The sequence below is a fragment of the Phaenicophaeus curvirostris genome, chromosome 30 (genome assembly GCF_032191515.1).
Source record: "Phaenicophaeus curvirostris isolate KB17595 chromosome 30, BPBGC_Pcur_1.0, whole genome shotgun sequence".
Lineage (NCBI taxonomy): Eukaryota > Metazoa > Chordata > Aves > Cuculiformes > Cuculidae > Phaenicophaeus > Phaenicophaeus curvirostris.
In genome coordinates this window covers 4,484,244-4,596,494 of record NC_091421.1, presented here as the reverse complement: position 1 = coordinate 4,596,494, position 112,251 = coordinate 4,484,244, and the positions used below count along the sequence as shown (strand labels likewise).

The 112,251-nt window shown below is 53.9% G+C and overlaps 8 protein-coding genes across 17 annotated transcripts; 2 read left to right on the top strand and 6 right to left on the bottom strand.

Moving 5' to 3' along the window:
• Positions 1 to 10,809: 10,809 nt before the first annotated feature.
• Positions 10,810 to 15,371, bottom strand: LOC138732407 (keratin, type II cytoskeletal 6C-like). The gene is made up of 9 exons (XM_069879017.1): positions 14,843 to 15,371; positions 13,738 to 13,952; positions 13,513 to 13,573; positions 13,251 to 13,346; positions 12,893 to 13,057; positions 12,646 to 12,771; positions 12,206 to 12,426; positions 11,883 to 11,917; positions 10,810 to 11,775 (listed from the first exon to the last, which is right to left on the bottom strand). The coding sequence occupies exons 1-9, from the start codon at positions 15,350 to 15,352 to the stop codon at positions 11,504 to 11,506; spliced, it is 1,701 nt and encodes a 566-aa protein (XP_069735118.1). The 5' UTR covers positions 15,353 to 15,371; the 3' UTR covers positions 10,810 to 11,503.
• Positions 15,372 to 20,484: 5,113 nt separating this feature from the next.
• On the bottom strand, positions 20,485 to 24,516 carry LOC138732402 (keratin, type II cytoskeletal 6C-like). Of its 2 annotated transcripts, XM_069879011.1 has the most exons (10): positions 24,152 to 24,515; positions 23,913 to 24,103; positions 22,945 to 23,159; positions 22,729 to 22,789; positions 22,466 to 22,561; positions 22,131 to 22,295; positions 21,879 to 22,004; positions 21,432 to 21,652; positions 21,031 to 21,065; positions 20,485 to 20,926 (listed from the first exon to the last, which is right to left on the bottom strand). In XM_069879011.1, exons 1-10 carry the CDS (start codon positions 24,426 to 24,428, stop codon positions 20,601 to 20,603), a joined length of 1,713 nt encoding a protein of 570 aa, XP_069735112.1. In that variant the 5' UTR covers positions 24,429 to 24,515; the 3' UTR covers positions 20,485 to 20,600. The 2 variants fall into 2 exon arrangements, with proteins under 2 accessions (XP_069735112.1, XP_069735111.1); XM_069879010.1 differs by having other exon boundaries at positions 23,913 to 24,516.
• Positions 24,517 to 28,520: 4,004 nt separating this feature from the next.
• On the bottom strand, positions 28,521 to 32,600 carry LOC138732403 (keratin, type II cytoskeletal 6C-like). The gene is made up of 10 exons (XM_069879012.1): positions 32,167 to 32,600; positions 31,954 to 32,112; positions 31,009 to 31,223; positions 30,764 to 30,824; positions 30,507 to 30,602; positions 30,227 to 30,391; positions 29,957 to 30,082; positions 29,507 to 29,727; positions 29,052 to 29,086; positions 28,521 to 28,965 (listed from the first exon to the last, which is right to left on the bottom strand). Exons 1-10 carry the CDS (start codon positions 32,503 to 32,505, stop codon positions 28,637 to 28,639), a joined length of 1,746 nt encoding a protein of 581 aa, XP_069735113.1. The 5' UTR covers positions 32,506 to 32,600; the 3' UTR covers positions 28,521 to 28,636.
• A 4,000-nt stretch (positions 32,601 to 36,600) lies between these two features.
• Positions 36,601 to 40,684, bottom strand: LOC138732401 (keratin, type II cytoskeletal 6C-like). 4 transcript variants are annotated; one of them, XM_069879009.1, is made up of 11 exons: positions 40,320 to 40,683; positions 40,258 to 40,274; positions 40,045 to 40,203; positions 39,100 to 39,314; positions 38,854 to 38,914; positions 38,597 to 38,692; positions 38,327 to 38,491; positions 38,057 to 38,182; positions 37,607 to 37,827; positions 37,147 to 37,181; positions 36,601 to 37,042 (listed from the first exon to the last, which is right to left on the bottom strand). In XM_069879009.1, the coding sequence occupies exons 1-11, from the start codon at positions 40,594 to 40,596 to the stop codon at positions 36,714 to 36,716; spliced, it is 1,701 nt and encodes a 566-aa protein (XP_069735110.1). In that variant the 5' UTR covers positions 40,597 to 40,683; the 3' UTR covers positions 36,601 to 36,713. The 4 variants fall into 4 exon arrangements, with proteins under 4 accessions (XP_069735110.1, XP_069735108.1, XP_069735107.1 ...); XM_069879007.1 differs by lacking the exon at positions 40,258 to 40,274 and having other exon boundaries at positions 40,045 to 40,238; positions 40,287 to 40,683; XM_069879006.1 differs by having other exon boundaries at positions 40,045 to 40,274.
• Positions 40,685 to 45,189: 4,505 nt separating this feature from the next.
• Positions 45,190 to 95,360, bottom strand: LOC138732396 (keratin, type II cytoskeletal 3-like). Of its 5 annotated transcripts, none has more exons than XM_069879000.1 (10): positions 95,355 to 95,360; positions 49,139 to 49,392; positions 48,299 to 48,513; positions 48,020 to 48,080; positions 47,696 to 47,791; positions 47,380 to 47,544; positions 46,767 to 46,892; positions 46,338 to 46,558; positions 45,823 to 45,857; positions 45,190 to 45,718 (listed from the first exon to the last, which is right to left on the bottom strand). In XM_069879000.1, the coding sequence occupies exons 2-10, from the start codon at positions 49,364 to 49,366 to the stop codon at positions 45,390 to 45,392; spliced, it is 1,476 nt and encodes a 491-aa protein (XP_069735101.1). In that variant the 5' UTR covers positions 49,367 to 49,392; positions 95,355 to 95,360; the 3' UTR covers positions 45,190 to 45,389. The 5 variants fall into 5 exon arrangements, with proteins under 5 accessions (XP_069735101.1, XP_069735098.1, XP_069735099.1 ...); XM_069878997.1 differs by lacking the exon at positions 95,355 to 95,360 and having other exon boundaries at positions 45,190 to 45,628; positions 45,659 to 45,718; positions 49,139 to 49,886; XM_069878998.1 differs by lacking the exon at positions 95,355 to 95,360 and adding an exon at positions 49,417 to 49,886 and having other exon boundaries at positions 49,139 to 49,383.
• Positions 55,887 to 81,872, bottom strand: LOC138732370 (uncharacterized). Its single transcript, XM_069878956.1, has 18 exons — positions 81,432 to 81,872; positions 79,223 to 79,431; positions 78,346 to 78,406; positions 77,137 to 77,232; positions 76,835 to 76,999; positions 75,278 to 75,403; positions 73,706 to 73,926; positions 72,381 to 72,712; positions 63,393 to 63,538; positions 60,371 to 60,988; positions 59,558 to 59,775; positions 58,127 to 58,187; positions 57,678 to 57,773; positions 57,407 to 57,571; positions 57,073 to 57,198; positions 56,664 to 56,884; positions 56,289 to 56,323; positions 55,887 to 56,180 (listed from the first exon to the last, which is right to left on the bottom strand). Exons 1-18 carry the CDS (start codon positions 81,762 to 81,764, stop codon positions 55,912 to 55,914), a joined length of 3,498 nt encoding a protein of 1,165 aa, XP_069735057.1. The 5' UTR covers positions 81,765 to 81,872; the 3' UTR covers positions 55,887 to 55,911.
• Positions 89,065 to 95,347, top strand: KRT18 (keratin 18). Its single transcript, XM_069879019.1, has 8 exons — positions 89,065 to 89,082; positions 89,119 to 89,360; positions 92,165 to 92,247; positions 92,814 to 92,970; positions 93,052 to 93,216; positions 94,116 to 94,241; positions 94,324 to 94,547; positions 95,204 to 95,347. The coding sequence occupies exons 2-8, from the start codon at positions 89,157 to 89,159 to the stop codon at positions 95,316 to 95,318; spliced, it is 1,074 nt and encodes a 357-aa protein (XP_069735120.1). The 5' UTR covers positions 89,065 to 89,082; positions 89,119 to 89,156; the 3' UTR covers positions 95,319 to 95,347.
• A 2,438-nt stretch (positions 95,361 to 97,798) lies between the features above and the next one.
• Positions 97,799 to 111,114, top strand: EIF4B (eukaryotic translation initiation factor 4B). Of its 2 annotated transcripts, none has more exons than XM_069879003.1 (15): positions 97,799 to 97,878; positions 102,109 to 102,249; positions 102,941 to 103,149; positions 104,186 to 104,302; positions 104,913 to 104,967; positions 105,328 to 105,471; positions 105,869 to 105,979; positions 106,565 to 106,744; positions 106,840 to 107,074; positions 107,291 to 107,409; positions 107,515 to 107,728; positions 108,962 to 109,029; positions 109,290 to 109,377; positions 109,612 to 109,684; positions 110,929 to 111,114. In XM_069879003.1, the coding sequence occupies exons 1-15, from the start codon at positions 97,866 to 97,868 to the stop codon at positions 111,004 to 111,006; spliced, it is 1,845 nt and encodes a 614-aa protein (XP_069735104.1). In that variant the 5' UTR covers positions 97,799 to 97,865; the 3' UTR covers positions 111,007 to 111,114. The 2 variants fall into 2 exon arrangements, with proteins under 2 accessions (XP_069735104.1, XP_069735103.1); XM_069879002.1 differs by having other exon boundaries at positions 102,109 to 102,255.
• Positions 111,115 to 112,251: the final 1,137 nt, after the last annotated feature.

The following is a 112,251-nucleotide window of genomic DNA, read 5'->3' as shown; positions in this document are numbered from 1 at the left end:
GAGAGAACTCTCTTTCCCAAATCACGCTGCTCTCAATTCTTCCCAAACCAGAGCAGACAAGATATACAAGTTTTAAATACAATTTTATCATCACTCAGAATCTTAGTCAGGTCATAGAATCATAGAATCACCAGGTTGGAAGAGACCCACCGGATCATCGAGTCCAACCATTCCCATCAATCACTAAACCATGGCCCTTAGCACCTCGTCCACCCGTCCCTTAAACACCTCCAGGGAGGGTGACTCAACCACCTCCCTGGGCAGCCTTTGCCAGTGCCCAATCACCCTTTCTGTGAAAAATTTTTTCCTAATGTCCAGCCTAAACCTCCCCTGGTGGAGCTTGAGGCCATTCCCTCTTGTCCTGTCCCCTGTCACTTGGGAGAAGAGCCCAGCTCCCTCCTCTCCACAACCTCCTCTCAGGGAGTTGCAGAGAGCAATGAGGTCTCCCCTCAGCCTCCTCTTCTCCAGCCTAAACCCCCCCAGCTCTCTCAGCCGTTCCTCTTCTTCTCCAGCCCCCTCACCACCTTCGTTGCTCTTCTCTGGACTCGCTCCAGAGCCTCAACATCCTTCTTGTGGGGAGGGGCTAGAACTGACCCCAGGATTCGAGGAGCGGTCTCACCAGTGCCGAGTCCAGAGGGAGAAGAACCTCCCTGGCCCTGCTGGCCACGCCGTGTCTGATTCAAGCCAAGATGCCATTGGCCTTCTTGGCCACCTGGGCCACTGCTGGCTCATATTCAGTCGGCTGTCAACCAACACCCCCAGGTCCATCAACCATCTGCTAGATGTTCTACAAACAGAACTATTCACAATTTGACACCAAACCCTTTGGAGCTCCAGGGGTGCTGGCTCTGTACCTCGCATAGAGACAGGCTGCTAGTGCTTTGTGGTGAAAAGTAATTCATTTCTGTCATTTATGCATTAAAAACCTTCCCTGAGCCCTCTAGTGGTGCCTGGCAGGGGCTGTGCTTTAAAACCCACGTAGAGCAGCAGCTTCTGCCAAGCAGAATGGTGTAAAAACCACCACTGAGCCCTCAGTGTGGCCAAAGGAAGCCCAGAGCCTGAGGTCACGCAATGGATTCACTGATGTTTTCGTAGCCTGGTGTGGGGAACCTCAACCACCACAGACTGTCCAATACAGTCATGGGTTTAGAGAGGAAGCCATATGAGGAACGGCTTAAGTCACTTGGTCTATTCAGCCTGGAGGAGACTGAGGGGAGGACTTACTAGGGTCTACAGCTTCCTCACAAGGGATGGCAGAGGAATGGTTTGGGTTGGAAGGGACCTCAAAGTCAGTTCTAACCTCCTGCTAGAGGCATGGGCACCCCCTGCTGGATCAAGGTGCTCCAAGCTCCAACCAACCTGGCCTTGAACCCCTCCAGGGATGGGGCAGCCACCCCTGCTCTGGGCAACCTGGGCCAGGACCTCCCCACCCTCACAGCAAAACATTTCTTCCCAAGAGCTCATCTCAATCTCCCATCTTTCAGTTCAAACCCATTCCCCCTCATCCTCTTCCTGCAATCCCTGATCAAGAGCCCTCCCCAGCTTTCCTGGAGCCCCTTTCCATACTGGAAGCTGCTCTAAGGTCTCCACGCAGACTTCTCTTCTCCAAACTGAACAACCCCAACTCTCTCAGCATCTCCTCATAGAGGAGTTCCTCTAGCCCTCAGATCACCTCCGTGGCCCCCTCTGGACCCTCCCCAGCAGCTCCATGTCCTTCCCATGCTGAGGACTCCAGAACTGGACAAAGGACTCCAGGTGAGGTCTGACAACAGCGGAGCAGAGAGGCAGAATCCCCTCCCTTCTTTTGATGCAGCCTAGGATACAGTACTCCTACCATTTCTGGAGAGACTTCTACTGCCAAGCCACAGAAGCCATCTCTTTCTCAACTCAAAGGGGATCCAAGCAGGGATGATGGTACCCTTAGTACATTCTTGTTCAGCTGCTTTACTTCAACAGGACAAGATTGTGGCACAAAAACAGACAGAGGATCATTTCCCCTTTATAAGTCTGCAAGGAACTGGACTTCATTGAAGAGATGGAAAGAAAGAAATGCAAGCCAGGTGGAGGGCTTGGTTCCTTGGCTGCCAGCCCAGAATTTCCTCCAGCAGATTTCAAACACCTGTGGAGGCACAAAAAAAAGGTGGAGAACTTATTCGAGAGACTTCAGAGAGAGGTTTTCTAGGGGAGGAGGGAGGGAGGCTGGTTTGAGGATCTCCAGGACCAGCATGAAGTGGCTGTTCAATCTGAGACCAGGACCAGTTTCCAACTCAGTTGACTCTGGCCCCATATCAAACCCTGTAAAGATCAGGCAAGACCGAGGAGCTGCAGCTCAAACAGATCTGCCACAAACATGGTCATTGGCAAATGCAACACTACTTGTCCTCTCACCTTTCACCAGGCTGTCACTTTTGAGTGATGACTGCACTGAGAATGGAGCCGGTCCTGGTAGGTCATGGTTTTCTACACCACCTGAGATTCCCATCTCACCCTGACTGGTAATTTGTGGGAAAGTCAATTTGTCATTGACTTGGAGGATGACAGCAGGTTCAGGTGAGCTTCAGAACCGGGCAGTGTCCCTTGCACGGGCTGCAAGCCCTCTGGTGGCATTTTGTGGCCATGTCTACCCGATCTTCATCAGGTCTGCCCAGCAAGCCATGGTCCCTGGAATAAGGGAAATACAGACCTGCTTCAAACCATGATTCTACTTAATACTGGATGTTGTCATTCTATGACATGTCATGTAGACTTTCAGCTTGGCCAAACAAACACCAGCAATAGAGTTTGTCAGAAAATGTGGACTGTGGGGCCATGGTGTGAACCTAAAGGAACTCCCCAGAGAGTTCTAGTAAATGGAGCTAAATGCATCTGGCAAGCGATGTCTTCAGGCTTTGGTGTTGAGACCGGTCTTGTTTAATACTTTTATCCATGATCTGGGTGAGGGGATTCAGTGTTCCCACAGTCAGTTTGCAGTTGACACCACACTGGGTAGAAGAGTTCATAGAATCATAGAATCAGCAGGTTGGAAAGGACCCACCGGATCATCGAGTCCAACCATTCCCATCAATCACTAACCCATGTCCCTCAGCACCTCGTCCACCCGTCCCTTAAACCCCTCCAGGGAAGGGGACTCAACCCCCTCCCTGGGCAGCCTCTGCCACTGCCCAATCACCCTTTCTGTGAAAATTTTTTTCCTGATGTCCAGCCTGACCCTCCCCTGGTGGAGCTTGAGGCCATTCCCTCTCGTCCTGTCCCCTGTCCCTTGGCAGAAGAGCCCAGCTCCCTCCTCTCCACAACCTCCTCTCAGGGAGTTGCAGAGAGCAATGAGGTCTCCCCTCAGCCTCCTCTTCTCCAGCCTAAACCCCCCCAGCTCTCTCAGCCAATCCTCTTCTTCTCCAGCCCCCTCACCAGCTTCATCGAGTGGATCTTCCAGGGATAGGAAGGCTCTGCAGAGGGACCTGGACAGGCTGGATCCATGGATCAAGGCCAGGTGCCGAGTCCTGCACTTGGGACACAACAACCCCATGCAGCTCCAGGGTTGAGGAAGAGTGGCTAGAAAGCTGCCCAGTGGAAAAAGACCTAGAGGTGCTGGTTGACAGTGGCTGAATACAAACCAGTGGTGGCCTAGGTGGCCAAGAAGGCCACCAGCATCCTGGCTTGGATCAGCCCTGGGGTGGCCAGCAGGAGCAGGGAAGGGATTGTCACCCTGCTCTTGGCACTGCTGAGGCCACACCTTGAATCCTGGTTCAGTTTCAGGCCCCTCACTCCAAGAAAGATCTTGAGGAGCTGGAGCGTGTCCAGAGAAGGGAGTGGAATTGGGGAAGGCTCTGGAGCCCAGGGGTCTATGAGTGGCTGAGGGAGCTGGAGGGGTTTGGCGTGGAGAAGAGGAGACTGAGGGGAGACCTCATTGCTCTCCACAGCTCCTGGAAAGGAGGTTGGAGACAGGTGGGGTTGGGCTCTGTTCCCAATTAACAAATGATGGGACAAGACATAATGGCCTCAAGTTGTACCAGGAGAAGTTTATATTGGATATTGGGAAAAATTCCTTTATTGACAGAGTGGTCAAGCCCTGACAGAGGCTGCCCAGGTGGAGTCCCCATCCCTGGAGGGGTTCAAAAAGCGTGTGGCCACGGCACTTGGGGACAGGGTTCAGACAGCACAGTGGGGTTGGGCTAATGGTTGTACTGGATGAGCTTAGGCAGCTTTTCCAACGGGAATAATTCCTTGATTCTATGATTCTGTGGGCATCAGCCCATTCTTTGGGCAGAGCCCATGAGCCTAAGAGCAAGATGAAGTGCAGAGAAGCAGCAGCATCCAGGCCAGAGTGGGCATGAGGAAGAAGAGGAGGAAAGTTTTCTGTCAGCACCAGACACAGGTGATGCGGTTGCTGTAAGTCCTACAAATCCTGCTCTACCTGTCCTAGTGTTAGATGAGAGATCCCTGGATGCAATGGGGCCAGGAGGGAGCTGGAGGTGTGCCACGTGCCCTGGCAGCGTTCATCCAAGTCACCTGGCTATGTGGGAGCAGATATTCAGTTCAGAGCCACGTAACACGGGAGCAGCGTGTGATTTGCTTCCAGTTCATTGAGCGTTCCCACAGAGGAACGGAGCTGGCATCAAACAGGAGGAAAAGGCTGGGATAAAAGGTGCTTGAGTGTTCACACAACCTCCACAATCAAAGTAGAGGTGGATATTAACTCAGGCAAAGGGCCCAAATCCTCTTGCAAAGCCCTAAATGATGCTCTAGGACGCGGATTTCTTTGGATCTCAGTGAGCCAGCGAGCAAGATTCACCGTGCTGGCACAAGGCATCCCTGGAGCCTGAAAACAGACCCAGTTTCACTCAGGATGAATCCAAGGCAAGAGCTGTCAGGACCTGAAGAGGCAAGAAAGAAGGTGGTTTAGTATCTAGAAGAAATGAAGAGGAGCACAGCTTGCAAAAGCTGAATTTCTTTGGTAGCTACCCAGCTGTACATACACTTGCCAACGTGTTTGCTTGCAGAAGCTTTTAGTTCTTTCTTTGTAGGGTTTAAAACTCCTTCCAAGCCCAGATACTTGGTTGTTGTTGCTGCTTTCACAATGAACTGATTGCAGTCTCTCTTGAAAAAGTCAGCAGGTTTTCTGGTGGGCATTCGAGCTGGTTTTGAACTTCAGCAAGATGAGTTGGAGGAGAGGGAGCTGGGGGTGTTTGAAGTGTAGATAAGGCTCCAAGGGAGGCTGGTTTCTGCCATTAAACTCCTCTAATCTCTCTGTGCCTCAGCTCCTTTGCCCTGAACACCTCCTCCTTCAGGATCATGAAGGACTCCAGCTGCTCAGGAGATAACATGCCATGTAAATATGGCGTGAAGGGTGCCGAGGCAGATTACCTCCCAGGAGATAATGTTCTCATCCTTTCAACAAAGCAGTGTCACTCATAAAAGCAAATGTTTCCTGCTTGCCAGCTGTCTGCTGTCATATCCAATATGACCACAAAGTGGGTGAGTCTCCCCTCATATTTGCACAGTGATCAACCCAAGGGAAGGAGTCTTGGGAGCTTCTGAGGCCCTCCCATAATAAACATGATGAGTAACAATTAAAAACTTATTACAGCTGTAATTACAGTCAATATAAAGCCATCTGGATTCATTCCCCAATAAGCTCATAAAAAAGTTGCACCTATTAGATTTCTTTCCATGTTCTAATGCAATGAACAGTGCACCACTCACACCCTGGACCAGGCTACATGATAGACGTCTACCTGCTCTGTCTCCTGCCAGCAGCTTTCTCCACATGGTAATCTCAATGTCCAGGGCTGTCTTCACTCTCAACAAGTCCTGATGTTCCTTCAGTGTATGGCCAAGCTCCTCTTCGGCTCCCCTGAGGGCTCTGTGGAGGGTGCCATCTCCTTTCTCTCCTACCTCAGCAATGCTTGGTGAAAGGAAAAGTTCTCAGAGTCCCACCAGCTTGGATCTAACTGTCCTCTGAGCCGCAGAGCATCCGGACACCAGTGGTCTCGCACTAAACCAGTTGATGGCTCAATGGGCCGACAGTCCTAGGCTGCATCTCACAACTCCAGGTCAATCAGACTGAGGGATGGAAACTCTGCGGTCAATGTCTGGAATAAAGATTTTGCCATCTCACTTTGGTCTTTGCAAGACAAAAACCATACAAAAATACAGGCAGATCTCCTCAGCACCTAAGCAGAGCCCATAGGAGACTCCCTGGGAGCAGATTTTGTATCAGCACAGAGAGCACATGCCCTTCACTTCAGGAAAGCAGAACTGACACCAACAAAAACATGTATATAACCTATATTTTTATCCTTTATGCCCAAAATCATAGAATCATGGATGTTTTGGGTTGAAAGGAATCTCAAAGCCCATTCAGTTCCACCCCTGCCATGGGCAGGGACACCTCCCACTGGCTCAGGGGCTCCAAGCCCCATCCAACCTGGCCTTGAACCCCTCCAGGGATGGGGCAGCCACCACTGCTCTGGGCAACCTGGGTCAGGGCCTCCCCACCCTCACAGGAAAATATTTCTCCCTAAGATCTCATCTCAATCTCCCCTCTTTCAGCTCAAAACCCTTCCTCTCATCCTCTCCCTGCACTCCCTGACCAAGAGCTCCTCCCCAAAAAGGAAACTTCTCTACCAAAAACTATTGAAGAGAGATCACAGCAAGAATCACACTGTGGCTGTTGCACGAGGAAGCTCATTCCTTTTAAAGAAAACAGGTCTAATCGCTGTAAACTGGGATCTTCCTTTACACCAGGGCCAGCAGCTCGTGCACTGCCCCATCACCAGTTTGTTACGATCTTTCATTCAAGCGTGATGCACTTGAGCAATTAGCATCGCTCCCTTTTTCATGAGCACAGCAGATGGGAAAGATAAACTCTGGCACCTGCGTGTTAACAGCCTGGCCCATCTCCAGGAAAAACTTATTAAAAGCCTGTGGTTTTCTGCAGGACGACGCCTGCATCTTTGCCTTCCTGCTTTTCAGCACACAGGAGATCTTCACCCTCTCTGCCATCCTCCTGAAGGAGTCCCCAGGAATGCTCGAGGGCTTTGCACCCTCTCAGCTTTTACCTGTCCTTAGGTTCCTCACTGAGATGAGGAAGTAAGAGATGACTGCTTGGTCTCTCCCATCCCAAGCTATAAATTTTAGAATCAGATATGTCATGGTTTATATAATACAAACGAGAGAAGGTGGCATATTGAGGCCACACCTGGAATTCTGTGTTCGGTTTTGAGCCCCTCAGTACAAGAAGGACATCAAGGTTTTGGAGTGTGTCCAGAGGAGGACAACGGAGCTGGAAAGGATCTGGAGAACCAGTTTTATGAGAAGCAGCTTAGGGAATGCAATTGTTTAGCCTGGAGAAGAGGAGGCTGAGGGGAGACCTCATCACTCTCTGCAGCTCCCGGAAAGGAGGCTGGAGTGAGGTGGGTTTTGGTCTCTTCTCTCAAGTAACAAGTTATATGATGAAAGGAAATGGACTCAAGTTGTGCCAGGGGAGTGTTATCTTGGATATTAGAAAAGAATTCTTTACTGAAAGATTGGTGAAGGCTGGCAGAGGCTGCCCAGGGGAGTCTCCATCCATGGATGGGTTCAAAAATCACGTGGCTGTGGCATTTGTGGACAGGGTTCAGTCATCACAGTGGGGTTAGGCTAGTGGTAGGACTGAATGAGCTTGGAGGGCTTTTCCAACCTTAATGATTTCATGATTCTATTCTATCACAGCCTGGTATAAACATCGGATTAAGTCATCAGCTATGTCAGCTCAAAGAATATTTGGGGGAAAAAGAAAGTGGTGTGAAAGTGACACCAGCTCAAGTAAGAACAATCCCTTCCTCTTCATTTGTTGTGTTCATTTGGATGGCAAGGCCTCTGCACCACAGATCTTCTCCATTTCCACTCTTTTATCCGACAAACCCCAAGAGTGCACCAGGATAATATGCACGCAGCACAGTCAGGGTTGATTCACCCACCACTCCGGCTCTCACTCCTCCCAATGCTGGAGAAGAATCCAGCCAAGCATTAATCAAATTAATTTGGTTGCAATGGGATGTTATTTCAAGAGGGCTAATGACTAACCTAGCTGGGCAATTTGGAGTCATAATAGCAGGTTTGGAGCTGAGTCTCATACTTTCACACTGCTTTTTTTTTTTTTCATGAGTAATTTGTGTCCACATAGCACATCTCCAGACCTTCCCACCGCTCTGGGAGGTGCTGGAGCCCGTGTCAGAGCTCTGCTTCTCAGATAGATGGTGCTGCTTGTCCTTGTGCCAGCCAAGGGTGGAGGGCAATTTCTCTTCATCTGTGCATTAACCACCCACTGCAGTCCTGCCACTGGTGTCCTCCCACGATGAAGCTTACAGAGCACCAGGGTGGGAGCTGCAGGCTTCATCAGGGCTGAGCGTGGTGGCGATGGGTTGGCTGACTCCATAGAGTCATGGAATGGGTTGGGTTGGAACAGACCTCAAAGCCCATCTGGTTTCACCCCTGCCACACTCCAATGGATCAGGGGCTCGAAGCCCCACCCAACCTTCAACACCTCCAGGAATTGGGCAGCCACATCTTCTCTGGGCAGTCTGGGCCAGGGCCTCCCCACCCTCACAGGAAAACCTTTCTCCCTAAGATCTCATCTCAATCTCCCCTCTTGCAGCTCAAAACCTGTTCCCACTCATCCTCTCCCTGCCCTCCCTGATCAACAGCCCCTCTCCAGCTTTCCTGGAGCCCCTTTCAGTACTGGAAGCTGCTCTAAGATCTCCCCGCAACCTTCTCTTCTCCAGGCTGAAAAACCTCAGCTCTCTCAGCCTGTCTTCATACAGGAGGTTCTCCAGCCCTCAGATCATCTCCATAGCTTCCTCTGGACTCGCTCCAACAGCTCCATGTCCTTCCCGTGCTGAGGACTCCAGAACACAGGGCTCCAGGTGGGATCTCACCAGACTAGACTAGAGGGGCAGAATCCCTTCCCTTGCCCTGCTGGTCCCACGGCTTTGGATGCAGCCCAGGACACGGTTTGGCTTTCTGGGCTGTGAGCTCATGTTGCCAGCTCACGTGGAGCTTTTCATCCACCAGCACTCCAAGTCCTTCTCCTCAGGGCTGTTCCCAATCCGTTCTCTGCCCAGCCTGTATCTGTGCTCAGGATTGCCCCAACACAGATGTAGGACCTTGCACTTGGCCTTGGTGAACTTCATGAGGTTCACCCAACTCTCAAGCCTGTCCAGGTCCCTCAGGTTGACATTCCTTCCCTCCACACGTCAACCATACCATACAGCTTGATGTCACCGGCAAACTTGCTGAGGGTGCCCTCAATTCCACTGTCCATGTCTGTAACAAAGATGTTAAACACTGTTCCCAACACCAACACCTGTGGAACACCACTTATCACTTGTGTCCACTTGGACATTGAGCTATTTATTGACCACAACTCTTGGAGTGCAACCACTGAGCCAACTCCTTATCCACTGAGTGGTCCTGTTGGGATGACAGATGTGCTGAGGACGGCGCTAGCTGCCACAGTCCAACTGCCACGTTCAAGCTGCCACCACCCAACAGCTCAAACCATCCCCAGTCCCACTACCATAACCCAATGGCTGTATTCAAACGGCCACCATCCAACTGCCACATCCCAAAGGACATGATTGAACAAATCATAGTTCAGCTGTCACATCCCTACGTTCATCCCACGTACAAACCACCCCATCTCAATGGACGTGTTCAAACCACCCTAGTCCAACCAGTAGTCAGCACCGGTGAGACCGCTCCTTGAATCCTGGGGTCAGTTCTAGGCCCCTCACCACAAGAAGGGTGTTGAGGCTCTGGAACGAGTCCAGAGAAGAGCAACCAAGCTGGTGAGGGGGCTGGAGAAGAAGAGGAGCGGCTGAGAGAGCTGGGGGTGTTTAGCCTGGAGAAGAGGAGGCTGAGGGGAGACCTCATTGCTCTCTGCAACTCCCTGCAAGGAGATTGTGGAGAGGAGGGAGCTGGGCTCTTCTCCCAAGGGACAGGGGACAGGACGAGAGGGAATGGCCTCAAGCTCCACCAGGGGAGGTTCAGGATTGACATCAGGAAAAAAAATTTCAAGGAAAGCGTCATTGGTCCCTGTCCAAGGCTGCCCAGGGAGGTGGTTGAGTCCCCTTCCCTGGAGGGGTTTAAGGGATGGGTGGACGAGGTGCTGAGGGACATGGGTTAGTGACTGATGGGAATGGTTGGACTCAATGACTGATGGGTCTTTTCCAACCTGGTGATTCTATGATTCTATGATTCTATGATTCACATCCCAATGTCTGCATTTGAACCACCACATCCCAGCTGCCACATTGAAACTGCTCCAGTCCAACTGCCACAACTGTCCCTCTCAGACCACCATGTTCAAACCATCACTTCCAGGCCACCATGAGCCATCTGACACCGTTCTTGCCATGTTCTGACCACAGTGTCCCCACTGAGGGCTGTACCAGCCTTGCTTCTGAGGTGTCCATCAAACGAGGGCTGGACACCTCATCCTGCTATGCTTGAGATGAAGACAATCCTCCCATCTCGTGACCACTAGGTTGACATAGTGTGTTCCCTTCCTCTGCCACCACCCTCACAACCATGGCTCTCCCACCCTGCAGAGAGATGGAGATTCCTCTGTGGAAGAGCTAGATGCCACTTCCTAAGAGGAGACAGAAGGGAAATCTTCCTCCTTCTCATCTCAGCTGGGTAGTTCATGGTGCTCCATGATTTACACCATAGGACAGATACTGTGGGCATTGTCATTACTTACAGTGAAGAATAAACCACATCTTTCCCTTCCCAAAGGACCATTAAGTGATAAGATGACACAAAGAGATCTTTTCATCTGTCTGCAGTTTATTGGTATTGAAAGAACATGGAGGAAAGGGATGCTGGTAGAAAGCAACCATGCAGTTGGGTTCGCACAGCAGATTTGCAATGAGGTCATACATAGGTCAGGTGTGAAGGAGAGGAGGGAAAGGAATTTATAAAGTATTAAAGCTGCCAAATTACTCCACCAAGGGAAGGTGGACATCTCCAAAGACCTGTTCCTCACTCCTAAATCTGACTATGAGACATCATCACATTCTTCTGCTTATGTGAATTCCTGATATAGCTGAAATAAGCACGTGGGTAACATGCAGGACACGTGGAAGTCGCAAGGGAAACACGGCCATTAAAAAGAGACCTTAAAAAATGGAAGGAAAGAGCGATTTTATACACATTCCTCCTCAGCCAGCACAGCAGCCGGGGGTAGCAGCGAGAAGCGGAAGATGGTTGGATGAGCTTTGCAGTCTCTGGTACCCACAAGGGAGATCTTCCATCCTTGGAGAGTGGTGGAGAGCAGAGAGGAACCAGGCTCTGCCAACAGGATGTTTCACTGCAGATCTTCCCTCAGGCAGGATGGTGTGAGACGGTTGTGAGGGAAAGAGTTCATTTCTTCGCTGGGTACCAATGCAGGATGGAAGAGGCTGGGCTGCTGGCTGGAGAAAGGGAAAGATGCTCCTTTCCTTGGAGAGACTGAGGTCAGGGCTCAGTATTTGACACCTGAAGATTTGACCGTTGTGGTTGTGACACATCTCCTCACAGAGGAGGAACCACCCCCTGCGACGAAGTTGCCACCTCCAGAGCTGCACATTCTTCCACTTCCAGAAGAGAAGCCACCACTGAGTACTCCTCCTCCCACGCCACAAGCGCCTCCAATGATGCTTCCTCCTCCAACCGCACACGCTCCTCCTCCCATGCCACTGCCAGCTCCAAAGCCACCAGCTCTGCCTCCAGCGATTGTGGTTCTTCCTACCACGGCTGCAAGAGAAGAACATGCTCACTGGGCATCAAGTGGCAGCCAGGGAACCCTCATGAAACCCAGGGGAAAAGCCACTTGGCAGAGAAGATGATGCACTGGTACTTACAGACATTGATGTTGGATGGGTTCTCTCCACAGAGCCTGTGTAGGGGAAGGAACACAAGTGGTAAAGCTGATATAATAGAAAGCAACTAAGTTCCATGTAATTTCCCAAGTGCTCCTTTATGTCCTCTTTCAATTAACATCAATCAAAACCAGTGAGAAATATTCCCTGCAGGGACCTCATTTCTATTTTGGCCTTCAAAAGTAGGGAAAATGATGAAAGTAAATTGGATTCAAGCATTAAATGGGCAGTGAGAGATCATTAAACCCCAGTCTGTCCAAGGACAGACAGCACTGTGGTAGAGACAACCAAATGGGAGGTCTCACCTGTTCTCCTCGCCCTCCAGCAGCTTCCTGTACATGGCAATCTCAACATCCAGGGCAATCTTGACGTTCAGCACCTCCTGGTACTCCTTCAGCAAGCGAGCCAGCTCCTCCTTGTCTTTGCTCAGGGCACATTCCAGCTCTTCCAGTTTCCTCCTGGCATCCTTGAGAGCTATCTCGCCCCGTTCCTCAGCCTCAGCGATAGCTGACTGCAACTGCTGGTTCTGAGAAAAAGAAATGTAGTTTCTCATTTTCCTTCTGCTGTGTCTGCTGGAGCAGTCCTCAGGGCACAAACTGGATGGAAAAGAGGCAGGGACCATCCATCTCCTCCAGAGGACATGAATTTCAATGGTTTTCCCTCACACTATCCTTAGCACACCACCCAGCTCATCCATGACCCGGCCTGAAAACAATCCCCCAAGAAGATGCTGAGGAACCCCTACCTGCTTCTTCACACTCTCAATCTCAGCCCGCAGCCTCTGGACATTCCTGGTCAGCTCTTGGATCTCTATCTTGGTGTTGCGGAGGTTGTCCCCATGTCTTCCGGCAGTGCTCTGCAGCTCTTCATACTGACAGTATGGAAACAAGGCAACCCATAGTGACACCAGAACTCAGGTGGCTCCCAAGCTCTGTGTCAGGGCAGCCAACAGCACAGACTCTCCAAGGATCATTGACTGCTTCTCCACTCACCCGGCTCTGGTACCAAGCCTCAGCTTCAGCCCGGCTGTTCTGAGCAATCTGCTCGTACTGACGCCTGACCTCCTCAATGATGCTGTCCAGATCCAGGTGACGGTTGTTGTCCATGGACACCACCACAGACAGGTCCCGGCTGATTGTCTGCATCTGCGCCAGTTCCTACAACCAATAAAGGGTCAACCATTGGAGGGGAAAAACCTTTGCTCAACCATTGAAGGGGAAAAACATGCAGCAACTCCAAGCAACCTCTCCAGACCGAGTCCACGTAGGCACCCAGTTCACCCTCAGTGTCCTTGGCCAACACACCCTTCGTTGCAACTTCAGCCACTCCAGGGGAAGGGAGAGTTCTTACCTCCTCATACATGCACCTCAGGAAGCTGATTTCATCTGTCAGAGCTCCCACCCTGGCTTCCAACTCTACTTTGGTCATGTAGGCACAGTCCACATCCTGAAGGGAAAATCACACAGACAGAAAACACCTTCATCCCATGTCAGAAGACGTACTGGCAGCTAATGCTGGAAGCTACTTGAAGCTGCTCACCTTGGTGCTGCCTCCAGCATCTTTCCAGCCCATCCCACCACACCCTCCCTCTCCTGGTACCTCCGTGTCTCACCTTCTTGAGCACCACAAACTCATTCTCAGCAGCAGTGCGCCTGTTGATTTCTTCTTCGTACCTGTTGAAGGAGACAAGGAATGATGGGTCTCTTGGACTGCTCATCAGTCAACCAGTGAAACCCCCTTCCCATTTCTAGAGAGGGAAGACAGTGTGAACACCTCCAGGTGGCTCAGCTCTCATGTCTAGGTGCTCAGTTCTTCTCTAGTCTGTCACTGCACTTACTTGGTTTTGTACTCCTCCACGTACTGCCGCATGTTCTGCAGCTCACAGTCCAGTTGTCCTCTCTGTCCCAGGAGAGAATCAAGCCTCCTCCTCAGGTTCTGAATGTAGTTTTCAAAGATGGTATCAAGGTTCTTCCTTGGCCCCGAAGGCCCTTGCTGTTGGAGGAGCTCCCACTTGGTGGAGAGAACCTTGTTCTGTTGCTCCAAGAAGCGGACCTGAAAGCCCACAAAGTGATATGTAAGATATTCACCCTGCGAGACATCATCCTACTCAAACCTCCTTCTTATTTGGGTGTCTGTGGGAATCATTTCTCACATCCCCAACAGGACTACGGCTGCATGAAGGCAATTTCCCAAGAAGAAGATTCCTTCCTTTCTTCCTTCCCCTCTATTTTCGGTTACCTTTGCATTTCTCCTCTTTTCTCCTCTTATACTTCTACTTTTTGGTTTATTATCTATTCGAAAGATGTCATTCCAGATTTACAGATTATTGTCATTTCCTATTGTGAATTTTGACCGATATTAATTTGCAGAAGCATCCGATCAGTTATGATTTTTTTACCTTCTGGAGAACGAATCTCCTTTGTCTCAATATCAGATAATGTTCCTCTAATCACAAACAATAATCAACATGTATTTTGTATATTCAGTAACTATAAAGCGAATTTATAACCAATGTTTTCACAGTGCAAGAAGCCTAAAGAATACTCAGCTGTACTTGAACTGAAATAAGGAACAGCCAGAAGTTAATTGAAAGCTGATTCCTAAATTCCAAGTTCCTCAAGAAGAAACCATCCTTGGAAAAGGACAGGTTTAAAGAACCACTTGGGATAACTGAGTGCACCGTGATCCCTTTAGCCTGACTGCACAGAGAACACCAGAGAGAACATCTAAGGAAGAACTTGGATCAACCAAACCTTGAGAAAGCCCTTTGGTTTCCCTGAGGATGTAAAAGATACACATTTCCCTAGGAGGACTCAATGAGAACCCTACCAGCCTTCCAGACCTGTCAACGTTGAACTGAGGAGGACAATCTTTCCCTCTCCACTACCCAAAAAACTCCTCAGAATCCCCTTTCTCAACCAAATACATTTCCAGCCTCTCACCTTGTCAATGAAGGAGGCAAACTGATTGTTAAGAGTCTTGATCTGTTCCTTCTCCTGGCACTTCACTTGTTGGATCTGAGGATCAATATCAACATGGACTGGCCGCAGGAGGGTTGGGTCAACCTGCACCGGTTGGATGCCACCAGGGAACCCAGGGCCACCTCTCACAGGACCACCAAAGCTCCCTATTCCTCCACCAATGACACCTCCTCCAATGCTGCCAAATCCTGCTCCATAGCCTCCACCAAAGCCTCCAATTCTACATCCGTATGCAGGGCCACAAGAGCCACCCATGGAAATTCTTCCACTGCCACCCAGGTTATGGAGGCTCCTGCTGCTAAAACCTCCACAACGTCCACTGCCTCCAATTCCCCTGGAGGTGGAGAAGGAGCTATAGCTGATCCTGGTTCTGCCTCCGCTTCCTCCAAAGCCACCGCCAACGGCAGAGCAAGAGCTGTATCCCCTTCTGCTTCCTCCTCCGAAGCTTCTGCAGATCGACTGACGAGACATGGCTGGTCCTTCCAAGCGAAGTCGAGGAGAGCAGAAAACCCAATGAAGCTGCGCTGCCAAGGGATGAACGCGGAGAGAAGTGTGCACGGTCTTCTCTGGTTCCACAGCTTCAGGCATTCCCTTTTATCTGTTTCTGGAGGTGGGCTGGGACGGCATGGGCGTGAAGAGGAAACAAATTTACTTCTTCATCAGCTTAGTGTGGTTAACAGATTTTTGCCAAATTGTTGACTCCACCCAGAAATACGCTTTGCGGTGCAGAAGAGAATAGAAGAGCTAAAGCATTGAAACAGGTCTCCGTGACTAAGTGGACTCTCCTATCTTTATGAGATCTGGACAAATATGTTTTACAGTGATGTAGTCATGTTCTTCCCTCCTCCCACCCTTCTATCTCTTCCTAATGATTTCACGCCTTGTCTGCATCTGGATCTTCTGTGCTGATGCTCAATGTCAAGCAAGCATTTTGGTGAAAAGCAACTAGAATGAGACTTTCACAATTCCTCCCAAGCTAGCCTCAAATCTCCTTCCTAAGTGGAAAATTGTTGATGGCTTTCCAAGAGGCGGTTTCCCAGTGTGGAGCAAAAATACCACGCATTAACATTTAACAACCATCAGCATTTCTTTTTGATCTAGAAACGAGGTGCTTGCTTCCTCTCCCGAGAGCATCAGTGGGGGTGGAAAGTGCCTTCTTCCCAGGCACATTTCTGCAGAATCTGTCTCCCAAGGTCTGAGACAACCAGGTTCCGAGACTCTGAGCACCGGAGTGGGATGAGCAAGAGAAGAAGAATGGCTGAGCTCCTTCGCTGTGCTTTTCAGATGGCCACGGGGATTGTGAATTTGCAGGAACGCTGCCAGATCATAGTGGCAAAACCAGCAGAGGTCCAAGCACATTGATGGGTGACCTTGCTATAAGAGGTATGGCAAAGGCATCTTTGACTACAGTAACTCGGGGCAGGAGGAGAAAGGGTGCTGACCAAATTAACTTCAGAAAAACATATTTTTAAGATACCAGCTGGTGCTTCAAACTAGAAAACAATGTTTAATGTTGCGCACAAGCTATGAAGTACAAAGTTCTTTTAACTTCAGAAAGCATCAGAGTTCCTTCTACCTTTTAGTTGCTCCTTATTTCAAAATGATAAAGTATGATGGACTCAGCCCGATCATTTGACTACCAGCCCAAAGGACACCTTGAAGATAACTTCTGGGTCTTCTTAATCCAACATAGGTTTAGTTATGTGTATGAACTTCAAGAAAAAAAGTGCTTCATTCCTGAAAATCATCAATAAATGGCAAAAGAAATGCATTTCAAAGCCTTAATAGCATTTTAGCAGTTCCGTCTTATGCTATCTTTAAGCTTCCAAGTGGGATATATATGTGTGTGTGAGAATTTTCACAGTCACCCACAAGACTTCTTCACCTAAACTTATGAAAGTGTCACTGGTGTCTCCCTGCAGCCACAGGCACTTCAAAGCCTTTGAGAAGCCAGCCCAGAGATTCACTTTCAAAAGCCACCGGAGGGATCAGAAACGCAAATGTTAGTGTTGGTCGCTGGGACAGAGGCTGCTTGGCACCACGGTCTCTCCACAAATAAGGGTAGAGGAGAATGGAGATAGTCACCCTTGAGGGCTCAAGTCAAGGTTGAACAAGAGTTATCCTGCCCTTGAGGGACTCAAGTAACAGTTGGCTAAGGGTTATCCTACACTTGAGGGACTCAGATAAACCTTGGCCAACCGTTACCTGGACGCGTGTGTCCTGCCCTGTGTGACATGTCGCAGGTGGAGAAAGGGCAGTAGGGAGGGGACACCTTCCCTTTCAGAAGCAGCTTGGATGAAGAGGGTCTTATTTCTCCATTGTCAGCTACAAGAGAGATAATTTAGTTCTCCAGATCGTTCTGCAGCCCAGCGCACCTTCTTGTGATGAGCAGCCCCAGAGAGGTGTTGAGTAGCTCGATTTTGGTTCGAGAAAAGAAGGCTGTACCTTCTCATGGCCTCTCTTGCCATTTCCAGACTCACGGTAGCTGCCTTTCTTGGGAGGCAGCAGGATTTGGTTGTAACATCCCACACGGTGGCTCCACGACAAGAGAGAAGATCTGCTAAGTCAGCCGAACGCCGGGATGCCGACCACATCCAGCACATACAGATAAGACGCCCAAATTGAGTCACTCTGACGTCTTCAGACAAGATGGGAAGATTATGCCAAACCTGGAGTCACTTCAGCCTCCTCCAGGGAAAACTTGATAGACAACCCGGGCTCCAGCCGTTCCTTCAGATCTTTTACGCAACAAGCTGTGCGCGGCAACCTCATCAACATCAGTAAAATGTAAACTCTGCAGAAAATGCAGATGAAGACCAAGCCAGACTGCAATTCAGATCTCAGGCAGCAAAGAGCTCCTGACAGCCCAGAGGAGGATGTTGCAATGATTGCTCACGCCAGTGCCTACAACGCCGTGTTTTAGGTTTTAAAGCCAAGAAGAAGCAGAGTCTTAATATTAAGAATGAAAACTTGTGGCTCTTGCCCCAAGCCGAAAATCAAAGTGCTCTTGGCTCAGCCCTGGCTTCTCAGAGGCGTTGCCTTCTCATCATCTTCTATTCGGGCCAAACCCAGCCACTGCCCAGCTCTAGCAGCCTTCTGCTGGGCTGCAAAGCAAGCAGAAGTTCCTCTTCCAGCAGCCCTATACCAATTCCCCAGGGCCTTGCCTGAGCCCCTTCCCAGATCTGCAGCTTCCTGACCTGCTATGGAGACACTGACAGCTCACAACGGGTTGTTGTGGGACTCCTGAACCACTGCTGAAAGTGGTTTCTCTCTCTTTGATCTCTTCTTGTGGTGGAGGGACTGAAGCACTTATTTAACACACTAACATTCTTCTCCCATATGATCTCCTTGAGCTGAAGGAAATCTCTCCCACTTGCTCTGAGGGTAGAGAGGAAACATGGGGAGGTCTTGCCTGACGTTTCAAGGGAGCTGATGGGTGCTTGAGTCCATGGGTTGGAATGAATCACGATCCTCCCTGCCCTTCGTGATCCTACTGCTGTTCAATAAACAGGAGGATGTGTGAGTGGCTCTCGAGCACTCCTGGTTCTCATGGGATGCCAAGTTGTGCAGCCTGCTTGGCCACAGGCTATTTGTGCACCAGAGGGTAGGTGCTTGGCCATCATCCATATCGATGCTTATAGGCGGCTGTAAACCTGCCCTCCCACCTCTGACCACAAGACTCCTGCCTGTGCCACCTCCTGCTACTACAAAGTCCACTCCAAGGCAGGAAACTCAGATGAACTGACAACGGCTGATTGATCTGATATCTGAGCCCTCCCTGCTGCTGCCAATTTCTGTCATCAATCAAAGTGTTTGGATCTCCACCGGTTCTTCCACTATGCACGGACAACCCTCCTGCCCAAAACTTTACGATTACGATTTCAGCATAACCTGTACTCAGCTTCTTTCCTGCTCTAAAAATCTGAAATCCAAGAGAGAATGAGGGAATCATAGAATGGATTGGGTTGGAAGGGACCTCAACACCCATCCAAGTCCAACCCCTGCCATGGGCAGGGACACCTCCCACTGGATCAGGGGCTCCAAGCCCCATCCAACCTGGCCTTGAATCCCTCCAGGGATGGGGCAGCCACCACTTCTCTGGCCAACCTGGGCCAGAACCCCTCCAGTAAGATGTGACATGGGCAAGAGAGCACCGAGCACCTTGGTTTCCATAAAGGCTGAACCCTAAATATTTGGGGGGTGCAGCCTGTAGACTCTTCATTGATTCAGAAGGTGCTAGAGGTTTCCAGACACAAATGAAGACATCTGTTGTGGATGGGTCTATGTCAGTACCTGTCCCAAAATGTCCTGTGCTTCTGAATTTCTCCAGTTTGGGGGCCCAGCACTCCTGTCTGCTCACATTTATTGCACTTTGTGTGAACACAGGACCCAGAACCCCATCATTCTATGCAGGAGCTTGTGCTTCCAGCCACTACGATGACTGACAAGAGTCATTGCATTATCCTCCTCTGCTCCACACTGGTGTGGGACCAGCTTGTGTACTGGATACCACTGTATAAAAGTGATCTAAACCTACTGGAGAGTGTCTTGAGGAGCTCATGGAGTTGGTGAAGGGTTTAGAGGGTAAACCATATGAAGAGTGGCTGAAGTCGCTTGGTCTGTTCAGCCTGGAGAAGCAGAGACTGGGGGGAGACCTCATCACATACCCTAGCTTCCTCACATGGGGAGGAGGAGTAGCAGGTGCTCAGCTCTACTCTTTGGTGACCAATGGCAGGACTGGAGGGAACATCAGGAAGATGTGGAAGGGGAGGATTTGGTTGGATATTGGGAAAAGTTTCTTCACCCAGATGCAGGTGGAGCACTGGAAACAGCTCCCTGGGGCAGCAGTCATGGTGACAATGTGCAAGAAGCACTTGGCCAACGCCCTCAGACGCACAGGGTGAATATTGGGGTTGTCCCATGTGGGGGAAGAAGTTGGACACAATGATCCCTGTGAGACCATTCAGACTCAGGGCATTCTATGCTTCTATGAATCTGAGTCAAGAGGCACTCCCCACGCTGGGATGCTCGCCTACCTCCGTTCACACACCCTCACAGAATAGTCATGACAGCTTGAACAGAACAACCCTCCTCTTCTCACCAAGGTGCTTCCCCAACACCAAAGAAAACCCTACCTACAAGTGGCTTCCAAAGCAACGACACAGAGACGTGGTGAATGTTCTCTGCAATTTATTGAGAATGGCAACACCCCAAGGAAGTAAGACATCTCAGAGAGATCTGGCACTCAAACACAAGCTTCATTCTCCTTAGAAGGTCCACATGTGCCTCAGGTGTTACCAGGCATCATGGACAACAAGGACAAGTGGAACGGGAAGTCACCCCAGGGATACAGCCATCGAGGAAGGGGCAGGAGGACAGAGGTGGAAAGAAGACCTTTATACACATTTGCTATGAGGCAGACAGAAATGTACAACCCAGCAAGAAAGGCAGAGCGTTTCCCTCCTGTAAATCAGCTCTCTGTGATGGGGATCCACCAGGGAGACTTCCCTTTCTGCCTGACAAGCAGCTCACCAGGGACATGGCGTTGCCAGGAGACTCCCTTGATGGGACCAAGTCAGGCAGAAGAGCTGGTAGGTGGTGGCCATGAGGGACACAGTTCATGGCACTACAGGACATCAGAGCTGGATTTAAGGAGGCTGAGCTGCTGCCAGGAGAAAAGAGGAGATGCTTCTTTCCTTTGTCAAGCTGGCTTGGGGGCTCAGAATCTCACTCCTGAAGACTTGAGGGAGGTGGTTGTGACACATTTCCGGACACAGGATGATCCTCCACCTCCAGAGCCACACATTCTTCCACTTCCAGAAGAGAAGCCACCGCCATATGATCCTCCCATTCCACAGCTGCCGCCCATGCTTCCACCTCCTACTCCGCAGATGCCTCCTCCCATTCCTCCGCCCATGCTTCCAACTCCAAAGCCTCCTCCCATGCCGCTGCCACCTCCGAAGCCTCCTCCCATGCCACTGCCGCCTCCGAAGCCTCCTCCCATGCCTCCTCTGCCTCCAGTGATCGTGGTCCTGCCTACCACAGCTGGAAGAGAAGCACAGGTTACACACACATTGGCCCCTGGTGAGCTGTAGCTCCAAAACAACATCCTGCTCCTGTTTCCCCAGGGAATAACTGCCGATACTTACAGACATTGACGTTGGACATGCCATCGTTGCACAGCCTGCAAAGGGAAACACGAGCAGTTAATCCTACTTGAAGTGCACATTTCCATACAATCATAGAATATTTTGGGTCAGATGGGACCTTTAAGCCCCATCCAGTCTAAGTTCCCTGCAATGAGCAAGGCATCTTCAACTTGACCAGGTTGCTCAAAGCCTAGACCAACCCGCCCTTAGATGTTTCCAGGGATGGGGCATCAACCACCACAGTGGGCACCCTGAGATATGGAAAATGTCTGTTCTTAAAGGCTAAGAATTTGAGCAAGAATGATATGATATTTATCTTTTGAGTGCAGGCAAATATTTTGACCACATACACTATGATCTGTCACATATCCAGACAAATACATACAAAGGAAGAGAGGTACCTGCTCTCCTCTCCCTCCAGCAGCTTCCTGTACATGGCGATCTCAACATCCAGGGCAATCTTGGTGTTCAGCAGCTCCTGGTACTCCTTCAGCAAGCGAGCCAGCTCCTCCTTGTCTTTGCTCAGGGCACATTCCAGCTCTTCCAGTTTCCTCCTGGCATCCTTGAGAGCCATCTCGCCCCGCTGCTCAGCCTCGGCAATAGCTGACTGCAGCTGCTGGTTCTGAGAAGTAGAAAAAGAAAAGTAGTTTCTCATTTCCCTTTTGCTTTGTCTGCTGGAGCAGTCCTCAGGGCACAAACTGGGTGGAAAAGAGGCAGGAACATTCCATATCTTTACAAAGGACCTCAATTTCAGCTCTTGTCCCTCATGCTAACCCTAGAACATCACCCAGCTCATTCATGATTCAGCTTGAAAACAATCCCTCAAGGAGATGCTGAGGATCCCCTACCTGCTTCTTCACACTCTCAAGCTCAGCTCGCAGCCTCTGGATGTTCCTGGTCAGCTCTTGGATCTCTATCTTGGTGTTGCGGAGGCTGTCCCCGTGTCTTCCAGCAGTGTTCTGCAGCTCTTCATACTGACGGTATGGAGACAAAGCCACCCATCAGGGACACAACCTCCCCAGAACTGAGGGGACACGCTCTGTGTCAAGGCAACCAGCGGCAGAGGCTCTCCGAGGTGCATTGACTGCTTCTCCACTCACCCGGCTCTGGTACCAAGCCTCAGCCTCAGCCCGGCTCTCCTTGGCAATCCGGTCGTATTCACACTTCATCGCCTCGATGATGCTGTTGAAATCCAGGTGGCGGTTGTTGTCCATGGACACCACCACAGACAGGTCCCGGCTGATTGTCTGCATCTGAGACAGTTCCTGCAGCCAAGAAAGGAGTTAGATCAACAATTGGAAGGAGAAAAGAGCAGCAACTGCAAGAAGCCTCCCCACACCAAACCCACATGAGCCCCCATTCCACTCTCATCATCCTTGGCCACCACACGCCTCATTGCAACTCCAACCAGACCAGGGGAAGGGAGAGTTCTTACCTCCTCGTAGATGCATTTCAGGAAGTTGATTTCATCTGTCAGAGCTCCCACCCTGGCTTCCAAATCTACTTTATTCATGTAGGCACAGTCCACATCCTAGGGGGAAGATCATGCAGAGAGACACCTTCAACCCATGCCAGAAGACCTACTGGCAGCTAATGCTGGAAGCTACTGGAAGCTGCTCATCTTGGTGCTGCCTCCATCCAGCATCTTTCCAGCACGTCCCCCCACACCCTCGCTCTCCTGGTACCTCCGTGTCTCACCTTCTTGAGCACCACAAACTCGTTCTCAGCAGAAGTGCGCCTGTTGATTTCTTCTTCGTACCTGTTGAAGGAGACAAGGAATGATGGGTCTCTTGGACTGCTCATCAGTCAACCAGTGAAACCCCCTTCCCATTTCTAGAGAGGAAAGACAGTGCAAACACCTCCAGCTCTCCTGTCTAGGTGCTCACTTCTTCCCTAGTCTGTCACTGCACTTACTTCTTCTTGTACTCCTCCAGGTACTGCCGCATATTCTGCAGCTCAGACTCCAGTTGTCCCCTCTGTCCCAGGAGAGCATCAAGCCTCTTCTTCAGGTTCTGGATGTAGTTTTCAAAGATTACATCGAGATTCTTCCTTGGCCCCGAAGGCCCTTGTTGTTGGAGGAGCTCCCACTTGGTGGAGAGAACCTTGTTCTGTTGCTCCAAGAATCGGACCTGGAAGCCGACAAAGTGGTGTGTGAGATAATCACCCAAGGACACATCACACTGTTTATTTGAGAGGCCAAGGAAATAATTTCCTACAACCCCAACTACAGCTCACTTATATATCCAAGCTTCTATAGTCATTGATAAGTATTATTAAATTTTGGGTGATTCTGAGCTTCTCACTTTGGGACAAGAAGATGTTGCCGATAGAAAACAGTGTCCTCAATTTTCCTTTGGACACTGCTGTCATCTTTCCCATAGTGGCATCAATAAAACAATTATTTTTGTCACCCAGCTACACATAAATACTTAAATTCTTCTACAAAGCTTTCTGCATTGTTTTGGTTTCTATCAGACATGAAAATAAACAAGAGTGTTTGAAAGGTATTCAACACTCGCTTTCAGAGAGTTCTTTGAAGAGAAACTTTTGCCAAAATTAAAAGTGTGTTAGTAAGAACTCTTAAGGCATCCAAACATACAATGAAAATTTGACCGTATATCACTAGGAATTGGCTGCAGAGACAACTGGGCGAGAGAATCTGCAGAAAGTCCTGTGGATCTTGTTAATGATCTTCATTAGCATAAAAACCTCATCCGTTGATTACTGTTATTTAACAGGACCTTAATAACAACTTACTGCTACAGCACTGGTCATGAAAACTTCAACAAGTACTTGTTGATGAGAAAAACCATTCCATTTCTGTAGCCCAGGAAGGTCATTTTAATGCCCACGTCCAAACCAGCAGGGTCCTAATTTCTCACCTTGTCAATGAAGGAGGCAAATTGGTTGTTGAGAGTCTTAATCTGCTCCTTCTCGTGGTTTTTGACTTGCTGGATTTGGGGGTCAATCTCAACATGGACCGGCCGCAGGAGGCTTGGGTCAACTTGCACAGGTTGGATTCCTCCGGGGAAGCCAGGACCCCCAAAGCCACCCATTCCTCCACCACCCATTCCTCCACCACCCATTCCTCCACCAAAGCCACCCATTCCTCCTCCATAACCTCCACCAAAGCCACCCATTCCTCCTCCGTATCCTCCACCTCCGTAGCATCCACCAACAGCTATTCTTCTGCTGCCACCCATGTTATGGAGGCTCCTGCTGCCAAAACCTCCACAGTATCCGCCACCTCCTCCACCTCCCCTGGATGAAGAGTAGGAACTGTAGCTGATCCTGCTTCTTCCACCACATCCTCCAAGGCCACCACCGATGGCAGAGCAAGAGCTGTAGCCCCTTTTACTCCCGCCTCCAAAGCTTCTGCAGATCGACTGACGAGACATGGCTGGTCCTTCCAAGCAGAGTCAAAATCAAGAAGAGCAGAAAGATCAACGGAGCTGAATGCAGAGAGAAGTGAGCTTGGTCTCCTCTGGCTCCTCAGCTTCAGGCATGGCCTTTTATCTGCGTCTGGAGGTGGGCTGGGACACCATGGGCGTGAAGGTGGAAACTCATTTATTGTTTTCATCCATATGGGGATGTTGACATCTTCTCAGTTGAGCTTTACCGTTTTTGGGCCTGCCTAGAAACACACCCTGCAATATAAAGTGAATAAAATAATGAGAAGAGTGAAACAGCTCTCCATGACTAAGTGGACTCTCATATCTTCATGACATCTTGGAAACCATCTCTTACACCAACGCACTTCACTGCAGCCCCTCATTGGATTTCAGCCTTCATTAATGGTTTCCAATAATTCCAGATAAAGATCTTTCCAATCAAATTTCAGCTGAATGGAGAAGTTTTGATGACATCCCAGCTATAATATAGCTTTCACAATTCCTTAAACACACCCTAAATCCCCTTTTTATAGGTCAAATTGCCCTTGGCATCTTAGAACACGTTTCTCAATCTCAAATGAGAACTCGTTACTCCAAAAGTTGAAAAGACTCAGCAGATTCTCCTTAGAGAAGGGAGTTCCATCTCCTTGGAGTGCGTGTGGTGCCACTTGGAATGGGAGTGTCTTCTCCACGCGGATTAAAATCCCTCCAACTGTATCTCCTCAAATCTGTGACAGCAAACTGGGACCTTGGATGATGCTGGAGCAGAGTGAAGGAGACAACAGGAGTCATCGCGCTTCTTCTTTGAATGACGAGCTGTGGAAGAACAAAGGGACGCATTGGGCAGCGACATCAATGAGGATGGCTGGGGACAGACAGACAAGAGCTGTAGAAGCAGATCAACAGATGGACAATTCGAGGTGGTGAGGGGTTCCTATTGCTCTGATGGATGTTGCTGATCTTGTTTAGTTTACCTCATTATTTCCAAAGATGAGGACACTGCAGGGAGAGAACGTTGAGAGATGGAGCTACTCCAGCTTCTGAAATGCAGTGCCTGCTCTTGATCTCACAGATTCTGTTGGGAAAGGAATATATTTTAGCTGTGTATTCTCTAGGATGTCTTTGAAATAAAGAAACCCATTTTTGGAGTGCATGTGAATGAAATTTTCAATAATTACTCGTAATGTTCAGATTATGATAAATAGTAGGCAATCATAGTCTTGTAAAAGAAGCAGGTTATAGGTGTTGGTTAAGAGGAAACTGAGGTCTTTTAAAGGCATTCTGAAGGTGTTAACTGTCCGGATATTATCGATCAAATAGATATTTAGGTTAATGAGGGAAATACAAATGACTCCTCACATTGTCTCTAGAAAATACCCAGCACAAATAAACAAAAAGTGAGAGAAAATAGATATTACATGACTTTAAGAACTTAAAATAATAATAAATATGAATTAGATGTCATTCAAAAGACCTGCACATGAACATATTCATTCATAAAGAGTTTTCAGAGTCTCCTGTAAGACTTCTGACATGAAATTTTTGTTTGAAGGTGTCGCTACGTGTCTGGCAGCCACAGGCACTTCAAAGCCTAATTAAAAACAGCTCAGAGATTCACTTTTAAAAGTCACTGGAAGAGTCAGAAGTGTAAATGTCAGTGGCGGTCGCTGAGATGGAAGCCCCTTGGCATCGTGGTCACAGAACAGGGCAGGTGAGATAGTCACCCCTGAGGAATTCAAATCAGGGTTAAACAAGGGTTATACTGTCCTTGAGGGTCTCAAGTCATGGTTGGTGATGGGTTATCCAACCCCTGAGGGACTCAAGTAACCATTGGCCCATGGTTATTCTAGCCTTGAGGGACTCAAGTCATGGTTGGTGATGGGTTATCCAACCCAATATACTCAAATAACAATTGACCAAGAGTTATTGTGGACTTGAGAGACTAAAGTAACCACTGACGTGAGCAAGGGTTACCCTGTCCTTGCGGGACTCAATTAACAGTTGGCCAAGGGTTATCCTACACTTGAGAGACTCAGATAAACGTTGCACATTGGTTACCTAGACGTGTGTGTCCTGCCCTGTGTGACATGCTGCAGGTGGAGAAAGGACAGCAGGGAGGGGACATCTTCCCTTTCAGAAGCAACTTGAATGAAGAGGGTCTTATTTCTCCATTGTCAGCTCCGAGAGAGAGTTAAGTTCTCCAGCTCATTCTGCATCCCAAAGCACCCACACATGGTGAACAGCCCCAGAGAGGGTAGCTTGGGTTTTACTTAGAGAACACAGGCTGTCCTTTCTTATAGCTTCTCTTGTGATTGCCAAACACACGGTAGCTGCCTTTCTCGGAAGGCAGCAGGACTTGGTTGTAACACCCCATACGGTGGCTCCAGGACAAGAGAAAAGACCTGCTAAGTCAGTCAAATGCTGGGATGTCGACCACATCCAGCACATAAGACGCCCAAATTGAGTCACTCTGACGTCTTCAGACAAGATGGGAAGATTATGCCAAACCTGGAGTCACTGCTGCCTCCTCCAGGTAAGATTCAACACCAAACGTGAGCTCCAGCACAAGGAGCTGTGCTCAACGACCTCATCAACACTGGTAAAAAGTAAACTCTGCAGAAAACGTGGATGGAGGCGAGTGAGGTTGCAGCTTCAGATCTCAGACAGCAAAGAGATTCTGATGGCATAGAGGAGGATGTTGCAATGATTGCTCACTCCGGCGCCTACATCACCTTGTTTTAGATTTTAAAGCAGAGAAGAAGCAGAGTCTTTAACATTAAGAACAAAACCAGATGACTCCTGCCCCACGCCGAACCCCAAAGTGCTCTTGGCTCAGCCCCAGCTCTCAGAGGCATTGACTTATCATCATCTTCTCTTTGGCTCAAACCCAGCAGTTGCCTGGTCTTTTGCTGGGCTTCAAAGCAAGCAGAAGGTCCTCTTCCAGCACCCCTGTAACCGCTCCCCAGAGCCTTGTCTGCACCTCTTCCTAGGTCTGCACCTCTTCCTAGGTCTGCACCTTCCAGACCTTCTCTGGGCTTCTCTTTCTTTCTTCTCTTCTTTGTGGAGGAGGAACCAAATCACAGATCAAAGACATCAGCCTTCCTCCCTTCTCCCCTCCTCAAGCTGGACCAAAGCCTTCCCTCTAGCTCTCCATGAGACCCTGGGGTGGTCTCAGCTGCCTTTTCAGAGAGGTGGTGGGTACCTGAGCCTGTGTGTCCAGGATAAATGAGACCCTCTCAGCCATTTGTTTCCTCACTGGAGGTCAGTAATGGGGAGGATGAGTTCCTGGTTCTCAGTCAATCAAGCTCCTGAGCTGTGGAGCCTCCCTGGACACAGACTTGGTTGTTACAATGGAGGAGGTGTGAACACCAAGACAGTGATCCCACTCTTGTGTGAGCTGAACACCCAGAACTCCTCCAGTCTAAGCATGGACTTGTGCTTCCAGGCACTGCCATGACTGGTAAGAGTCAAGAAGCATCCACCACCCGTGCTTGGATACTCGCCTACCTCTGTTCACACATCCATTCAGTTCCCTCAAAGAAGGTTCGTGATACCTTGAACAAAACAAGCCTCATCTTCCCAACAAGGTGTTTCCCCAACACCAAAAACCACCCTGCCTACAAGTGGCTTCCAAGACAACGACACAAAAACGTGGTGAATGTTCTCTGCAATTTATTGAGAATGGCAACATCCCGAGGAATTAGGACATCCCAGAGAGAGAAGAGGGAGAGGGGTGGGGACAATACATCTCATTCCACGTCACAGGGGCTGGTGCTGAAGAGCAAGCCATGTTCTCCGTAGAAAGTCCACAGGTGCCTCAGGTGTTACCAGGCATCACAAAGAACAAGTGGACCTGGAAGTCACCCCAGGGATACGGCCATCGAGGAAGGGACAGGAGGACAGAGGTGGAAAGAAGAGCTTTATACACATTTGCTATGAGGCAGACAGAAATGTACAACCCAGCAAGAAAGGCAGAGCATTTCCCTCCTGTGAATCAGCTCTCCATGCTGGGGATCCACCAGGGAGGCTTTTTCATGGCATTGCCAGGAGACTCTCTTGATGGGACCAAATCAGGCAGAAGAGTTGGAAAGCGGTGGCCACGAGGGACACAGTTCATGGCACTACAGGACATCAGAGCTGGATTTAAGGAGGTTGAGCTGCTGCCGGGAGAAGAGAGGAGATGCTTCTTTCCTTTGTCAAGCTGGCCTGGGAGCTCAGAATCTCACTCCTGAAGACTTGACGGAGGTGGTTGTGACACATCTCCGGACAGAGGATGACCCTCCACCTCCAGAGCCGCACATTCTTCCGCTTCCAGAAGAGAAGCCGCCGCCATACGATCCTCCTCCCATTCCACAGCTGCCACCCATGCTTCCACCTCCTACTCCGCAGACGCCTCCTCCCATTCCTCCGCCCATGCTTCCAACTCCAAAGCCTCCTCCCATGCCGCTGCCACCTCCGAAGCCTCCTCCCATGCTGCTGCCGCCTCCGAAGCCTCCTCCCATGCCTCCTCTGCCTCCAGTGATGGTGGTCCTGCCTACCACAGCTGGAAGAGAAGCACAGGTTACACACACATTGGCCCCTGGTGAGCTGTAGCTCCTGCTTCCTCAGGGAATAACTGCCGATACTTACAGACATTGACGTTGGACATGCCATCGTTGCACAGCCTGCAAAGGGAAATACGAGCAGTTAATCCTGCATGAAGTGTACGTTTCTTCAGCTGACAATTTCTCTTTTTCCATACTATCATAGAACATTTTGGGTCAGATGGGACCTTTAAACCCCATCCAGTCTAAGTTCCCTGCAATGAGCAAGGCATCTTCAACTTGACCAGGTGGCTCAAAGCCTAGACCAACCCGCCCTTAGATGTTTCCAGGGATGGAGCATCAACCACCACACTGGGCACCCTGAGATGTTCTTAGACGAAATATGGAAAATGCCTCTTCTTAAAGGCTAAGAATTTGAGCAAGAATGATATGACATGACATGACATGATATTTTTCTTTTGAGTGCAGACAAAGATTCTGACCACATACACTATGATCTGTCACATATCCAGACAAATACATACAAAGGAAGAGAGGTACCTGCTCTCCTCTCCCTCCAGCAGCTTCCTGTACATGGCAATCTCAACATCCAGGGCAATCTTGACGTTCAGCAGCTCCTGGTACTCCTTCAGCAAGCGAGCCAGCTCCTCCTTGTCTTTGCTCAGGGCACATTCCAGCTCTTCCAGTTTCCTCCTGGCATCCTTGAGAGCCATCTCGCCCCGTTCCTCAGCCTCAGCGATAGCTGACTGCAGCTGCTGGTTCTGAGAAGTAGAAAAAGAAAAGTAGTTTCTCATTTCCCTTTTGCTTTGTCTGCTGGAGCAGTCCTCAGGGCACAAACTGGATGGAAAAGAGGCAGGAACCATCCATCTCTTCCAAAAGACTTCAATGTTATAGATTCCTTTTCCATCACACTATTCTTAGGACATCACCTCTCTCATTCACAGCTCAGCTTTAAAAGAATCCCCCAACAAGATGATGAGGAACCCCTACCTGCTTCTTCACATTCTCAAGCTCAGCTCGCAGCCTCTGGATGTTCCTGGTCAGCTCTTGGATCTCTATCTTGGTGTTACGGAGGCTGTCCCCATGTCTTCCAGCAGTGTTCTGCAGCTCTTCGTACTGATGGTATGGAGACAAAGCAACCCATCAGGGACACAACATCCCCAGAACTCAGGTGGCTCCCACACTCTATGTCAAGGCAGGAAGCCAGGAGCAACCAGTAGGAGATACTCTCCAAGGTGCACTGACTGCTTCTCCACTCACCCGGCTCTGGTACCAAGCCTCAGCCTCAGCTCTGCTGCTCTGAGCGATCTGCTCGTACTGGCGCCTGACCTCCTCAATGATGTTGTTGAAATCCAGGTGGCGGTTGTTGTCCATGGAAACCACCACAGACAGGTCCCGGCTGATTGTCTGCATCTGAGACAGTTCCTGCAGCCAAGACAGGAGTTAGCTTCATATGAGCACCCAGTCTACCCACTGTTCCTTTGTCCAGCACACCCTACATTGCGACTCCAGCCACACCAGGGGAAGGAAGAATTTTTACCTCCTCATAAATGCACCTCAGGAAGCTGATTTCATCTGTCAGAGCTCCCACCCTGGCTTCCAACTCTACTTTATTCATATAGGCGCAGTCCACATCCTGAAGGGAAAAATCACAATGACAGAAAACAACTTCATCCCTTACCAGAAGACCTACTGGCAGTCAATGTTGGCAGCTGCCCACCTTGGTGCTGCCTCCTTCCAAGAGCTTTACAGCCCGTCCCCCCACACCCTCCCTCTCCTGGTACCTCCGTGTCTCACCTTCTTGAGCACCACAAACTCATTCTCAGCAGCAGTGCGCCTGTTGATTTCTTCTTCGTACCTGTTGAAGGAGACAGGAAAGATGGGTCTCTTGGACTGCTCATCACTCAACTAGTGGAAACTCCTTTCCCCCTACAGCAGCCTCCTTCCCATTTCTAGAGGCAGAAGACAGCGCAGACACCTGCAGGTGGCTCAGCTTTCCTGTCTTGGTGCTCACTTCTTCTCTATTCTGTCACTGCACTTACTTGGTTTTGTACTCCTCCACGTACTGCCGCATATTCTGCAGCTCAGACTCAAGCTGTTGCCTCTGTCCCAGGAGAGAATCAAGCCTCCTCCTCAGGTTCTGGATGTAGTTTTCAAAGATTACATCGAGATTCTTCCTTGGCCCCGAAGGCCCTTGCTGTTGGAGGAGCTCCCACTTGGTGGAGAGAACCTTGTTCTGTTGCTCCAAGAATCGGACCTGAAAGCCCACAAAGTGGTGTGTGAGATAATCACCCAAGGAGACATCATCCTGCTTATTTAGGATGCCAAGAAAATGAGCTACAGCTTATTTAAATATCCAAGCTTCTAAAGTGATTAACAAATGTTATTAAATTTTGGGTGATTCTGAGCTTGTCACTTTGGGACAAGAAGATATTTCCAACAGAAAACAGTGTCTTCATTTCCCTAGCATCACTTTTGGATGCTGCTGTCATCATTGCTGTAGTGGCATCAATAAATAAATGGATTTTATTCATCCAGCTACACATAAATACTTAAATACTCCTACAAAGGTTTCTGCATCAGAAATGAAAATAAACAAGAGTGTCTGAAAGGTATTCAACACTTGGACATTTATAGATTTGATCCATTGGAAAGGAAATTTCATCAAAAATTAAAAAATCATTCGTAAGAGCTCTTAGGATAACTAAATATTTAATGTTGATTTTACCGTACATCGCTAGGATTAGGATGCGGAGACAATTAGGCAAGATAATCTACGTAAAGTCCTGTAGATCTTGTTAATAATCTTCCATTACCTTGAAAACCTCATCCGTTGTTCCGTGTTATTTAACAGGACCTTAATAACAACGTACTGCTATGGCATTGGTCATGAAAACTTCAACAGGTACTTGGTGAGCAAGAACATTCCCTCTCTCGTTTCCCATTTTAATGCCCACGACCAAACCAGCAGGGTCATAAATCCTCACCTTGTCAATGAAAGAGGCAAATTGGTTGTTGAGAGTCTTGATCTGCTCCTTCTCGTGGTTTTTGACTTGCTGGATTTGGGGGTCAATCTCAACATGGACTGGCCGCAGGAGGCTTGGGTCAACTTGCACAGGTTGGATTCCTCCGGGGAAGCCAGGACCCCCAAAGCCACCACCCATTCCTCCACCACCCATTCCTCCACCACCCATTCCTCCACCAAAGCCACCCATTCCTCCTCCATAACCTCCACCAAAGCCACCCATTCCTCCTCCATAACCTCCACCAAAGCCACCCATTCCTCCTCCGTATCCTCCACCTCCGTAGCATCCACCAACAGCTATTCTTCTGCTGCCACCCATGTTATGGAGGCTCCTGCTGCCAAAACCTCCACAGTATCCGCCACCTCCTCCACCTCCCCTGGATGAAGAGTAGGAACTGTAGCTGATCCTGCTTCTTCCACCACATCCTCCAAGGCCACCACCGATGGCAGAGCAAGAGCTGTAGCCCCTTTTACTCCCGCCTCCAAAGCTTCTGCAGATCGACTGACGAGACATGGCTGGTCCTTCCAAGCAGAGTCAAAATCAAGAAGAGCAGAAAGATCAACGGAGCTGAATGCAGAGAGAAGTGTGCTTGGTCTCCTCTGGCTCCTCAGCTTCAGGCATGGCCTTTTATCTGCGTCTGGAGGTGGGCTGGGACACCATGGGCGTGAAGGTGGAAACTCATTTATTGTTTTCATCCATATGGGGATGTTGACATCTTCTCAGTTGAGCTTTACCGTTTTTGGGCCTGCCTAGAAACACACCCTGCAATATAAAGTGAATAAAATAATGAGAAGAGTGAAACAGCTCTCCATGACTAAGTGGACTCTCATATCTTCACGACATCTTGGAAACCATCTCTTACACCAACGCACTTCACTGCAGCCCCTCATTGGATTTCAGCCTTCATTAATGGTTTCCAATAATTCCAGATAAAGATCTTTCCAATCAAATTTCAGCTGAATGGAGAAGTTTTGATGACATCCCGGCTATAATATAGCTTTCACAATTCCTTAAACACACCCTAAATCCCCTTTTTATAGGTCAAATTGCCCTTGGCATCTTAGAACACGTTTCTCAATCTCAAATGAGAACTCGTTACTCCAAAAGTTGAAAAGACTCAGCAGATTCTCCTTAGAGAAGGGAGTTCCATCTCCTTGGAGTGCGTGTGGTGCCACTTGGAATGGGAGTGTCTTCTCCACGCGGATTAAAATCCCTCCAACTGTATCTCCTCAAATCTGTGACAGCAAACTGGGACCTTGGATGATGCTGGAGCAGAGTGAAGGAGACAACAGGAGTCATCGCGCTTCTTCTTTGAATGACGAGCTGTGGAAGAACAAAGGGACGCATTGGGCAGCGACATCGATGAGGATGGCTGGGGACAGACAGACAAGAGCTGTAGAAGCAGATCAACAGATGGACAATTCGAGGTGGTGAGGGGTTCCTATTGCTCTGATGGATGTTGCTGATCTTGTTTAGTTTACCTCATTATTTCCAAAGATGAGGACACTGCAGGGAGAGAACGTTGAGAGATGGAGCTGCTCCAGCTTCTGAAATGCAGTGCCTGCTCTTGATCTCACAGATTCTGTTGGGGAAGGAACATATTTTAGCTGTGTATTCTCTAGGATGTCTTTGAAATAAAGAAACCCATTTTTGGAGTGCATGCGAATGAAATTTTCAATAATTACTCGTAATGTTCAGATTATGATAAATAGTAGGCAATCATAGTCTTGTAAAAGAAGCAGGTTATAGGTGTTGGTTAAGAGGAAACTGAGGTCTTTTAAAGGCATTCTGAAGGTGTTAACTGTCCGGATATTATCGATCAAATAGATATTTAGGTTAATGAGGGAAATACAAATGACTCCTCACATTGTCTCTAGAAAATACCCAGCACAAATAAACAAAAAGTGAGAGAAAATATATATTACATGACTTTAAGAACTTAAAATAATAATAAATATGAATTAGATGTCATTCAAAAGACCTGCACATGAACATATTCATTCATAAAGAGTTTTCAGAGTCTCCTGTAAGACTTCTGACATGAAATTTTTGTTTGAAGGTGTCGCTACGTGTCTGGCAGCCACAGGCACTTCAAAGCCTAAGAAAAAACAGCTCAGAGATTCACTTTTAAAAGTCACTGGAAGAGTCAGAAGTGTAAATGTCAGTGGCGGTCGCTGAGATGGAAGCCCCTTGGCATCGTGGTCACAGAACAGGGCAGGTGAGATAGTCACCCCTGAGGAATTCAAATCAGGGCTAAACAAGGGTTATACTGTCCTTGAGGGTCTCAAGTCATGGTTGGTGATGGGTTATCCAACCCCTGAGGGACTCAAGTAACCATTGGCCCATGGTTATTCTAGCCTTGAGGGACTCAAGTCATGGTTAGTGATGGGTTATCCAACCCAATATACTCAAATAACAATTGACCAAGAGTTATTGTGGACTTGAGAGACTAAAGTAACCACTGACATGAGCAAGGGTTACCCTGTCCTTGCGGGACTCAATTAACAGTTGGCCAAGGGTTATCCTACACTTGAGAGACTCAGATAAACGTTGCGCATTGGTTACCTAGACGTGTGTGTCCTGCCCTGTGTGACATGCTGCAGGTGGAGAAAGGACAGCAGGGAGGGGACATCTTCCCTTTCAGAAGCAACTTGAATGAAGAGGGTCTTATTTCTCCATTGTCAGCTCCGAGAGAGAGTTAAGTTCTCCAGCTCATTCTGCATCCCAAAGCACCCACACATGGTGAACAGCCCCAGAGAGGGTAGCTTGGGTTTTACTTAGAGAACACAGGCTGTCCTTTCTTATAGCTTCTCTTGTGATTGCCAAACACACGGTAGCTGCCTTTCTCGGAAGGCAGCAGGACTTGGTTGTAACACCCCATACGGTGGCTCCAGGACAAGAGAAAAGACCTGCTAAGTCAGTCAAATGCTGGGATGTCGACCACATCCAGCACATAAGACGCCCAAATTGAGTCACTCTGACGTCTTCAGACAAGATGGGAAGATTATGCCAAACCTGGAGTCACTGCTGCCTCCTCCAGGTAAGATTCAACACCAAACGTGAGCTCCAGCACAAGGAGCTGTGCTCAACGACCTCATCAACACTGGTAAAAAGTAAACTCTGCAGAAAACGTGGATGGAGGCGAGTGAGGTTGCAGCTTCAGATCTCAGACAGCAAAGAGATTCTGATGGCATAGAGGAGGATGTTGCAATGATTGCTCACTCCAGCACCTACATCACCGTGTTTTAGATTTTAAAGCAGAGAAGAAGCAGAGTCTTTAACATTAAGAACAAAAATAGATGACTCCTGCCCCACGCCGAACCCCAAAGTCCTCTTGGCTCAGCCCCAGCTCTCAGAGGCATTGACTTATCATCATCTTCTCTTTGGCTCAAACCCAGCAGTTGCCTAGTCTTTTGCTGGGCTTCAAAGCAAGCAGAAGGTCCTCTTCCAGCACCCCTGTAACCGCTCCCCAGAGCCTTGTCTGCACCTCTTCCTAGGTCTGCACCTCTTCCTAGGTCTGCACCTTCCAGACCTTCTCTGGGCTTCTGTTTCTTTCTTCTCTTCTTTGTGGAGGAGGAACCAAATCACAGATCAAAGACATCAGCCTTCCTCCCTTCTCCCCTCCTCAAGCTGGACCAAAGCCTTCCCTCTAGCTCTCCATGAGACCCTGGGGTGGTCTCAGCTGCCTTTTCAGAGAGGTGGTGGGTACCTGAGCCTGTGTGTCCAGGATAAATGAGACCCTATCAGCCATTTGTTTCCTCACTGGAGGTCAGTAATGGGGAGGATGAGTTCCTGGTTCTCAGTCAATCAAGCTCCTGAGCTGTGGAGCCTCCCTGGACACAGACTTAGTTGTTACAATGGAGGAGGTGTGAACACCAAGACAGTGATCCCACTCTTGTGTGAGCTGAACACCCAGAACTCCTCCAGTCTAAGCATGGACATGTGCTTCCAGGCACTGCCATGACTGATAAGAGTCAAGAAGCATCCACCACCCGTGCTTGGATACTCGCCTACCTCTGTTCACACATCCATTCAGTTCCCTCAAAGAAGGTTCGTGATACCTTGAACAAAACAAGCCTCATCTTCCCAACAAGGTGTTTCCCCAACACCAAAAACCACCCTGCCTACAAGTGGCTTCCAAGACAACGACACATAAACGTGGTGAATGTTCTCTGCAATTTATTGAGAATGGCAACATCCCGAGGAATTAGGACATCCCAGAGAGAGAAGAGGGAGAGGGGTGGGGACAATACATCTCATTCCACGTCACAGGGGCTGGTGCTGAAGAGCAAGCCATGTTCTCTGTAGAAAGTCCACATGTGCCTCAGGTGTTACCAGGCATCACAAAGAACAAGTGGACCTGGAAGTCACCCCAGGGATACGGCCATCGAGGAAGGGACAGGAGGACAGAGGTGGAAAGAAGAGCTTTATACACATTCGCTATGAGGCAGACAGAAATGTACAACCCAGCAAGAAAGGCAGAGCGTTTCCCTCCTGTAAATCAGCTCTCCGTGATGGGGATCCACCAGGGAGGCTTTTTCATGGCATTGCCAGGAGACTCTCTTGATGGGACCAAATCAGGCAGAAGAGTTGGAAAGCGGTGGCCACAAGGGACACAGTTCATGGCACTACAGGACATCAGAGCTGGATTTAAGGAGGTTGAGCTGCTGCCGGGAGAAGAGAGGAGATGCTTCTTTCCTTTGTCAAGCTGGCCTGGGAGCTCAGAATCTCACTCCTGAAGACTTGACGGAGGTGGTTGTGACACATCTCCGGACAGAGGATGACCCTCCACCTCCAGAGCCGCACATTCTTCCGCTTCCAGAAGAGAAGCCGCCGCCATACGATCCTCCTCCCATTCCACAGCTGCCGCCCATGCTTCCACCTCCTACTCCGCAGACGCCTCCTCCCATTCCTCCGCCCATGCTTCCAACTCCAAAGCCTCCTCCCATGCCGCTGCCGCCTCCGAAGCCTCCTCCCATGCCGCTGCCACCTCCGAAGCCTCCTCCCATGCCTCCTCTGCCTCCAGTGATGGTGGTCCTGCCTACCACAGCTGGAAGAGAAGCACAGGTTACACACACATTGGCCCCTGGTGAGCCGTAGCTCCAAAACAACATCCTGCTCCTGTTTCCCCAGGGAATAACTGAGGATACTTACAGACATTGACGTTGGACATGCCATCGTTGCACAGCCTGCAAAGGGAAATACGAGCAGTTAATCCTGCATGAAGTGTACGTTTCTTCAGCTGACAATTTCTCTTTTTCCATAGTATCATAGAACATTTTGGGTCAGATGGGACCTTTAAGCCCCATCCAGTCTAAGTTCCCTGCAATGAGCAAGGCATCTTCAACTTGACCAGGTGGCTCAAAGCCTAGACCAACCCGCCCTTAGATGTTTCCAGGGATGGAGCATCAACCACCACAGTGGGCACCCTGAGATGTTCTTAGATGAAATATGGAAAATGCCTCTTCTTAAAGGCTAAGAATTTGAGCAAGAATGATATGACATGACATGACGTGACATGATATTTTTCTTTTGAGTGCAGACAAAGATTCTGACCACATACACTATGATCTGTCACATATCCAGACAAATACATACAAAGGAAGAGAGGTACCTGCTCTCCTCTCCCTCCAGCAGCTTCCTGTACATGGCAATCTCAACATCCAGGGCAATCTTGACGTTCAGCAGCTCCTGGTACTCCTTCAGCAAGCGAGCCAGCTCCTCCTTGTCTTTGCTCAGGGCACATTCCAGCTCTTCCAGTTTCCTCCTGGCATCCTTGAGAGCCATCTCGCCCCGTTCCTCAGCCTCGGCGATAGCTGACTGCAACTGCTGGTTCTGAGAAGTAGAAAAAGAAAAGTAGTTTCTCATTTCCCTTTTGCTTTGTCTGCTGGAGCAGTCCTCAGGGCACAAACTGGATGGAAAAGAGGCAGGAACCATCCATCTCTTCCAAAAGACTTCAATGTTATAGATTCCTTTTCCATCACACTATTCTTAGGACATCACCTCTCTCATTCACAGCTCAGCTTTAAAAGAATCCCCCAACAAGATGATGAGGAACCCCTACCTGCTTCTTCACATTCTCAAGCTCAGCTCGCAGCCTCTGGATGTTCCTGGTCAGCTCTTGGATCTCTATCTTGGTGTTGCGGAGGCTGTCCCCATGTCTTCCAGCAGTGTTCTGCAGCTCTTCGTACTGATGATATGGAGACAAAGCAACCCATCAGGGACACAACCTCCCCAGAACTCAGGTGGCTCCCACACTCTATGTCAAGGCAGGAAGCCAGGAGCAACCAGTAGGAGATACTCTCCAAGGTGCACTGACTGCTTCTCCACTCACCCGGCTCTGGTACCAAGCCTCAGCCTCAGCTCTGCTGCTCTGAGCGATCTGCTCGTACTGGCGCCTGACCTCCTCAATGATGTTGTTGAAATCCAGGTGGCGGTTGTTGTCCATGGAAACCACCACAGACAGGTCCCGGCTGATTGTCTGCATCTGAGACAGTTCCTGCAGCCAAGACAGGAGTTAGCTTCATATGAGCACCCAGTCCACCCAGTCCAGCACACCCTACATTGCGACTCCAGCCACACCAGGAGAAGGAAGAATTTTTACCTCCTCATAAATGCACCTCAGGAAGCTGATTTCATCTGTCAGAGCTCCCACCCTGGCTTCCAACTCTACTTTATTCATGTAGGCACAGTCCACATCCTGAAGGGAAAAATCACAATGACAGAAAACAACTTCATCCCTTACCAGAAGACCTACTGGCAGTCAATGTTGGCAGCTGCCCACCTTGGTGCTGCCTCTTTCCAAGAGCTTTACAGCCCGTCCCCCCACACCCTCCCTCTCCTGGTACCTCCGTGTCTCACCTTCTTGAGCACCACAAACTCATTCTCAGCAGCAGTGCGCCTGTTGATTTCTTCTTCGTACCTGTTGAAGGAGACAAGGAATGATGGGTCTCTTGGACTGCTCATCACTCAACTAGTGGAAACTCCTTTCCCCCTACAGCAGCCTCCTTCCCATTTCTAGAGGCAGAAGACAGCGCAGACACCTGCAGGTGGCTCAGCTCTCCTGTCTTGGTGCTCACTTCTTCTCTATTCTGTCACTGCACTTACTTGGTTTTGTACTCCTCCACGTACTGCCGCATATTCTGCAGCTCAGACTCAAGCTGTTGCCTCTGTCCCAGGAGAGACTCAAGCCTCCTCCTCAGGTTCTGGATGTAGTTTTCAAAGATTACATCGAGATTCTTCCTTGGCCCCGAAGGCCCTTGCTGTTGGAGGAGCTCCCACTTGGTGGAGAGAACCTTGTTCTGTTGCTCCAAGAATCGGACCTGAAAGCCCACAAAGTGGTGTGTGAGATAATCACCCAAGGAGACATCATCCTGCTTATTTAGGATGCCAAGAAAATGAGCTACAGCTTATTTAAATATCCAAGCTTCTAAAGTGATTAACAAATGTTATTAAATTTTGGGTGATTCTGAGCTTGTCACTTTGGGACAAGAAGATATTTCCAACAGAAAACAGTGTCTTCATTTCCCTAGCATCACTTTTGGATGCTGCTGTCATCATTGCTGTAGTGGCATCAATAAATAAATGGATTTTATTCATCCAGCTACACATAAATACTTAAATACCCCTACAAAGGTTTCTGCATCAGAAATGAAAATAAACAAGAGTGTCTGAAAGGTATTCAACACTTGGACATTTATAGATTTGATCCATTGGAAAGGAAATTTCATCAAAAATTAAAAAATCGTTCGTAAGAGCTCTTAGGATAACTAAATATTTAATGTTGATTTTACCGTACATCGCTAGGATTAGGATGCGGAGACAACTAGGCAAGATAATCTACGTAAAGTCCTGTAGATCTTGTTAATAATCTTCCATTACCTTGAAAACCTCATCCGTTGTTCCGTGTTATTTAACAGGACCTTAATAACAACGTACTGCTACGGCATTGGTCATGAAAACTTCAACAGGTACTTGGTGAGCAAGAACATTCCCTCTCTCGTTTCCCATTTTAATGCTCACGACCAAACCAGCAGGGTCATAAATCCTCACCTTGTCAATGAAAGAGGCAAATTGGTTGTTGAGAGTCTTAATCTGCTCCTTCTCGTGGTTTTTGACTTGCTGGATTTGGGGGTCAATCTCAACATGGACCGGCCGCAGGAGGCTTGGGTCAACTTGCACAGGTTGGATTCCTCCGGGGAAGCCAGGACCCCCAAAGCCACCACCCATTCCTCCACCACCCATTCCTCCACCACCCATTCCTCCACCAAAGCCACCCATTCCTCCTCCATAACCTCCACCAAAGCCACCCATTCCTCCTCCATAACCTCCACCAAAGCCACCCATTCCTCCTCCGTATCCTCCACCTCCGTAGCATCCACCAACAGCTATTCTTCTGCTGCCACCCATGTTATGGAGGCTCCTGCTGCCAAAACCTCCACAGTATCCGCTACCTCCTCCACCTCCCCTGGATGAAGAGTAGGAACTGTAGCTGATCCTGCTTCTTCCACCACCTCCTCCAAAGCCACCACCGATGGCAGAGCAAGAGCTGTAGCCCCTTTTACTCCCGCCTCCAAAGCTTCTGCAGATCGACTGACGAGACATGGCTGGTCCTCCCAAGCAGAGTCAAAATCAAGAAGAGCAGAAAGATCAACGGAGCTGAATGCAGAGAGAAGTGTGCTTGGTCTCCTCTGGGTCCTCAGCTTCAGGCGCTGCCTTTTATCTGCTTCTGGAGGTGGGCTGGGTCACCATGGGCGTGAAGGTGGAAACTCATTTATTGTTTTCATCAGCACGGTGTTGTTGAAAGATTCTCAGTTGAGCTTTACCATTTTTGGGCCTGCCTAGAAACACGCCCTGCAATATAAAGTGAATAAAATAATGAGAAGAGTGAAACAGCTCTCCATGACTAAGTGGATTCTCATATCTTCATGACATCTTGGAAACCATCTTTTATAACGATGCACTTTGCTGCAGCCCCTCATTGGATTTCAACCTTCATTAATGGTCCCAATTAACTCCAGATAAAGATCTTTCCAATCAAATTTCAGCTGAATGGAGATGTTTTGATGACATCCCAGCTATAATATAGCTTTCACAATTCCTTAAACACACCCTAAATCCCCTTTTTATAGGTCAAATTGCCCTTGGCATCTTAGAACACGTTTCTCAATCTCAAATGAGAACTCGTTACTCCAAAAGTTGAAAAGACTCAGCAGATTCTCCTTAGAGAAGGGAGTTCCACCTCCTTGGAGTGCGTGTGGTGCCACTTGGAATGGGAGTGTCTTCTCCACGCGGATTAAAATCCCTCCAACTGTATCTCCTCAAATCTGTGACAGCAAACTGGGACCTTGGATGATGCTGGAGCAGAGTGAAGGAGACAACAGGAGTCATCGCGCTTCTTCTTTGAATGATGAGCTGTGGAAGAACAAAGGGACGCATTGGGCAGCGACATCGATGAGGATGGCTGGGGACAGACAGACAAGAGCTATAGAAGCAGATCAACAGATGGACAATTCGAGGTGGTAAGACATTCTTATTGCTCTGATGAAAGTTGCTGATCTTGTTTAGTTTACCTCATTATTTCTGAAGTTTAAAAACTGAAGGTGGAGAACATTGAGAGATAGAGCTCTTGCGACTTCTGAAATACATCTGCTCTTGATCTCACAGATTCTGTTGGGAAAGGAACATATTTCAGCAGTGTAATCTCAAGGATGTCTTTGAAATAAAGAAGTCCATTTTTGAAGTGCATGTGAATGAAATTTTCAATAATTTCTCATAATGTTCCAGTTTATGATAAAGAATAGACAATGACAGTCTTGTGAAGAAAGCAAATTATAGGTGTTGGTTACAAGGAAACTGAGGTCTTTTAAAGGCATTCTGAAGGTGTTATCTGTCTGGATATTATCAAATAGATATTTATGTTAATCAGTGAAATATAAACAACTTCTCACATTTTCACTAGATAATACCAGCAAAAGTGACAGAGAAAATAGACCCTGAAGGTCTTACAATAATCATCATAAAATCATAAAATAGCTTGGGTTGGAAGGGATCTCAAAGCCCAGTCAGTTCCACCCCTGCAATGGGCAGGGACACCTCCCACTTGGTCAGGGGCTCCAAGCCCCATCCAACCTGGCCTTGAACCCCTCCAGGGATGGGGCAGCCACAACTTCCCTGGGCAACCTGTTCCTCACCACTCTCATCGTGAAGAAATTCTTTCTTATGTCTAGTCTAAATCTGCCTCTCTCCAGTTCAATCCCGTTGCCCCTTGTGCCATCACTACAAGCCTTTGTAATCAAAAATAATAATGAATTTTAGATCATTCAAAAAACCTGCATGTGAACATATTCATTCATAAAGAGTTTTCAGAATCTCCTGTAAGACTTCTGACATGAAATTTTTGTCTGCAGGTGTCACTACGTGGCCAGTAGCCACAGGCACTTCAAAGCCCTGGAGAGAAACAGCTCAGAGATTCACTTTCAAAAGCCACTGGAGGAATCGTGAACATAAATATCAGTGGTGGTCACTGAGATGGAAGCCCCTTGGCATCACGGTCACAGAACAGGGCAGGTGAGGTAGTCACCCCTGAGGAATTTGAATCAGGGTTAAACAAGGGTTATACTGTCCTTGAGGGACTCAAGCCATGGTTGGTGATGGGTTATCCAACCCTTGAGGGACTCAAGTCATGGTTGGTGATGGGTTATCCAACCCTTGAGGGACTCAAGTCATGGTTGGTGATGGGTTATCCAAACCTTGAGGGCCTCAATTAACTGTTGGCCAAGGAGTATCCAGAAGTGTGTGGCCTGCCCTGTGTGATGTGCTGCAGGTGGAGAATGTGCAATCATCCTTACACCTTCCCTTTCAGAAGCAGCTTCAATGAAGAGGATCTTTTCTTCCATTGTCAGCTCCAAGACATAAGAGGTAGGTTCTTCAGACCTTTCTGCAGACCAGCAAACCCACTTATGGTAAGCAGCCCCCGGGAGGGAAGGGTAGCTCAATTTTCCAGTTTTTGGGTAGGGAAAAACAGGTTGTCCCTTCTCATGGCCTCCCATCTGACTGCCAAACACACAGCATCTGCCGTTCTGAGGAGGCAGCAGGACTTGGTTGCAACATCCCACACGGTGGCTCCACGACAAGGGGGAAGATCTGCCAAATGCCTGGATGCCGACCACATCCAGCAAACAGCGACAGAACACACATTGAATCACTCTGGCATCTTCAGACAAGATGGGAAGATTATGCCAAACCTGGAGTCATTTCAGCCTCCTCCAGGCAAGATTCAACACCAAACGTGAGCTCCAGCTGTTCCTCCAGGTCTCTTACACAAGGAGCTGTGCACAGCGACCTCATCAAAACCACTAAGGTGTAAACTCTGCAGAAACCATGGCTAGAGACCAAGCCAGGCTGCAGCTTCACATCTCAGACTGTAAAGAGATTCTGGCATGAATCTCCAGAGGCTGCATGGAGGAGGATGTTGCAATGATTGCTCACTCCAGTGCCTACATCACCGTGTTTTAGATTTTAAAGCAGAGAAGAAGCAAAGTCTTTAACATTAAGAACAAAAACAGATTACTCCTGCCCCACGCCGAACCCCAAAGTGCTCTTGGCTCAGCCCCAGCTCTCAGAGGCATTGACTTATCATCATCTTCTCTTTGGCTCAAACCCAGCAGTTGCCTATTCTTTTGCTGGGCTTCAAAGCAAGCAGAAGGTCCTCTTCCAGCACCCCTGTAACCGCTCCCCAGAGCCTTGTCTGCACCTCTTCCTAGGTCTGCACCTTCCAGACCTTCTCTGGGTTTCTGTTTCTTTCTTCTCTTCTTTGTGGAGGAGGAACCAAATCACAGATCAAAGACATCAGCCTTCCTCCCTTCTCCCCTCCTCAAGCTGGACCAAAGCCTTCCCTCTAGCTCTCCATGAGACCCTGGGGTGGTCTCAGCTGCCTTTTCAGAGAGGTGGTGGGTACCTGAGCCTGTGTGTTCAGGATAAATGAGACCCTCCCAGCCATTTGTTTCCTCACTGAAGTTCAGTTAAGGGGAGGATGAGCTCCTGGTCCTCAAGCACTCAAGCTCCCAAGCTGTGGAGCCTCCCTGGACACAGACTCCTTGCACACCAGAGGGTAGATTCTTGGCCAACGTCGCTATCCATGCTTACAGGGAGAGGTTAACCTGCCCTCCCTCTTCTGCCCCAAAGACCACTGCCACCACCTTCCTCCAAGGTGTGTGAATTCCTGCTCCACTGGCGGATGATGAGAAGGGATGGTCCTGAGGTGGTGTTCAATTGTCTTGGCTACTACAATGGAGGAGGTGTGAACACCAAGACAGTGATCCCACTCTCGTGTGAGCTGAACACCCAGAACTCCTCCAGTCTAAGCATGGACATGTGCTTCCAGGCACTGCCATGACTGGTAAGAGTCAAGAAGCATCCACCACCCGTGCTTGGATACTCGCCTACCTCCATTCACACATCCATTCAGTTCCCTCAAAGAAGGTTCATGATACCTTGAACAAAACAAGCCTCATCTTCCCAACAAGGTGTTTCCCCAACACCAAAAACCACCCTGCCTACAAGTGGCTTCCAAGACAACGACACAAAAACGTGGTGAATGTTCTCTGCAATTTATTGAGAATGGCAACATCCCGAGGAATTAGGACATCCCAGAGAGAGAAGAGGGAGAGGGGTGGGGACAATACATCTCGTTCCACATCACCGGGGCTGGTGCTGAAGAGCAAGCCATGTTCTCCGTAGAAAGTCCACATGTGCCTCAGGTGTTACAAGACGTCATGAAGAACAAGTGGAACTGGAAGGCACAGCCCCAGAGAGAGCTCCTGCTTACAGAATGCCTGGGGCGACCAGGAGAGCAAATCTGCCCAGGTGCTCCACCCTGGGACACTTCATCCCTCTGGTTTCCTGCCCAGAAGATGCTCCCTCCCCAGCTCTGCCAAGGCAGGAGTCTCCCTTGTCCCACACCTCCCCTCTCCCAAGCACCAGTGAAAGGAAGCAGCAGGACGTACTGCGTGTAGAAGCATCCCAGGGATACGGCCATCGAGGAAGGGACAGGAGGACAGAGGTGGAAAGAAGAGCTTTATATACATTTGCTATGAGGCAGACAGAAATGTACAACCCAGCAAGAAAGGCAGAGCGTTTCCCTCCTGTAAATCAGCTCTCCGTGATGGGGATCCACCAGGGAGACTTCCCTTTCTGCCTGACAATCAGCTCACCAGGGATATGGCATTGCCAGGAGACTCCCTTGATGGGACCAAGCTAGAAGAGTTGGTAGGTGGTGGCCACGAGGGACACAGTTCATGGCACTACAGGACATCAGAGCTGGATTTAAGGAGGCTGAGCTGCTGCCGGGAGAAGAGAGGAGATGCTTCTTTCCTTTGTCAAGCTGGCTTGGGAGCTCAGAATCTCACTCCTGAAGACTTGACGGAGGTGGTTGTGACACACCTCCGGACAGAGGATGACCCTCCACCTCCAGAGCCGCACATTCTTCCGCTTCCAGAAGAGAAGCCGCCGCCATACGATCCTCCTCCCATTCCACAGCTGCCGCCCATGCTTCCACCTCCTACTCCGCAGACGCCTCCTCCCATTCCTCCGCCCATGCTTCCAACTCCAAAGCCTCCTCCCATGCCGCTGCCGCCTCCGAAGCCTCCTCCCATGCCGCTGCCACCTCCGAAGCCTCCTCCCATGCCTCCTCTGCCTCCAGTGATGGTGGTCCTGCCTACCACAGCTGGAAGAGAAGCACAGGTTACACACACATTGGCCCCTGGTGAGCCGTAGCTCCAAAACAACATCCTGCTCCTGCTTCCTCGGGGAATAACTGAGGATACTTACAGACATTGACGTTGGACATGCCATCGTTGCACAGCCTGCAAAGGGAAATCAGTGAAGCGTTATTGTCCAACAAACAATGCATTGTAAATCTTAGAACTGTATTTTTGTTATCAAACTGCTTTTCTCTTTCATCCTTAACCACAACTTTAATATCACTAAAATATTTAAGGAAGGAAGGCATTGACAATTCCTCCTTATGAGGTTCTTAGGGACTTGGGTTCGTTAAAACAATTGCATATAACAGAAATGAAATGGCAGTTGTACCACCTGTAGTGATCAGGGCATGCCAGTTATCAGTCCCAACCACCCAAAGTGTCACCCAGGGTGCTAATAGCCACATCTGATCATTTGAACCAAAAAAACCTGGTTTGAGATTACATGGTTAACATCTAAACTCAAGGCGCTCAGCCCAGATCTCAAATCAGAAGCCAAGTGGGCTGTGAGAGATGATTGAACCTCAGTTTGTCCAAGGAAAGACAGCACCCTGGTCGAGACAACATAAAGGGAGGTCTTACCTGTTCTCTTCTCCCTCCAGGAGCTTCCTGTACATGGCAATCTCAACATCCAGGGCAATCTTGATGTTCAGCAGCTCCTGGTACTCCTTCAGCAAGCGAGCCAGCTCCTCCTTGTCTTTGCTCAGGGCGGATTCCAGGTCTTCCAGTTTCATCCTGGCATCCTTGAGAGCCATCTCGCCCCGCTCCTCAGCCTCGGCGATAGCTGACTGCAACTGCTGGTTCTGAGGAAGGAAAAGGGCAGTTTCTCAGGTATCATTTTGGCAGTTAAGATTATCCCTCGCATCTCAAGTGAAGGAGTCACGGACTAAGAACGGTCTCATTTACATGAAGTAAACAAGAGGTGGTAGACGCAGGCATTTCTGCCCCACACACGGTCATTTATGATCCAATCTGATGCCAGAATCCTCTGAGACACTGACCAATCCCTACCTGTTTCTTCACGTTCTCAATCTCAGCCCGCAGCCTCTGGATGTTCCTGGTCAGCTCTTGGATCTCTATCTTGGTGTTACGTAGGTTGTCCCCATGTCTTCCAGCCGTGCTCTGCAGCTGTTCGTACTGGTGGCACCGAGACAAATCAACCCATCAGTTAAACATTCATCCACCAGTAAAACACCTCTGATGCCCAGACAAGATTTGACAACAGTTCCATAGCTCATGAGCTGCTACAAGTCCCTATCACACTGGGCTTGGATGCCCAGCTAATGTAAAAGAGACTCAAAGATTATTAGCTTTAAACTTCAGAATCAATCTTAGTCACGTCAATAAGCCTCCCTTGGCTTCTTAGAAGCTACTTTGGACAAACGTTTTTTAGTTAAGGAAATTTTTTTGCCATCTCTATTGAGAGGCTTGCACAGTGGATCAAAAGGAGATGCTGGAGACCTTTAAGACAATGAGTCAGATCCCTCAAAAGCAACATAATTCCTCTTGAGACTCCCCTGCACGAGCTCCAGCACCATTAGCTTAAAGAGATGTCTCGCTTTGTCATAAATGATCTGCAGACTGCGGCCACCACCCAGGGTTCAGCGACTGCTCCCCGACTCACCTGGCTCTGGTACCAAGCCTCAGCCTCAGCTCTGCTGCTCTGAGCGATCTGCTCGTACTGGCGCCTGACCTCCTCGATGATGCTGTCCAGGTCCAGGTGGCGGTTGTTGTCCATGGAAACCACCACAGACAGGTCCCGGCTGATCGTCTGCATCTGCGCCAGCTCCTACAACCAAGACTGGGGTTAGTTCAACCCTCTGAGGAGGAGGGAAAGGAGCAGCAACACCAAGCAGCCTCTCCTGACCAAATCCATGTAGACACCCAGTGTCTTGCCCTCACTGGTCTCCATCCAGACCAGGGCAAAGAAGAGCTCTTACCTCCTCATACATACACCTGAGGAAGTTGATTTGATCGGTCAGAGCTCCCACCCTGGCTTCCAACTCTACTTTGGTCATGTAGGCGGAGTCCACGTCCTAAAGGGAAGATCACAGAGAACAGTTTCATTCCCTTGTGCAAATCCCTCATGACCATGGACACCACAGCCCGTGTTGTGATGGGCTTATTCAGTGACTAAACACGAAGGGCTTCAACTCTCATAAAATCCTACATATAAATAACATAAACCCTACAATCCATCCCAATTCCCATTCAAGAGGGAGTCTCGATGTCTGAGAGATCGTTTTGTAGAGCGTGTGACTCACCTTCTTAAGCACCACAAACTCGTTCTCAGCAGTTGTGCGCCTGTTGATCTCTTCCTCATACCTACGGAGAGTGAAAACACAAGCTGAATTTCCTGAATTTTCCCGCCTAAGGCCACACTACACCAATTAAAAGCAAGAAAAGAGAGTGAAACCTTTAGACTGAAATAAAAGCCACGTCCACAATTGCTATAAGTATGAGTGTGAGGAAAGATGACCTGCAAGATTGAGGCTGCCAAGCTGCTTGAGCTGCTTTCTGGGTTCGACTGTCCCCGCACTTACTTGGTTTTGTAATCCTCGACGTATTGCTGCATGTTCTGCAGCTCGGACTCCAGCTGCCCCCTCTGGGCCATGATTGAGTCCAGTTGCCTCCTCAGGTTCTGGATGTAGTTTTCAAAGATGGTATCAAGGTTCTTCCTTGGCCCCGAAGGCCCTTGTTGTTGGAGGAGCTCCCACTTGGTGGAGAGAACCTTGTTCTGTTGCTCCAAGAAACGGACCTGAAAAGCAAGACATGGAGGAGCCACCGCCTCATGGGTTGGCCAAGGTGCCCCTTTCACCACATCAAAAGGGAGTTGAGTCGCCTTCGCGTGATCCATGTTAGCATTTACTCCAAGATTTCTCTTGTTGCCTAAACCACAAGATCAGGCAAAGGAGGAAATTTCTAAACCACGTTCAAGCCAAAGGAGCTTTTAGAAGCAACACCAGCTCCAAGTACGATCCCGTCACACCTCGTATTGAAAGCTGAGATATCCAGTCTGGATTTAAAAGACTGGATATCCCAAAATAAAGAGAAAAAGTTAAATTAGTGAATACCTAAATGGGAGGGTGTTTGGAAAGAGAAAGGTGCAGACGGGAAAATAAGTGCCTTGGATGTTTGGAGGCGTTGAGCCTGCTTGCGAGAACAATCTCAGCTGAGCACGGTGCAACAGGCTGGATTAAAGCCTGTAGTCATCGCTTTGATCTCGTCTGGAAGAGACGTTCCCGTCTCTTCCCCAGCTGTACTTAATAAAAAGGTTCAAACTCCTCCACCTGCTGATATTCATCTCAAAAAGGAACCTTCTGCAGAACTTGAAGGTTCCTCCCAAATCTGACCCTTAATTAGAGACAATCCCACCCTCTCACCTTATCAATGAAAGAGGCAAATTGATTGTTAAGAGTCTTGATCTGTTCCTTCTCCTGGTTTTTGACTTGCTGGATCTGGGGATCGATCTCAACGTGGACTGGCTGGAGGAGGGTTGGGTCAACCTGCACCGGCTGAATTCCAGGGCCACCTCTACCCGGGCCACCAAAGCCTGGGCCACCAAAGCCAAAGCCTGGGCCACCAAAGCCTCCCATTCCCCCACCACCCATTCCTCCACCAAAGCTGCCTATTCCTCCTCCAATGCCTCCACCAAAGCCACTCATTCCTCCACCACCGCCCATTCCTCCAAAGCCACCCATGCCTCCTCCACCCATTCCTCCACCAAAGCTGCCTATTCCTCCTCCAACGCCTCCACCAAAGCCACCCATTCTGCCTCCGTATCCCCCGTAACATCCACCCATGGAAATCCTTCCACTGCCACCCATGTTGTGGAGGCTCTTGCTGGTAAACCCTCCACAACGTCCGCCACCTCCATATCCCCTGGACACAGAGAATGAGCTGTAGCTGCTCCTGTTCCTGCCACCACCTCCTCCAAAGCCACCACCGATGGCAGAGCAAGAGCTGTAGCCCCTTCTACTCCCGCCTCCAAAGCTCCTGCAGACAGACTGCCGAGACATGGCTGGTCCTTCCAAGCAGAATCAAAAATAGAGAAATTAAGAGAGATGAACGGAGTTGCGCGGCGAGTAGGTGAGTGCAAGGAGAAGGGAAATAAGTCCCTCTGACTGGAGGGCAGCAGATGCTCTCTTTTATCTGTTTCTGGAGGTGGGCTGGGTCTGCATGGGCGTGAAGGAGGAGACAGGTACTGTCTTCATCAGCGTGGCGTGGTTTACAGATTTTCATCTTCAATTTGCCAAACATTGACCCTACCCAAAAACACACCCTGTAAAGCAGGGGAAAATTAAAACAGAGACAACCATACCTACCAAACGGCAGCGCTGGGTGACTAAGTGCCCTTACGCTTTTGCGGTCCCCTAACAGTCTCCCTAGGGTATACCAGTCTTTTTTTTTTTTTTTTCACCTTTCATCCATTGCGGTTGTTTCCCTACTTGTGTTTATCTTTATTTTGATCTCTCAATCCAAAGCCCCATGGCAGGCAAGCACTGTAGCTCATGCCAAGTTGTAGCACGGCTTTCACAATTCCCAAAACACACCTATGTTACACCCTTAGTCTTCTCTTTACATGGAAAATTGCCTTTGGCTTCGAGAAGTAGTTTCTCAATCCATAGCCAGGGCTCAGCAAATTGCATTTTGATGAGGCTCTGTGCCTTTTCGATAAATAAAGCCTTAACGAGACAAGGGAGTGATGGTTGGCACTGGGAATTCATTTGTTGTTGGACCAAAATCTTGCTGGAAGTGAGTCCTGGAATCCAGGGGCCAAGATCGTCTCAGCACCAGAGGAGAAATTCCATGGATACTATGGACAGGAGATCCCTTTAGGATTTTCTGAAGGCATCAAGACCACGAGAAGAAGCAGAGACTCGTAGAATCGTGGGATGGTTTGGGTTGGAAGGGACCTCGAAGCCATCCAGTTCCAACCAGGGACACCTCCCACTGGATCAGGGGCTCCAAGCCCCATCCAACCTGGCCTTGAACCCCTCCAGGGATGGAGCAGCCACCACTGTTCTGGGCAACCTGGGCCAGGGCCTCCCCACCCTCACAGGAGAACATTTCATCCTCAGATCTCATCTCAATCTCCCCTCTTCCATCTGAAAATGATTCCCCCTCATCCTATCCCTGCACTCCTCAATCAGGATCCCCTCCCCAGCTTTCCTGGAGCCCCTTTCCATTCTGAGAAGACATCAGGAACCCAGCTGCTCCGGTGGGAAGTGTGGGCAGACAGACGGACAGGTCTGAGAATAGACAGGGAGAAGGAGGCATGCAAAGTCATGCTGCCCACATAATAATCCTTGTAACTATTTGAATGCAATTAGCTGCGCAGAGGATGCTGGAGAGCTCAGCTCCTTTGTGGAGACACAGAGAAATGAGGAGAAGAGAGGACACAACTTTCACTGGAGGAAATGCCTGGGTTTCGCCTGGCTTGCTTCAGTATTTATATGCAAATAGATTTTTGGCAGACAGACACACTCCCTCCTTCAAGAACAGGGGCAGGAACCTTTTTAAGCTCATTTGAAAGCACTTCCCAGGTTTTAGAAAGGTAAAAGCTTATTGGAATCCTCTGGGTTTGATGCCGCGCTGTGAAAGGATTAGTAGAGTTAGACTGGCAAGAGCAAGAGGATGACCCATCACGTATTCATCCTTTTGTCCCGCGGCAGTTTGCTTATCAAATAACAATTACCGTCTCATTTTTAATCATTTTATTGAGAAATTAAATCTTTTAATTGCTTTTCAACTATCCCCAACAGCAGAAAGGGCAGAGAGTGACATTTTTTAAGCCACCTAAGGAATTTTGAGGGGTCAGTTGAGGGGTCTGACTAGGGTGGTGGTGGCTGTCTGGCAAGGTTCTCACGAGTTCTCATAGGACACCGGTAATTAAGTACTCCTTGAAATTCCACGTTAGAAGCTCTCAGTGTCTTCAGATGTCTAAGCACCTCTTAAAATATTGCCCAGACACCTCTTTAAAAGAGTGCCTTGGGACCCGGAACGTGGTGTAACGTGGAGTTCAACCAGTGTTGACCTCCATTTCACCACCGAAAAGCACGACTGTCCCTCCACAGCCTGCTCCTCCCACCACCATCCCCAGCCTGGACTTGTGAGCAGACAGGGAAACAGATCAGGGGACAGATGTATAAATAAATAAATAGATAAACAAATACAGAATAACAGCAGGTCACTGTGAGGCTTAGGAAAAAATTCTTCTCTTAAAGAGTAGTGAAGCGTGGGAAGATGCGGTGGTGGAGTCTTCATCCCTGGAGGGGTTCAAGAACCATGTAGACGTGGCACTTTGGGACATAGTTTAGACAACACATTGGGGTTGTACTGGGTGAGCTTAGAGTTCTTTTCCAACCTTACTGATACCACAATTCCGTGATTCTGTGACTGAAAGGGTGGGGAGGACAGGGGGTTGGCAGTTGTACAGCAGGGTTTGTGGACAATAAATACACGGGCTGAAGAGGTCTTGTGTGGTTTGTTGCTCTTCAGCAAGACTTCAGCTCCTAAATGCCATAATTAGAACAAACTCCTGCCCAGCCTGGGAGGTTCTGAAGCCCAACCTCAACCATCACTGCAACCATGAGCTGAAAGTCTCAGCAAACATCTGGTCCCCTCTCGAGCTGACGGCAAGAGCCACCACTCAACAGCCTTTCCCATCCAGAGGAGGATCACAAGCAAGACCTGGTAGCGCCAGGTGTCCACGGACCCAGGCTGGGAACACGCTCTGCTCCTCATTTGTCAGTTAAATCCTTTCCACCACCGCCTGCCACACCACAAGGTTCAGGAGGTGCTGTGGGTTGGGAGCTGCTCTAGATACCATCACGTATGCGCACTGCACAGACGCACACGCTTGTAACGACGTCTTCCCTCGCCTCCCTCTGAGTTACCAAATCCACGGTTATGTTCTTCTGGGGTGTCTTTTTTTTTTTTCCCCCTCTTTCTTCTGTGGGAGGGACAACGTGATCTGAAAATTTTCACGTTCCCAGCCACGCTGGGAGGAGATGTGTTAAGTCAGCACAATGCACCGGTCCCAAGCGCCCGTGTTGAGATAACGCGCTCATTGAGTCACGGCCACGGCTCCTGCCAGGTTTAGGAAATCAACCCGGGATTTGGATATCAACATCATCACCTGGTTCAATTGCAATAGGCAGCTTTAGGATCTCAAACAACATGGTTTGACTTAAAGCCCTCACGAAGGAGTTTTAAGGGTCCCTTCACACGACCTTTAAGGGTCCCAAGCCAACCTATTCGATAATTCTATGAAAGTCAATGATCAGGAATACAGGAAAAGCTGCTGAAGCCTTGAATAATGGGAGGGGAAATGCTCACATCAGTCGGTCAGTGGGCACTGAACTTACTCAGCACAGGGAGGACGTAGAGCGAGTCCAGAGGAGGCCACAGAGATGATCTGAGGGCTGGAACATGCCCAACACGAGGACAAGCTGAGAAAGAGCTGGGGTTGTTCATCCTGGAGAAGAGAAGGCTGCAGGGAGACCTTTGAGCAGCTTCCAGGACTGAAAGGGGCTCCAGGAAAGCTGGGGAGGGGCTCTTGATCAGGGAGGGCAGGGAGAGGATGAGGGGAAAGGTTTTCAGATGAAAGAGGGGAGATGGAGATGAGAACTTTGGGATAAATGTTCTCCTGTGAGGGCAGAGAGGTCTTGGCCAAGGTTGTCCCGAGAAGTCCCATCCCTGGAGGGCTTCAGGACCAGGTTGGATGGGGCTTGGAGCCCCTGATCCAGTGGGAGGTGTCCCTGCCCATGGCAGGGGTGGAACTGGGTGGGCTTTGAGGGCCCTTCCAACCCAAACTCTACCTGTCATTCTAATTTCTGGGGGGGAAAAAAGCAAACAAAGCATTTAATTCCCACAATTCCCTTAAAATACTGAACATCCAAGCATTTTCACTGTGCTTGAGAAGAGACTTTTAAAACAGAACCGGGGGGGGAGGGGGAGTGGAATCATGACGAAGTTAAATGAAACTTATTTCAGGCCACATGAAGTGTTTTCTGCCAACAAAAGGCAGAAATTATGTCGGTCCAGCCCAAGAGAATTTTCCCATAATTGCTGGTGCAATCATAGGAACAAAAGGCCTTTTGGAGTGTTTGTTTTAGCTGCAGCATCCGCAAACCCCTAGAAGCCTTTGTCTCTTCCTCACGCTGCCCTGCTGTCGGGAGCCGCTCGCTGGAGGCGAGTTTACACAGAGGCAGCTGGATTGGGGTGAGTCTGAGGGAAGGAGATGTCTTCTCATTCAACACCATCGCAGGTCCCTTTACGACTTCAACCCTCTCCCCGTCCAAGTAGCGACACGCCTTTGCTGGCAGCGCTGCGACATTCCACGCTCGCCGGTACGTTTCTATCTCAAGCATTTACAAACAGGGAACGGAGCATGGGATAAATGGAATGACTCATCCGGATTGCAGACCGAGTCTGCGGTTGACCAGGGACGTGATTCACGGTCTCCTGAGCAAGAGGTCAAACCACACAAGGAGGGTTTTTTCGCTCCAAATTTACAGGTCATCAAAAATATTCTACTTTGGTGGAGATTTTGGGCTGGACAAGGGGTTGAGATCTTGCTCTTCCCATGGTCTCAGTTACCTTTTGGTGTTGCCTTAAAAGCAACCCATGGATCCCTGGCCAGCCCAGGCAGTAGTAAAAGCTGTAGAGCTGGCTCCAGCATCACGGATACTGAGGAATTAGCTCTGAATTAGCTGCGGGGGTGATGACGACCCTTTCCTCTTCCACTCCATCCCTCATTAGATGCTCCAAAGCACTTAATGCTATGCAATGTCTTTGCCATGAGAGCACCAACACTGGGACCACCCTGGAGGACCGGGAAGCAGGGGTTGATGCCACGGTGTGCTTGGAGGCAGTGGTCAGTCCGAGGTGGACTAGCTAGGGAATATCCCAAGTTGGCCAACGCAAGAAAGGAAAGCGCTGAGGAAGATAAAGGGAAAAGGAATGCTCTGCGAACATCAACCGAGTTCAAGGGCTTGCTCTTCTCTAACGGGACCAACTGCCTCTGTCAGCCCAGGAGACCCAGCAGAAGGACAGAGAAGAGGAGCACCCAGGTCCAGCCTAGGTTCCTCTTCCTCTCCTGCCACGCTGCCAGGAATGGGCTCATTCTCACGGGCGTCATTCAAGAAACCCCCGCGGGTCTCCCAGGCTCAGCCCATCACAGTGAGCCTCCCTTGGCAACTCTGCCTCCCCACCACCTCACCCCTCCCAGAACCCCTCCATCCTCCTTCCAAACTCCCCACGTCTTTTGAGAGAGAGGGGTGAGAAGGACGGGAAACAGGGCTACGCGGTTGCTTTGGTTCCTTTAAATGCAAACTTCAAAGGGCAGGAGAAAGTCAGGTAAGACTTTGAGATCTCAGCAAAAGTGGAGTCTTGTCACAACACGAAACTCTTTGGTCAGAGAGAAAACCACACCATGATGCTGCCTCTAGTGTTTATTGGGGTTGCCGCAAGCCGGAGGAGAAAGGCTGGAGCAAACAAGCACAATTGTTCCCATCATCAAAATGAAATGTAAACCCTGAGCAAAGCTGAACATTTCTAAAGAACAGAGGGGGGTGAAACTGCTGGCACCTTGCTTAGAAAATAAAAAACCAGTGGGGTAAGAAATGTCTTCAGCTGGGACGAGTCACCATGAGGAAATTCTTGTTTTGGAGTTTGAGCCCCGGCTGATGAACAGCACTGATTAAAGTTGCACCACATCTGGATCCAGCAGGCGATCTTGAAAGATGTCGAGCTTTTTCACAGGTTTTGCAGGACATGAGTTCTCCGAGGAGCCCATGGACCAGTTCTCTCCAGCCACTGCTGCTTGGATGCCTCTCACTTGGACCACGCTGCTTCCTCCCAGCGGAGGGGCTGCTCCTGCTTCCAACTGAGTCCCAGCACCTTGAGGACCAGCAGCTCTGCAGTATCTCGAGGGGAGCATTGGGGAAGCAAGCAGTTCTCAAACACTGTTGAGAATCTCAGTCTTTAGCTGTGGAAATGTTATTATTATTTTATGTTTCTGTGCGGTTTCTGAAGGACAGTGGAGGTTTAGGGTGAAATGGATGGTTGCCACCTTGGCAAGGAAGGGGGTTCATGGCCATCATGAAATTTGCTTCCCTCCTCCTTCCCTAGACCCTCCTAGCTCGCTCTCCTAGGCCCTCCGGACGGAAGATATGGAGCTGGTTTTCTTCAGGGTGGTGCCAGATCCCACCACCACTGAGTTACACCCTCCGCCCATGGAGCAGAATCCTGCCCCTCCGGAGCCAATTCCCCCAACACCAAATCCTCCCCCAGAGCCAAAGACACCCCCTCCAAGGCTGCCTCTCGCACTTCCAGCACCGAATCCGATTCCTCCTCCTCCAAGGCACAGTCCACCGCCGTATCCACCTCCCACCACGCTGCTGCTGCCTCCAACCACAGCTGCGGAGAAGAACAGAAGGGACAAGGTTACCTCTGATGCCACCATAAAAATCTGGAGCATCAATCCCAGCCCAGCATGCTCCCTTGGGAGTGGGGAATCCTACTTACAGATGCTCACAGCACTCTGACACTCTCCAGACATCCTGCAAGGAAAAGAGGTGGAGCGTCACCTTCCGCCAGAGCACCTGGACTGGCCCAGCCCCATGGATTGTGGAATGGTTGAGGTTGGAAAAGACCTTTAAGATCATCAGGTCCAACCCTTAACCCAGCACTGGCAACTCAACCACTAAACCGTGTCCCTGAGCATCACATCCCCGTGGATTTGGTCCATCAGATCATGGGCATAAATGGTGGTGCCTACAGAACCCTAAATCATCGCAAAGGGCAACACCAATGATATTTCAATAGAGCAGATGTCCTATGCCACATTCTCCCCATTGATTGAGTAGGAGGCAATCCAGCTCTCACTGGCTCCTCACCCACCTGCACTCTTCCCCTTCCAGCAGCTTCCTGTAGGTCACAATCTCAACATCCAGAGCCAACTTGACGTTCATGAGCTCCTGGTACTCGCGGAGCTGTCGGGCCAGTTCCTGCTTGGCTTTCTGCATGGCTGCCTCCAGCTCAGCCAGTTTGCTCCTGGCATCTTTGAGGGCCACCTCGCCACGTTCCTCGGCGTCCGCAATGGAGCTCTGCAGGGTCTCACACTGCAGGGCAAGAGGTGGATGTGATGATTGGGGCCGGGGCCATGATCCCAGCTTGGGCTCAGCTGTTCACAAACACAGCTGGTTTCCTTCTGCTTACGATGACTCTTACCACAGTGTTTGCTTTTAGGGAAGCTCTGAAGGACATTGCCAAGAGCTCACACCCATTTCTCAAAAAATGCAAGCCCTACCTGTTTCTTCACACTCTCGATCTCAGCCCGTATCCTCTGGATCATGCGGTTAAGCTCAGAGATCTCAGTCTTTGTGTCCTTCAGGCTGTCTCCGTGTCTGCCTGCTGTAACCTGCAGCTCTTCATACTGGTGGGCAGAAAAAAGAGGAGCATGTTAGGTCCTGCAGGAGGGGTTCCTCATGACAGCTCTTCATAACACTCCATGCAAGCCAAGGTGAGCATCGTACACAACCTCCAGTCCGGCCAGATCAGTACCAGCAACATCCTAGGTCTCACCTGGTAACTTCTGATCTCCTGAGCCATCAAAGATCACAAGCGAGTTGTGAAGCCCTTACCTTGCTTCGGTACCAAGCCTCCGCCTCTGTTCTGCTCCTGTTGGCAATCTCCTCATACTGGGCTTTGACCTCTGCAATGATGCTGTCCAGGTCCAGGCATCGGTTATTGTCCATGGAGAGTACCACGGAGGTGTCGGAAACAGTCTTCTGCATCTGAGACAGCTCCTGAAATTCACACCAGATCTGGCTTTAGCCCTGACATAATTTCCTTGCAGTGTTGCAACCCTTGTCTGTCCCAGCACCCCCTCCAGAGCGCAGCTGGACCACTCACCGCATCATAGAAGCACTTCAAGAATTCAATCTGATCTACCAGAGAGTCTATTCTTGCCTGCAGTTCCATCTTGGTCATGTAGACTGCATCCACGTCCTGCAGGAGAAACGGGAAGTGAAAACCTTCTGCCTGATGCACACTGTTTATCTAACATTTAATTGTGAGCCCTTGGGTGCTCCATTTCCACAAGGCACGTGCGTCATGGGCTCCTGGTTTATCTCCAGTGCTAACGAGCCAGACAACCTCAGAAGTGGCCCAGGTTGCCCAGAGCAGTGGTGGTGCCCCATCCCTGGAGGGGTTCAAGGCCAGGTTGGATGGGGCTTGGAGCCCCTGATCCAGTGGGAGGTGTCCCTGCCCATGGCAGGGGTGAGACTGGAAGGGCTTTGAGGGCCCTTCCAACCCAAATCATTCCATGATTCTATGATTTGTGGTAAAAGAAAGGACTTTACCTTTTTTAGGAGCACAAAATCGTTCTCCGCTGCTGTCCTTTTGTTTATTTCCTCTTCATACCTGTTGATTATAATGAGGGAGATTGGATCTGGCTGCTTATTTTGGCTCCGGCTGCTGCTGGCAACCAGGCGTTGTTGGCCTCAGACTCATGAACTCAGCAAAAACAGACCTGCCATGAGCGAGATTTATGGACAAGCAATGGCACTTCGCCCTTCTAGAGGAGTCCTGGCTCCTGCCATCTCCACTGACTTGCTGAAAAAAGCTTGCAAAGAGGAATCCTCTCTGCATAAACCGAGCCCTGGTGGCCACTCCAACTCCTTCTACAAGACCCAAGCACCCTCAGGTCCTCAACACGAGCCTTTCCCAACTTCTCATCAAGGCAGGTCATTGCTGCAGAACATTGATTAGTGGAGGTGGTCTCCAAAATAAACTCAATTTTCAACCTGCAGCCTCTGTAGAGGAAGGGACCTGGTTGACCCTGATGAGTTCCAGATGCGCTTTTCCACCAAGGTTTTGCGACTCCTTCAGTGGAATCATGTCTCCAGGCTTTGTTCTCGCTTTGCTGACTGGACAAATTCATCTAATAAACCACAGCAGGAATGCCAAACCATCCTTCCAAAGGAAGCTCTGAGCTTCACATCGTGAAGAGCATAATGGGAAGGAATCCATGAGGAAATCCATGAGGAAATTATAGCAGGATTTGGCAACTGATCTAATTAGTTCACTAAATCACGTTATGAATTCTGAAATGAGGAAGACAAACAGCAGAGGACCCTGCTTTGGAGAGAAGCCCAACTCAGGCACCACCACACATTGAGAAATACCTTGAAAAATCATCGCCTTTGTCAAACCTCTGTTGAGGAAAAAACTTCCTCAAAACCTTTTACGTTTTGTAATCATTGAAACAAGTGAAATGTTGCCAATTCCTATGATTCTTGCAATTTTGGGGCTGTACAAAGTAAGTTTTGGACAGGATGAGAGTTGGGGTTGTTCATCCTGGAGAAGAGAAGGCTGTAGGGAGACCTTAGAGCAGCTTCCAGGACTGAAAGGAGCTCCAGAAAAGCTGGAGAGGGGCTCTTGGTCAAGGAGGGCAGAGAGAGGATGAGGAGGAAGGGTTTTGAGCTGAAAGAGGGGAGATGGAGATGAGATCTTAGGGAGAAATGTTTTTGCTGTGAGGATGGAGAGGTCCAGGTTGCCCAGAGCAGTGGTGGCTGCCCCATCCCTGGAGGTGTCCAAGGCCAGGTTGGATGGGTCTTGGAGCCCCTGATCCAGTGGGAGGTGTTCCTGCCCATGGCAGGGGTTGGACCTGGCTGGGCTTTGAGGTCCCTCCCAACCCAAACCATTCCAGGATTCCATGATGCTACGACATTTTCCTCCCTATTTTTCCACCCCCAGACAGCCCAACCATGATTCCACCCAGGACAACATACTTGGTCTTGTAGTCTTCCACCATATCTTGGAAGTTCTTCAGCTCGGACCCCAGCTGAATCTTCTCGCTGGCCAGGCAGTCCAGCTGCCGCCTCAGCCCACTGATGTAGGATTCAAAAATGGGTTCAAGGCTCCTGCCACTTGGCCCTGTGCTGCCCTGCTCCTGCAGGAGTTTCCACTTGGTCTCCAGGACTTTGTTCTGCTGCTCGAGGAACCGGACCTAAAGGATCGCAAGGGCGGGGAGAAGACTCAGACTATTCCCAAAAACATCATTTTGCTGATTTTTCCCCTGTATTTTCTGTATTTTTCCCATTTAATGAGTTTAATCTTCCTGTTTATTCTCATCTCCAGTGAGCAGTAACTCCACTGGACAGATGGGACCACGGCTCTGGGATGAGCAGGCAAAGGTGGGTCACCTTCCCTCTCCAATCTCATGTTCTCTAAAGAGGAGAAAGGCAATAAACTCCATAGCTTTGGCATCTTCTCCTTAAAAACAGACCAAAACATCCAAAGTCCTTCAGCCAGAGACTGAGTCTGGCAGCAGAACCTCATCTGAGGATGATGAGGTCCCACAGCTTAGCACCAGCATCGTGGTCTTAAGAGCCAAGGATCCTGTTCCTGTCTATCTCCATCACCTTAGGAAAGCCACTTCTTCAGTCACCATCTCTCTGTCTGTGGGGGTTCTTCGGGTTGGTCTGGGTGAGACCTGACTCTCTGGGTATGACTGGATGGGCATCTCCCAGTGATTGTCACCAGCATGAGCCATGGAGAGCTCAGACCTCCACCTCCCAGCCCCAGGTTGAAGCCGCTCTCACCTTGTCAATGAAGGAAGCGAATTTGTTGTTGAGCTTCTTTATCTCCTCCCGCTCTTGCGTTCGCACCTTCTGGATCTCAGGGTCGATTTCAAGGTTGAGTGGGGCCAGCAGGCTCTGGTTGATGGTCACTTCCTTGATGCCACCCGGTGGGCAAGCGGGAAAGCCTCCAAATCCACCATCAAAGCCTCCACCAAAGCCACCGAAACCACCACCGAAGCCACCTCGAACCCCATAACCGTAGACACCGTCAATTCCTGTCCCAATACCGTAGCCGTCACCAAAGCCTCCCTGACCTCTGCAGACAACACTTCCTCCACCGAACCCTCCCAGAGAGGTACTTTTACTCCCCCCTAAGGCGTACAGGCTCCTGCTACTGAAGCCACGAGCGTTGCCAGGTCCCCTGCAGGTTCCCTGGGACACAGAGCTGAACTTGACCTTGCTCCTCCCTCCAAAGGATGCTGAGCTGGAGCTGAACCCCTTGCTGAGACCAATGGACTGGCGAGACATCTTGACGAGTCCCCAACACGTGAAGAGAGAAGAGCCGAGGGGTGCTGAGCGCAGGAGGAGGTTCGGAGGAGAGAGGAGGTGAGTTCTGTGGGTGCCAGCGGCTGAGGGCCCCTTTTTATGCGCTCAGGGAGTTGGCTGGGTGTCAGGGGAGTGGAGATGCCTTTTCTCTTTTCATTCTATTCATTGTTTTAGGGCTTGGAAGGATGCCCTCCTCTCTTTGCCACCACCATGACCTGCCTCAAAACACTCCCTCAAGAGCTAAGAAAAACAAAGCTATTGTTGGGGTTGGAAGCCCAGCTCCAAATCAAACGCTCTCAGCTGCAACTGTCAACGTGTCATGGGCCTCGTTGAGCCTCTCAAGGCAATGACAAAGCTCTCCCCGTTCCGTGACACGTTACACCCTCGAGGGGGGCCCCGCGTTTTAGCAAAATCACTCATTTTGAGCCTGACGGCAGCTGCTTGGGTCACTGAATTCCAACAAAACCATCGGTTTCCCAGTCACACCCTCAGCTGCACTCGGGTTCAACCTCCTGCTCAGAGGAGCTTTGACTTGGGTTGTCCAAATCCATTTCACAACCGGAGCTCATTAGTCCTTGGCAGGGTTATAAAATTACTTCTATGTCAATAAAGAAGAGTTAGAAACACTTTTTAAGAAGATTTTGAAGTCAGTTTAGATCATTCTGAGTGATGAAATGAACCTGGAGGCACACAGAGAGGTTTGCAGAGACCAAAGTATCTTGATATTCCCATGTCACACATCCTTGGCTATCCCTCAACGAGGTCAAGATGCCGTTACCAGCCCAATGAGCTCCATCCATGACAGCAGCTCCTGATCCCTCCTGGACTGGAAGACTCCCAGGAATCGCCAGGAGATTTCCTGCCCATCCTTATGGGGTCTCCAACATCACCAGGAGATTTCCTGCCCAACCTTGAGGGTCTCCAGCATCACCAGGAGATTTCCTGCCCAACCTTGAGGGTCTCCAGCATTGTCAGGAGATCTCCTTCCTATCCTCATGGGGTCTCCAACATCACCAGGAGATTTCATACCCAACCCTGAGGGTCTCCATCATTGCCAGAAGATCTCGTGCCCATCCCTGAGGGTCTCCATCATTGCCAGAAGATCTCGTGCCCATCCCTGAGGGTCTCCAGCATTGCCAGGAGATCTCATACCCAACCTTGAGGGCCTCCAGCATCACCAGGAGATTTCCTACCCAACCTTGAGGGTCTCCAGCACTGCCAGGAGATCTCATCCCCAACCTTGAGGGTCTCCAGCATTGCCAGGAGATTTCTTGCCTAACCTTGCAGGGTCTGCATCATCACCAGGACATCTCCTTCCTATCCTCGTGGGGTCTCCAACATCCCCAGGAGATCTCGTGCCCAACCTTGAGGGTCTCCAGCATTGCCAGGAGATTTCCTACCCAACCTTGAGGGTCTCCAGCACTGCCAGGAGATGTCGTGTCCAACCTTGAGGCTCTCCAGCATTGCCAGGAGATTTCATGCCCAACTTTGAGGGTCTCCAGCACTGCCAGGAGATCTCATGCCTAACTCTGAGGGTCTCCAGCACTGCCAGGAGATCTCATCCCCAACCTTGAGGGCCTCCAGCATCACCAGGAGATTTCCCACCCATCTCCACAGGCTCTTCAGCGAGGAGAGTGGCACTCAGCAGCGCCACCCCCATGCGAAGCCATTAGGGAGCTCGTATTGTTTATAAAAAAATATATGACTTAATTGCTTAACCGCTTTTAATTTGTATTTTAATGAGCAGAGGTGTCTGAAGGTGCATTCTGACGGAGGATCTTCATTCATCCTGCCGTTAGAAAACACTAAGAAGCCGTAGAATTTCCCCCCCAAACCACAAGCTGCAGCTGAAGCCGGGACAATAAAAGCTGACTCTGTAATTATCCCTTTTATTGGAGATGCTCGTAGGAGAGGTTTGGGGAACCAGTTTTAGCTCGGAGCCTGCTCACCCCTAGCATTTTTTTTGCTGCAAACATGCAAATCCAGGTGAGTCTGCAGGAAGGGTGGACTTTTTCCTCCTGAACCTCATCAGCATTTGTTGAACTGCAAGATTTTCAGCCCAAGGGGATTTGCGTTGTGGGGAATGAGAGAAACTCGTGTTCCCCTTCGCCAACGAGCATCCTGCACATCCCGGTCCCACCTGGGAACCTTCTCCCACCCCAGAGCCCCAGGGTCCCCGATTTTCCGGCTGGCAGTGAGGACATGGAGGGGGCAAGGAGGGAGGAAAAGAAGGTGGCGGCCGCATCTCCTCAACCTTACGCAACCGGCAGATCTGCCAAGAAACCGAATGAACCTGTTCAAGCCCAGGCGGAGAGAGTAGCTGCCGGGAGTTCCCAGGGTGGCTCCGCCACCGGCTCCTGGCACGGGTCCCAGCTCATCGTCGGCCCAGGCGCTTGCCCAAGAAGCCAACCCAGCAGCCAGCTACACCCATGGAGTCCTGCCCCACCACAGCGGGGTGGGAAAACCTCACTGGGATGCGGGATCTCCCCTCCCAAACCCATCCTGCATCCCAAAGAGGAGCATCTTGGACGCTCCGGGCTTTGCCAGGGATGCTGGAGGCGGCGATGCTTCCCGGGGACTCGGCGTTGGCCACCATCACCCACCCAGTGCTGGGAGGGAGCGACCTGGTGTCAATGGCAAAGCCTTGGGGTGAGCAACCCAAGATGGGAATCTCAACCCAAGGTGGGAAGATCACCCCAAGGTGGGAAGCACATCCCAAGGTAGGAAGCTCATCCCAAGGTGGGAAGATCATCCCAAGGTGGGAAGCTCATCCCAAGGTAGGAAGCGCATCCCAAGGTAGGAAGCGCATCCCAAGGTGGGAAGCTCATCCCAAGGTGGGAAGCGCATCCCAAGGTGGGAAGTGCAACCCAGAGTGGGAAGCGCATCTCAAGGTGGGAAGCTTATCCCAAGGTGGGAAGCACAACCCAAAGTGGGAAGCGCATCCCAAAGTGGGAAGCACACCATGGAGGTGACCTTCGTCCCAAAGCCATGGGGTGAGGAGTAGAGACAAGCCCACAGGACAAGCTGGTCCCTCTTCACCACAGTGAGATGGGAGCAGAGGTCAAATTCCATCAACATCTCTCTCCTCGCAGGAGCTGTGACGTGGCGCACAGCAGAGATTAGGCATTTCTGAGAGCAGGAGACGTGAGTCTTCCTCTTAAAAACCAGCTCATAGCTCAGAAATCCTGATAACATCTCAACAACAGGTTACTGCTGGGATTAAAGCTCCACCACGAAGGACCTGGACACCCCATCAAACAAGTCCAAGAGCGCAGCAGCCGTTGATCCCCGTTGCTCTGCAGTGATGCCCACACACACATCCACATCCCAAGGGATTTCTCCTCTCCCTAAGGACTCCAGACAAACCCCTAGTCCCACACACACGCCTGGAAGCTTGAATGAGGTGCTGGAAAGAGAAAACAGGTTCTTGCCATGGTGATATGTAAACAACTAACTTCTCTGCATCCTAACCCTCACCCAGAGGTGAAACCTGATCCCAAGAGGTTTTGCAGCTCCACTAACACGTATGGCTGCATTTTATCATCAGCTTCTGAGACTTGCCCGGGGCTTCACACAGCCACAACAGGAGAGTTGAGCACACGCACGTCCCCAGAGGGGCAGCCTGAGGTTCCTGCAGCGGTGGGGTGGGACAGGGACCCATGGGCTCAGTCTCTGCTCACACTGGGGCAGCTGGTTCATGGAATCATGGAATGGTTTGGGTTGGAAGGGACCTCAAAGCCCATCCAGTTCCTTCCACTGGATCAGGGGCTCCAAGCCCCATCCAACCTGGCCTTGGACACCTGCAGGGACGGGGCAGCAACCACTGGGCAGCCTCTCCCTCTGCCACAGGTCATCCCTCACCTGGCAGCAGGTTCCTGTGGGCACACGAGGGTCTCCAGACTCAGCAGCGGAGCCAACACGCTCCCTGCACCTTAGCAGGAGGTGACCCATGGCTTGGTGTGACCCTTTCCTGCACCAGACACCGAACATGGGAAGAAACTGGGATTTCTCCTCCTGGGAGCTGGCGGTGCTCTGCAACTCTCATGAGGATCATACGGATCAACGTGCTGGGAGCAGCACGACCCCTTGGCTGCAGGCTTGACATCAGGAAAAAATTTTTCACAGAGAAGGTCATTGGGCAGTGGCAGAGGCTACCCAGGGAGGGGGTTGAGTCACCTTCCCTGGAGGGGTTTAAGGGACGGGTGGATGAGGTGATGAGGGACATGGTGGAGCTTGAGGCCATTCCCTCTCGTCCTGTCCCCTGTCCCTTGGGAGAAGAGCCCAGCTCCCTCCTCTCCACAACCTCCTCTCAGGCAGTTGCAGAGAGCAATGAGGTCTCTCCTCAGCCTCCTCTTCTCCAGGCTAACCCCCCCCAGCTCTCTCAGCCGCTCCTCTTCTTCTCCAGCCCCCTCACCAGCTTCGTTGCTCTTCTCTGGACTCGCTCCAGGGCCTCAACATCCTTCTTGATGATTCTTGTGATTCTTGTGGGGAGGGGCCCAGAACTGACCCCAGGATTCGAGGAGCGGTCTCCCCAGGGCCGAGTCCAGAGGGAGAAGAACCTCCCTGGCCCTGCTGGCCACGCCGTGTCTGATCCAAGCCAAGATGCCCTTGGCCTTCTTGGCCCCCTGGGCCCCTGCTGGCTCCTGTTCAACCAACACCCCCAGGTCCTTCTCCTCCCGGCAGCTTTCAAATGGACCCAGTTTCACCCCAAAGCTGCTCTGGGCTTGCGTTCAACCGAGAACACGCCGCTTTGTGGAGCAGCGAAGAAGCAGGAGGCTCCCGGCTGCTGGGCTGGCAATGATCAACCAGGCAAATTGCAGGGCTGGGACGTGAGCTGGGAATCATAAAAGCAGAAATAACAAGGTGGGACCCGACCAGGATCAAAGCGGCGCGGTTGCAGAAGACGGGCGGCACCCCTGCTCCTGTCAGAGCCACGATTGCAGCGAGCAGAGAGCCCCGGGCGCTCGCTCCAGAGCTTCCTTGCAATAAATGCCTCTAACCCATGGCTCGCAGGCAGCCCCTTCTCCCGGGGACGCGCAGCCCTCCGTAAGCGGTTAATAGCAGCAATAATTCCGATGACTCCAGCGGTGCCGTTAAAGGCTTTCGCAGCGCTGGGTGCCACCTCTCCCATCGCCACCTCGCGTGGGGCTGGGAAGTGGGACGAGCATCATTCCCCAGCCTCGCCGGCTCCTGAGAGGGGAAAAACCAGAGCCAGGTCTCCCCTGAAATGGATGTTGAGGGGAGTTTGGGAGGTCGCAGGGAGGAGGATCCGCGTGGGTTGGAAGCAGGATGGAGGGCGACCACCGCTGGACCCCTCTAGGGTGATGAGGAGATGGTCCGAGGGATGCAGGGGGGGATTTACCCCTGGCAAGGATTGATCCTCAGCCCCACAGCATCTCCAGCTGCACATCCCCATCCCACAGGAATAAAGACGCCCCATTCCCCTTTGTTTCTTCCCACCCTGGAGGAAGCAAAGCACCAAGCATCCTTTGCCCACACTGAGAGCAAACAAGGACACCAAAACGAGGTGAATTCAGAGGGAAAAGGTTGTGCTGAAGGCACCTGCGACGGGGCTGAGGGTGGGAATTGCACCTCTCAAAGGCTTCAGGTGGTCAAGGAGTTTCTGCAGGGCAGAACATCTCCCCCAGCCCAGTTCCCTGCATCACTCGGGGCCAGAACTTTCCTTTTTAGGGGAAGAAGGATGAGGGAAAATGGGTTTGAAGCCCCAGAGCCTCGTGGAAATAACAAAGTTTCTCCAAACGCATGCGGATTTGGCACGAGCGGGGAGAGGATTTTCCCCCATGGGAAGGTTCCCTCATATCTGAGGAGCTGGGGAGCGGAGATGGGTTGTTATCCCTCTGGCTCTGCCATGCAGCGACCAAAAAAAGAGCATTTGCGGGAAGAAAATAGGGAAAGAAGGATGTAAAATCAGAGCTGAGGCTCGGCAGAGGGTTGAGCAAGGATTTGGGAGGCGCTGCCGGGTGGAGAGGTGGGAGCAGCTGGGCCTGGGCGGGGTTTGGACCCAACAGCCTCGAGACGCATCAGCCCAACCGCACAGCACTGGGGTCACCCCAGGGAGCAGCTGAGGGAAGGGAGGTGTGGGGCAAGGGAGGTGGGAGCAGGGGATGGAAAGGTCCTGCATCCATCTGTCCGTCCATCCATCTGTCTATCCATCTGTACACCCATCCATCCATCCATCCCTCCATCCTTCCATCTTCCATCCATCCATCCACCCACCCATCTGTTCATCCATCCATCCATCCATCCATCCATCCATCCATCCATCCATCCATCTTTCCATCCATCTGTCTGTCCATCCGACTGCCCATCCATCCATCCGTCTATCCATCTGTCCATCCATCCACCCATCCATTTGTCCATCCATCCATTTGCCTATCCATCCAACCACCTGTCCATCCAACTGTCCATCCATCCCTCCATCCCTCCATCCCTCCATCCACCTGTCCATCCACCTATCCATTTGTTCATCCATCCATCTGTCCTTCCATCTCTCCATCCATCCATCCCTCCATCCATCTCTCCATCCATCCATCCATCCATCCATCCATCCATCCATCCATCCATCCATCCATCCATCCAACCACCTTCTTAAAGGACAGAGACCCACCAGGAAGCCAAACCCCCAACCCCAACCCCCTAAAACCGACACCCCCCTCCCCCCGAACCCCAGTTTCCCCTCGGGGAGGGGGGTTTGCACCCAGATTTGGTCCCTAAAGAGGAAAAAAAGGCGACACCCCAAAAGAAAAAAGGTCTGGGGCTGCTTGACCCCTATGGGATGAGGGGTGGGATGGGGGGTGCTGGGGGCCAGGTGGGTTTTGCGAGAGCAGCACCCCAGGAAAGGACTGGGGGGGGTTGGGGGGAGGGCAGCACCCCGGGAAGGATTTGGGGTGTGCGTGTGAAAATATGAAGAGCTCAGCTTGGGGCGAGCCCTGCCCTGGTGTTAATTACAGGCGTTCAAATCATCAACAAGTCCCGTCTTGCTGCTGCCCCGAACCACGCCTGGGGTCACCCCCACCTTTGCAGGGAAAGGGACCCCAAAAAAAGGGTCTGAGGGGGGGAAGAGGTCATCCCGGAGAGGTTTTGGGGGGCCAGACTCCAGCAGAGGCAGAAATGGGGGGTCAGGTCACTCTTGAGGGGCACAAACCACCCGAGATGCAGCTTGGCTCCTTCCCCAGACACTCGGGTCCTCGTTTTGGGGGACCCCCCCGGTGTGAAGGGGCCCCTCCAGACCCTAAACCCCCCCTCATTGGCCTCAGGGACCCCCAAAACCCATCACCCCCAAACCGATCACCTCAAATCCATCACCCCCCAAACCCGTCACCCCCCCAACCTCACTGCTCCCCAAATCCCATTGCCCCCCAAACCCATCACCCTCCAAATCCATCACCCCCCAAACCCATCACCCCCAAACCCATTACCCCCCAAATCCATCACCCCCCAAACCCATCAGCCCCAAATCCATCACCCCCAAATTCATCACCCCCTAAAACCATCGCCCCCCAAACTACATCGACCCTCAAATCCATCACCCCAAAACCATCACCCCCCAAATCCATCACTCCCAACCCCATCACCCCCCCAAATCCAGCATCCCCCAAACCCCATCGCCTCCCAAATCCCCCCACAGCCCCAGGGACACCCCAAAAGGATGCGGGACGCCCCCCCAAATCCCCCCACAGCCCCAGGGACACCCCAAAAGGACTCGGGACCCCCCCCCAAACCCCCCCACAGCCCCAGGGACACCCCAAAAGGACTCGGGACCCCCCCCCCAAACCCCCCCACAGCCCCAGGGACACCCCAAAAGGACGCGGGACGCTCCCCCAAATCCCCCCACAGCCCCAGGGACACCCCAAAAGGACTCGGGACCCCTCCCCCAAATCCCCCCACAGCCCCAGGGACACCCCAAAAGGACTCGAGACCCCCACCAAATCCCCCCACAGCCCCAGGGACACCCCAAAAGGACTCGAGACCCCCCAATTCCCCCCCCCAGGCAGCACATGAGGCTCCTGCACGTCCTCCTATGAGTCACGGCTCCACCCGTGAGACGAGCTGAGTCAGGCCTCAGCCTGCCCTGCCCCCCCCCCCCACTTTCCCAGGGCTGATGGGGGGGTCTTGGGGCCAACACCCCAAGAATGAACCCCCGGGGGGGTCAAGGAGGGGGGGTCGAGGGTCAAATCCTGCCAGCAGGGATCGGATCCTGCTTTGTGCTGGGTGGGGGTCCCCAAGCTGACCCCCGTGCCTCAGTTTCCCCACTGAGCACATCACCACTTTGCAGAGAGGATGGGGGGGTTTAGCCCCCCACCCCAGCCCCCCCCCAACTCCTGGATCCCCCCCACAATTTCCACCCTTTCCCCCCCCCCGCCCTGTGCCTCAGTTTCCCCTACGAGCTCACATCTCCAGCAGGGGAAGGGGGGGGGTATGTGTGCGCCCCCAGCCCCAAATGCTCCATGAGGAGCTGGGACTCAGGGATTTGGGCGGTGGGGGGGGGCTCAAATATCCCCCCAAACCCATGAGAGGAACCTCAAAATCCTGCCCCCCCCCCTCAAGGCTGCTGTAACCCATCCCTGCTCCTCTGCTGCCCCCCAGCGTCCTGCGAACCCCAAAAAACAAGGGGGGGGTGTTGCCTTTGGGGCTGGGGGTGAAACCTTATTTTTGGGGGGGGGGGCTGGGTATGGGGGTAACCGGAGACAGAAGCTGCCCCCCTCCTCTTTTGGGGGGGCTCAGCTGTCATCCCCCCCCCCTTAATCCAGCCCCCCAAGGACATCCCCCCCTCAACCCCCCAGCGGCTCGGAGCCCCCCCAAAAAACCTGGGGGCCTTAGGGAGCCCCTAGGGCTGGTTGGTGCCCCCCCCCATTCGTATTGCACCAAAACCTTGGGGGGGGAGGCAAGAGATTGCACCCCAATTCCTGCAGAACCTCAAAATCCAGCCCCCCACCCAGGGAACTCCATCCTGCTGTCCCCCCCCAGTGGGGACATCTTCAATCTGGAGACCCCATCCCACCATTGTCCTCACCATGGGGACATCTCCAAGCCAGAGACCCCATCCCAACGTCGTCCCCCAACAAGGACACCCCAAAACATCTCCAATCTGAGGCTCCCACCCTGCTGTCCTCCCCCCCTCAAGGCCATCCCAAGGACAGCTCAGATTTGGGGTCCCAATCCCACCATCATCCCTCCCATGGGGACACCCCCAACCCAGAGACCCCATCCCACCATTGTCCCCCTCAAGGACACCCCAGGGACAGCCCCAATCGGAGGTTCCCATCCCGTTGATCCCACCATGCGGACACCTCCAATCTGGGGTCCCCATCCCACTGTCACCCCAACAAGGATACCCCAAAACACCTCCAATCTGGGGTCCTCATCCCACTGTCCCCCCAACAAGGGCACCCCAAGGACATCTCCAATCTGGGACGCCAACCCACCATTGTTCCCCCCCATGGGGACACCCCCAACCAAGAGACCCCATCCCAACATTGTCCCCCCCACAAGGACACCCCAAACATCTCCAATCCGGGGTCCCCATCCCACTGTTCCCCCCACAAGGACACTCCAGAAATGGCTCCAATCTGGGGACCCCATCCCACCATTGTCCCCCCCGTGGAGACATCTCCAATACGGGGTCCCCATCCTACTGTCCCCCTGATGGGGACACCTCCAAGCCAAGGACCCCATCCCTCTGCCCCCACTCCCGAGGGCCCCCCCAGGACAGCTCTGATCTGGGGTCCCTGTCCCACCACCCCCAGCTCTGGTGGCCCTGGTCACGTCCCCCATCACCTCCCAGGGGGTCAAAGTGGAAAATCCCATTAAAAACACCGCCCACACCCAAATTCCTGGGGCTGGAGCTCACTGGGAGGGGCTGGGATCCCCAAACTGGGGGGGTCCCTCACCCCCTCCCTGTGACCCCGGACGCTGGTGGCACCTGCAGGTGTCCCCTCCTCCCTGGGTCGCCTGTGGCCCCGTTCTTGGCCGAGCAAACCCCGTGGGTAGGGACATCTCGGGGCTTTTTGGGGTGCACCTGGATGGATCCTGGTACCCCTGGTTGGACCCTGACATCATGGGATGGATTTTTGTACCCCTGGATGGATTCTGGCACCCCTGGATGGATCCTGGTGCCCCCAGATGGACCCGGGTACTCCAGGATGGATTTTGGTACCCCTGGATGGATCCTGTTACCCCTGGGTCGACCCTGACACCACAGGATGGATCCTGGAACCCCTAGATGGACCCTGGAACCCTCAGATGGATCCTGGAATCCCTAGATGGATCCTGACACCATGGGATGCATCCTGGTACCCCTGGTTGGACCCTGGCACCATGGGATGGATTCTGGCACCCCTGGATGGATCCTGGTCCCCCTAGACGGACCCTGGAACCCCCAGAGGGACCCTGGAACCCCCAGAGGGACCCTGGCACCACGGGATGGATCCTAGAACCCTTAGATGGATTCTGGTCCCCCTAGATGGATCCTAGAACCCCTAGATGGACCTTTGCACCATGAGATGGACCCTGGAATCCCTAGATGGATCCTGACACCATGGGATGCGTCCTGGTACCCCTGGTTGGACCCTGGCACCATGGGATGGATTCTGGCACCCCTGGATGGATCCTGGTGCCCCTGGATGAACCCCGATACTCTGGGATGTATCCTGGTATCCCTGGAAGGACCCTTGCACCATGAGATGGATCCTGGTACACCTCAATGGACCGTGGTACTCTGGGATGGATCCTGGTATCCCCAGATGGATCCTGGCACCATGGGATGGATCCTGTTACCCCCAGAGAGATCCTAAAACCACGGGATAGACCCTGGAACGCCCATATGGATCTGGGCACCATGGGATGAGTCCTGGAACTCCTAGATGGACCCTGACACCAAGGGATGGTTCCTGGTAGCCCTGGATGGGCCCTGGCACCATGAGCTGGGTCCTGGAACCCCCCAGATGGATCCTGGTCCCCCTAGACGGATCCTGGCACCACAGGATGGATCCTGGAACCCCTAGATGGACCCTGACACTACGGGATGGATCCTGGAACCCCCCGAGGGACCCTGGAACCACGGGATGGATTTTGGTACACCTGGAGGGATCCTGGAACCCCCAGGTGGATCCTGACACCACAGGATAGATCCTGGTACCCCTGGATGGACCCTGGCATGGGGAAGACGCTTCTCCAGCGACAGTTTGATGTCCCCCCCACCCCGTCCCCACAGGCAGCAGCTCTGGCATCACCAATTCCCCATCTCAAAGGCTTTATTCCCACAGCAGAGCCTGCAGGAGCCCCGGGGGGTGCCTGGGGGGACATAGTGGGGGACAGGACGGATGGCAGGGGGACAGGTGGGGACAATGATGGGGGACGGAGGATTTGGGGGGCACTGGCTCAGGTTGGGAGGGGCAGAGGGGGCCATGAGGCAGCTGAAGGCGGACGGGACCCCCCCACACCGGGAATGCAGGGGGAGCTCAGCTGGCCAGGACATCAGAGGACTCGGACACCAGTTTCCCATCGCGGGTCTCGATCTTCTTGATGACGATGGCTCGGGATTTGGTGACGGGAGAGCTCGCCGGGGAGGACATGGAGTAGCTGGAGCTGGAGAAGGAGCTGCCAAAGCCCCCCCCGAAGCCCCCCGGGAAGCCCCCCGGGAAGGCGGATGCTGTGGGAAAGGGACAAAGCGGGAGCGTGGTGGCACCTGGAGGTGGCACCCAAGGGTGGGGGGTCCCGGCCACCACCCCCCACCCCTTACCCGAGAATCCGCTCGTCTTGGTGTGGATGCTCAGGTTTTGCATCCCCGATTCCAACCTGCCGGGAGAAACGGGGAGGGGGAGACATGGGAGACTGAGTGTAGGGAGAGGGGACAGAGGGACAGGGACAAACGGACAGGGAGGAGGTGGCAGAGGGACACGGGGACCTGCTGCTCATGGCCAAAGCCTTGGGCCACCAGCCTAGGGAGGTGGGATGCTCACAGGATGCAGGAAGCCCGTGGATACAGGATGAAGGATGCCGATGGATACGGGATGCAGGATATGGGATGCCCATGGATAGAGGATGCAGGATGCCCGCGGATACGGGATGCGGGATATGGGATGCCCACGGATACGGGATGCAGGATGCCCACGGATACGGGATGCAGGATGCCCACGGATACGGGATGCCCATAGATACAGGATGTGGGATGCCCATGGATACAGGATGCCCACGGATATGGGATGTGGGATGCCCACGGATATGGGATGCCCATGGATACGGGATGCCCACGGATATCAGATACAGGATACGGGATGCCCATTGATATGGGATGCAGGATGCCCATGGATACGGGATGCAGCATATCTATGGGATGTGGGACATGGGTTGCCCATAGATACATGATGCCCACGGCTACAAGATGCCACCAGGGGCTACAAGAAAGCTGGAGAGGGGCTGTTCATAAAGGCTTGTGGTGATAGGACAAGGGGAATGGGGATAAACTGGAGAGGGGCAGATTTATGCTTGATATAAGGAAGAATTTCTTCACCGTGAGAGCAGTGAGACACTGGGACAGGTTGCCCAGAGCAGTGGTGGCTGCCCCATCCCTGGAGGTGTTCAAGGCCAGGTTGGATGGGGCTTGGAGCCCCTGATCCAGCGGGAGGTGTCCCTGCCCAGGGCAGGGGGGTTGGAACTGGATGATCTTTAAGGTCCCTTCCAACCCAAACTAGTCTACGGTTCCATGCCTACAAGTTACGGGATGCTGGATGTCTACGGGATGCAGGACGCAGGTCCCATTGTGTCATCCCCCTCCCCAGGGGCCCTCACCTGCTCTCCTCGCCCTCCAGCAGCTTCCTGTAGGTTGCGATCTCGATGTCCAGGGCCAGCTTGACGTTCATGAGCTCCTGGTACTCACGGAGCTGCCGAGCCATGTCCTGCTTCGCCTTCTGCAGGGCGCCCTCCAGCTCAGCCAGCTTGCCCTTCGCATCCTTCAGGGCCAGCTCCCCGCGCTCCTCCGCCTCGGCGATGGCCGTGTCCAGGTTGGATCGCTGCAACGCGTGGCCACGGGGCAGGAGGTGACCAGGAGAAGGAGCTGGGGGTTCCCTGTGCCCCAGCAGCCCTGATTCTCCAGCATCTCCTGCCCCACAGCACCCCTCATCCCCCAGCCTCCTTCATTCTCCATCATCTCCTGCCCCTTGGCTTCCCTCACTCCCCAGCATCTCCCACATCCCTGCATCCCTCGTCCTCCAGCATCTCCTGCCCCTTGGCATCTCTCATCCCCCACATCCCAGCATCCCTGACATCCCAGCATCCTTCACTCTCCACATCCCTCATTCCTTAGCATCCCTTGCCCCCTCAGCATCTACCACCCCCCAGCATCCCTCACCCTCCAACATCACAACCCCCCCAGCATCCCCCACATCCCAGCATCTTCCACATCCCACTATCCCTCACCCCCAAGCACCCTCTGCATCCCAGCACCCCTCTGCCCCTCAGTGTCCCCCACAACCCAGTATCCTTCATCCACTGCATCCCTCATTCTCCAGCATCCCCTGTGCCCCCAGAATCCTTCGCTCTCCAGTGTCCCCCACATCCCAGCATCCCCCACATCCCAGCATCCCTCATTATTCAGCATCCTTCACCCCCCCAGTGTCCCCCACCCCCCAGCATCTCAACCCCCCCAGCATCCCCCACATCCCAGCATCTCTCATTCTCCAGCACCTCCTGCCCCTCCACATCCTTCACCCCCCAGCACACTCTGCATTCCAGCCCCCCTGTGCCCCCCAGTGTCCCCCACATCCCAGTATCCTTCATCCACTGCATCTCTCATTCTCCAGAATCCCCTGTGCCCCTCAGCATCCTTCGTTCCCCGGTGTCCCCCACATCCCAGCATCCCTGATGTTCCACTATCTTTCACCCCCTGCATCTCTCATTCTCCAGTATCCCATGCCCCCCAGTGTCCCCTACATCCCAGCATCTCCCACATCCCAGTATCCTTCACGCCCCGTATCCCTCATTCCTCAGCATCCCTTGCCCCCTCAGCATCTACCACCCTCCAGCATCCTTCACCCCACAACATCTCAAGCCCCTCAGCATCTCCTGCATCCTTACCCCCCGCATCCCTCATTCTCCAGCATCTGCCACGCCCTCCAGCCTCCGCCACCCCCTCCAGCCTCCTTCACCCCCCCAGCATCCCCCACCTCCCAGCATCCCCCATTCCTCAGCATCCCCCATTCCTCAGCATCACCAGGATCGATCTCTCCTCCAATACGGAGGAGGCCAAAGGTGGGATGTGGGGGGGCTGAGGAGCGGTTGGGGCGCGGCAGCAGGAGGAGCAGCGCCAGGGAGGGGGCAGCGTCTCTCTCTCCGACTTTCCTGCCCCAGGGTTCATTCCCAGACCTGGTTCTTGAGTGCCTCGATCTCCGTCTGCATCCTCTGGATCAGCCTGTTGAGCTCGTTGATCTCGCTGCGGGTGTTACGCAGGTCGTCGCCGTGTTTCCCGGCCGTCGTCTTCAACTCCTCGTACTGCAGGCAACGCATGGAGATGCCCAACCCCACCGACACCTCCTTGCCCAACCCCACAACACCTCAAAACTGGGGAGAAAAAAACATGCCCACTCCAAAAGGGATGCTCTGGGCTGGATTTGGAGCTGGGATCCCAACACCCACCCTGGGGCAAGAGGGGACTTTGCCCGGTTGGGTTGGAAGGTAAAGACTGGGAGAAAAGGAGCTCACACTTCAAAGAATCACAGAATCAGAGAATCACAGACTCAGCAGGTTGGAAAGGACCCACCGGATCATCGAGTCCAACCATTCCCATCAATCACTAACCCATGGCCCTCAGCACCTCGTCCACCCGGCCCTTAAACCCCTCCAGGGAAGGGGACTCAACCCCCTCCCTGGGCAGCCTCAGACAGGGACCAATGACCCTTTCCGGGAAAAATTTTTTCCTAATGTTCAGCCTAAGCCTCCCCTGGGGGAGCTTGAGGCCATTCCCTCTCGTCCTGTCCCCTGTCCCTTGGGAGAAGAGCCCAGCTCCCTCCTCTCCACAACCTCCTCTCAGGGAGTTGCAGAGAGCAATGAGGTCTCCCCTCAGCCTCTTCTTCTCCAGCCTAACCCCCCCAGCTCTCTCAGCCGCTCCTCTTCTTCTCCAGCCCCCTCACCAGCTTCCTTGCTCTTCTCTGGACTCGCTCCAGAGCCTCAACATCCTTCTTGTGGGGAGGGCCCAGAACTGACCCCAGGATTCGAGGAGCGGTCTCCCCAGGGCCGAGTCCAGAGGGAGAAGAACCTCCCTGGCCCTGCTGGCCACGCCGGGTCTGATCCAAGCCAAGATGCCCTTGGCCTTCTTGGCCCCCTGGGCCCCTGCTGGCTCCTGTTCAACCAACACCCCCAGGTCCTTCTCCTCCAGGCAGTTTGCATCCAGACTTCTCCTAGGCTGGAGCTGCTCAGGGTTGTTGTGCCCCAAGGGCAGGACCCGGCATTTGGCCTCGTTAACCCTCCTGCCGTTGGTCTCAGCCCATGGATCCAGCCTGTTCAGATCCCTTTGGAGCCTCCCGACCCTCCAGCAGATCCAGCTTCCACCCAGTTTAGTGTCATCCCCAAACTTGCTCAGGGTGCACTCGATGCCTTCATCCAGGCCATTGATAAAGACATTGAACAGGACCCAGCACTGAGCCCTGGGGACATCACTCGGAACTGGCCTCCAGCTGGAGTTAACTCCATCGACCACCACTCTCTGAGCCCTCCAGCCAATCAGTTTTCCACCCAGGAGAGGTGGAACCCTGGAGGTTCACCTGTCCAGTCCAGAGGTGACAGTCTCTGAAGCAGAATGCTGTGAGAAACTGTGTCAAAGGCTTTACTGAAGTCCAAGAAGACTCCATCCACCGCCTTTCCCTCATCCAGCAGCTTCCTTCCTCCCAGCCTGCAGGTGGGGGCATCCCTTATCCCCCGTCTCACCTTGACCTGGTACATGCTCTCGGCCTCAGCACGGCTGCGGTTGGCGATCTCCTCGTACTGCGCCTTCACCTCAGCGATGATGCCGTCCAGGTCCAGGCTGCGGTTGTTGTCCATGGAGAGAACCACGGAGGTGTCCGAGATCTGAGCCTGCAGCTCCCGCAGCTCCTGTGCATCCGAGAATCATAGAACCACCAGGTTGGAAAAGACCCACCGGATCATCGACTCCAACCATTCCCATGGGAGGCTGAGAACGGGAAACACGCGGGACCTCCCCTCAACTTCTCCCACCACTCGACCCCCACCTCATCATAAAGCTGCCGCAGGAAGTTGATTTCATCCGTCAGGCTCTCCAGGCGCGACTCCAGCTCCACTTTGTTCATGTAGGCTTCGTCCACGTCCTGCAGGCGCAGCGGGCGGCTCGTCAGCCCCCCCCCCCAGCCCATCCCTGAGTCCTGACAGCCCCCCCTGCCCCCTCAGACCCCCAGCCCCATCAGAACCCCCCCTCCCTGGAAGCCCCGTCCTCCAGCCCCATCAGCCCCCGCCAACCCTGAAATCCACAGCTGCCCCCCCAGCCCTCTCAGCCCCATCAGACCCCCCAACCCCTCCCAGCCCCCCCAGCTCCATCAGCCCCCCTAATCCTGGCATCCATAGCTGCCCCCCCCAGCCCCCTCAGCCCCATCAGACCCCCCAACCCCTCCCAGCCCCCCCAGCTCCATCAGCCCCCCTAGTCCTGGCATCCATAGCTGCCCCCCCCAGCCCTCTCAGCCCCATCAGACCCCCCAACCCCTCCCAGACCCCCCAGCTCCATCAGCCCCCCTAGTCCTGGCATCCATAGCTGCCCCCCCCAGGCCCCTCAGCCCCATCAGCCCCCCCAGCCCTGGAATCCACAGCAGCCCCCCCTAAACACCCCCAGCCCATTCAGAACCCCCGTCCCTGGCAGCCCCCCCAGTCCCATCAACCCCATCAGCCCCTCCCAGCACCCCCAGCCTGGGAATTTGCAGCAGCCCCCCCGGCCCCCCCTGGCTGGCAGCAGCTCCCCCAGCCCCATTGCAATCTCCACCCCTGGCAGCCCCCCCCCAGCCCCATCAGAAACCCCCTCCCTGGCAGGCCCCCCCCCAGCCCCACCAACCCCCCCCAGCCCTGGAATCCACAGCAGACCCTCCAGCCCCCCCCAGCCCCCCAGCTCCATCAGAACCCCCCTCCCTGGAAGCCCCTCCAGCCCCATCTGCCCCCCCAGTCCTGGCATCCACAGCTGCCCCCCCCCCCAGCTCCCCCAGCCCCATCAGCCCCCTGAGCCCTGGAATCCACAGCAGCTCCCCAACCCACCCCAGCCCCATCAGAACCCCCCTCCCTGGAAGCCCCTCCAGCCCCATCAGCCCCCTGAGCCCTGGAATCCACAGCAGCTCCCCAACCCACCCCAGCCCCATCAGAACTCTCCTCCCTGTCAGCCCCCCCAGCCCCAACAGACCCCCCCAGCCCCATCAGACCCCCCCAGCCCCATCTCCCCTCACCTTTTTGAGCAGGACAAACTCATTTTCCTTCTCGGTGCGGTGGTTGATCTCCTCTTCATACCTGGGGGAAGAGGAGCAGGCTCAGAGCTGGGGTGGGGGAGCACTTGGTGGGGGGAGGGATGGGGACGGGGGACGTGGGGATGTTGGAATATGGGGACACAAGGATCATAGAATAGTTTGGGTTGGAAGGGACCTCATAGATCATCTCAAGGGACCTTAGATCTTTAAGAGACCTTGAAGATCATTGTGTGGGGACATGGGGATGCAAGGATTCTCTGAAAGCATCTTGGTGTCTCCACTGAGCTCCAGCGATGGTGCCCAAGAGCCGTCGGCGCGACCCATCAACGGTATCTTAGAATCATGGAACGGTTTGGGTCGGAAAGGACCTCAAAGCCCATCCAGCTCCAACCCCAGGGACACCTCCCACTGGATCAGGGGCTCCAAGCCCCATCCAACCTGATCTTGAAAACCTTCAGGGGTGGTATCTGCGGGTTCTGGTACACGGCAATTCAGAATCATGGAACCACAAGATGGTTTGGGTGGGAAGGGACCTCTAAGTCCATCCAGTTCCACCCCTGCCATGGGCAGGGACACCTCCCACTGGATCAGGGGCTCCAAGCCCCATCCAACCTGGCCTTGGACACCTCCAGGGATGGGGCAGCCACCATTTCTCTGGGAAACCTGGGCCAGGGTCTCCTCACCTTCATCATGAAGAATTTCTACCTAAGCTCTCATCTCAATCTCCCCTCTTCCAGCTCAAAACCATTCCCCTTCATCCTCTCCCTGCCCTCCCCAACCAAGAGCCCTTTCCTGGAGCCCCTTTTTGGGGGCCTGGAAGCTGCTCTAAGTTCTCCGCGGAGCCTTTGATGGGACTGACTTGTTCTTGAACTCCTCCACCAGCCCTTGCATGTTGCCCAGCTCGGCTTCCAGGCGCAGGCGCTCCTGGCCCAGCCCCTCGAGCTGCCGCCGCAAGGTGCCGATGTACGCCTCGAAGAGCCCGTTCAGGTTGCTGCGCGTCGTCTTCTGGTTCTGCAAGAGGCTCCACTTGGTCTCCAGCATCTTGTTCTGCTGCTCCAGGAACCGGACCTGGGGGAAAGAAGACGAGAGATCAACGTCAACCACCCCCCCTTCCCCAGGTGAGAATCCCACCTCGGGGATGGGCTTTGGCCCCCAGGGGGGGTCCTGGGGTGGGGGCTGGTGTTGGGTTGCAAGGGGTAGAGGGTGGGAGAGGCAACATTGGGGTGTTTGGGGCAAATCCTGGGGACCTAGGGGCAAAATCTGGGGTGCTGGGGGCAGATTTTGAGGTCCTGGAGGCAAAATCTGGGGTGTTGGGGGCAAATTTTGAGGTCCTGGAGGCAAAATCTGGGGTGCTGGGGGCAGACTTTGAGGTCCTGGGGCAAAATCTGGGGTGTTGGGGGCAAATTTTGAGGTCCTGGAGGCAAAACGTGGGGTGCTGGGGCAGATTTTGAGGTCCTGGGGGCAAATTCTGGGGTGTTGGGGGCAAATTTTGAGGTCCTGGAGGCAAAACGTGGGGTGCTGGGGCAGATTTTGAGGTCCTGGGGGCAAATTCTGGGGTGTTGGGGGCAAATTTTGAGGTCCTGGAGGCAAAACGTGGGGTGTTGCGGCAGATTTTGAGGTCCTGGGGGCAAATTCTGGGGTCCTAGGGCAAAATCTGGGGTGTTGGGGCAAATTCAGGGGTGCTGGGGCCAAATTATGGGGTGCTGGGGCCAAATTATGGGGTGCTGGGGGGCAGGTTTAGGGTCCTGGGGTGTGGGTGCGAGTCTGGGGTCCTGGGTGCAAACTGGGGCTCCCGGATGGAAACTGAGGGTGCAAATTGGGGTCCTGGGTGCAAATTGGGGGTGCAAACTGGGACTCCTGGGTGGAAACTGGGGTGCAAACCTGGGTTCATTGGATCTGGGGTCCTGGGTGTAAACTGGGGGTCCTTGGTGCAAATTGGGGGTGCAAACTGGGGTCCTGGGGTGCAAACTGGGGTCACTGGGTCTGGGCTCCTGGGTGCAAACTGGGGGTGCTGGGTGGAAACTGGGGTTGCAAGTCTGGGCTCCTGGGTGCAAACTGGAGGGGCTGGGTGCAAACTGGGGTGCAAAGTGAGGTCACTGGATCTGGGGTGCAAAGTGGAATCCTGGGGTGCAAACCTGGGTTCATTGGATCTGGGGTCCTGGGTGCAAACTGGGGTCCTAGGTGGAAACTGGGCGTGGAAACTGGGGTGCTGGGTGCAAATCTGGGTTCATGGGATCTGGGGTGCAAGTCTGGGGTCCTGGGTGCAAACTGGAGGGGCTGGGGTGCAATCCGGGGTGCGAAGTGGGATCCGGGGTGCAAAGTGGGTCTGGGATACAAGCTGGGGTCTGGCTGCAAATCTTGGGGTGCGAGTCTGGGGTCCTGGGTGCAAACTGGGATCCTGGGGTGCAACCTGGGGTGCAAACTGGGATCCTGAGGTGCAAACTGGGGGTGCTGGGTGCAAACCAGAAGCAGGTGCAGAAGGGGGGCACCGGGTGCCAGATTTGGGGGGGCTGGAGGCTCCTCTCCCCCCCCAGCATGACCAATTGCCCCATGGGGGCCCCCCCATCCTACCTGGTGGGGGGGACACAACCCTCACCCCATCCCCCCCCAGCTCTGCTCCTGCCCCCAGCACTGGGAGGGGACCTGGGGGGCCCTACGGCCACCTGGGTGTCCCCAAAACAGGGGAGCCAGGGGGGTCCCCAAAAGGGGGACAAGGAGGTCTCCCCAAGATGAGTCAAATTGTGACCACAGAGGGTCTAGATGTCCCCAAGGGGGGTCTGGACATCTCCAAAGGGGGCCAGGAGGTCGTCAAGGGGGCCAGGAGGTCCCCAAGGGGGTCTGGAGATCTCCAAAGGGGACCAGGAGGTCCCCAAGGGGGTCTGGAGATCTCCAAAGGGGGCCAGGAGGTCATCAATGGGGGCCAGGAGGTCATCAATGGGGGTCTGGAGACCTCCAAAGGGGACCAGGAGGTCCTCGAGGGGAGCCAGGACTTCTCTGAAGGGCTCAGGAGATCCCCAAGGGGTGTCATGGTCTTCTCCCCTCAAGGTCTCGCCCCAGCCCAGCCCCACCTTGTCGATGAAGGAAGCGAACTTGTTGTTGAGCGTCTTGATCTGCTCCTTCTCCTCCTTGCGCACCCGCTGGATGCTGGGGTCGATCTCCAGGTTGAGGGGCGTCAAGAGGCTCTGGTTGACGCTGACGGCTGCGATGCCACCTGCCGCGCTGGGCACCAAAGCTGGAGCCCGGTACAAACCAGCTCCGTAACGGCTCCCACCGTAGGCAGCGAAGGCTGAAGCCGAACTCATCCTCACGGCCGGGCCCGCAGTGAAGGAGCGGGAGCTGAAGGAACGGGACGGCATGGCCGAGCTGCTTCTCACGGTCTTCCTGGTGATGGTGACAGACATGGTGGGTGGGCAGGAGGGTTGGAAGATGGGCTGGAAGGTGAGAAGATGGGCTAGAAGGTGGGCAAGAGGGTTGAAAGAGGACTGGAAGGTGGGCAAGAGGGTCGGAAGGTGGACAAGAGGGTTGGAAGGTGGACAAGAGGGTCAAGAGAGGTTTGGAAGGTGGACAAGAGGGTTGAGAGAGGTTTGGAAGGTGGACAAGAGGGTTGAGAGAGGATCAGAAGGTGGACAAGAGGGTTGAGAGAGGATCAGAAGGTGGACAAGAGGGTCAAGAGAGGTTTGGAAGGTGGACAAGAGAGTCGAGAGAGGATCAGAAGGTGGACAAGAGGGTTGGAAGAGGGTCTGGAGGTGGACAAGAGTGTTAAAATAGGGTCAGAAGGTGGGCAAGGGGGTCAGAAGGTGGACAAGAGGGTTGAGAGAGGATCGGAAGGTCAACAAAGGGGTTGGAAGAGGGTTGGGAGGTGGACAAGAGGGTCGGAAGGTGGATCGGAAGGTGGGCAAGAAGGCTGGAAGGTGGACAAGAGGGTTGGAAGGTGGACAAGAGGGTCGGAAGGGGGTTGGAAGGTGGACAAGAGGGTTGGAAGGTGGAAAAGAAGGCTGGAAGGTGGGCTACGAGGCTGGAAGAGGGTTTGAGGAAGGCTGGGAGGCGAGCAGGAAGGTTTCGAGAAGGCTGGAAGGAGGTCGGAGCGGAGCTGGTTGCAGGACAGGCAGGACGGGCAGGACGGGTTGGGGAGGAGGGTGGAAGGCGGGGAGAGCAGCTCGGGTTTATATTTCGGAGTTGGGGGAGGAGAACGGAGACACGGGAGAGGCACCTGCTCCGCATTAACCCCTTCGGAGCCGCCAGGAGCCATCAGAATCCACCAGAAGCCACTAGGAACCACCAGGAGCCACCAGGAGTCACCAGAAGCCACCGGGAACCACCAGGAACCACCAGGAGCCACCAAGATGTACCAGGAGCCACCAGGCTGGGGTCACATCCTGCCCGCTGTGGGGGCTTAGGGGGGTACTGAGGTCCCCACAGCTGCACGGCTGGTTCCTCACCCCAAAACCATCTTTTGGTGCCACCACCCCGTCAGCACCTTGAAGGCCAAACCCTCCCAGCTTGGCTCTGGCGTGGGGTGAGACCCCCAGTCCCCATCCCCAACCTTGGTCCCCAAGGTTTTGTCCCCATCTTGGGTCCCCCAAACTATGGCCCCAAGCCCTTGGCCCCGACCTACGTCCCCAGCCCACATCCCCAAACTGGTTCCCAACTCGTGTCCCCAACCTACACCTCCAAGCCTATGTCCCCAGCTCGTGTCCCCAACCCCGTTGCCCCAACCTCCAACCCAAACCTCCATCCCCAATCCCACACCCCCGCCTTTCGTCCCCAGCCTGTCCCCCCAGGTCAATGTCCCCAACCTACAGCCCCAAGGTTGTGGCCCCAAGCCCATGTTCCCATTCACTGTCCCTAACCCATGTCCCCAGGCCCATGTCCCCAGTCTACGTCCACAAACCAGCATCCCTACACCCATGTCCCCATCCCATGTTCCCATCCCATGTCCACAAGCCTATGTCTCCAAGCCCATGTCTCCATCCCATGTCCTCAAGCCTGTGTCCCCATCCCCTGTCCCCAAGTCCATGTCTCCCAGACCGTGTCCCCAAGCCCGTGTACCCATCCCATCTCTCCATCCCATCTTCCATCCCATCTCCCCAAGACCATGTCCCCATCCCATGTCGTCAAGCCCATGTCTCCAAGCCCATGCCCCCATCCCATCTTCCCATCCCATGTCCCCATCCCATGTCCCCAACCCATGTCCCCAACCCATGTCCTCAAGCCTGTGTCCCCATCCCACATCCCCATACCATGTCCCTACCTCATGTCCCCACCCCATGTCCTCAAGCCTGTGTCCCCATCCCATGTCCTCAAGCCTGTGTCCTCATCCCATGTCCCCAACCCCACGTCTCCCATCCCATCTCCCTATCCCATGTCCTCAAGCCTGTGTCCCCATCCCACAACCCCATCTCACGTCCTCACCTCATGTCCCCAAGCCCATGTCCCCACCCCATGTCCCCAAGCCCATCTCTCCAAGCCCATTTCCTCAGCCCCACCAGCCCCTGCTCTCCAGCATCTCTACCTTCTGCACAACCCCTGCCCTCAAAAGGAGGTCAAACCCACCAAAAAAAAGGACCATTTTGTGTAGTTTTGGCCAAACCCCACGAGCCATGGGCACCAAGAACCTCATCCCCAGGACGAGGCCACCCACGGGGAGTCCACCTGCATTTCCAGAGGCCAGAGAAGAGCGAGTCCAGAGGAGAGCAATGAAGCTGGTGAGGGGGCTGGAGAAGAAGAGGAGCAGCTGAGAGAGCTGGGGGTGTTTAGCCTGGAGAAGAGGAGGCTGAGGGGAGACCTCCTTGCTCTCTCCAACTCCCTGAGAGGAGGTCGTGGAGAGGAGGGAGCTGGGCTCTTCTCCCAAGGGACAGGGGACAGGACGAGAGGGAATGGCCTCAAGCTCCACCAGGGGAGGGTCAGGCTGGACATCAGGAAAAAAATTTTCAAGGAAAGGGTCATTGGGCAGTGTCCGAGGCTGCCCAGGGATGGGGTTGAGTCCCCTTCCCTGGAGGGGTTTAAGGGATGGGTGGACAAGGTGCTGAGGGACATGGGTTAGTGATTGATGGGAATGGTTGGACTCGGTGATCCAGTGGATCTTTTCCAGCCTGGTGATTCTATGATTTCCACCTGCTGCTCTGGATCCACCTGGCCCGGGGTGGAGTTGGCCATGGGCGGTGGTGGCTCAGGACCCGGCTTGCCCGGCACGGGAGTGGCAGGCGCTGGGCCGAGACGGCACGCGGCACCCAGCACCTCCAGGCAGGGATTTAGAACTTGGCGAGGTTTGGGTTGTCTTCGTTCCGTTGTCTTCAGCGCGGCAGGAACGTGGCTCTGGGGCAGCAGCAGGGAGGACAACCTGGAATCCATGGGGCCACCTCTTCATCCAGCTCCACGTCTCCCCGAGGAGGTAGATCCATGGGTTCTTCAGCCAGCTTGGGCTGTCCCGTCCAGCCATGGACTTTCCTACACACCCATCCACCCACCCCTCCATCCTTGGCCAACCCAACCACCCACCCACCCTTCTAGAAGTCCATTCATCCACCTAACACCATCCTCAGCCAAACTTGACAACCCATCCATCCTTCTAGACCCCTCCTAGATACCCATCTGCCTTGTCCTTCCAATCTTGGCAAGGCTCAACCACCCATCCCTCTAGATATCCATCCCTCCATCCATCTTTCCATCCATCCATTCCAGGATAGACCCAACCACCTTCCGATCCTCCTAGATCTCCATTCCTACAGCCATCCCTTCATCCACCAGGACAGTCCCACTTTATGGACCCCCCCAAGAGATGTTCTCCATGCCCCCAGAGATGCTCTTCAACCCCCTAGAGCAGCTCTCCATCCCCCCAGAGACACTCTCCATCTCCCCAGAGAAGCTCTCCATCTCCCCAGAGAAGCTCTCCATCCCCCCAGAGATGCTCTCCAACTCCCCAGAGATGCTCTCCATCCCCCCAAAGATGCTCTCCATCTCCCCAGAGATGCTCTCCATCACCCCAGAGACGCTCTCCATCTCCCCAGAGACGCTCTCCATCTCCCCAGAGACGCTCTCCATCCCCAGAGAGGCTCTCCACCCCTAGAGATGTTCTCCATCCCTCCAGAGAAGCTCTCGATCCCCCTAGAGAAGCTCTCCATCCCCCCAGAGAAGCTCTCCAACCCCCCCAGAGACACTCTCCATCCAGCCCAACCTCTCTTATCACAAAGGAATTTGCAAGCCAGGCAAATACCTTCCACCCCACCAAGATAAGAGAAACCGGACACCCACCAGGGATGGAGGGGACCCTGAGGGGGGGGTGGGATGGACACGGAGACCCCACTGGGTGGCCTCCAGCCCCCAAGGCAGGTCCAGAGGGAGGAGGACAGGAGGGGGGAGGGGGGGTTCTGGCTGCAGCTTCATCACTCAGGAATGTGGCTGGACCTCGCCTGGAGATTTTAACCCTTGGAGAGTTGGGTCCTGCCCTGCTGGGCGTGGGGGGGGCCATGGCTGGGGACAGCGGGGCAGGTGGTGGCCTTGAGCCCTGAAGGTCCAGGTGAACCCCTTGGAGATGCCTCCATGCTGGAATGGAGGATGGAGAGGGGCCATGAGCACCTTAAGGAATGGGAAAAAGGGGGGGTCAGGGAAGGGGGGCCCTCCACTTGACCAGATCCTACAAGGAACCCAAGGTGGGACCCCAGGGTAGGATCTCAGGCTGGGTCCCCCTTGACCAGACCCTGGATGGGACACCAGGGTGGGACCTTCTTGACCAGATACCATGGGGACCCTAAGATGGGACCCCTGTATGGGATCCCTTGACCAGACCCCATGGAGAGCCCATGATGGGACCCCAAGGTGGGACCCCCTTGACCACATACCATGGAGACCCCACGATGGGACCCCAAGGTGGGACCCCATTGATCAGATACCATGGAGACCCCATGATGGGACGCTAAGGTGGGACCCCATGATGGGATCCCTTGACCAGACCCCATGGAGACCCCAAAACAGGACTTCTCAGGGCCCCCTCAGCCCCGGTGCCTCCATTTCCCGGTGTCCCTTCTCCTCCTCCACCGGTGACACCGAAATGGCGCGGAGTTGGCAGAAGAACAAAGGGCTCGAGCCGCGGGTCAAGAGGGAAACGGGGAAAAGGGGCTGGAATGGGGTAAAATGGGGAGGGAATGAGGTGAAATGGGGATGGAGTGGGGTAAAATGGGGTAAAATGGGGTAAAATGGGGCTGGAATGGGGTAAAATGGGGTTGGAGTGGGGTAAAATGGGGTTGGAGTGGGGTAAAATGGGGCTGGAATGGGGTAAAATGGGGCTGGAGTGGGGTAAAATGGGGCTGGAATGGGGTAAAATGGGGATCGAGTGGGGTGAAATGGGCTGGAATGGGGTAAAATGGGGCTGGAGTGGGGTGAAATGGGGCTGGAGTGGGGTAAAAAGGGCTGAAATGGGGTAAAATGGGTGGGAATGGGGTAAAATGGGGCTGGAATGGGGTAAAATGGGGCTGGAATGGGATAAAATGGGGCTGGAGTGGGGTGAAATGGGGCTGGAGGGGGGTAAAATGGGGCTGGAATGGGGTAAAATGGGTTGGAGTGGGGTAAAATGGGGCTGGAATGGGGTAAAATGGGGCTGGAGTGGGGCAAAATGGGGCTGGAATGGGGTAAAAAGGGCTGAAATGGGGTAAAATGGGTGGGAATGGGGTAAAATGGGGTGGAATGGGGTAAAATGGGGATGGAGGGGGGTAAAATGAGACAAAATGGGGTAAAATGGGGCACAAGTGTTGGAGGGGGGGTTGGGGGGGGGGTCTGGGCTGCTCTGGCCCCTCAGTTTCCCAGGACAAAGGCCGGGGAGAGGCCAGGATGGGGCCCCCCCTGCCCCCCCGCTTTCAGACTCACCCTGAGAGCAAACAAACACGGGAGGGGCCGGAGCTGGGGGGGGGAGAGAAGGAGCCCAACACCCCCCCCCCCCCCCCCCAAAAAAAAGAACCCCATGACCCTCCCTCTCCTGGGGTTCAGTGGGGGGGGTTCTTCACCCTATAAGTTGTGGGGCTGAGCCCCTCTCTTCACCTCACAAATTGTGGGGCTGATCCCCCTCCCTTCACCCCATAACTTGTGGGGCTGAGCCTCATCCCTTCACCCTACAAGTTGTGGGGCTGAGCCCCATCCCTTCACCCCATAACTTGTGGGGCTGAGCCTCATCCTTTCACCCTACAAGTTGTGGGGCTGAGCCCCATCCCTTCACCCCATAACTTGTGGGGCTGAGTCCCTCTGTCCTTCACCCCATAACTTGTGGGGCTAATCCCCCTCCCTTCACCCCACAACTTGTGGGGCTGAGCCCCTTCCCTTCACCCCACAACATGTGGCACTGAGTCCCTCTGTCCTTCACCCCACAACTTGTGGGGCTGAGCCCCATCCCTTCACCCCACAACTTGTGGGGCTGAGTCCCTCTGTCCTTCACCCCACAACCTGTGGGGCTGAGCCTCATCCCTTCACCCCACAACTTGTGGGGCTGATCCCCCTCCCTTCACCCCACAACTTGTGGGGTGTTTCTCTCGGGAACAAAGCCCTGGGCAGGTCGGACCCCCCCTCGCTGTGGGGCGGGGCTGTGGGGCTGCCCTGCCCTCCCCCCCCCCGGGCTATAAATCCCCAGTCCTCTGTCCGTCCCTCCTTCCACTCGTCTGTCCACCCTTCCATCGACTCGTCCATCCGTCCGTCCGTCCACCGGTTCATCCTTCTGTGGGTCCGTCTCTTCGTCCGTCTGTCTGTCCACCCACCCTTCCATCTGCTTGTCCTTCTCTCCATCTGTCCGTCTGTCCACTCGTCCACCCACCTCTCCTTCTGTCCGCCCGTCTGTCCGTCCACCCACTCGTCCACCTACCTGTCCTACCCACCCACCTGTCCTTCTGTCCACCCACCTGTCCTTCTGTCCACTCACCTGTCCTTCACCCAACTCTCCTGTCCACCTGTCTGTCCATCCACCCACTCATTGACCCACTTGTCCTTCTGTCTGTCCACTCGTCCAGCCGTCTGTCCACTCGTCCAGCCGTCTGTCCATCCACCCACTCGTCCACCTACCTGTCCTTCTGTCCACTCACCTGTCCATCCATCTGCTCATTGACCCACTTGTCCTGTCTGTCCACTCGTCCACTCACCAGTCCTTCTGTCCACCTGTCTGTCCACTCGTCCACTCACCAGTCCTTCTGTCCACCTGTCTGTCCACCCATCCACTCATTGACCCACTTGTCTGTCTGTCCACTTGTCCACCCATCTCTCTTTCTGTCCATCCATCTACTCATTGACCCACTTGTCCTGTCCACTCCTCTCTCCTGCTGTCCACCTGTCTGTCCATCCATCCACTCGTCCACCCACCTCTCCTTCTGTCCACCTGTCTGTCCATCCATCCATTGATTGACCCACTTGTCCTTCTGTCCACCCATCCACTTGTCCACCCACCCGTCCTCCTGTCCACCCATCTGTCCATCCATCCCCTCGCCCACCCTCTCACCCTTCTCCCCTCCGACTCATCCAGGTCCTCCTGTCTGTCCGTCCGTCCGTCCAGCCCCATCGCCATCACCATGAGCGTGTCCCGCAGCAGCAGCCTGCGCTCCAGCTCCTACCGCTCCGGTGTCACCTCCAGCCTGGTCCCACCTCGGCGCTTGGTCACCCCGAGCAGCGCGGCCAGTGTCTACGCCGGGGCCGGGGGCTCAGGGTCCCGCGTCTCCGTCACCCGCTCCACCAGCTTCACCAGCTCCAGTGGTGGCTACGGAGGTGGCTACAGAAGTGGCTATGGAGGTGGCCACGGAGGTGGCTTTGGGGCCAGCAGCTTGGTGATGGGTTCTGGGGTGGTGGCCAACGAGAAGGAGACCATGCAGGACCTCAACGACCGCTTGGCCACCTACCTGGAGAAGGTGAGGAACTTGGAGCAGGAGAACCGGCGCCTGGAGGTTCAGATCCGGGAGTTCATGGCCAAGAAAGGACCCAGCACCCACGACTGGAGCCACTACTGGGACGTCATCGAAGAGCTGCAGGAGAAGGTGGGGTGGCCGTGGGGCATGGGGGGGTCCCCAAGGGTGGTGGAACCATAGGGAGGTGTCCCCGAGGTTGGTGGAACCATAGGGATGGGTTCCCCAAGGCTTGTGGCGCCATGGGTTGGGGCTCCCAAGGCTGGTGGCACCATAAAGGATGGTCCCCAAGAATGGTGGAACCATGGGTTGGTGTCCCCAAGGTTGGTGGCACCATAAAGGATGGTCCCCAAGGCTGGTGGAACTATGGGTTGGGGTCCCCAAGGCTGGAAGAACCATAGGGGGGTTCCCCAAGGCTGGTGGCACCACAGGGAGGTGTCCCCAAAGCTGGTGGCACCATGTGTTGGGGTCCCCAAGGCTGGTGGCACCATAGGGGGGTGTCCCCAGGGCTGGTGGAACCATAGGGGGGTGTCCCCAGGGCTGGTGGCACCCTAAAGGATGGTCCCCAAGGCTGGTGGCACCGTAGAGGTGGGTCCCCAAAGGTGGTGGCTCCCTGGGGTTAACCATTAACCCAGGGGGTGATGGGGCCACGTGGACTTTGCACCCCAGGAACCGGGGAAGGGGGGGGTCACCTGCTGGGGGGGCTTTGCTGGGGGTGGGGGAGGGACACAGCCAAGACCTCCAGGCCTGTGGCCACCAACGCCTTCCTTGGGCTACCAGACACGACCCCCCTGGGCTACAGCCCGAAGGGTCCCCCAAACCCACCCCACCCTCCTTTTGCCCCCCCTGCCCCCCCATCTTGCACCCCTCTCCCCCCCTTTTACCTCCCTGCTCCCCATCCTGCCCCCCCAAATCCATCCTGCCCCCCTTTCCCCCCCATCCTGTCCCCTTCACACTTTTACCCCCTATCTTGCACCCCTGGCCCCCCAAACTCATCCTGCCCCCCCTTTCCCCTCCCTTTTCCCCCTCAGGCCCCTGACCTTGCCCCCCTAAACCCATCCTGCCCCCCTTTCCCACCCTTTTACCCCCTCAGCCCCCCCATCTTGCACCCCAGAAATCCATCCTGCCCCCCTTGCCTCCCTTTTACCCCCCTGCCCCTTCATCCTGCCCCCCCAAACTCATCCTGCCCCCCTTTCCACCTCCTTCCCCCATCCCACCCCTTTTTAACCCCTTTCCTCCCCCTTTTACCCCCTCAGCCACCCCCGACTTGCCCCCCCAAACCCATCCTGCCCCCCCTTTCCCCCCTTTTTACCTTCCCATCCCCCCTCCTGCCCCCCTCCCTTCCCCTTCCCCCCCCGCCCCCCCAATCCATCTTGACCCCCCTTCCCCCCCCTCTTAACACCCCAACCCCCCCAACCTGCCCCCCCAAGCCCATCCTGCCCCCCCTTTCCCCCCTCCCCCCCCTCCGGCTGTTCCAGGGTGCGGTCCCCCCCCCCCCACCGCTGCCAGGTGGCACTGGGTGATGTGGGTGGAGCAGGGCGGGGGGGCCATGTCCGGATGTCCTTGTGTCCCTCTGTCCGGGTGTCCACGTGTCCCTCTGTCCGTACATCCAGGTGGCCATGAGTCTGTTTGTCCGTGTGTCCACATGTCTGGGTGTCCGTGTGTCCACGTGTCCGTGTGTCCACATGTCCATGTGTCTCTGTGTCCAGGTGTCCGTGTGTCCACATGCCCATGTATCCGTGTGCCCATGTTGTCACGTGTGTCCGTGTGTCCTATGTGTGGGTGTCCACGTGTCCATGTGTCCACGTGTCCGTGTGTCTGTACGTCTGGTGTCTGGGCATCCAGATGTCTAGGTGTCCATGTGTCCATATCTCCAGTTGTCCCTGCGTCCAGGTGTCCACATGTCCAGATCTCCCTGTGTCCCTGTGTCCATATGTCCAGGTGTCCCTGTGTCCATATGTCCAGGTGTCCATATGTTGAGGTGTCCCTGTGTCCATATGTTGAGGTGTCCCTGTGTCCATATGTCCAGGTGTCCATATGTTGAGGTGTCCCTGTGTCCAGGTGTCCCTGTGTCCAGGTGTCCACATGTCCAGGTGTCCACATGTCCTGGTGTCCAGGTGTCCCTGTGTCTCTCTGTCCAGATGCCCACATGCCCTGGTGTCCAGGTGTCCACATGTCCAGGTGTCCCTGTGTCCAGGTGTCCCTGTGTCCAGGTGTCCTTGTGTCCAGGTGTCCCTGTGTCCAGTTGTCCACATGTCCAGATCTCCCTGTGTCCCTGTGTCCATATGTCCAGGTGTCCATATGTTGAGGCGTCCCTGTGTCCACATGTCCAGGTGTCAATATGTCCAGGTGTCCCTGTGTCCAGGTGTCCACATGTCCTGGTGTCCAGGTGTCCCTGTGTCCAAGTGTTTATATGTCCAGGTGTCCCTATGTCCACATGTCCAGGTGTCCCTGTGTCTCTCTGTCCAGGTGCCCACATGCCCTGGTGTCCAGGTGTCCACATGTCCAGGTGTCCAGGTGTCCACATGTCCAGGTGTCCCTGTGTCCAGGTGTCCACATGTCCAGGTGTCCACATGTCCAGGTGTCCTTGTGTTCAGGTGTCCCCATGTCCAGGTGTCCATACATCCCAGTGTTCATATCTGTATGTCCATCTGTCCAGGTGTCCAAGTGTCCATGCGCCCATGTGTCTCTCTGTCCGTGTGTCCATATGTTCGTATATCTGGGTGTCCATGTTCCTGTATGTCCAGGTGTCCGTATGTCCAGATGTCCATGTGTCCTAGCATCCGCGTGTCCATGTGTCCACGTCTCCGTATGTCCAGCTATCCACATGTATGAATGTCCACGTGTCCATGTGTCCATCCATCCGTGTGTCCAGGTGCTCCCTGTGTCCACGTGTCCGTGTTTCCAGGTGTCCATGTGTCCGTGTCTCCCCCCAGATCTTTGATGCTACAGTGGAGAACGCTCGCACGGTGCTGCAGATGGACAACGCCCGGCTGGCGGCCGATGACTTCAGGGTCAAGTGAGGAGATGGAGATGGAGATGATGGAGATGGGATGGAGATGGGGATGGAGATGATGGAGATGGGGATGGAGATGGAGATTATGGAGATGGGATGGAGATGGGGATGGAGATGATGGAGATGATGGAGATGATGGAGATGATGGAGATGATGGAGATGGAGATGGAGATGATGGGGATGGGGATGGGGATGGGGATGGGGATGGAGATGGAGATGGAGATGGAGATGGAGATGGAGATGGAGAATAGGGATGGGGTTGGAGATGGGATAGGAGTGGGAATGAGGTGGGAATGGCTGGAGATGAGGTGAGGATGAGGTGGGAATGGGGATGAAGGTGAAAATGGGCATGGGATGGGGTAAGGTGGGATTGGGGCAGGTGGTGAGATTGGGAATGAAGTGGAAGTGGAGCTGAGGTGGGATGGTGGTGATGTTGGAGATGGAAACGGGAGCAGGAACAGGACAAGGCTGGGGCCAGGGCTGGGTTGGGGTGGGAATGGAGATGGGGCCAAGGACAAGGATGGGATCAGGGCTGGGTGGTGGCTGGAGAAGCTCCTCGCTGTCCCCAGGTACGAGGCGGAGCTGGCCATCCGCCTCTCGGTGGAGAACGACATCGTGGGGTTGCGCAAGGTCATCGATGACACCAACATGGCCCGGATGCAGCTGGAGGGGGAGATCGAGTCCCTCAAGGAGGAGCTCATCTTCATGAAGAAGAACCACGAGGAGGTAGAGATGGAGCTGAGGGAGAAGGGTCCCAGGGCCGGGGTGGGGACTCCTCGGTGACGCTGTCCCCTCGCTGCCCTCCAGGAGATGAAGAGCCTCCAGGCCCAGGTGTCCGACTCGGCCGTGACGGTGGAGGTGGACGCGCCCAAGTCCCAGGACCTGGCCAAGGTCATGGCTGAGATCCGGGCGCAGTACGACGCGCTGGCCCAGAAGAACCTGGAGGACCTGGAGAAGCAATGGGGGCGCCAGGTGGGTCCAGGTCTCCTCCAACCCGCAGCCCCAGGAGACCCCGTGGTCCCCAGGCAAGGGGGTTAATGCTCCACGGAGGTGTCATCTTCCTTGGGGAACACCAAACCAAGGTGGGAAGAGCCCCAGCTCCATGAGGTGGCCAACAGGAGGTCCTGAGATGAAGGAGAACCTTGATCCAGGGGGTTGGTCCCAGTCTGATAGGGGCGTTCTCCATGAGGGTGACTCAACCCAACGCTGTGGACACTCCCAGGAGACCCTAATCCCGTAGCAGACACCAAGCCTGGAGCGGGGACCTTCTCCAGGAGGGTCCTGGTGCAATATTAGGGACGTCCTCAAAAGGAAACCTACCCCCCAGTGACTCCAACTCCACAGTGAGGAACTTCTCCAAGGGGTTCCAACACTGAGGACATTCCTAGAAGACCCTTATCCCACAGTGGACACCAGGCCTGGAGTGGGAACCTTCTCCAAGGGGTTCCTGGTCCAACATCGGAGACGTTCCTAGGAGATCCCTATCCCATAGGGGACCCCAAGCCCCAGTGGGGACCTTCTCCAAGGGGTTCTTGGTCCAACATTGGAGACATTCCTAGGACATCCCTGTCCCATAAAGGACCCAAGCCCCAATGGGGATCTTCTCCAAGGGGTTCCTGGTCAAACATCAGAGACATTCCTAGGAAATCCCTGTCCCACAGAGGACTCCAAGGCCCAGTGGGGACCTTCTCCAAGGGGTTCCTGGTCCACCACAGGAGACATTCCTGCAGGACCCTTGTCCCATGTGGGACCCCGACCCTCGGGGTCAGCTCCTCCTGGGATGGTGCCACCCCTAGCTTCTCCTCCATGGGTTGGGGTGGCCGTGGTGGGCCAGGTGACCCCCCCAAACCCACATCCATGTGTCCCTCAAGATCACCGAGAGCACCATCGAGATCACGCAGAGCAGCAAGGACGTGGACACAGCCCGCAGCACCGTGGCTGACCTCCGCCGCTCCGTCCAGACCTTGGAGATCGACCTGGAGTCCCTTCGCAACCAGGTTGCTCCCTAAAAATCCCACCTCAGACCCAGCCCCACGGGGCCACTGGGTGGTGGTCTGAACCTTGGTGTGATGCCTGCAGAGAGCCGGCTTGGAGGCCAACCTGGTGGAGGTGGAGAACCGCTACGCCATGCAGGTGGAGCAGGTCAACGGGCTGATCCTGCAGAGCGAGGCGGAGCTGCTCCAGGTGCGCAACGAGCTCCAGCGCCAGGCCGAGGAGTATCAGGCGCTCCTCAACGTCAAGGGCAAGCTGGAGGCCGAGATCGCGACCTACCGGCAGCTCCTGGAGGGAGGAGAGGAGTTCAGGTAGAGTTCATCGTCCAGGATGGTCTTGGGATGAATTGGGATGGGATGGGATGGGATGGGATGGGATGGAGATGGGGATGGAGATGAAGATGAGATGGAGATGAAGATGAGATGGAGATGGAGATGAAGATGAGATGGAGATGAAGATGAGATGGAGATGAGATGAGATGGAGACGAGACGAGACGAGACGAGACGGAGGTTGGAAGACGGAGGTTGGAAGATGGAGGTTGGAAGATGGAGGATGGAAGATGGAGGATGGAGGATGGAGGATGGAGGATGGAGGATGGAGATGGGATGGGAAAGGGACTGTGGCGGCTTCCAGCCAGGATGAGACCTGGGGGCTGGGATGTCCTGGCTCCATCATCTAGGATGTCCTGGGGACACCAAAGGGGCAGTGGTGGTGTCCAAAAGGGATGAACCGCAAGTGCTGGGGTGTCCTGGTACCATCATCCAGGATCATCTTGGGATGGGAAGGGGACAGTGGCGGCTTCCAGTAGGGATGAGCCCCACGTGCTGGGACATCCAGGTCCCATCCTCCAGGATGTTCCAGCTCCATCACCTCTTTGTCCCTTGGGGTGACATTGAGAAGGGAGGGGGGGGGTGGGACAGATGTGGTGGAACCAGGTGAGGAGAGGACCTCACTCCCACCCCACAGCCTGCGAGACGCCCTGGAGAAGGAGACCACGTCCACCCTGCAGAGGAGCACACAGAGGATGGTGGACGGCAAGGTGGTGACAGAGACCAAGGAGGTGAAGGTGCGGAACTACTGAGGGGACAACCCAGACCCCTGGAAACCCGGAGGAGACCACCAAAGCCACCAATAAAACAGAAACATCCCACTTGGGGAGATGGAGATGATCCATCTGGTGTCTCCTGCTGCTGAGGGGTTGGGGACAACAGGGAGGGGCTCCAGGGGGAAACTGAGGCACGAGGGGTCAGCAGGAGAGGGGAGGTGGGATGGAGGATGGATAGAGGGATGGATGGAGGGAGGGATGGAAGATGGATGGATAGAGAGATGGGGACGGGGATTGGGACGGGGATGGGGACAGGGACGGGGACAGGGACGGGGACGGGGACGGGGATGGAGACGGGGATGGAGACGGGGGTGGAGACGGGGGTGGAGACGGGGGTGGAGATGGGGTGGAGATGTGGATGGAGATGGGGATGGAGATGGGGATGGGATGGAGATGAAGATGGGGATGGGGATGAGGATTGGGATGGAGGTGATGGAGATGGAGATGGGAATGGAGATGATGGGGATGGAGATGGGAATGGAGATGTGGATGGAGATGGAGATGGGGATGGAGATGGGGATGGGGATGGGGATGGAGATGGGGATAGGAATGGAGATGGGATGGAGATGGAGATGGGGATGGGGATGGGGATGGGGATGGGGATGGGGATGGGGATGGGGATGGAGATGGAGATGGGGATAGGAATGGAGATGGGATGGAGATGGAGATGGGGATGGGGATGAGGATTGGGATGGAGGTGATGGAGATGGGAATGGAGATGGGGATGGGGATGGAGATGGAGATGGGGATGGGGATAGAGGTGGAGATGGAGATGGAGATGGAGATGGAGATGGAGATGGAGATGGAGATGGGGTTGGAGATGGGGTTGGAGATGGGGATGGAGATAACACCAGCCAAGTGCTGACGGACAGACAGACAGATGCACTGGTGGATGGAGGGATGAGGTTGGGGGGCAGGGGAGGGGCAGAGGGACAGACTAGGGCAAGGGGGACAGACGGACAGGTCCCACCTGGACCTCAGCCCCACACCTGTGCCCCATGGCTGTGCCCCACGGCGGGTGTGCACACAGGGCGTGCGTTGCACGAGGATCACGGCCCCGGAACGGAGCGTGTGTTGCACGAGTGCAGGGAGGCGGGAAAGGGCCCGGCACAGGGGCACTGGCACACAGAGGGGGAGCCTTGCACGAGGGGCACAGGGCCTCGCACGGGGAGCTGGAGCCTTGCAGCAGGAGCTGGAGCCTTGCACAAGGGGCTGGTGCATTTCACAGGGAGATGGAGCCTTGCACAAGGGCCTGGAGCCTTGCACGAGGGGCTGGTGCATTGCACGGGTGGCTGGAGCCTTGCACAAGGGGATGGTGTATTGCACAAGGGGCTGGAGCCTTGCATGAGGGTCTGGTGCAATGCACGAGGTGCTGGAGCCTTGCACGGGGAGCTACTGCATTGCAAAGAGCCTGGTGCATTTCACAAGGAGCTGGAGCGCTGCACAAGTGGCTGGTGCATTGCACAAGGGGCTGGAGCCTTGCATGGGGAGCTGGAGCCTTGCACAAGGGGCTGGAGCCTTGCACAAGGCCTGGAGCCTTGCACGAGGGGCTGGTGCATTGCACAAGAGGCTGGAACTTTGCATGGGGGTCTGGTGCAATGCACGAGGTGCTGGAGCCTTGCATGGGGAGCTGGTGCATTTCACAGGGAGCTGGAGCGCTGCACAAGGGGCTGGTGCATTGCACAAAGGGTTGGAGCCTTGCACAGGCTTCTGGTGCCTTGCATAAGGTGCTAGTGCGTTGCACGGGGAGCTGGAACGTTGCACGGGGAGCTGGTGCATTGCACAAGGGGCTAGTGCATTGCACAAAGGGCCAGAGCCTTGCATCAGGAGCTGGAGCCTTGCACAAGAGGCTGGTGCATTTCACAGGGAGCTGGAGCCTTGCACAAGGGCCTGGTGGATTGCACAAGGAGCTGGAACCTTGCACGAGGGGCTGGAGCCTTGCATGAGGGGCTGGTGCATTGCACGAGGTGCTGGAGCCTTGCACGGGGAGCTGGTGCATTGCACAAGGGCCTGGTGCATTTCACAAGGAGGAGGTGCATTGCACAAGGGGCTGGAGCCTTGTAAAGGTACCGGAGCCTTGCACAAGTGGCTGGTGCATCGCATGAGGGGCTGGAGCCTTGCACAGGGAGCTGGAGCCTTGCACAAGGAGCTGGTGCATTTCACAAGGGGCTGGAGCTTTGCACAAGGGGCTGGTGCATTTCACCCGGAGCTGGTGCATTGCACAAGGGGCTGGTGCATTGCACAAGGGGCTGGTGCATTGCACAGGGTGCTGGAGCCTTGCACAAGGAGCTGGAGCCTTGCACGGGGAGCTGGGACCTTGCACAAGGAGCTGGGGCCTCCCCCTCCCGGTCCCGGTGCGGGCGGCGCCGCCAACCACAGAATCAGCCGCGGCCGCCGCGGGCCCCGCCCCTCCCGCCGGGGGGGGGGGGGGGGGGGGGGGGGGAGGAGGAGGAGGGGGCGGGGCCGCTCCTGGTCACGTGACGGCTCCATCCGGGTCCTTTGCCTTCTCTGCCTGCTCCCAATATGGCGGCCCCAGGTGAGCGCGGCGCGCGGGCGGCGTGGCCGGGCGGCCTCCGCGGGGCTTCACCGGGAACTAACCCCGCTAATTCTTCGTCCCGGTGCCGAGCCGGGCGCTGCTGGGCCCCGGGGGGGCGGGCGGAGGGGGCGGCGGGGGCGGAGGGGCCGGGCTGGGGCGGCGGCGAACCGGCCCCCCCCCCCCAACCCTTCACCTTCCTCCTCCTCATCCCTCCTCATCCTCCCATTGGCGGGAAAGCAGGGGTGGGGGGCGCCTCGGGGCAAACCAAGGGGGGTGGGGGGGGAGAAAATGAGGGGGGGAAGGTTGGGGGGGGGGAGAATGGAACCTTCGGGCGCGGCGCATGCGCGGGGCGGGGCCACGTGGGAGAGCGGGGAGCACGCGGCGGGGGGGGAGAGGGGAGGGGCTTCCGGTACCGGGAGGGGAGAGGGGAGGGGCTTCCGGTACCGGGAGGGGAGAGGGGAGGGGCTTCCGGTACCGGGAGGGGAGAGGGGAGGGGCTCCGGTACCGGGAGGGACTTCCGGTAACGGGGAGGGGCTTCCGGTATCGGGAGAGGAGAAGGGGCGGGGCTCCGGTACCGTGGGAGGAGGCTTCTGGGGCTCCGGTATCGGGGGCTTCTGTGGTTCTCCGGTACCGGAGGAAGGACTGGAAGCTCTCCGGTATTGGGGGGAGGGACTCAGGGCTCTGGTACCGGGGGCTCTCCGCTATCGGGGGGAGGGATTTGGGCTCCAGTACTGTGGGTTCTCTGGTACCGGGAGAGGAGGCTTGGGGGTGCGGTACCAGGGCTTCTCAGGACTCTCCGGTACCGGGGGAAGAGACTCACGGTTCCAGTACCAGTGGAAGAGACTTAGGATTCCGGTACTGGGGGCTCTCGGGGCTCTCCGGTACCGGGGGAAGAGACTCGGGGCTCTCCGGTACCGGGGGAAGAGACTCAGGGCTCCAGTACCAGTGGAAGAGACTCAGGATTCCGGTACTGGGGGCTCTCGGGGCTCTCTGGTACCGGGGGAAGAGACTTGGGGCTCTCCGGTACCGGGTCTCCTGGTGTCTCCAGTCCCGGGTGGGTCTGGGTGCTCCCACCCTGGGGGCCCCTGGATCTCCGGTACCGTTAGGCCAGGGCCTCGCAGCTCTGCTACTGATCCATTTTTCCCCCTTTTCACCCCAAATCCCCCTTTCTGGTTGGCGAACCCCCAGAGCGCAGCCTCCCCGCACCCCAAAATCCCTGAGGACCGAGCCACTCTCTTCCTTTCTCCATTTGGGGCCTGGCAAAGGATGGGGGAATGCCAAAAATGAGACTTTTCCCCCCCAAAAAAAAAGCGTTGGCTGAAGACGAGGGCTCGTGGCATCATCAGGAGCTGCTTTGCCCCCTGCCCGGGTTTCATGGATCCGGAGCGAAGCCAACCTGGTGGGTTTTGGAGGCCGACAGCCGCTCCAGAGCCGCTCCAGTTTCATTTGGGAAGCGGTGTCGATGCAGCAAGGAGGATAAAACCTTGGGAACGTTGGTTTCTGGCCAGAGAGCGCTTCTCCTTCGTTCTTGCCAGGCGGTCGCAGATCTCCTGGTGTTTTTATCCCACGCTGACGTCACCTTTGCATGAGTTTCCCTTCAGCGAGCCAAATCCGAATCGATGGCTTCTGGCTTTCCAGATAAATCGGAAAGCCTTGCTCCTCCAAAAACCAGTGGGGAAATGTGGAGGGTTTGGGGCTTCTCTCCGGAGGTCAGCGAGGCCACCGACGCTTGCTTTGGCTCCTCACCCTCCTGGATCCGGCGCTGGAAGGTGTCACCTCCCAAGGGCAGGAGGTTGGAGCTCTTCTTCCACTCCCCAACGGCTTTTCTGGGTGTCCAAAACCACTTTGTGGGCTCCGTGTCCCACCTGGAAGAGCTCCATCCCGCCTCCATCCGCGTCTGAGCTCCTTGGGGAGTGTTCCCAGCCGCTTGAAGCCGAGCCCGTGATGCCGTAGGAGTAGGAAACAGCTGGAGATGCAAGAAGATCCAGGGTTGCAAAGGTTTTCGGAGCGGGACTGAGGTCTCTGTGAGGAAGATCCATCAAGAGACCATGAGAGCAGCCACCAGGTGTCTCCTCATGGAGAGACCATCTGTCCCTCCATCCGTCCACCAGCGCGGTTCTGCTCCATTTGGCTTCACCAAACCCCACCGGAGTGGAGCTGTGGGATGAAGCGCGGCTAGAAGTCCGGAGTGGGCCTGGAGATTTAATGGAGAAGAGACGAGTCCTTGAGTTGGCTCAGGGAAATGGTGATGGGTGCCTAAGAACACGGCTAAAACTTCTATTGGGTTCCCTTTCCACCCTCATGGTTCTGTGCGTGGTCCAGATACAGCCTGGGCGGCTCCAAACGGAAAGTCTTGGTGGGGAAGGGGAGGATGGAAGCAGGATTGGATCCTGGATCAGTCCTAGGCTGAGCTTTTCTCTTCTGAGGGTCCTGGTGGATGTTGGGAATGAAGCTCTAGCACGAGCGTGGAGAACAGGAGCTCCCAGCATCGCTGGAGATGCTGAGATCAGGTTCTGGAGAGCAGGATGGCTCCATCTTCCCAGCACCCGGCTGGTTCTGTGCTGCCTTAAATCCCAGACTGGGACCAGTGGGGGAATCAGACCCAGAAAATGAAGATGTGGAGGTGCCAGGAAGCAGAATGAGGCCCCATCCCACACCTGGAGCCTCTTGCTTTTCTTTCTGGTGGTTCCAGCGATGCCAGTTTGGGGATTTCCACCTCAAACCCTTTGAAGCGTCGTTCGGTGAGCGATCCTGCTGCTTGCTGATCGCAGACGCTGAACGCGTGGCAGTTCCGTGTTCGTTAGGGCGGCTGAGCCGCTTCCCAGGTTCGTTATCGCGCTGCCCTTCGTTAGCGCTTATCCCTGTGAAGGCCGGCGCTCCCGCAGTTCGTTATTACCTCCTTCCTGATGATAAGAGCGCCCGTTTTCAAAGTTATCTCTTGGAGCGGCACCGAAACACCCTGCGGAGAAGGAGCCTGCGGCCTCAGGGGAGCCAAACTTCTGCTGCTGAGCTTGGAAATGGTGTTTTGGGGGTGAAGTTAGAGGTTTTGTAGGTGAAGTCGCGGGGTTTTTTGGTGGTGACGGTGCTGATTTTGCCAGTAAAGGTGCAGTTTTTGCAGCTAAAGGTGCCATCGGCCTCTGTTTTCAGCCGTCATCGCCGCAGGGTGGCAGCAGTTTGTTCCGCAAGGAAGAATAAACCCCTCTGAATTTTGCCAACTGCATCCTAACGCGCCGTCCTAAAAATAGCCTCGTTTCCTCAGCGCTCCCGGAGGCGTCGTGGCTTTCCGTAATGCCCGGCTCTGTCGGGAGATGGCGAGGCCTCCGCTGGCGGCGCTGGCGGAGCCAAAAAACTCCTGATCCACCAGGAGTCGAGAGATTGGTGAAGGTGTCAGCAAAGCTGGGTATATTCTGGCTCTGGAGGGCTCGTAGCGGCTCTGCTGTGGGTCCTGCTTGCGGCCTGGCTGGAAATCATAGAATCAGAATCACCAGGTTGGAAAAGATCCACTGGATCATCGAGTCCAACCATTCCCATCAATCACTAACCCATGTCCCTCAGCACCTCGTCCACCCGTCCCTTAAACCCCTCCAGGGAAGGGGACTCAACCCCCTCCCTGGGCAGCCTCTGCCACTGCCCAACGATCCTTTCCTTGAAAATTTTTTTCCTGATGTCCAGCCTGACCCTCCCCTGGTGGAGCTTGAGGCCATTCCCTCTCGTCCTGTCCCCTGTCCCTTGGGAGAAGAGCCCAGCTCCCTCCTCTCCACAACCTCCTCTCAGGGAGTTGCAGAGAGCAATGAGGTCTCCCTTCAGCCTCCTCTTCTCCAGGCTAAACCCCCCCCAGCTCTCTCAGCCGCTCCTCTTCTTCTCCAGCCCCTTCTCCAGCTCCGTTCTCTTCTCTGGACTCGCTCCAGAGCCTCAACATCCTTCTTGTGGGGAGGGCCCACAACTGACCCCAGGATTCGAGGAGCGGTCTCCCCAGTGCTGAGTACAGAGTGGTTTCTCCCTCAAAATCGAGTGGTTTGTGGGGACGGCTGCTCCCCAGCCCGTGCGGCGTGAGCGATGGGAGCCTGGATTCTCGTCTGCGCCAAATTCAGACTGTTCTCTCTCAGAAAATAGAAAAAAACCTGGGATGGGGTGGCCAGGGCCTGCATCTTGATGGCCTGGACTGCTCCTCCTGCGTCCAGCTCCGAGGCCAGGGCTGTTCCTCACGCTGTTTTCTCTCTCTCTCTGCAGCGGCAGCAGCCAAGAAGAAGAACAAGAAAGGGAAGACCCTGACCCTGACGGATTTCCTGGCGGAGGACGGCGGTGGCGGAGGGGGCCCGACCTATATTCCCAAACCTGTCAGCTGGGCGGACGAGACGGATGACCTGGAAGGTGACGGTATGGCCGCTGCTCAGCTCCAGGCTGGCACCGGACCCAAAAAAGCAACTTTTTCACATTAAAACTACCTATCCCGGACGTCTCTCCGCTTCTGGGCTTTGCGGGATGTGGGGGCAGGTTCTTTGTGGATAGATCCATCCTTTCCTCGGGGGGAAAAAACTGAGAGGGAAGTGTTAAAAGCCGCTCTGCCTGTGCCCTTGCACAGCCGGTGACCCACAGTGACGTGCCCAGACGTTGCAAAATGTCCCGGCGGTTCCTTTTCTGGGACGTAATTAAACCCTGGAAGCAAAACAAGTTCCTTTTTACGATTGAGACTCGCGGTCTGGCGCAGGGGAGGGAGATTTGTGCCCCCGCCGGGAGCGGCGATGGGATAAAACCTTCTTTGTTGGTGTAACCGGAGCAGAGAAAGCAGAGGGTGGGTGGAGGAGAGAAAACATTCATTGCGAGCCGTGGTGTTTTTCCATGAGGTGGGCAGGGAATTAATCCTGGGAGGGCCTAACGCTTTTAATAAACAGGTCGCTGAGCTGAGTGGCAGCTCTCCCTTCCCGTTTTAGCCGGCCTGGGTTCCTCCTTGGGGATGCTGGGGGGCAGATTCTTCCCTGTTGGATGGATTTCAGGGCTTTGAGGTGGGAAAGGCTGGTGGAGTGGCAGGTTTTGAGGTGATTTGGTGGGTTTCTCTGTGTAGTTTCCACCACTTGGCACAGTAACGATGACGACGTGTACCGGGCCCCTCCGATCGACCGCTCTCTCCTGCCCACGGCCCCGCGGGCTGCCCGGGAACCCAACATCGACAGAAGCCGCCTTCCAAAATCCCCTCCTTACACCGCTTTCCTGGGAAACCTGCCCTACGACGTGACGGAAGAATCCATCAAGGATTTCTTTAGAGGACTCAACGTGAGTAATGGCTCAAAGCGTGGCCAGGGCGGTGCTAAGGGGAAAACGTGGGTCACAAAGCCCGTGGGTTTGGACTCCATGATCCCCGTTTGAGCTCTGGTGGCTCTGCCTGGTGATTACTGCTCTGCTGTGGCTGGATGAGGAGCTCGCTGACCCATCAGTCACAGGCAAAACAGTCTCAACTTGTGGAAAACTCAGTTTATTACCAATTAAAATAGACTTAGAATCGCTGTTCCCTGCTGTTCCCTGCTCCAGCACCACCTCCTCCTCGGAAATTCACATTCCCTTTGCTGTTTCTCTCTTTTTTCCACCATCCTCTGCTCCTCGTTTGGCATTTTCTGCCCTTTCTGAAATACAATTTCACATCAGCACTGCAGGCTTTGCTGATGGATTCTGCTTTGGCCTCTGAGTCTGGCCTCTCCGGGTGTTTCCCAGCCCGAGCTTCTTCAGGATCCGTCCTTCCCTGTGGCCGAGAGCCAGAGATGCTCTCAGGAAGGCTGTGACTACAATATTATTTATTCCCAACAACAATATTATTTATTCCCAACAACAATATTAGTCCCAGTTTGAGCAGGTTTGGTGCCCTCGGGTTATTCCAGGAGGAGAGAGGGAATCCCAAGCTCTCAGCATCCAAGCTTGGGATGAGCTCTGGAAGCAGGTTGGATGCAGGGAGGCACAAAACGCCCACGGCTGTGAGGTTGGAGTCATTTTTGGGACCCAGAGCGGCTTTGCCTGCGGAGCAGAGCTCTCCTGGCCCTTCCCAGCCATTCCTGCTTCTGCTCCTGGAGATCCGCAGCTGGAAACCTCTCACCAGTGCCAAATTCTTCTAAAAAGCCTTAGTGACACTTCTAGTGGGCACCTGTTGTGTGTTTGAGCAGGGAGTTGACCCTCGCTCCTGCTTGCTCATCGTTAAGAGGATTTAATCAGTCTCAGGAGAAAGAAGTTGTGCATTCTGGGATACTTTGAACCTTTGTCTGTCCTGTTAACATCGGGGAGCGAGGATTTTACTGAGCTCTTTCCTCTCTTCTGACTGCAGATCAGCGCCGTGCGTTTGCCGCGGGAGCCCACCAATCCCGAGAGGTTGAAAGGATTTGGCTACGCTGAGTTTGAGGACATAGACTCCTTGTTCCAGGCCCTGAGCCTCAATGAGGAGGTGAGTCCGAGCCCCTGAACAGCCCCCGTTGGATCAGGCACCTTCCCGAGCAGCCCTGGATGGTAAAAATCATGGAATCGTTAAGATCGGAAAAGCCCTCAAAGCTCATCCAGCCCAACCCCACAGTGCTGACCAAACCATGTCCCCAAGTGCCACGGCCACACGGTTTTATGATCCCCTCCAGGAATTGTGACTCTGCCAGGGCCCAACAGCCCTTTCCGTGAAGAAATTCTTCCCAATATCCAATCTAAACCTTCTCTGGCTCAACTCGAGGCCATTTCCTCCCATCCCACCCCTTGTTCCTTGGGAACAGAGCCTGACCCTGCCTGGCTCCAGCATTTCCAGGAGTTGCAGGGAGCGATGAGGTCTCCCCTCAGCCTCCTCTTCTCCAGACCAAACCCTCCCAACTCCTTCAGTCGCTCCCACAACCTCTGGGCTCTGTTCCCTTTCTCCAAACACGCTCCAGCCCCTCGATGTCTCTTTTGGAGCGAGGGGCCCAAAACTAAACTCAGGTACAGGCCTCCTGCTCCGTGCTCCGACATCATCCCAGGATCAGCTCTTCTCGCCCCTCTGCGCGTCCTCGAGGCTGATTTCTCGCTGTTGTTTTCAGTCTCTAGGAAACAGAAGGATACGAGTGGATGTTGCTGATCAAGCTCAGGATAAAGGCGAGTATCCTGCCGGCTCCTGCTCTTCCCTCCACGTTTCCCGTTTCGGCAGCCGCATCTTGTGCCGGGTCGGTGATCAGCCTGGCTGGGAAGGGACAAAAATCCCTCTTGGCTGGATCGGAGCTCTGCTCCGGGGCCTGGGCACGAGCCTGGCTCCCGCCTGCATTCCTGTTTTGCCTTTGGCACTTCTCTAATGATGTGGTGGTGGTTCCTCCCACGCCCCCTGCGCTCCGTGTCCTGCTAATTGCCGCTGCCGAGGGCTTTTTGCAGCGTTGGAGGAGGCTGGGCTGGGCTCGGTTCGCTGCCCACAGCTGCTCCTCGTCCCTACGAACTGAAATTTGCTTCTTTTTCCCCATGCAGATCGGGACGATCGCTGCTTTGGCAGGGATCGGGATCGCTACCGTGACTCCGAGAGGTTCGACAGCGACTGGAGGGCCCGACCTGCCACCACCGAGAGCTTCGACGATTACCCGCCCCGCCGGGGCGACGACAGCTTCGGAGACAGTGAGTTGGCTGAAAATTCCTCTTCCTTCTGTTCCTGGCTGGGCTGAGGGGATCTGAACGAGCCGGAAGGAGTCGGGTTGTCCCTTTCCTGTGGGACTTGCTGGTCTGTAACCCAGAGCCACACCTGCTGCATCTTTCCATCCATCTTTTCCTGTTGTTACCCCTGAAAATCAGTGTTATTTGGACATCCAGATGCATTTTGTTCGTGATCGGGTGCTGACCCGGAGCTCATTCCCCACCAGGATTGCTGTCAGGGCTCAGCACCGTCACCCAGCACCGGGATTTTCCTGTTTCCTTGAGATTTATGACTCTTATTGCAGGTTTTTGTCACTCCTGCCACCTTCCTGGTTGCTCGGAGCCACCTGGCTCACGCTTCTCCCCCTTCTCCCACCTCCAGGGTATCGGGATCGCTACGACGATCGGTATCGTGATGGGCCGCGCAGGGATATGGACCGCGGCTTTGGGAGCAGGGATCGCTACGATGATCGCAGCAGGGACTACGACCGAGGTGAGCTGTTCCCAACGGATTAGGAGAGGGAGACTCTGCCGTGGCCATCCCTCCGTAACTGGGAAATGGTGCAGAAGAGGAGCTGTTGCTCTTCTCTCCAGGCAGCTTTAGAATCGTAGAATCACTAGGTTGGAAGACACCCACCAGATCATCGAGTCCAACCATTCCCATCAATCACTAACCCATGTCCCTCAGCACCTCGTCCACCCGTCCCTTAAACCCCTCCAGGGAAGGGGACTCAACCGCCTCCCTGGGCAGCCTCTGCCACGGCCCAATGACCCTTTCCATGAAATATTTTTTCCTGAAGTTCAGCCTAAACCTCCCCTGGTGGAGCTTGAGGTCATTCCCTCTCGTCCTGTCCCCTGTCCCTTGGGAGAAGAGCCCAGCTCCCTCCTCTCCACAACCTCCTCTCAGGGAGTTGCAGAGAGCAATGAGGTCTCCCCTCAGCCTCCTCTTCTCCAGGCTAAACACCCCCAGCTCTCCTTGGCTTTCCCAGCCACTGGGCCTTCCCGAGGGCCTCCTGCTCTGTGCCCCGGCCTGGGAAGGATTGAGACTCACCGGGAACGGTGTCTTTTTCTCCCGCAGGTTACGATTCCAGGATAGGCAGTGGCAGGAGGGCCTTTGGCAGTGGATATCGCCGGGATGACGACTACCGAGGGGGCAGTGACCGCTACGATGACCGCTATGACCGGCGGGATGACCGCATGGATAGGTGGAACTCACGGGATGATTACGGCCGGGATGATTTCCGCCGTGAGGACAGAGGTAACGGCTTCCTTGGGGGTTTCTGACTCCGGCTTGACTGGGAGCGGCTCGGGGTGGGATTTGGCTTCACTCCTCACATCTTGGCCCCTTCCCAGGTCCCACTCAGAGGCCGAAGCTGAACCTGAAGCCTCGGAGTGCGCCCAAGGAGGAGGAGACCTCGGTGGCCCCCGCGCCCCAGTCCAGCCGGGCCGCTTCCATCTTCGGAGAGGCCAAACCCGTGGACACGGCCGCCAGGGAGCGGGAGGTGGAAGAGCGGCTACAGAAGGAGCAGGAGAAGCTGCAGCGCCAGCTGGAGGATGATAAGAGGATAGAAAGACGACCCCGAGAGAGGTGAGAAGGCCGGAGTGGCCGCGGGGCAGGCACTTAGAACCTGTGAGGTGCCCCTGGGCTGGCCTGAGGAGCACGGAGTTGCTCCTACGGTGGGCTTCTCTTTCCCTTGGTCTTTCCTCGTGCCCAGCGCTCCTTGGGAGGCTCTAAACCCGCTCACTAATCCGCTTCCCGTGGCTGGGGAGCCCCCGGCTCAGCCCTCTTTCCCCTCCGGCGCAGGCATCCCAGCTGGCGAAGCGAGGAGAACCAGGAGCGGTCGCGAACGGGGAGCGAATCCTCGCAGAGCGGCAACTCCGGGCCCCCTGGCACCTCTGTGGGAACCGGCCCAACAGGCAGGAGTGAGTAGAAAGCCGAGTGGCCCCAAGCTGGGCCCTCTAGTCACTTGTCACCCTTCCTGTGACCTTAATCTGTGGCCTTGCATGTGTTTTGTGCCCCTCCTGCAGCCACACGAAGGCGGGAGAGCGAGAAGTCTTTAGAGAACGAAACATTCACCAAGGAGGATGATTCCCCATCTCCCACATCCAAGCTGAAGGAGGAGAAGCAGCCGCTGAAGGTGATGCCTGCGCCGCCGCCCAAGGAGAACGCGTGGGTGAAGCGAAGCAGCAACCCCCCTGCCCGCTCCCAGAGCTCGGATTCGGAGCAGCACTCTCCTACCAGGTCAGTGCTGCAGGGAGACGCGTCCTGGGCCTTGATCCTCAAGATTTCTCCAGTGCCAGGAGCTTCTGGTCCCTCCAGATGTTCCTGTGGCCCAAGGATCACGGAATCCTGGAATGGTTTGGGTTGGAAGGGCCCGCAAAGCTCATCAAGGTCCAACCAGGGACACCTCCCACTGGATCAGGGGCTCTAAGCCCCGTCCAACCTGGCCTTGGACACCTCCAGGGATGGGGCAGCCACCACTGCTCTGGGGAACCTGAGCCAGGGCCTCCCCACCCTCACAGGAACCCATTTCTTCCTTAGATCTCATCACAATCTCGCCTCTTCCAGCTGAAAACTGTTCCCCCTTATCCTGTCCCTGATTAAGAGCCCCTCCCCAGCTTTCCTGCAGCCCCTTTTCCTACTGGAAGGATCCAGTCTCCCCAGACAGGGCCCAGCTCTCGCACTCCACACTGTTAGGGTCTTCCCAAGGTCTTGAACGGCCTGAGGTTGAACAAGGCCAAATGCCGGGTCCTGCACTTGGGGCACAACAACCCTGAGCAGCTCCAGACTAGGAGAAGTCTGGCTGGAAACTGCCTGGAGGAGAAGGACCTGGGGGGGTTGGTTGAACAGGAGCCAGCAGGGGCCCAGGGGGCCAAGAAGGCCAAGGGCATCTTGGCTTGGATCAGACCCGGCGTGGCCAGCAGGGCCAGGGAGGTTCTTCTCCCTCTGGCCTCGGCCCTGGGGAGACCGCTCCTCAAATCCTGGGGTCAGTTCTGGGCCCTCAGCACAAGAAGGATGTTGAGGCTCTGGAGCAAGTCCAGAGAAGGGAGTGGAGGTGGAGAACAAGTTTTATGAGGAGCGGCTGAGAGAGCTGGGGGGGTTTAGGCTGGAGAAGAGGAGGCTGAGGGGAGACCTCATTGCTCTCTGCAACTCCCTGAGAGGAGGTTGTGGAGAGGAGGGAGCTGGGCTCTTCTCCCAAGGGACAGGACGAGAGGGAATGGCCTCAAGCTCCACCAGGGGAGGTTCAGGCTGGACATCAGGAAGAAATTTTTCATGGAAAGGGTCACTGGGCCCTGGCAGAGGCTGCCCAGGGAGGGGGTTGAGTCCCCTTCCGTGGAGGGGTTTAAGGGCCGGGTGGACGAGGTGCTGAGGGACACGGGTTAGTGATTGATGGGAATGGTTGGACTCGATGATCCGGTGGGTCCTTTCCAACCTGGTGATTCTATGATTCCCTGTCCATCTTTCTCCCCGCAGTGGCAGCCAGACGGCCCCGAGCCTGCCCGTGGAGGACGGCACGCCCCCGAAGAACACCCACCGGAAAGGTGAGACCGACGAAGCTCCTGGGAGCAGCGAGTTTTCACCTCCAGGCTCTGCAAACCCAGCTCCAAACACCATCCCCGTGGTGGGAAACGGTCACGGAGCCTGGCGATGGGGCGAAGCGGAAGCACCGGGCAATTTGGGGTGAAGGAAAGCCATGATCTTGGACAATCTCCGATCACCTCCTGATTCTGGAGGGTGGTGGGGGTGTGTCTGGGCTCCGTGTTGTCAGGCCCAGGAGGTGACAACCTCTCTTTTCCTCCAGGAGATGAGAATAAACCCGATGGGGGACGGGACAGCGGATCCAAGGTCCGAAGCGGGAGCTCCAGCCGTGGCCCGGGAGATTCAGATAGGTGGGTGGCTCTGAGCTTTGCCGGAGAAGCCGGGATGTTCTTCTAGCTTGGAATCGGGGCCTGCCCTCCTTCCTGGTGCTGTGGAGTCAGGATAAGATTTAAGCTTGTGCTTCAAACCCCAGTTCCCTCCTCACCCTCATCTCCTGCCCATCAGGGTGGGTGTCTTCCCGCTCTGGCTCTCCGGAAGCTGCTGGACGCTGGCACCCGGAGCTGAGCGGCTTTTGATTCTTGCAGGAAAGAGAGCCGGAAGGATCACGACTCACGACCTGCGCCTGAGCCAAAGAAACTCGATGAGAACCCCCCTTCCGTAAGCCGTGTCCCTGGGGAGCTCCGGGTGTTTGGGGGGGCGTGCCGAGAACCGGACCCAGCAGGGCTGGGATACCCCAGGGCGGGTGTTTCTCCCTCAAATCATGGATTTTTCTATCTAGTTGGGGTTGGGGTTGGTTGGTTTTCTCCACCTGATGATGAGGGAGTCGCTCCTTAACTCCCTCCCGTATGCCGAGGCGCCGGGTGTTTGAGGTGAGGGCTGAGAGCCGGATCCAGCTTGGCCAGGAGACCCCGAGGCGGGTGGTTCTCTCTCAAATCTGGGATGACACCAAGCTGAGTGGGACAGTTGTCACACCATAAGGATGAGATGTCACCCAGAGGGACAGGATGTCATCTGGAGGGACCTGGAAGGGCTGGAGAAGTGGGGCTGGGAGAACCTCATGAGGTTCAACCAACCCAAGGGCAAGGTCCTACACTTGGGTCGGAGCAATCCCCAGTTCCAAAGGATGGGGGATGATGGGATGGAGAGCAGCCCTGAGGAGAAGGACTTGGGGTGTGTGGGGATGAGAAGCTCGACATGAGCCAAAAATGTGACCTCGTAGCCCAGAAACCAACCATGTCCTGGGCTGCATCCAAAGCAGCGTGACCAGCAGGAAGGGAGGGGATTCTGCCCCTCTGATCCTTTCTGGTGAGACCCACCTGGAGGATTGTGTCCAGTTCTGGAATCCTCAACATAAGAAGGAGATGGAGCTGTTGGAACAGGCCCAGAGGAGGCAACAAGGATGATGAGAGGCCTGGAGCCCCTTCCATACGAGGACAGGCTGAGAGAGTTGGGGTTGTTCAGCCTGGAGAAGAGAAGGCTCTGAGGAGGTCTTGCAGAGACCTTCCAGTACCTGAAGGGGCTCCAAGAAAGCTGGGGAGGGGCTGTTCATAAAGACTTGGAGTGATAGGACAAGGAGAAATGGAGATAAACTGGAGAGGGGCAGATGTAGGCTTGATATAAGGAGGAATTTCTTCACCATGAGAGTGGTGAGACACTGGAAGAGGTTGCCCAGAGCAGTGGTGGCTGCCCCATCCCTGGAGGTGTTCAAGGCCAGGTTGGATGGGGCTTGGAGACCCTGATCCAGTGGGAGGTGTCCCCATGTCAGGATTTGGAGCTGGATGATCTTTAAGGTCCCTTCCAACCCAAACTGTTCTATGATTTGGAGGACATCTGGTTGTGTTTCTCCACCTACTGAGGAGCACAAAGACCCTCCGAACCCTAACTCGCTGCTTCCCCCGCAGTTCAGCCACGCCAGCAAGTACGCTGCGCTCTCCGTTGACGGCGAAGACGACGGCGACGACGAAGAAGGCGCCGAATAAAACCCCTCCTGGCGCCGTCGCCCAGCCGCCACCTTGGGATCAGTTGGGAGATGTCCAAACCAAACCTCTCTATCCAGCCGAGACAGAAATAAATCCTAAAACTCCGCACCACCCTCTCCTAGAGACCCTTCTTAAACGTTTCTCGAGCCGAACTAAACCGCGGCGTTTACCAAAAAAAAAAATAACCCCACCGAAGTGAGTTTTCTTGGTGCCGCTGGTGGGTTGGAGAAGCCAGAGGGGGTTTTTTCCTCAAGGAGAACCACGTTCCCGGCTTGGCCAAGAGCCTCCTCTGAGCTAAACTGGAGGAATTGTGGGATAAAGTGGAGGAATTCTGGCCTGAACCAGAGGAATTCTAGGTTAACCGGAGGAATTCCGAGCTAAACCAGAGGAATTCTAGGTTAACTGGAGGGATTCCAAGCTAAACCAGAGGAATTCTGGGCTAAACCGGAGGAATTCCAGCCTAAACTGGAGGAATTCTGGGCTAAACTGGAGGATTTCTCGGTTAACAGGAGGAATTCTGGGCTAAACCAGAGGAATTCTAGGTTAACCGGAAGAATTTTGGGCTAAACTGGAGGAATTCTGAGCTAAACTGGGGGAATTGGGGGCTAAATTGGTGGAATTCTGGGCTAAACGGAGGAATTTGGAGCTAAACTGGGGGAATTTGGGCTAAATTGGTGGAATTCTGGGCTAAACGGAGGAGTTTGGAGCTAAACTGGGGGAATTAGGGGCTAAATTGGTGGAATTCTGGCTAAACTGGGAATTTTGGGCCAAACTGGGAGAATCTGGGGCTAAACTGGTGGAATTCTGGGCTAAACTGGGGGAATTTAGGGCTAAACTGGAGGAATTTGGGGCTAAATTGGTGGAATTCTGGGTTAACAGGAGGAATTCTGGGAGAAACTGGAGGAATTCCAGGCTAAACCAGAGGAATTCTGGGTTAACAGGAGGATTTTGGGGCTAAATTGGTGGAATTCTGGCTAAACTGGGAATTTGGGGCTAAACTGGCAGAATTTGGGGCTAAATTGGTGGAATTCTGGGCTAAACTGGAGGAATTGTGGGAGAAACTGGAGGAATTCCAGGCTAAACCAGAGGAATTCTCGGTTAACGGGAGGAATTCCAAGCTAAACCAGAGGAATTCTGGGCTAAACTGGGGGAATTTAGTGCTAAACTGGAGGAATTTCGGGCTAAATTGGTGGAATTTGGGGCTAAACTGGAGGAATTTGGGGCTAAATTGGTGGAATTCTGGCT

Bases quoted from the DNA above. Each gene is read 5' to 3' on its own strand.
- LOC138732396 (XM_069878996.1), bottom strand. From the start codon at position 49,774: ATGTCTCGGCAGTCTGTCTGCAGGAGCTTTGGAGGCGGGAGTAGAAGG. The intron at 46,559-46,766 runs GTAGGGATTGGT...TTCCTTCCTCAG, and splicing joins TTGAGAACGTGAAGAAACAG to AACCAGCAGTTGCAGTCAGC. The intron at 45,719-45,822 runs GTAAGTATCCTC...CTTCTCTTCCAG, and splicing joins CATGTCCAACGTCAATGTCT to CTGTGGTAGGCAGGACCACC.
- LOC138732401 (XM_069879005.1), bottom strand. From the start codon at position 40,596: ATGTCTCGTCAGTCGATCTGCAGAAGCTTTGGAGGCGGGAGTAAAAGG. The intron at 38,693-38,853 runs GTGAGACACGGA...TTTTCCCTTCAG, and splicing joins AGTTTGTGGTGCTCAAGAAG to GATGTGGACTGTGCCTACAT. The intron at 37,043-37,146 runs GTAAGTATCCTC...CTTCTCTTCCAG, and splicing joins CATGTCCAACGTCAATGTCT to CTGTGGTAGGCAGGACCACC.
- LOC138732407 (XM_069879017.1), bottom strand. From the start codon at position 15,352: ATGTCTCGTCAGTCGATCTGCAGAAGCTTCGGAGGAGGAAGCAGAAGG. The intron at 13,058-13,250 runs GTAAGAACTCTC...TATTGGTTGTAG, and splicing joins TGAGGTGCATGTATGAGGAG to GAACTGGCGCAGATGCAGAC. The intron at 11,918-12,205 runs GTGAGACCTCCC...TCCCCTACACAG, and splicing joins CTGGAGGGCGAGGAGAACAG to GCTCTGTGGAGAGAACCCAT.
- LOC138732370 (XM_069878956.1), bottom strand. From the start codon at position 81,764: ATGTCTGTCACCATCACCAGGAAGACCGTGAGAAGCAGCTCGGCCATG. The intron at 63,539-72,380 runs GCTGAGCTCCCC...GCTCACCCCAAG, and splicing joins GTCCTCTGATGTCCTGGCCA to GCTTTGCCATTGACACCAGG. The intron at 59,776-60,370 runs GTGAGAGCGGCT...GCGATCCTTTAG, and splicing joins TCGCTTCCTTCATTGACAAG to GTCCGGTTCCTCGAGCAGCA.
- EIF4B (XM_069879002.1), top strand. The intron at 104,968-105,327 runs GCGAGTATCCTG...TTCCCCATGCAG, and splicing joins TGATCAAGCTCAGGATAAAG to ATCGGGACGATCGCTGCTTT. The intron at 107,410-107,514 runs GTGAGTAGAAAG...CCCCTCCTGCAG, and splicing joins AACCGGCCCAACAGGCAGGA to CCACACGAAGGCGGGAGAGC.
- LOC138732402 (XM_069879010.1), bottom strand. From the start codon at position 24,428: ATGTCTCGTCAGTCGATCTGCAGAAGCTTTGGAGGCGGGAGTAAAAGG. The intron at 23,160-23,912 runs GTGAGAAATTAG...GTCGGCTTCCAG, and splicing joins TTGCCTCCTTCATTGACAAG to GTCCGATTCTTGGAGCAACA. The intron at 21,653-21,878 runs GTAGGGGATCCT...TCTACTTCTCAG, and splicing joins TTGAGAGTGTGAAGAAGCAG to AACCAGCAGCTGCAGTCAGC.
- LOC138732403 (XM_069879012.1), bottom strand. From the start codon at position 32,505: ATGTCTCGTCAGTCGATCTGCAGAAGCTTTGGAGGCGGGAGTAAAAGG. The intron at 30,083-30,226 runs GTGAGTGGAGAA...CCATACCATCAG, and splicing joins AGGCTTGGTACCAGAGCCGG to TACGAAGAGCTGCAGAACAC. The intron at 28,966-29,051 runs GTAAGTATCGGC...CTTCTCTTCCAG, and splicing joins CATGTCCAACGTCAATGTCT to CTGTGGTAGGCAGGACCACC.
- KRT18 (XM_069879019.1), top strand. From the start codon at position 89,157: ATGGGTTCTGGGGTGGTGGCCAACGAGAAGGAGACCATGCAGGACCTC. The intron at 89,361-92,164 runs GTGGGGTGGCCG...GTCTCCCCCCAG, and splicing joins TCGAAGAGCTGCAGGAGAAG to ATCTTTGATGCTACAGTGGA. The intron at 93,217-94,115 runs GTGGGTCCAGGT...GTGTCCCTCAAG, and splicing joins AGAAGCAATGGGGGCGCCAG to ATCACCGAGAGCACCATCGA.